We start from the raw sequence: 134,721 nt of genomic DNA on the forward strand, positions 1-134,721 counted from the left end.
GTGTGTGTGTGTGTGTGTGTGTGCGCGCACGCGTAGGCTTTGTGGGATTGTTTAACCTGCTGTTGCTGTGGCCTGGCTTCGTGTTGCTGCACTACTCTGGGCTGGAGGCGTTTGAGATGCCCAGCTGGCTGGTGATCAGCTACATTGTCATCAATGGCCTCATCGGAACTGTGCTGTCTGAGTTTCTCTGGCTGTGGTACGTGTGTGTGTGTGTGTGTGTGTGTGTGTGTGTAGTAGAAGTAAGCAGATTAGCATTTGCTTTAGCAGTGCATGTTGAGGTGAATACATTAAATATGTGTGTTTATTAGTTGTGTGTAAGGTGTGATAGTTTTAACTTTGTGTGTAGGGAAATACAGCACCATTGCCCTAGTGAACATATGGTTAGGCTTTTGCTTCCAGTTAGGTTTAGACTTATAATGAGCAAGTGTGCGTGTTTTAACAGGGGCTGTTTTCTCACTTCATCTCTGATGGGCACATTGGCTCTAAGTCTGACGATCCCACTCTCCATCATAACTGATATATGCATGAAGAAGGTGGGGTTGTTGTGTATGCACAAGTGATATCTAAAGTGTAGGCAGGCATATATATGTGTGTGTGTGTGCTGTGCATGCTGAGTAAAACGCTTTAAATTATTCCATTTATGTAGTTATTTTATAGTTCACTTACTATAAATATAAATACTCTTGATTTATGAGATTTTGCTCTGTAACATCATAGTCATTGTTTAATTTAAAATATAATGTACTGGAGTCCCAAAAAAAGCCACTGTCCAACTGGGGTGTGTATGTGTATATATCTGTGTATGTGTGTGCGTACGTGTGTATATGTGTGCGTACGTGTGCGTGCACCCAGGCCAGTTTCTCCTGGTTGTTTTTTGCGGGAGCGGTTCCTGTCTTCCTCTCCTTCTTCCTGGCGGCCCTCCTGTGCCACTACAATAACTGGGACCCCGCCATGGTGGCCCTGCGCAGAGTCTTCTCCTTCTTCTGCCGCAAGCACAGGACTCACAGGTGACTGCCTCCCACAGCAACCACAACTCCAGCTGACGCTCAGATTCTCAGTAAGTGATTTAAAGTATACTTGAGCTGTATTTGATTTCAGTGTATCCCATATGTCCTCTAAGAACACTCCCGTCCTCAGAGGATAGCATGCATACTTTCCTTAAATGTAAGCTACATTGGTTGATCTTGTGGTGTTCATTACATCGAGCCAGGTTTAGTTTAGATTTTGTTGACAAGTGCTGAAGGTTTTGTACAGTTGCCATTTAAAGTTTTTCAACAGGCCCAAACTTCAGATTGTTTAAATCGTGCCTGTTGTGAAATACGGCGACTCTGTAAATGCTGTATCCAGCAGCATCTGTCTGATGCCTCGTTTCAGACACAAGTTGTGCGTGTGTGTGATGCCTATCATGTTGTTTGGCATGAAGGATGATCTTCTCATGTTAAAAGGCTGCATGGTCATATATTATAACGTGTACTGCGACACTGATTGTGACACCTACCTATTAAGAGTTAAAATATCGCCTGAGGCTGGGACATAGGAGTGCAACGCGAGCGCCTTCAAAGCTCAGAGAAGCTGGGAGGAGTGTAATCTCACACATTGTATTAAACAATAAATGTTGTCATGGAGCAGCACACTCCTCCCATCCACTAATACTGTGGAGATGGCGAGTAGTGATTCATTGCCTGTGTTGCTGGGCTCTTGGTTCTGCGATCACATCTGACACATTTCCTTTGTGGATGTCATAAGATCTTAGCATTTATATGATGGTGTGGCATGAAGAAAATGTGGTTAACTTCAATAAAATGCTTTTGACAATGTTAAAACTTTTAAGTCAGACAGACGGGTATGTCATTTTTCTATATTTTAAATGAAATGAAATTAGATTTGGCTAGGTAAGGAAGGCCCAAAAGATTAAGCGTGCTGATCGGAGCTCTCTGATTATTCTAAAATGCCTACCTACTCTATTTTACTCGATTATTCTAAAATGCCTACCTACTCTATTTCTCTTTACTTATCTGTGCTGAGAAGAATTTAAGGTCAGAAAAACTTGCGTGTGCAAGTCCTGCTAGATGAACATTTTGTTGTATAAAGCAGTGAGAGAAGCACAGAGTGGGCTAAGACTGGACGGTGCGCACACCTGTGCGGTGTTAAACTATATCAGTGAAAAACATTAGTGAAGCAGGAAAGGTCTGATCAATCTTACTCTCAGGATTGTTTTAATAGTAAACATTTTATATAATCTTTGATTTGTTAATATTTGTTAAAGAAATAAATACATTTTATTGAATTATTAATTATTTCATAAAATGCAGTGTTTTTAGTTGGAACACCCTTTGTAATCTTTTGAATGAAACTCTGTAATATGAGCCTGCAATATCACGAAGATTTATTAAACTCTTAGTGTATCCTAATGCTATCTAGAGCACTATGCCGGACCTTGGAGTATTTGGTGCATTCAGAGGTATATGTCGAGTGTTTAATAAAGTTCAGACATATGTAATGCTTTGTGTGTGGGTGGGGTTTTTTTGTAGACTCACCGAGGACAGCGAGCAGTGTGAAAGTCTTATCTCCATGCAGAGCTCCGCCCCTGACAAAAAAGGCTTTTGTTCCTGACCAACATGTCAAGAGGTAACCTCTAAACATTTTCACTTTGTACTGATTAGCCCAACCAGTGAATTGTGTGTTTTGCCTTTTTTGGGTGTATTTTCCCTAGATTCCAAAAGACCAAGTCAAAATTAGAGGTAATGCGAACTAAACATATTTTAAAAAATGTTTTATATCATTTTAGCTAAGACAGCTAAAATGTAAGTTTGTGGAAAGTGTGCAGCTGAGCGTCTGAGCCTGTGAAGCACTACTAGCAGAGTCAGCCTTTGGTTTGGAGAGATTTTTGTTTTCCTTTGACATCTGCTCTGTGTCCTAAGTCAGACATAAGAAACAGCAATGGGAAGTCTGTCTTTGGACACAGATGTTGGTGGTTTGGATGATGTTTCGTTTGGCCGTGTTTAATTACAGAGCAGGTCATCTGATCTTGGCAATACAGCAGGTCTGTTTCCATACGTTTACCTTAGTGAATTGACCGAGTGTTGACTTTGAACATGAATCAAGTTGAACAGGCCTATAAATACACAGTTCCTCTTTTCCTTAGCAGGCTCATAGACCTTTTATCGTGTGTGTGTGCGTGCGTGTGTGCTGAACTGTCAGAAAAGTTATAAAGAACATGCCTCAGCTTGAATGACCACCCAAGCTCCCAGCCACACACACACACACACACACACACACACACACACACAAAGTCTAGTATTCTGAGTAAGTGCAAAACTAGCAACCTGAATTTCCAAACTACACCGTTGTTGTTTCTCCATGACTGTGGCGCATGCTCTGTAAAATCTGCACAAACTCATCTTCACACGCGTAGGAAAAAGCAGCGACACACAAAGCGAAAGCAACCCATCACTGCCAACAGCCACTGGGTCCAGAGCAATCGCCTCACTTCCTCGTCCTCTCCTTCACGTACGCCGACCATCCTGTGCCGCCCTTCCCGACCGCCGAGCGAACCTGCACATCTCTCAGGGCAAGAAAACGGGGCCTAGCAACCAGCATCCTCCAGCGGCGCCCTCCCAGAGTGACAGAGTGACAGTCCAGTCCACCTCTAGCACACCGAGTGTGCCTTTAAAAGGGGGCGTTAAGGTGTGCCAGTGTGAGGGGGCTAGCATCGGGAGCGTTTGAACAGACATGCCATCTGTGCACTTCAGTCTGTCACTACAAGACTGAAAGACAGTACCGACTGTCAGTTCATTATTAAGATCCTTGGGGCTGTACGGAGATTAGAGGTCAGGGTGTGCTTTTGTTAAGCAGATTGTTGACAGATACACGTATGTATTTTTTATTTTTTTTTCTTCATCTTCAAATCACCATTTCTGCAATCCATTGCAAATAGCCTGTAATCCTTATAATCATTCTATTGTAACTGGGTGTAGATCTCAGAACGTTGATAAAGCCTGTGTGATGCACCCTGGGATGACGACACATGTTTATGATTCAAGTGATTGTTAAAGGAAATCAAAGTGTTATTTAACCAAAACACGAGAAAAATGTGAAACTAATAGTTGTCCAGTGAAACAAGCATGTCACAGTAAGCTGCGCTGTGTATTAAGTGTGCTGAGCTGTGTTAGCAAAAACTGTGCAAATCCCTGTAAACACTACTCGTTCTTTGCAGTGTCCTCGTGTGTCCCCTCATCACCTCTTTTTTTTTTTCTTCTCCAGCACGTAAATCCTGTTCTGTTCATCATTTTCTGTCTTTGGATAGTTTCTGGGAAAATGGTGAACCCTTCACAGATACTTTGATTTGTGTATGGATTGCACATAAATCAGGTTGGTGGGGCCATCATGATTCCTAAGCATAATGAGTCACAAAACTGAGAGAAAGTCAGTTTTTAAGAAACAATGTGCCTAATAAAAGCACTTTAATTTGCAGTTTCAAGTGTGTCTAAGCACATTTTTTTTGGTTGTTGTTGTTGTTTTTTAATGATTGTTATTTTCTTAGTAGTAGATCAGCTAAAAGTAACAACAATTACACTTTGGCCATGATACTTTAAAATTACAGTATATATTGAACCAAACAATATTGATTAGAGAGGTTTCTGTGCATTTTCACACCTACTAAAATGTGATGTAACAGAGTCCATCTTGTTTAACCCATAGGACCTTTTACAGTACCATTATTGAACAAATGGCTTAATACAAACAAGAAGGATGTGAACCTCTATATTAACAATAACTGAGGTTAACCTCATGGAAATTAAAAAGTTCAGCAACTTTCAGGAACTGTTCTGGGCAGATGAGCACAGAACAAAGTCATTCCTGTTTACCCTGGCTGGAGAACCTCTGTTCTCTCTAATGCACAGCCTGAGTACTTTTATATGAGGGGCATACAAGAACCTTCCAGTAGAATCCTTCACTAAACCTTCCTGCCACTTTAGTGAACATCTTTTGCACTAGACCTCTATATATACCCAGAATATGTGCCTTGTCAATAGAATGAATTAGTCCTGATTCTTTTGACCAGGTGCTTTTGTGGGTAAAAAAAACAGAAACAGTGAACACTTCCACTGACACAGAGGGAGAATGTCATGCAGCCCTTGACTTGTCCTACCATGAAGACAAACTGCCCCTAACAGATAGCTCTGCCCCTTTGTCCACAAAGATCCTGTCAGACATGGGCTGGGTCTCATCCATTTGGATCCTGAATGCCACCAGTACATATTGCACAGAAGCTTATCTCTGTTTTTACAGCCCTTGACATTGATTGTGTGTGTCAGTGTTCAACACGGGGTTCTTAAAATAACAGACATAATGTAGAAGGCTTTACAAGCCGTTTACTCATTGAGTTGTTGTTTATTACAGGACTGCGGATGGCACGCTGCTCTGCTCAGTTGATGTGGCTTTTGAAATTTGATTAATTTACATATGCTTAAAGTTCATGGTGATGAACCTAAAAGCAAGTGCTGTGACTGTGAATGCTAGCTAGTCCAATCAGCTCACACCGAGTACCACATACATCTGTACACAATCTTTCCCTCCAAGTCCAGCTAGTCTTTTATTGCAAAGCATCCAATATTACCCCTCAAATAAGTATGCAATCAACAGGAATTCCATGTTAACCTTCAGGCTTCCAGTTTGGTCGCTAAAGATTTTCTTAATTTTGATAATCATGTCAAGTGCAATTGTTTGGGAAGAAAACCATTTCACATAGATTTCACTGGCTCTCGCATGCAAATTTATCCACCAACCAAAGGAAACACTGCATTCATCCTTTAGGTTATACATGAGTTACAGTTAAGTCAAGTGTAGTGCATATATTTTAATGTTGTGACAAGCTCACATTAATGTAAACATATGTAAATATTGTTTAAGGCCCACACCGCAACTAGACATTCTTTCTCTGTGGTAGAATATCCCAGATCAGGTCCATGCAATGCCCGGGAGGCAGGAGCTACCACTTTCTCTGCACCTTCGATTTGCTGAGTAAGGGCGGAACCCACCCCTACATTGCTAGCATCAGTCTGGACATGGAATGTTTCGTTTTGCCTTGGTTACGTCAGCACCGAGGACATTTGAAGAGCCTCCTTCAGTTTCATGAAGGTGTTTTGACACTCCTCAGACCATTCCCAGTGTACTCCTTTCTTTTTTAGATGGTTCAGTGGAGAGGACAGGACAGCCAGCTTGTGGATGAACTCATGATATCACCTCACTAAACCCAAGAAGCTCTGTAGGTTCTTCGGATGTAGTGGAGTCTGGTATTTGCAGATGGCCGCAACCTTGTCGGGGTCTACTTCCACACCTTGGAAGGTATGCTGCATTTGAAACAGATGGCATTTCCTTATGTTGAGAGTCAACTGGGCTTGATGTAACCTGCTAAAGACTGCTTCCAAATATTGGAGATGCTGTTCCGGGGTCTGTAAAATAAACAAGAACACTATCCCCTTCGGCTCTCCCAACACCTGTTCCATCAACTGCTAGAAGGGTGGTGCTGGCATTTCTGAGAGCAAAGGGCATAACCTTGAAATAGTATAACCCCAACAGAGTGATGACAGCCGTTTTCAGCTTGCTGTCTTCGTCCATGGCTGTCTTCGTCCGCCTGCCAGTAGCCCTTCCGTAGATCCATTGTGCTTAAATAGACAGAACCCTTCACGGATTCCAGGGCCTCATGTGCTAAGGGCATAGGGTAAGCTTCATGTAACATTCATGTATCACAGAAAAATGGACGGAACCATAAGGCTGGTTGTGAGGTGATTCTGCTATGATTATTATCCTATGAGGTGATTATTCTCCTGAAGTTTCTTCTTTACCATGACCACATAAAAATAAATCCTTCCCTTCATGTTAACCCAGTTCAGTGCAGTTCTTGGCTTTGTAAGGAACTGGTGTGTCTTCCCATTAGGCATCATGTAGTAACCCAAGTATGGCTGAAGGGACATTTTGCTGAGGAGTAAAAAGTCCACACTTAGTAGAACTGACATGCAGAAGTTGTCATCCTTCAGCACATCGGTTTTGTAGGACACCTCGTGAAGCTCGAGAACAAGCAGAAGTTCCCCTTCAGCCTTGCTGTCTTGTCCATCTGCCATGATGAAGGCCCAGTTTCCACATTGCTGTGGGCTTTCATACTCCCTGGAGGTCTGTCTCCGCAAGCTCTCCTGGATGAGCGCATATGTGCAACCAGTGAACAACACGACATGGTCTCTAGCTCCCCAGATCTGAATGGGCACGATGGGAAGAGAGTTCGGTCCTTGCATTGTGGCCAGATCGCACTCATTGACGTGCTTTTCCCCACTTTTTCTCTACGGTTTCTTGGTATAGTGTTCGTCTGAGCTGACATTCTGCTCCAGTGACCTTTAGATGAAGCCCAGTCTCTCTTTATCGTGAATCCATTCACATTAACTCTGACTTTTATTTTGTGTGAAGGCTTTGTGCACTTCACACAACGCTGCCAAGGGTTAAAAATAACAACATGGTTTTGAATCAGAAATACCAAATGTCATTTTTTATTTCTAGATATACAGTATGTTTCTACTTGGGCTACAGATTGCGGTGGCCAGGATGCTGCGTGCTACGATTTCCGTGGTGTGTTCGTAAAAGATGTCATCGTGCACTTGATTTATACGGGTTTTAAAGCTTTAATATCAGAAACTCTTGAGTCAGGAGTCTTTCAGGACATAAATCTAACACTGGAAGTGAATCACACTATGCTTTGCTAACCTATTTTCACCCTCCTCATACTTCAGAAATGATCAGTATAAAAAGGAACCACAGAGGAATATAGACAACAGAGTGAGTCGTCGTTTCCATCTGGTTGAACATTTCCTTCAAACTGGTTATGTTCAGATCATTTCTCTTATCCTGTTTACTGTTGGTCTGAGTCAGTGCATAGCTGAACACAGGTAGTTTCCCCAGAAGGTGGGTGGTTCTGCTGAGACTGAATCATTTATACCCTTTAGACATATTTGGACAACTTAATGACTAATGAGAGCTTCATCATTTGAGATTTCAGTTTATCTAAAAAGGCTACATGAAAATTCAGTATCCCATTCTACTGAATTCTGTAGAAAATGTTACGGTATTATAACAGAATTTCATAAATTCACACATTTGTCTACGTGGACACAAGGGTGACACATCTCTGCGTTAGAAAGAAGGCATGTGACTCACGGCTCCGCCTCCAACAGAGGTGCTGTGATTGTAAATGCAAGCTAGTCCTATCAGCTCACACTGATTGCCACATACATATACATGTACAGCCAACCTCGCCCCACAAGTCCAGCTGTAATCATTAACTTGTGCACTCTCAGAGAGAGAAAGAGAGGCGCCGAACCAAATCCAAAATCTGCAGTAAAACTACGTACGAATGTCCAGGCAGAAGATTTAGCATCCAGCTAGAGGCTGAAACACTGCCACTTTCGGCAGCATAAGTTGGAGTAGCCAAGTGGGAAGATCTGGACTCTTCAGGTCAGTTTCCAGTACTCTGTGTTTACCAGGGGAAAATTTGACACATGCACCCCACATTCAAACACAGATAAACCTGAAATGGCCTGAAATGGGTCTTTTTTTTTTTTTTTTTAAATCAGCTGTGGCTCCCTAGAGCTGTTTGATGATTAATAGTGCTGATATCGGAGCATTCCTGGAAAGATAAGGCTACGTGGACCGAAGTCGACAGGGTGGATCGCAGTGGAGAGGCTGAGTGTGAGAGTATGGGTGAGCTGGAGGGAGAGAAGGACTGGCGAAAGCTGGAGACACACTTTGAGGTGAAGGTCTTCCTCACAGTGCTCTATAGCCTCATCCTCGTACTGGGCATCGTGGGAAACAGCATCACCATTCATGTGGCTCAAGTGCTCCAGAGAAATGGCTACCTACAGAAGAACGTTACAGATCATATGGTGAGCCTCGCCTGCTCTGATTTGCTGGTCCTGTTGATTGGCATGCCCGTAGAGCTCTACAGTGCTATCTGGTTCCCTTTCACCTCCGCCTCTGGGAACGTGTCCTGCAAGATCTACAATTTCCTGTTTGAGGCGTGCAGCTACGCGACCATCCTGAACGTGGCCACACTGAGCTTCGAGCGCTACATGGCCATCTGCCACCCGTTTCGCTACAAGTCGCTGGCACACACCCGGACTGCCCACCTCATCCTGGCTGCGTGGCTCACGTCGGTGCTCGTTGCTGTGCCGCTGCTGGTCACCACAGGGACGGAGGGTCACGTTGTGGAGCCTGGAGGGGCTCCAGCACAGAATCTGACGTTTTGCACTAACCTGATGGACCACTGGAGGATGTACCGCTCCAGCGTCTTCGGGGCCTTTCTCCTCTACCTGCTCATCCTGGGAGGCGTGGCCTTCATGTGCAGGAGCATGGTCGCTGTGCTGAGGGCTCCCATGGTGACAGCAGACACTTCGGCAGGTGGAGGGGAAGTACGAGTACCCAAGCACGAAAGTGCAAGGCTCAAAGCATCCCGCAAACAGACCATCCTTTTCCTAGGTAATGACAGTGTTGTAATGTGTGAAGGCTAGTATCTGTACTGATAGAAGATGGAGTTTAAGACATTTTAAGACATTTAATTTTTCCAATATGTCCATTATAGTATGTGAAATGCCATGGAGCATTAGCTCATATCGTCACCATTTTTAAGAACAGAAGAAGACAGGCTGTGTTAGGTATTTCCAACTTGCATCATTTAAAATGTTCTATGTCTTTAAATATGCTTCCTCTCACTATCTCAAGGGCCCAAGCAGAGATAGAGTGAGGAATGCATTGTGTACACAGAGGTGCACCCACAGAACCATTAACATAAGGGCATCTTTGTTCATTTTTGTTCATTTGTTCATCTTTTGTTCATTACATGTTAATCACAATAGTGAAGAAGGGATTGTTTTCAGTCATTTAAAAAAAAAAGTGGTTTATGCGAATTTTAACGTTTTAAGAAATTAGAATTAGAATCCTAGTACTAATTCAAGCAATAAATCAGATGAGTAGAATTTGGGGATAACCATTTGGCACTATGTAGTAATTAAATTAAGCAAAGCACCTAAACAGATGTACTTGAGATATGTCACCTCTGATCAGAGAAATTTGCACACAAGTTCCCAGATCACTGTAGTGCAATGATCTGGAGACTTTTTCAGATGAACCTAAGTGACCCCCAAAACATCATATTATTAGCATGCAACCCCAAACACCACATTAATCAATTTAAAACGTGCTGCAAATCAAGACTAAGTATGGCAGGATAATATCAGTTTTAATTCTGGGTTATGGAGCTGTAACTCTCTCAGCAATGCCAAAATTCAAATCCAGTGGTTCCCTCCTTTCTCACAGAGATAAAAGCAACCTTGGCCATACCCCAGTGTTTAAGGGAGTTGTAAATAGTTTTTTTAAGATTGAAAAGCAACAATTCAAGAAACTGTGCACCCAACCCAACCACATCAGCCTCTGCTTGCCTACATATGCATGTTTATATGTTCTCAGGAATATCTGTGTGTGTGTTTGCGTTGTGTGTGTGTCTGCCTGCCCAGTGTTGATCGTCTGCATGCTGTTTGTGTGCTGGATGCCCAACCAGGCACGCCGTCTGATGACAGCAGCTGTTCCCAAGTCGATGTGGACGAGGGACTACCTGACAGTGTATGCCGTGCTGCAGTCTGTGGCTGACACCTTCTTCTACCTGAGCTCGGTGCTCAACCCGCTGCTGTACAACCTCTCCTCGCGGCAGTTCCGTGCCGCCTTCCTACAGACCCTGCGCTGCCGCCTCGCCGTCCAGCACGTCAACAAACGCAGGCTGGATGAGCACAATGCCTCGCTCGCCTCCAGCCACCTCCGGCGCCCCCTGTTGCGCATGTCCTTGCGCCGAAGCGCACTGCCCTCCGTCCGGACAGCCCATTCTGTGAGCCAGAGTGCAGGGGGTGGCCCCGTGGTCCAGGTCTTAACTCCGCCTCCATCTGTCACCTCGGAGACGGAAACATCAGAGTGCCAGTAGATCAGGCTGGGGCTCCTCCTACCCAAACTGCCTCTCCAATTTTTAAAGCACTATAAGACATGCAGCCCTCATTCCTTTCTTGTACAACTCCAATCCTGTAAATACTACTATTTCATAACCTGTTGTTTGCTTGCATGAGAGACTGTCAGCTTTGACAGATATAAGACATGTAGTCTGAGTACCTTGCTAATGTCATCATTCCTCTTCCTGGCATCATGGTTTTTTAACACTTTCCTCACTCTTGGCTTTCTCCCAATTATAGCTGTAATTTGGCATTTTTGAAAGGCTGCCATAGCTGTTTTGTTACTTGCCTTGGTTGCCTGATCTCATGCCTGTCTCAGCAGCAGACAGTCTCATCAATAGAGCTTTGATAACATCCCTACTGCATGGTTCGGTGCGTGCACCGTCACTGCTGAAAAAACATTAAAGACCTAATCTGGATTGGTTTCTTCCCGGTACTTCATGACTGCATCAATACTCTTGGGCACTCTTTGTGGTAGCTCAGTGGTTAAAGTACTTGACTTATAATTGGAAGGTTGCTGGTTCAAGCCCCACCACTGCCAGGGTGCCACTGTTGGGCCCCTGAGCAATGCCCTTAACCCTCAATTGCTCAACTTGTACTCACTCATAATTGCTTTGGATTGCTTTGGATAAAAGCGTCAGCGAAATGCCGTAAATGTAAATGATGGAGACCGTAACTCTGAATGGGAGGTTGATGGAGACTGTCATTTAGGAAGGTTAAATGGATGCTCTGGCTGCTATGTAAACGGTCCTGTGGTCAGAGTTTATGCTTACCTCCTGTCAGGCCTGGGTTTGAACTGCCTTCAGCCTTCGTAACACAGGCACTAAGTCATTTATCCATTCCTTATCACAATTTCTCCTTTTATCTAGCCAACCAGTAGACCACTGACCTGAATTACTGTTGAGATTCATTATAGAAAGATTATGGATGTAGCCGCAGTTTAGTGAGTATGGGACAACAGAGGGCGCTATGTCCACTAAAATAAATTTGTACAAGCTTTTGTCCACTGCATACTCCTAGTTACATTCACTAATGCTGGCAAATTAGTTGCAGAATAATGTAGCTATATTTTCAAGCCCATTGTAATTCTCATTGTAATTTCTTCTTTGAAGGAATCTACATAACTATTTAATTATGGTTAAAAATGGAAATTATCGTAAAGAACAATCTTTCATCAAGCAACTTTAAAGTTTGTCAAATTGGAATGACTAGTGAATTACCGAGATTGTGTGGATGTCAAACTTGTAAATAGTAGCAGCCTGGGTCGGACGTCAGTTTTGTTTATCTGCCTTTGCTTCATTCATGCACCTTTCTAAAGGAGAATGTGTTCAGAGAAGAATTCACTGTAACTAGATTGCTGGGGATTCAGGAGGCTGAGCAGAGACGGAGGTAAGGACTGCCCTTCAGGAGGCTGAGCAGAGACGGGTGTAAGGACTGCCCTTCAGGAGGCTGAGCAGAGACGGGTGTAAGGACTGCCCTTCAGGAGGCTGGGTGAAGACTGCCCTTCAGGAAGCTGAGCAGAGACGCGGGGTTGAAGACTGCCCTTCAGGAGGCTGAGCAGAGACGGGGGTAAAGACTGCCCTTCAGGAGGCTGAGCAGGGACGCGGGGTTGAAGACTGCCCTTCAGGAGGCTGAGCAGAGACGGGGGTAAAGACTGCCCTTCAGGAGGCTGAGCAGAGACGGGGGTGAAGACTGCCTGTCCTTCAGCGTTCGTGTGAAGAGGTGAAGTTACGGAACGGCCGTACGAGTACGGCTGGATACGAGGGTGAAAAAACTCATACCTGGAAACGCGCGATATATAGTTGGGTAGATAAGTGATTCGAGCCGTAAATATAAACAGTGTCCAGTTTTTTACTGACAGTGACAGTATTTAAGAATCGTATCTGGCTCTTAAAGGGCCATTTTTGGCTTAGAGTCAAACCCGAGCGATTCAGACCGATCTTTCATGTCGCTCTTGTTTAGAAAGATTTTGCCCGAAGGGTCGACGTTGTTGTTGGATTTTTTGGTCAGGTAAACTCGTCGCGTTTTTATATATCGTTTAGTTTTCCATAAACTACTCGACCGTTAGTAATAAAGAGCTAGGTAAGCTGCCAAATGTTTGAGCGGTTAATAGCTCCCAGAGATAGCTAGCTATCGTAGCTAGCTTAGCTAACCAAGCGAAATGGACTGTCACGACGGTCACCACAGAACTGACCCACATCGAGGGAATCGCTTATAGCTAAAATTAGCCAACAAAGCTTAGTCAGCCTGCTAGATTCAGTAGCTCACTTAGAGACAGACTGTTTCAGTGCCATGTTTTTGTGACCAAGCGATGTCAGGACGGCGAGATTTAACGTTTCGAGAGTTAGCTGTGTAGGTTGACGAAATAAATCCGGATGAAATGCAAGGTAGACTCGGTGGTGAAGTCTCTAATAATACGGCGTCAGTGCGGAATCGTAGTGCTAGCCAGTGAGCTAGCTGCTTGGATCGGTTGCCGAAGCTAAGTTGCGCTGCACTTCGGAGAATCAAAGTCAACATGGAGCAAAGCTGTTTGTAAAAGCTGGAAATCATGTACTCTCTGTTCACGATCGTATGCAAAAATCCTGCCATTGGACTGTTCCGATCGGGCGAATGAACGCGGACACTTGGCTGGAGAGAAGAGGAAAACGCACATCTACGAAACTTGGAGCAAGTGGCCCGGTTCTACTTTGGGCGATAAACGTTAAGGGTATGGCCGTCTCGGGCCGTGTGTCGGTCCTGGCGTTAGGGCTGTTCGCCCAGCTGCTTCTCAGCCCGGTTGCTGGTAAGTGTTTTCATGCGTACGGCATCGTGTAAATTTGATATGTCTCGTACTGACTATACGGGACGAAATGCGTTTCTTGACACGTCCTGCTTATAATAAAAATAAGAGACAAGCTTATTGTAACGTCAGTTCGCTCCCCATTGCCTTTCTCATGTTAACTACTGCGTTAATAATTCTAGTTCTATAATTTTCTAGTTTTGTAAACTGAATTTCAGTACATATTTTAAAGGGTTTATAGAATATATTTGTAGTATTTTGTATTTTATGTAGGGTTTATAGTTAAGTTATTTATCTCAAAATAAACTGTTCTGTAACTACTATGGATTATTCAGTAACTACGCTGAAACTAGTATGGAAGGTGTGTAGATACAAGTTTGAGGAATGAGAGTTGGGACCCACCACCAGTGGGGTCCATGGACTGTAACGCTTTATTCAGGCATAGAATGATTTGTGTTTTTAACTATTGTCTCAGTTCTGTGGGGGTTATCTTGGCCAAACACAAGAAAAGCCCACTGTCATCAACTGAGTGATTGTAGCTTAATAACCGAAACATCATTGTAATTAATCAAGTTACTGTCAGAGGCCTATATTTATGCTTAGAGTCAGTCACTGCATGAAGTTACACCTTTAGCTGCTAATTTAAAAAAGCCATTACCTTGTTTACCAGTCTTTACCAGTCGCCCTGGGTAAAATATGACTGAGAGAGATGAAAAGGTGAACCGGTAAAAAGAGGGATTGAAAAGGTGAACTGGTACTGAACTGGTCTGCTATGTGATACAGCTATGTCTTCTCACGTGTAATAACAAATATGTAGTCAGATAAGCTAGCTGAGAGTCCTATCACATCCCAGTGTTTAATTTGCCAGGCATCAAGAACAGAAGGGCACGAATGAACAGCATCCTCATACACTCTTGCTTGAGCCTTCAGTCACAGTCTCTGCAAAGCAGTTAGAGTTCAGCCTTGGCTTTGATAAGATAACTGCCCCTCTCTCCGCTGGTACAGTGGCACTTGGAAGACTATAGAGAAGGACATGTTGATAGAGTTAGATTGACTCGGTTCCTTCAGATGAAGGGCAACTGTAAGTAGGGCTGTTAGAAAGAGAACAGTCCTCAAGGAATTCAAACAAGGAATTTGCACATGTTAAAGAAATCAGTCGAGAAATGTTGTAGCAAGAAATGTAGCGAGAAAATGATGTCTCTTTATTGTCAAACAGTAGCCCAAATCACATACTGTAATATCCACTCTTTTATAAAGGTTTTGTTTTAGAATATGCTCGACATGCAATCCAGAGAATGAGGGTTTCTGTTGTCTCTCAGCTCTTTTAGGAAATGAACCGTCATACGGTCAGAAACCTGACCTCCTTGTGCTGACAGACCAGCACTGTTTGCTGATAAACCAGCTCTTGGTTTAGAATGCTTCCAGTTGTGTGGAGCACTGGTGGCTCAGCCAGATGCCTCCCCTGCTGCTGGTTGACGGTCCATTAGGAAGCCCAGTACTGATTTGCCTCTGCTGTGATTATTCATTCCAAAACTGAGACCTGTGTCTGTGTCAGTAGGAGACTGAGATAAATGAACAGAGTGACTGAGAGTTAGACAGAGCCCAGTGTAGAGAGGAGAGCATGAGAGGGTCAGGCTGTCATGCATGGCACAGATAAAGATCAAGTAGAAAGTTGTGTATGTAAAAGAGGGTGAGGGTATGAGCAAACCCTCACCTTTTTGAGAATTAGAGAGAGAGAGAGAGAGAAGCCCACGCGTGATTACCCTGTCCCTCACTGTCAGTTGAAGCATGAAGCCATGTCCCCTGTTGCAGTGTACTGTGCCCAGCAGTGTTAAGTGCTGTCTGCAGTGGGCAGAAAAGACAGCCCTGGGAATGCCATTAAAACATTATTCTTGTGTGTTTTTTCCATTTGGGGAGGCATGTACCATAGGAAAATCCAAAAATCTATGTGGGTGATAAGTGTTTGGGTATTTGTATACGGGGAATGAATGCTCTTGTGAATTACATTGGCTTCCATGTTACGGTGTGCCAGTCGGGTCAGAGTTCACATGTACACAGTTTGCTCTTGGCGAGGGACAACCTCTTGGATTTGAATACATCTGGACATGGGTACATGTACCGTGCAGTACAAATAATCAGGATATGTCATAGCCTGGTTCTGTACCTGCTACCCGCTGACCACCATCATTTAGTACCATACTGGCTTGCACTGAGAGAAGCCTTAGGAGAGCGACCTCATACAACTTCATCCATATTGGTCTAGAGTACCTATTATACCTAATATGCAGTATTACGAATAATACTTTATACTAATGATATTGGTAAGTATTACAAAGTGGACAGAATTGCTACATTTTGACCCATACCTTATTGAACATAATCACGGTCCCTCGGATAGCCTCTGATAAATAAGAAACTATTCTCTCAAGCTCATTTTAATGGGGTAACCCCTGAAAATGTTTTTTTTTTCTCCTACAAAGGTGGGACATACCTTCAGGGAGTCTATGTATTCAGAACATGTTTTTAATAACAGTAAGCATTAATGTCATGTTTGGTTTTTGGAAGTGTTTGGGCTAACTGCAACCTTTTGTAAACTTCTGCACAAAGTCCATAAAAGCATGGTTTAACAGCAAGATGGAAAGTAAGGTTGTTTTTGGTGGTTTTTGTTTTGGTAGACCATCTACAGGCACCTGTGACTATACTGTTAATTTAGTTTTTTTTGAAACAGAGAATTATCAGGTTATATAAAAGCTTAGGCAAATGGCTCACCCTATTATACAGTGTATAAGCCATGTAAGAAACTGCAGAGGAGCAAGGTGTTGTGTATACTTATAAACAATGGGAAAACACAGTTCTTTGTCAAGGTGTTTAATTGTCTTTAAAAACCTAAATTCTTTGCTACTTTGCTGTAGCCTAACACAGGCCCGTCCTGTTTCCATGCCACTATGAGGACATAGAGTTAAATGCAAATCATGTGGGTGGAGCTTTTGCCTTGGATTCCTGTCCTGCTCTGTAATTACCATAATGCGCTACATATTTCATCTGGGAGAAATTCTTATTATTATTTCCCTTTGAGTTGTACTGTCTCTCAAATGTGTTTGATGACAGAAAGAAAATGAACTCAGCAGAATATTAATGTGAATTCATATTAGTCTTAAAGTAAAATCTCCCTTTGATTTATTTATTTTTTCTCTCAAAAAACGCAATATCGACTGAAGATCTAGTCCCAGAGCTACTTTGTGTGTTGTCATCTCTGTTCTCCCATCCGGCGTGTGTGTGTGTGAGAGAGAGGGAGAGAGAGGGAGAGAGAGGGAGGGAGAGAGAGAGGGAGTCCTCAGGCAGCCTGAAGGAATTCGCCCCTCTGTGGGGTATGCCAGGAAGTAGGAGGTGAGTATTGGCTGCACAATGTTACTATGTCAAGTTATGCTGTGTTATATTTTACTCTGATTGTAGAGAAGTATGTGTGGGTTGTTGGTTCACTGAACTGTGTGGTCCTTTTCGTTTGAAAGTGTGTGTGTGTTTGTGTGTGTGGAGTGCGGGGACGAGTGAAGTAAGTATGTGCACCACTGTTCCTGGATGGTATTGTCTGTTGGCCTACAGTGTCAGCTTGGTGTCTGAGCTGCTGTGACACTGCTGTGAGATGTGCATGGTGTCGCTGTCAAGTACGTGCATCCACAAATATATACACATTGGAAGATTTGTGAGACATTCTAAAATTGGGATTGCACAAGATCATGTTATTTCATGTCTGCTGAGCAGCTCATTTCTGAGGAGCAGTGGTGAGTTAGAGCTCAATAGGTACTATAATCAGCAGTGTGTGTGTGTTTGTGGGGGGGTGTCTGCAGTGTACAGTGTGGTGCTCTGTGGCAGCAGGATTTAGACTAAACAATGTGTCTCTCCGTGGCTCCATGGGCTGGCGAGGGGAGGGATTGTGTCTTTGGAGGGGGAGGGGAGAGACATTCCCTTGCGGTGACGCCGACTCCCCCAACATGCATACACGCACATGCACCACTTTGGCATCAGCTCAACAGATTAAATATAAGATTCTTGGTTTTTTTTCTTATTCTTTGAGTGATAGGCACCCGTCATCCCCCGTTGCAAACACATTTCACACACTAATTGAAAAATCATTTCACTGGGGGAATGTAACATGGCCCTCTTGAAGTCCTGCGCACTGCTTTGAAGGGTTATCTACCCTCTCTCTCTTGCTCTCTCTCCCCCTCCCTCTTTTTTTCTCTTTTTGTTTTGCTTTTCTGTTTTTCTCTTTTTTTCTGCATTCCCCATTACTTTATAAACATTTTTTTATAAACCTCCACTTGCATATAAATCAACTAACACAAGCGGTATTGCTTCTACAGAGTAAGTCCTATAAACACACACACACACACACACACACACACACACACACACACACACACACACACACACTTCTGTAAACGCACACACGCTGCCCACCATGAAATGGTGTCTCTCTGGTTTTGGCTGTCAGCCACAGAGACTCCGTTCCTCCTCTCCTCCCCAGCTGCCCCCCACCCCGGCTGCTTTTGTGCTGTGTTTCAGAGGCTTGGATCACTTTACGCTCACTGTCACAGGGAGAAAAAACAGATGCCAGGTTGATCTCTTGAGTTGCATTAAAGACTCTTCGTCGGTGTCGAGAAGTGATGGGATTTCATGTTGCATAGGCTGACATTTGAAATATTTGATAAACTGGCTCTGCTCCGCTCAAGGCTACACGCTACACTATGTTTCCTTTTTTTCCACAGAGCAGAGAAGAAAAAAAAACCCGCCTTAACGCAGCGCCTTTGACATTATTTTGATTAGTTGGTTTCCTAATCTGCGGAAGAAGACACTCAAGCCTGCCCGACGCAGAGATACCATTGGGGAAGTTGACATTTCAAAATAGCCCTCCTGTAGACAAGAGATAGAGATTTGGCTACCTTTCGCCTCACAGAAGAGCTGGGCGCATAGTCTGAACTGGAGCTGCATTAGGAAAGCTTGGCATAGGCTCCCATAGCTGCACAGCTCACGGGTGGGGGGGAGCCATTCTTTTGCCAGCTGCGCCTACATGTCTGGGTGGCGAGAGGCAAGTGCCGAGCGGGGAGCTGGGCTGGGGGCGGGGCTGGGGCAGCTGGGGGGTGGCAGGGGGTTGTTGTAAAGGAGTGTTTCAAAACCTTGGCACCGCTCTCTGTGGTCAGAGGCACAGCACTGAGGCTTTTAAAGCTCCGTTTTCGTGTCACAGCTACAGTCACACACCCACCGAACGGCCCCGTGCCAGTGGAACGACTGACGAACAGGGCAACTTGTAGTCTCTACATCGTGTGGCACGATCATGTTTTAGTGCACGGAAAGTACTATATATAACTTTCTTTTCTTTGGACTGTGTTTCTCTTAGAAACAAGATTTGTCTTGAAGGGTGTTTGTACTATAGTGCATGGGGGGAATATATTACACAGGTAAAAATAACCCCAGATTTAGCACTTCAAAAAATAGGTAATGAGCCAGCTGTTTGTGTAGTCATTCAGTAAGGTTTTTGGTACTCACCTAGTTTCAGGGAAAGCTATTACTTTTGACACGGTTAATGTCATCATTAACTTATCATTAACTCAGTTTACCACTAGGTACACTCTGACCTCTAAACAGAGGCCTGTGTTAAAATGTGTTGTAATTTAAATTGAGAATAAGCCCGTCACTCAATCATCTTTTTTGGCTGAATGTTAAAGATGCCATTAGGACTGCAGTGATTTTCACCATTAGCAAGGTGAAAAATGTATCCACAACAACATTCATAATTGGTGTGTTGTTTATTCAAGAACAATATAGTACTCTTTTACCAAATTGCTGTTTTGTGAGGACAGTGTGCCATAAATGGTTAATTTGCATCATTTACAAATTTAACGTCCCTCAGTTACAGAGCTGCTGATAGATTTTGACATTTTCAGTGTTCGTTCTGTTCATAAATGTATGGCATTTCGTTTATCTGGTGTGAATAGAGCAGTCATTCAGACACTCTTGTAAAAGAGATTGTTGTTTTTAGTCAAGTATTGCATATAATTTTGTAAAAACTCACTAACAAAATTATTTGCTTACCAAGAATGTCACATTAAACCTAACAAGATTGGTTGTTGGGTATGCTGAGCTCCCATTGTTTGGAAAATCTGTTTTGTGTGTAGAAAATCTATTTTGTGTACTTATTGTACATGCAAAACAGGATGTAGCCTATATTGAGTAAGAGGAACTGTTTGCATGTAGCATATGTTATAGTAATGCTCTAAATATTTTTTGAATGCTGTGTTTGTTTTTTCCTTATCTAATAATCTTCCTATTTTAAATTTGACCTGTTTTCCCATATACTTGCAACATTAATGTTGTCGCTTATCTCCTGTGCATTTCCATCTTGTCAGCCATGTATCTCATGACATGTGGGAGTCCTCGTATATCAAGGCTCTTCAGTGTGATAATTAGCTGGAGGTCAGGCACGAGTACCCTCTTGATTAGTCTCTCTCCCAGAATCTGTTGGAAGGAAAACCAGTCGCCTAGTTACAGCCTTTCCAATCCTGCCAGTCGTAGTATTTTATGTAATGGAAGCTTCTCTGAGCAGGTTCCCATAGTGACAACTTGGTAGCTGAAAATGGGTGGGGTTGGTTTCCACAAGATAGAGAGAGGTTGATGGTATTAGTGTTGTCTTTCCCTTCTCCATACAGAACCCTTTTGCACACTGAAATGTTTACACATTGGCTTGGGAAACCTGTTACGACACGTTCCAAGAGTTTTTAACATGCTAATACACATTTACAAATCCCTTGACCCTTTGTGTGGATAATTGTAGACTTTCCCTCTAGCTGCTAGTAGGTAAACAGGTCTGGGGATGGCTAATCTGAGCGCTGTAACTAGCTCTGATGGATGGAGACGGAGGCAGAGACGCCATCTGGCCCAGCCAAGCTCTGATGCGCACAGTTAATTTCAGCCAGTGTTCTTCACTGATCCGGTAGTGGGATAAGCAAAGAGTAGGATGTCTTCAGGACAAATGTTTTTTCCTGCAATGCCTGCCTAGTGGTTTCACACACCCACCAGTCTTGGAGCTTTATGGAGTTTCTTTTGTAACAGGTCACGCTGGGATTTGAGTAAGGCAAAGGGGTCATTACTCAGTTTAAAAAGACACTAACATTTGCGTGCTTAGAGCCATGACGTTATAAATGTTGGGTAATCACATTAATTGGCTCTTGGACAACATTTACTGGTATTAACATGCAACTCAGGTGCTTGGAAACATGATTTTATAGAGGGGTTCTTTTTTGCCTTCCTCACAGAGGAGAACATTGCTTGGCTGGTCTTAACACCTTCATTCTATGAAGCTGTTAGTTCACATTATTCTCTCGTGCAAGAAACCCCAAAAAAAGCCTTTCTTGTTCTTTGTTCCGTGGAAAGGATGGTACAGAGTCTCGGTGTCGGCACTGGCTTTGTTGCTGGGCAGTAGCAGCGAGCCCTGGATCTGGTCGGCTCCCTCCTCCTCTATGCAGGGCCGATCTGACAGGCTCCGGCACACAGCCCCCTCATGCAGAACGGCCCGCCGTCTGAGGCATGCTAAGCCACGCCCCCTCCTACCTTCTGCTCTCCCCACCTCCCCCGCCCAGCTCATACTCCTACAGGCTGCTGCTCCAATTTCCCATATGCCCTCTGGGCAGGGTCTGTACGAATATTCCTACTTAAACCTTTTTTTGCCATCTTTGTGACGCTGTATTAAGGTTTAGCAATGGATTTCTCGATGAGGTGAGAAACAGCAAGTGAAAGGTTGGCATTTGACTGAGGGTTTGATGGAAATATTTACCATGAATGACCAGTTTGCCCTATAGCTTGAGCATGTTTCCATAAATCGTCTCCCATCAGCACTACTTATTATCTTCGTAGATCTCTAACCTACAAGGCATCCAAATTTATGAAGTATAGTTTCATTCCATCTTGAGAGATTTGACATTGCCCTCGTTTAATGACAGACCTGCTTCTTAGAAGTATAAAACAAACTATGTGCTGCATGGATAATGCCTTAGTCTGATTAAACCCCCTTATTGATGTGCTTGGGAATTCCCCGCAATATACAGATTTCTGTATATGTAGGTTCTTTCTTGTTTTTTGCATCATGGCATTTTTTCATTAGCCTTAGAATAGTGTTATCTCAAAGCAATGGTCTAGATTTAGCTTAGTAAAATCGTCATTTTGATTGAACACATTTCTGCAGTTTTCAGCACTCGTGGACCAGAAAGTCAAGTGAGGAGTCGACGATGACGCAATCAAAAAGAGTGAGATAAAGAAAAAGAAAGGGTCCCTCATGCCAGCTCAGCGTGACTGGCTGTTTGTCCTCCTTCTTTGTGTATTTCTGTCTGTTTTGATCACTCTCCCTGGCTCACTTAATAAATGGGCCGTCATCACCGTAAAGTGCTTTGGTGACTCAGGCGAGTGTGTATGCATGTGCGTGGTATGGTCATGAGAGAGCATGTCTCTGTGTGCTGTCTGGAGTCTGTTTGCCCATCTCCATGCCTTTGTTCTGTTCGTGCAGTTTGTTTGCATATCTTTGTGAGCGCCGTGTGCGTTATTTACAGCCTTTAGTGAACTGGGTGACAGTAAGAGAGTTCCTGTCTGCTAAGCAGGCAACCCAGCCAATTGTTTTTGTTTTGTTTTTGTTTTGTTTTGATTTTCTCTGTCCTTTCTGTCCTTTTTCACATCCCAAATGGCTACTACAGTACTGATGGGAGTCTCCAAATACTCATTAGTGTGTTACTGAAATCTGGAGCCCTGCCAGCAAGTTCATGCAGCCTTCCTTGGGAACTTGGAGCTGGAAGGAGAGGGGTGGAGCAGGATGAAGCAAGGAGGTGGAGTTTCACAGGGTGGGAGGAAATAAGCAGAAAAATGTTTTCTCTTCTCTGTTGTTCACATTTGGGATTTAAGGTTGTGTAGATGTAAATCCTCTTCAGGGAGTGTCGCTGTGCAGACCTTTAATTCCATAAAGGAAATCAAATTCTGTGTGGAAACCCTTTGTTTTTTCTGATACATTTTTCTTCTAATCTCCTTATACATTTGATGTGAAAGTTTTATCAAGTACAATCATTTGTATTGTGAGGCTGTGTGTGTGTGTATGTACCTGCTTCTTGTGAGGTGCTGTGTGTGCCTGTGCATGTTGTGAGGCTGTGTTTATGTAGGGATACTGTGATTGTGTATGTACACATGTTGTGTGTCTGTGTGTGTGGCACGTGTTGTGAGGCTGCATGTACGTGCCCGTGCGTGTTGTGAGGCGACATAGTTACCATTGTGCTGAATGTCTGGCACGTAATCAGATTATGCATCGTAAATCACAGAGAGAAGAGCAGCCCCTTGCTGTAAACTCATGTTTTGGTCCATAAGCCAGAGGGTGGCCTCTCTGTGCTGGGCCCAACCCAGCGCAGCTCAGCCCACCGAGTCCTCCCTCCCCTCTGCCCACCCACTCCCCTGCCTTTCACTGAGTCTTTTGGCTGCTATGGGGAAAGAGGCCTTTTCTTTATGTTAACTCAAAGCCAATGGTCATTTATAGCTCTGGGAAATGGACAATAGACCTCAAAGCACCTTGAAGTCTAGAATATAACTGGGCTGTAGCAGCAGACCATGGTCTTCAGCAGAAACTGTAACATCTGTAACTGTGGCACTCTGTAACTACGGTAACATGAAAGTTACAAGTTGTTTGGATGCAAGTTGCTTCCTTCAGGGGATGGTGCCATACAGGCCTGGTTCTGCTTTTCATCAATCTTGTCTTTTTCTGAATCAAATAATAACAGGAACAATAGATAAACTGAATCTATTAAGTAGAGGCGACATTCGCTTTACTTTAAGTAACCCTAAAGCTGCCTAAAAATGAAGCTTTTAGACATTTAATGGGATGGTCACCCTGGGTGCATGTGTAATTTTCTTGCCCTCAGTTCAGCGAGGAATACAGAGGCTCTTCATTCTAGCAGCAATACAGGATGAAAGGCTCCTCGACAGAGTCGTCGTCACACTGGTGTAAATCACATCGGCCTGAGATGTGTGTGCTTCCATTGTAACATAATTACGTGTTTCATCGTGGCTGTGTTTTGCAAGCCCGCATATGCTACCATCAAGCTGAAGCTCCTTTTACAAAGGTAGTGAGCTCCTCTGCTCTTGCCGCTGTCTAAGATCTCCCTGTCTGTTCTCCACCTCTCAAGTGCTCCAGTGGGCAGACCAGGAACGTCTGTGCCAAAGCTCATCATGGGTGGGGGGGGATAATATGATCCCAGGTCACTTCTGCTGTTATTAATACAGGTATTTTATTCCTGCTATCTGTCTCACACACATATGCTTTTGGTAAGGGTACAGTGTGTAGCTGCGGTTGGAAAGTGAAGGACTTTGAGATGGTTTGCATTCATGCTCGTGACTTTCCATAGCTGAGCATTGCTTTATGAGGAGAGAGAGAGAGAGAGAGAGAGAGAGAGAGAGAGAGAGAGAGAGAATGAAGAATGGGGGAAAGGAAAGGAAGCCAGATTGCTGTGTTGAACAGAAACGGGCACCTTGAGCTGTGGTGCGTAAACACTGAACATGTGTCCATTGCATTTTTCTGATGGAGTCTTTTTTTTTTATGCTTTGTGTGTCTGTGAGTTTTGTGAGTGGTCAGTGGGAGCTCTGCTGACTGCTGTTTTAATGTGCTTTTCAGAGTGGCCTTGAGACACAGAGCCATCAATGAAATTCAGGAAGTTCTAGGCCAGCTGGGGGCTGTATTGGTTCTGGCTAATCTCAAAGCTGTCCAGCAGCACAGATAACCTGGGTACATCCATAAACAACTGACTGTTTTTAACACCAGGACAAAAATGGATGTGCATATAGGAATATTAAATTGATCTGCAGCCACGCGTTGCTAGTCAAGCCTTTAGTTTTTCTCCTTGCTTTAGTCCTTAAAGTTCCCTGTAACCTAACCGACTAAACGGATGTCCCTGAGTAGCAGGAAGCTGTGAAATCAGTGAAGATTTGTGGACTCAGAGCCTGTCCCTCAGCCTGCAACATTTACCACTCGCTTTTAAAAGAGTCTTCTGTTTCTACAGTGCACCTGCCCCGGTCAGTGTCATAGAGAATTTCAGTTTCCATTCCTGTGTGTAGCTTCCTATGTGTAGTATCCAATAACTACCAGGCTTCATATAACCTGCTGAAACATTAGTAGGAATGAGCATGAATGGATTGGTAAATTAACTATTTCACAAAATCAACTGAAGCTGTACTCAAAGCCTTAGGGAAGATGAATTGCATATGAAAACTGGCTTCTTTTTTGTACAGGGAATGGTATGTGTTGGGAGTTAACCAAGACTGCTGATCATTTCACCCTTTTTACCTATTTCACATAAAGCTTATTGAAGAAATGAAATGAGCAGATTAATGAAGACCATGCAGAGGAATATGTTCAGCATTTAACAAAATACGTAGTGTGCACTGATGAGGTTGTCATTATCTTTTCTGCTCTGATATTGTTGCTTTATTCCTCTGGTATTACTGTTTTATTGTATTATTATGGTATGTGGAATTGCTGTTTTTAAAAAAAACAATCACATGATCCACTTGTAGAAAATCTGTGTAGTCAACCTTGGAATTATCATGAGGTTTTTATTGAATTCTCTGGCGCAGAGAGCTCTCATGTGGCAAACAAGAGTTTTTGGCAAAGTTTCAAATTTTGTCGTTCATAAACAAGTGCTTTTTAGAAGAATGCTTGGTTTTCACAGTTGAATAAATTCAAAAGATGCAGGCATGAATTGCTAATCTAAAAGCCCTCAGTCGCACCAAGGTAAATTAAGTCAGGTACATGGTCCGGCTTCTTAGCAGAGCAGGACAGACAGATGGATGAACGTATGGAGAGATGGAGGGATAGCAGGCTATCTCCAGATGGAGCAGTACGGCTGACTGAGAGAGCAGGTGCTGCCCTCTGTGTCTTTCTGGGTCGTGGTCATGCAGACCATGTTTTCCTCTGGCACACCTGATAGCCTCCTGCCGAGCTCCAGAGCCCAGCCCAGGCTGCTCAGCATGGCATGGGGAATCGGCAACTGATTGACAGCTGTCCGTCACCATGCAAATAGGCCAGAGATTCTGCTGTGCCTTATTACAGAGCCAGACGCATTTCTGCAGCATAGTAATTTACTTAGGGGCAGGAAATTAGGCTGAAGTGGATATTGTGAAATTAGCATGCTCAAGCATGTTCACTTTGGTAAATCACCGTTTTTAATAAGAAGACTGCCCATAAGAGGCAGCTAGCAACTCAATTAAGTTACTACTTTTTTTTATGGCCCACGATACTTTTTCCCTCACAATTTTGAGAAAGCACATCATCTCTTAGCAAAAGCAATAATCCTCCTCCTACCTGATATGATGCTGGTGCATTCTCCTTATTAACAGCTCCTTGTCCAGTTTAGCCTGTATATGCTGAGGGTTGGCCTGTTACAACACCATAGTTGTTTATTGTCATTACATCCACTGAATGTGGATTACTCGCAGACATACATTGATTTGCATTTGACATCGCAGTCTCGTTGAGGATGTGGTGGTTCCCCACAGTGCTGGCGTTTGTAGGCATCAGCCACATCATGTAAACGTAAGCCTAGCAGAAGCTCCCGCTGGCTGAGAAGTGTGTGGTCAGCGGAGACAGAGGCAGGCAGCAGCAGAGCGGGGCAAGTCCACACCTGCCGCAGCTGCCTGGGGTGAGCCAACAGGTAGATTGACGGAGGAAGCATTTCGTGATACTCTCACTGATGTCACAGACGCGCTGCCGACAGACGGCTCTAATCCCGTCTGCCTCTCTGATTCATCGTCCCTCGGCAACCGTGCGCTGGCTCAGTGCCAGTCCTGGAGAGGGTGGGGTTGGGGTGGGTGGTGTGGGGAGGTGTAAAACTTCAAAAGCCGGCTTGAGTCAATACCTTATGGTTTTGGCGCCAATTAAATGTCTTGTTTTTCAGTGAATAGAGGCCGTGTCTGAGACTAGAATTGGGTGGGAAGCTGAGTATATGTATAAGGCCCGTCAGGAAGAACAGGAAGAGTGTTCTGAGCAGGATGTATAGTGACGATTAATGTACCTAATTCTGCTCTGTCTCGTGCTCTCCTCTGGCTGCTTGCTGTCATGTTCACCCTGGCTTCCTTCCCTGGCCTTCAGGTGTCCAATGTAGAGTTTTTTATTTCTTCCATTTTCATGAGTGGACGAGCGCGTGCACGGAAGCTCACACCGTACTCACTAGTGCAGGGCTGTGACAAACGTCCATTTCCACCTAGAGCTAGAGAATAAGCTGGTGATGTCTGTTGCCTAGGTGACATAATGAATGATGGGATAGTTAAGCACTCTAGACACAGGCTTTCATTCCCTCCTCCCTGCTGTGCGTAGCAGCAAGAATGGCAATAATAGCATTCTCTGCTTAAAAAAGAGAGAGTAGCTGTGATGACGTGTTCGAAAGCATTAGATTCAGTTCACATTCCGTTGTTACACTGTCTAGCATACATAGCATAGGCCCAGTCTGGTCTGTTTGGGATGCACTGTTCTTAAACAGGATCTGTCAATTCAGTTAATGTCAATTGTCAGTTCAGTTAATCTGATTTTGAATTTATGTAGCTATACAAAGTAAGACCATTTTTTTTGTCGATTCATGACATATTAATGCTCCAGTCTTTACTGCCTCCCTTCTGTATGAGAGCAGTTAATACATTTGGAACTGCTTCTCAGCCCCGTGACATTTCCAGGGTCTCGGTTCGTATTTTGTGGCTAGTGGGAGTGCTCTCGTCCCCTTAATGTCCTGTAAATACCTTCTGTTCCGTTTGTTCTTTCTCCCACTGAACTCAAACACTCGTCCAGAGCCCCACAGCTCCTGTAGCTTTCTCTTAGAGAGGGATAGACAGACAGACGGTGACAGAAAGAGCAAGACAGAGCTTCTAGAAGTCTACAGGCCAAAACAGCTTTAGTAGCCCTCAGGGCTGGAGGGGAGATAAGCGTCAGATCAGAGGGAGGAGTCCAGACAGGCGGAGCTGTCTACCCCCCCCCAAAGGCCTCTTCCAACTCCAGTTCCAGCTACACACACGCACAAACACACACACACGTATACGTACACTAGCAGTCTGGCATTTAGGGAGGAGGAGTGGACGAGAGGGTGTCATTATGTTAGTTGTGGAGATCACAGGGTGAATATTGCAGTCAGTGTGTGTGTTCTTTTGTAAGTTTTCCAGCTATAGCATAAAACTTAACACCATGGGTACTAACTGCCATGACAATGGTGATGTGCTTCTTAACGCTAACATTCTTCGATTTTTTTTTTTTTACAGGAAGGCTATGTCTACTGTTAACAAAGAATAGTTTCTGCTGTGGAATAACTTATGTGATTATAACAAAAATGATTCTGTCAAAATAAGTTGTAGGCTATAAAGTAATATCAGCATTATCAGTACTAGACAGTATTGCGTTATAAACAGCTATATCAACACCTTTAGTTGTACCAGTCTACCAGTCTCCTCTACCAGTCTGAATGGTTTGCTATAAAATAACATAGGCTGATATTTCTATTATCAGCTCTGTACTATAAGCAATTGATAACAAAAAGCTTATGGTAACTAAATGTATTCAGCCTACTTCGTCATACTCATTCCAGACCAAGGCTTTACTTTAGCAGCTAATTCTGCACTGCTCTTTTCACGGTGAGCATAGAGCTCTGGACTGATCTCCTGACTTCCTCTCTGGGGTGAAGGCCACTGGACCTGTTAGCAATATGCCCCCTTTACAAAGGGCGGACTCGCTGGAATGAATGTAATCTTGGGGTTTTCTTTTTTTTTTTTTTTTTTTTTTTTTTGGAGTTTGGAGTGCCTCGCTTAATTTTTTTCCTTTTTACTGTTCTTAATTTCATCAATACTGATCCTTTTCTTTTATCACTTTTTTAAAAAATAAATCTACATGGATTTTAACATATTGCAGTTCCATTGCCACATCCTGGTTGTTATTTGTTGTTGTTGTTGTTGTTTTAGTTTGGGGGTTGTTGTTTTTTTGTTTGTTTTTTGCTAAGGACATCTGTGACGAGGCTTATTGTCGTCTGGCTCTACACGATCAGCTCTGGCCACCACCCTTATGTATGTGTCATATCACATTTCATCAGTGAGTAATGGCAGCTGTTCCACATGAGGATCGATGAGAGCAGCTTGGATGCAAATATTGCACTGAGGACATATTTCAGGGAGTAGCTCTGTCTGATCAGTCTTCTCCACTGTTCTTTTCAGGGAGTAGCTCTGTCTGATCAGTCTTCTCCACTGTTCTTTTCAAGGAGTAGCTCTGGTAGTGAAAGAGTCTTCATTTGGTAATGCTGTTTCCAGTTGGCATACATATGGAACATATAATCACAACATACTACCTTCTTTTGCCTGAAGTCCGTTGGCTTTAGAATATCTACTATATCCTCAGCTGTATTCTATTTTGTGGTTGTCAAGGCCAGAGTGCATTGATTTTTCTCGGTAAAGTCTGAAGGCACTACTGTGAGTAGAGCAAAGTGCTGTGGGTTTGATTTCCAGCAAGCGCACGTTCCGGTAAACATGTATATACCTTCCCAGTGCTGTAAGGCTCTCTGGATGAGGGCATAGGAATGTACTGCATCTCATGTTTTAGGGCAAGTCTATATGGAGCTCTGCTGAGAGGGCATGTCTTGAGTCAGCTGTGTGCAGTTTTGCAGCTCGCTCTGCTCCTTACGCACTGTGCCATTCTTTGAAATGAGCGCTGAGTCCAGTGCAGTCCTGTCTGGGCTCTGCACTTAATTCACAGCCATAGCACGCCGGGAAACACCAGACACTTCACTGCTACCCATCCTTCTCCCACCTCGGCAGCTCGGGAGCGATTCTTTGAAACGCCCGGGAAAGCCGCAGAGCGATCTGTCTCGCTGTGCCCCATGCGGTTAGAGCCGGAGACATATGAGTCTCCGTCATGTTCCTGTTCCCCTAGCCCTCCATGACGTGGGCCATTAGTGTTCAGTGTGACTGCTTTGAAACTGGGTGACATAAATTAGTCGCGAGAGTGTCCGCTGGATTCTTGTTAACCTCCAGTTGTGTTATTCTGGTTACATGGGGTTTTGCACAGCAAGCCTGTGCATTACAGACTTTCCCTTAGGTATAGTGTAACAGGAATGATTAAAAATGTGGTCTTGTGGTACAGTTCAGGCCCTCTGTTAATTAGGAGGAAAACAAAGCATGGCTACCTACAGTTGGCCAGGACACACACATTCCACACTCGCGTTTTTAAAAATGCACTGCAACTAAAGTAAAAGGTTATTTAAGCGGTTTATTTTCTGATGTGTCATGCTCATTGTTGACATATTACAGTACGTTTTATTTTTTCTATTCAGTCAGCTTAGCCAGTGTATGAAGATGGAGTGGTGCTTAACCTTGGCCTGTAGAACCAGACATTAATGTAGTTCACTTGTTTTATAAAAAAAAAGAAAAAAAAAAGTAAATTTATAAATAAATGGCGTTAACATCTTAATCAACCAAGAATGCTGACCTGACGAAAGGCCAATTCTGCTTTGCAGTGCGTTTTAAACTGTCTTTTACATAAGATACGTTGCCAAGCTGGGTTTGATTTGGCCTTCTCTCTTCTCTCTCTCTCTCTTGCCACTCATTTGGCAAATGGGCTTGTAGGATTCTGTGACATTTCAGGATGATTAATGAGTGAGTCAGGAAGCCCTTCATAAACATCCCCATGTTCTTCAGTGAGCCTGGCTCTTCAAACGGCAGCCTAACCTGGAGGTTTATCTGTGTTACGCAGGCTGCCCAGTGACGGAAAATCTCTGTGAACTGTTGTTCAGTTTTGGCCTTCACCTGAGCAAAGGGGTTAAGGTTCGTTCTGGGAAGGCAACTTTCTGGGGAAGAATGAACGCTCACACAAACACACACACACACAGTAGCCAGCACAGCAGACCTTGTGGGACCTACAGAACCCAGAGTGCAGTGGCCAGCACCCTCCTGCTGCGTCCTGGGAGGCAGGCATGCGTGGGCCCAGATGCTCAACTCCTGCTGCCACACAGACGGCCTCCCCTCTGCCCGGGATATAAATGCTACACGAATGCCTGTGGAAGCTCATGCTGGCCTTGCAGAGTTGGGTTCAATGGCTTAACAAATATGAGCAGACCAATATTTGGGGTTGATTTCTGTTTTTCTGGTTCACCTAAGCAGCAATACCCAAGCCCATTTTAGTCTGACGTACACATCTTCCCAGGCCCTTAATGAAGTATGATAAATACACTGGTCTCTTCTATATGAAAAGTTTGAAAGGTTGATAGATGTGCTTGGACTAGTGTTAATTAAGCACGATTTAATTAATTAATTAATTTCCCCCCCAGAAATGGCTTTCCCCCAGGAAAACCATAGAGTCTAAGACATAAAAAGGACAAAAGATTAATTCCATATAATTCCTGTCTTCTTCTCTCACAGGTAGAGTATGGTACTAGTAACACTAAGGTCATGGGTTGGATTCCCAGGGGAACACACACTACTGTCATGCTGATAAATATGTAAGTTGTGCTGGATAGGAATATCTGCCAAAGGCTGTACATTTGCATTATTTTACACGCTTTCCCATAGACTTGAATAAGGGGACATGTGTAGGCTATGCTGTATGAACGCAGCAAACATGAAGCGCAGAGGGAAGTGGCGGCTTTGAACGAAGACGTGCAATTTCAGCTCCATTGCCCTTCATCAGCGTTTGCTTGTGGGAGAACTGGCTGTTGCCAGTGACCTGAGCTGCCTGTTGGCTCCCAGTGTAGACGGGATCTGTGCGAAGTGGCAGCTCCAGGTCTCTGTGGGATAAGCCGTGCGCACTGCCGCTAAACAACCCCCATGACCACTGCAGTTAGGCCAGAGTGCACTGAGAGGATGGCTTCCAAAAGCGCCTCCTGCACGAGCCTGGGACCTTTTTCTCTATTATCTATGGACCAGGCGGAGTCAGTTCCATCTGTTCAGGGTCAGTTCAGGAGGCAAATTCAATTCGAGAGTTGATTTAATTGCCTAGAAAATCTGCTTAAAAACGTGTCGGCAACTGTTAACGAGGCTTTGAGCCGCGTGTCAGCGCATTGGCTGAATTGGCGGAATCAAAGCCGAGCTGAGTGAGGTGAAAGGGCACCTGCCCCAGCTTCTCCCGTGTGAGTCCTAAGCTTTAACCATTGCACGCAGAACCGTTTCCAAACCAGCAGTTGGCTTCACCCAGCACTGCGCCTGACTGCTGGGATGGTCTCTGGTGCCGCTGCTGTAGCAGATGGCCGAGGAGCGGGGCGACGTGCCCCCCCACTCCTACCCCCTTGCTCCAGGCCTGGAGGATGGGGGGCGGGGGCCAGAGGTCTCGCAGCCCTGTCCCCACGTAACGGTGCTCCCTCCTGGCTTCGGCCATCTGAGAGCCAGCCTGGCAGCCCTGCGGCCCGGAGAGTTGGGGACCGCGCCAGTACCCAAGACCAGCCCTCCTAAAGTGACGAGCCATGGGCCCTCGGGCCCTTTGGCAGGCCCTGCCTCAGCTTCTGGCCCGGGCAGACGCACAATAAATTAATCACGATTTGTACCCGGCTTAGGTTAAAGCGCTCTTTTATTTCCTTTCATTCTTTGCAAAAAAGCACAGATGTGTGTGTGTGTGTGTGTGTGTGTGTGTGTGTGTGTGTTTTCCCTCCCTTTTTCTTCAAAAGCTATTGAAAATGACTCACCGCTTTCTGTGGCCGAGCGTGTACGCACGGTGTGGGCAGCCTCACACGTGGTGTTTGGGGGAGGTGGAGGAGAGGGTGCAGGAGGCAGAGGAGGGGCTGGCCTGTAGCTCCTCAGTAAGGTAGAGTTGAGCGTTATCTCTGTAAAGGCTGCCGTGCCTCTGAGCGGGGGCTGGGCCACAGCCTTGAGCAGGAACGTAAACAGTAGCGGGGCAGCGCTGGGCTGGTACAGCCGAACTCCACCACCCCCGAACGAAGTGAGCCCCCCTCCCCCCACCACCACACCAGGCCTCAGCTCATTAGCTTCCCTTCTGCCTCAGTCTGTTGGCGTGGGAGCATGGAGAGGTGGGAATGGGCTATTTGCCTCTTTTTGTGTGTGTTTGACGTTATTGAAATATTACTTACTGTTTACTCTTTTGGAACTAGGAATAGCAAATTCTCAGAATTGCATTTTGCAGAGGCCAAATGTGGTTTGTGGGACTGATTTATAGAAACAACTGTTCAAGCAGAGCTTTAGGTAGCTTATGTGTTTTGCATGTGGAGTTCTCTCTCTGTCTTTCTTCCTCCCCCCTCCTCCCTGTCTCTTGCTCTCTCTCTCTCCCACTCTCTCTCTCTCTCTCTCTCTCTCTCTCTCTCTCTCTCTCTCTCTCGGATGCTTGGAGCCTGCTTTCCTGCAGTTGGGACGGCCTTGCGCTGTTTGCCATGTTCCGGGCCGCCTCGTATCGTCGTCCTGGGCAGCGGTGTGTGTGCGCTTCAACTGCCGCGCCTTGCCTCGCCCCACCCTGCAGCTCTGGAACAGGCAGACGCCTTTTCACCCAAATTACAGGAAACTGTCGCGCCTAATGGCCTCCCTCCCTGCTTCCATAACAAAGCCACGGCCCACGGCTCCCGGCAACACTCACACGCGCGCACGCACGCACACGCAAGGATTAGCCGAAGCACATTTTTTAGATTTTTTGGGGGCCTGGGGGGTGGTTAGGGATAGTTGCTGAAGTCTTGACAACAGAACGTGCTTAATGGAAAAGTAAGACAAGCTTTACAAGCTATAACACTAAAAGTAACACAAATTAGTAAATACATACTGTGTGATGTCCACAAGAATAATGTCATGAATATATTCAAAAAGTTACAGGAAAAAATTTAATGTTTGTTTTTTTTTTATATATATATATATACACACAATTTATTTATTTATTTATTTTAAGGCTACTTGTTGATTTAACAGGTGTTCCGAAAACCCACCAGTCGCAAGTAAAGCAGCAGCAAAGCCAACTCCGTCTTCTCCTTAGTGTGTGTAATGAGGAGCCCTGTGGAATCGGTCTGCCATCACCGTGCAAAAAGGCACATTCATTTGCTCATAACTGTGTGTGTTTCTGTGCAAGTGTGAAAGAACATGTGAGACTTTGGGGGGGTCAGGGTGTGTGTGAAGGGGTTGTTGCAGATGTAGTCTGACTGCTAAGGAGGAGCTGGTGCAGCCGTTTCAGGCATCTCTCCTGTCGAGGGGAATGACAAAGCCTTCCCTCGAGGCCATGCAGCAGCTCTCGCGCGCTCGCTCTCTCTCTCTCTCTCTCTCTCTCTCTCTCACGCACACGCTCTCACTCTCTCTCTCGTACCCTCTCACTCCTCAGCATCGAGTCTCCTCTTGTCTCTCCTTCAGATGGTGTCCCCACACCCCACCAACATACACACACACCCACACACATACACACCTCTACTGCTGAATGTTGGTGATACAATAGCACAGCTCCATGACTGCTCCTGGGTTGACAAACGACTGCCAGGCTGATTTTCCCTCTGTAACGCAAAGACCTGATCTGGGTATTTGCATGACAGGGAGGGAGCGAGGGAGCAAGAGAGGGAGAGATAGGATTAATTTGCTGGGTACAGTCGGGGTTTGTGTAGTCCACCTGCAGCAGAGATGGCTATCAGCAGAGACAGGCGTCCTGCTGCTGCCTGCCTCTGCTTATGGAAATGAGGACAGGACCTTTTCACTGCATCTACATCGCTCAGCACGTCTCGCTGGCTTTTAAATTATGTGGATGTGTCCAGAAGCCCCGCTTTATTCCTCCGCTAACAGAATGAGGCTGTAGAAGGTTCCATGCGGTGATGAGCTGTAACCATGAGGGATAGGAGTTGTGCAGGCCTGCACGTCCGTGCAGTGATGTTGTGCGCGACACACATGACTTAAGGAAGGAGTGCAATTGCCTTTCAACTGCCCCCTCCCTACTCCGTGGTGCAGGAAGCATTGTACAAGGGTTTTGTGGCAATAGTGCATTTGGTGCGGGTGAGAGAGAGAATGTGTGTGTGTGTGTGTGTGTGTGTGTGTGTGTGTGTGTGTGTGTGTGTGTGTGTGTGTGTGTGTGTGTGTGTGTGTGTGTGTGTGTATTGGGGACTAGCAGGTGCAGAGCAGGACCCAGGTGTTCTCTTGTTTGGCTCCCAGTGAGAGCGTTCAGACCACCTACAAGCTGAGCCCCAATTTTTGCATCTGATTAATTAAGATTTAATACTGTTGATCTGGACTGGCTTCCACCGCTCTGCTGTTTTACTGGGATTATCCTTGACATAATGAACTGCTGTTGCTTAGCTGCGCCTAACCAGCCTCTCATTACAGGAAAAATGGGCTGTATTCAATTATTTTGAGCAGTTTGGTATTTATGAAGCTTGTTATCAGATTTTTTTCTGCCTCAGGATGTTTTTTGCCTTAGCATATTTTTCCTCTGTGTTCCTCTCCTGCTCTTTAGCTGCTCAGGGTGAGGAGATAGAGTGTGCGTTCACTGACCAGGACCAGCAGACGGACGATCATAGCGTGGCAGGTGATCGGCGGGTGACACGGGAGAACAACACCATCCTATGCAGTAAGAGCAGCCGCTGCTATGGCCTCTGGGAGAAAACCCACGACGGGGACATTCGCCTCGTCAAACAAGGTTACACACACACACACTACATGCGCACATGCACACACAGTCAAGTCTGCTTTCATTCAAGAACCGACAAAAATTACCCTTGTATTTTGAGTTTCTGTGCATACATACATACATACATTCATAGACTCACATGCATGTCCAGACAGTCTGATTTTATTCATGACGTGACAATGATCACCCTTGTGTTGTAGGCCTCTGTGCATACATACATACATACATACATACATACATAGACATGCACATGCACAGACTGATTTTATTCAAGATGTGACAATGATCATCTTTGTATGTTATTCATGTGTGCTTACATACATATATACATATATATATATACACACACACATATGCAGACAGTCCAGTCTGATTTTTTATTAAAGAACTGACAGTGATCACCCTTGAAAGACATAACGACGTACATAACTTCATGCACATGTGTACATGCACACAGGCATGCACAAAAGCATTCACTTACTGCCAGACAGTCTTATTTGCTGATAACCCTTGTATTATAGTCATGTGTGCAAACACACAAACACACAGGGTCACTAACCATCCTTCAACATTTTGACCACAGGCTGCTGGACTTACACTAGTGACCAGCAGGAGTGCCCTGATGACCGTTGCGAGACCACCGCTCAGTCACACATCCAGAATGGCACCTACCGCTTCTGTTGCTGCAGCACCAACATGTGCAACGTCAACTTCACAGAGAACTGGGTGCCCAGTCCCACCAGTGCCACCATCCGTGAGTCCCTGCTCGCAGCTCCTATGGCCACCCTAGCTTCCACGCAAGCCACTGGTCGGGTTGGGCCTGGCCGCAAATTCTGTCTCGCCAGTTCTCTCCCGATCGGTCTCTAATCGCTAACCTGCCCCAGTTTGTGATTCTTCATATTTCTGACTGTGAAATCACGCTATGCATCGACCTCTGACTGGCTCCCATATACATTGGATGGGCTCTTGTAAGCGTGCTGTCCTCTGACTCTCTGTGTCACTATTCACCAGTGATTCCTTTTCCTCTCTGAAAGCACACTGCTGTTTTTTTAAGATTCAAATGCCTTTCTAATTACCGGAGGTGTTTATAAGTATACTGATCATTTAGACCCCTCGCCAGATGAAGGACTGACTAATTTTAAATTAAAACTCTCTTATAAAACATGCTGCCCAGACAGGTATCTAGGAGACAGTGTATCTAGGAGGTCAAATCAGGTTATATCAGAAAAAAATAGATATTTAAATTATAGCATTCATTTTTCCTACAGATCTGGGTTTTTTCTTTGTATTTCCTAACTTTATTGCTGCTATAGCAACAACTGGCACTGCAAACAAATGCATGTCATTAATTCGTTGGCCATTAGCATTAAAATGCCTTGGCACTGGAAATTACATCTTTCATTCTGATGGTCCGGACGTGTTCAACAAGCTTTCTCTTGTCTCCAGAGTAATACAAATAATAACAGTATACATCTCCCACAGAAATACAGAGGCACTCTGCTTACACGGCTGAAGAAGAACCTATGTCTGAAATGCCCTGTTTCTCTGGAATATGCATGTCGGTTCCAGTCCTGTTTTTGTGGATGCTCCCATTGTTAGTATTATTACAGATGAAAGTAGGTGTAGCAGGACTAACTGCATGAGAGGTCTGGGTTTGCCCCACTAATGGAACTGATGTTTTTTTCCCGTCGTTGGGGGAGAGAGCTGGGGATTTGAAGAGAGCCTGATGAAAATGATTGTCTGGACCCCCTTGACTTGTTCCTTCTCGTGATCATGCACTGAAGGAGACTGCTCCAGTTAGCTGTTCCATGTATGTCCTGATAACATTAATAGCAGTGTCGACTTTAGTGCAGCTTGAAGTGACGCTTCATAGGTAATTTCAGCTTCTGTTTGCCCATTGTGCAGAAGGCAACTTTGCTTTTGTCATTTGCGCACTAGAGGCTCACCCTTGTTTTTTTTTATCGAAAGAAAGGAGAGGTGTGTTTCACCGTGGCTTGTTCAAATTCCAGCACTGAACATGTCTCAAGCTATGTTTAGACTGCTGCTAAATCGAATTTGCTTCTCAAATCAGATCTTTTCAGAAGGCTGTCCGCACTGTTATTTGCTAGTGATAAGATGGGATTTGTGTGTCCAGACAACACCGACCTAGCTGTATGGGTTGCTGTGGTAACAACGTAGGCGTCAGTAACTACGTAGCTGTGCTGGCGTTTCAAACACAGATGCCTCCCCACAAAGTGCAAGCAGACAAGTTATTTCTGCATCTGTTGTTGTCTTCCGTAGTGCTTACAAATTCTTTGGCATTAATCTTGGCACTTTTCTTGAATCCCAGCACTTCTGTCACACTGGATTTGACATTTGTCGTCATTTTTGCATTGCGAGTGACTCAGAAGACACTTTGAAGTCCAATTTACATGTCTGAAGTCCATACTGAGACACATCTGTAAAAATCCAATTAGAATCAGATTTGCAGCCACCTCCAAATGTGGTTTGGAGCCAATTTGCAAAAATTGGATTTCATGTGGGATGTTTTTTTTTTTTTTCTCTCTCTCCAGACTATCAAAAATCAATCTGGATACAATCTAGATGTGTCAAAAATCTGTCTGAATTAAGTGACTGTATTGGTCTACTGTGGGATTTTTCAGGGTTTACAAGTTTCCCTTTAAGGTCACCCAGGCACTGCATTGCCAGCACGTTTTTATCATCTCTGGCCTCCATGCACCCTTAATAGAGCGCAAACACTGCTGGCCAGAGTCCAGCGCTGCTCCCCACCATCTCAGCAAATGCTGTTCCATTTGCAAAGTTCTGTTGAACATGGCCTGGAAATGTAGCCTACTTTCTTCTAGGATTTTTGAGGGCACAAACGGCGTGTCCTTCCTAGCCGTCAGTCGTCACCCACAGTCCCCATGTACAATGTTGCGCGTGTACAATGTTGGCAGAGATTCTGCTTAAAAATAACTTACTGTGAATTTACACTAACAAATCATATATACCTTTCTTAATGTAATGTAAATGTATATTGCCAAATTGTAACACTGCATAAAAATAGCAGGTTATTAATTGTATTATATGTAGAGTTTATAACCAGCTATTCATATTTTAATGAAACAAGTCAGCAACTCTATAGCAAGTCCCCATTTTCTTCACACATACCTGCCTAGTGTGTGTGCATATGCGTGTGTGCATGTGTGTTTAGGTAGGTGGCTGGATGGAGGGCTTTTCAATGCTAATTTGCCTTATTTAACATCTTGGTTTGTATAATACTTATTACTGAGGAAGATCTTACTAAACTGGCCAATCGTCGCTACAGCCTCGACTTTTGGAGGCACCCAATTCTACAGTCATTAAACCTTTAGCAGAGCTGGGTGCTCCCGGAAGCTCCTCACTCAGAATCGGTATGTCAGACAGTGCAGAACTGAGCTGTTTTACCCGTCCTCAGCGGTATCCCCCAGACAGTGCTCACCAATCCAGCATGCATGTTCTTTGCATCAAGAACCCTGCATCATAGAGCTAAGAATGTAAGTGTAAGTCTGAACTTAACTCTTAAGGATGTAAGCTCTCCAGAAAGAGGTTTTTACATATCTGTGTATGCAGGCACCATAGACAAGCACTGGCATCAGAATGGGTCGTACTCAAGAGCTGAGTGATTTTAAACTTGGCTTTGTCATAGGATGCCACCTTTGCCACAAGTCATTATTAAGATATGGAAACATCCAAGTGCAGCGCCAGCTCAGACACGAGGCGGGGTTGCATCATGCACTACATAGTACCAAACTGCCTCTGGAAGCAACATCAGCGCAAGAACGGTGCATCAGGAGCTTCGTGAAGTGAAGCAAGCAGGATCACTATTTGCAGTGCCAAGTGTCAGCTGGAATAGTGTGAAGCATGTCGCCACTGGAGACCGGTGCTGTGGAATTGTGTTCCCTGGGGTGATGACTCATGCTTCACTATCTGGCAGTCTGATGGATGAGAGCCTGCCAGGACAGCCCTACCTATTTGAATGCACGGTGCCAACAGTAAAGTTTGGTGGAGGAGAGATGAGTCTGTTTTTCAGGGTATGGGCCCCACAGTTCAAGTGAAAGGTAATATTACAGCATACAAAGATATTCCGGACATTTGTGTTTGTCTGACTTTATAGCCACAGTTTGGGGAAGGCTCTTTCAGGTTCCAACATGGCTGGTTACCTGTGCACCAGGTGAAGTCCATAAAGGCAGAGTTTGTTGAGATTGGTGTGGACGACCTACAGTGCTGCATGCAGAGCTCTGACCTTAACCCCACTGAACACTTTTGTTATGAATCGGAAGGTCCATTTTTGAGCCAAGCCTTCTTGCAGAATCACCCAAAATCTTGTGGAAAGCCTTCCCAGAAGAGTGGAGACTGCTATAGCTGTAAAGGAGGGGAGCAATTCTGTATTAATGCCCATGGTTTTGCAATGGGAAGTCCAGCAGGAAAAGCCCTGCCCCATACCAAGTGGTGCCTGGGGTGTACTTCAGCTCCACAGTCCAGGCTGAGAGGCCTGTGTGTAGAGAGAACTGTTCAATGCGTTGCGGTACCGTGCAGCTCCACCCATCCAGCTCTCACTCATTCTCCTGCCTGGAGCTGTGAGCAAGCCTTGCCCCAGGCCATGACCCTCATCTGCCATTGCTCGCTGCGCTCCTTCCAACCGCCATCATATTTATCATCTCTCTCTCTCTCTTTCTCTCTTTTCTCTTTTTGTCCTTTTGGCTTTCAGAGTGCCTCTATAGAAGTGGCCCTGGAGTAGGAATAGGATTGAGTCACAGCACAAACGCAGCCGAACAATGCAGTGAAAAATGGAAGAAATAAAAAAAAAAAATCAATGGCTGTCAGATTCTGTCGTTGTGAGTTATTCGTTCACAGCCTGCTTTGGTTCACCCAGCAGTTGAAATCTTTTGATCCTTTTGCTTTTCTTCACACCCCCTAACCACAACCCCCCCCCACCCCCATCTGTTTGGCTGGTGAAAGGTGTTGATCCGAGTGTTGATTTATGGATTAATAATGAAAAAAAAAGCCATTTACTGAAGTGAAACAAGCGTGACACATGCCTAATGAAAATATAGTAAAATAAATCTTTCAAGTCTTTCTGGGGAAGCAATCAAGTACACAACACTAAGATTAATTTTGATGAGGTGTGTATGTGTCTCTGTGTGTGTGTGTGTGTGTGTGTGTGTGTGTGTGTGTGTGTGCGCGTGTGTGTGTGTCACAGGGGAATTGTAGTCTCTATTTTGGCCCAGTGCCTACGCTTAGGACCGTGAGGAGGGTGAACTGGGATAGGGGACAACAGATTAATCAGAGTGGTGGTCTGTCTCCCCAGTGTAAGGCCACAATACCTGATGAGCTCTCCAAGCACAAGCTGGCCTTGTAAGCTCCATGGTGCTGCAGAGCTTTTTATGACCCAGAGATCAAAGGTGATATGTGGGGTAGGGGAGCAGAGAGATTAGAGGTGTGCCTTTTTTATTGTTATTGTTTAATTCTTTTATTTGCTGGATTCATAGAGTTTCTACATGTGTGCGTGATGGTAGTGGGTGGAGTGTATTTATGGAAGCTGGGCTTGGCTATGCTCTGCGTACTCTGCCGCTCCACACACTTTGAGGCTGAGAGCAGCTCTGCCGCTCGATTGTTTGTTCTGGGCACGTCGTTGTCGTCGCCGCCGTCCTCCTGCCCCCGAACGGCTCGGCCAAAACGGCAGTGCTCACCACTACACGTGCACGCAGCAGCCTCAGCACAAGCTCCCCCTAGAACAGGGTTGGGGGTTAAGTAAAACTCCCTAAAGCCCGGCTAGGAGGGCAGCCGTGGAGCACGCTGCTCCACGACCTGTTTAGAAAGTTGTTTTGGTTTTTTTTCTCTCACTTATGAGGCACAAAGGAAACATTTTGAAAGGATGTTGTCCTCAGGGATACAAGGGTGATGCACTGGCCAAGTGAAAACACACACAGTGGCAGGAAACCATGACCACATGCAGTGTGATTCATATACATCACGGCAGTAGAAGCACATCGTGCGTGAAATGCACATCACATCAGTTGCAAGCAGCCGTCGCGGCTTCCGTCAACACTCAGTCCATCCCGTGTGCCCCTGCTGGGATGGCCCTGGCTATGGCTGTGTGCTTCATTCCTTACTGCTCCTGGAGTCTCTCATGTCATAGTTCATCTCAGCAGTGGGGACCGTGAGGTTAAAGGTTAAAGGTTAGGTTTAACCCAGAGGGGCTGCTAGTCCGAGCTCAAAGCTAAAGGACAAATTCTATGTGTTGCTATGGTTAGTGCGTTTCCTGTGTGTTTGGTCATCAGTGCACAGAGTCAGACGGGGTTGGGTGGAGGGGTGAGATTATGTCTGCAGTGTTGGTACTGATGATTAATGGGCTGTATTCTCCCAAAGCTACCACCCCGTATAACAGTGTGTGTGTGTGTGTGTGTGCGTGTGTGTGTGTATAATATGAAACTGAAGGAAAGTGTGTTTGTTTAGCCGATCCCTCGTTAGTAATGTTGTGTACCACATAATGTCTTCTGACCTACACAGGAAATAAAATAGTCTGCCCCTCTAGTGAAACAGAATCAGCCAGTTCCATTTTGTTGCATTAGATGGGGAGCATGTGGTGCCGGTAAGGCTGTGGGCGTGAGTGGGAAAGCAGGCGTGAAGGCCACAGTGAACCGATCGATCAGGCATAGATTAACCTTGGCAGCTGATTTAATTGCAGAGAAGGAGCTGAAAAATGAGCTCCCCCGCTGACACCGCGTCTTCACCAATCTGTCCCTTGCTTCACCCCCTTCTCTCCTCACCTCACCTCTGCTCTGCTTCTTTTCTGCTGCCTTTGCTTCTTCTCTCCTTTCTTCTCCCTTTCCTCTTGTCCTCTCTCCCTCTTTCTCTCCTCTTCGTTCCTCACCTCCTCTTTTTTGTCTCTCTCTTCACCATTCTTCTACACTCTCTCTCTCTCTTTCACCTCCTTTCTCCCGAGGCCATAAATAGACGGCCATTTTTCGCCGAGGCCTGCTAATTTATGGTCCTCCTCCCTCCTTCCCTCCATTGATTTCCCAATTAAAGCCTTTAGGGCTGAATAGAGGCCCCCTCTTTCCTCACATGTGAAGAGGAGGTAATTAAAGCACGCTGGGATTCCTGCAAGGTGTGTTATAAGGGACTAGTGTGGGGTAACGGCTCACGGGATTCCGCGTGTGACCAACGGTGCCATTTGAAGTCAGCCGCGCGGTAGATACGTGGGCAGCCTGCAGACATGGCAGAGGCGAGGCGTGACAGGCAGGTGCCGAGCAGAGAACAGCTCGCAACCAAAACCTCAGCCTTTACTTCTGGTGGAGTCTGCGAGACCCCGCCTCCATCCGCACCTCCGACTGGTTCTCGCATGTCGAATGCTCGTTTTCAGCCTTTTGTAAAATGTGGATAATAGGATTCATAAAAGGTGTATTGCGGGTGGCCTCCTGGGTAGGGGTTCGTTATTCTCTCATTCTCTCCGCCACACACTCAGGTTGAGCCTGGAACGTGGTGGCTTGCGTGATTGATGGTGCAGTTGCCGTGGCGCTGGGCAGAATAGGGCCAGGCGTGACTCTGATTCATGGCTGTGTCAGCACTCATCAGGGCTCAGCAGGGTCAAGTGCTTTGGGGTCACAGTCACGGGCACCCGTCATGCTAGGTGAAACCCGAACTCACATATCCAGCCTGGCCGCCTGTAGACGTCTAGACGCTCAGCTACAGTCAGATTTATTCAGGGGAGGCCTTTCTGGTTGGGCCGGGGGGGTGAGGGCTGAGTGTGTTCAGGTGCAGGGTGTTTGGAGCTGCTCACCCTGATAGGCCAGTCTGCTCTGTGTCCTGCGTTTGTCATCAACCCGGTTACCGAGTCACATCACTGTATGGACAACACAGGGCTGCGAAATTGAAATGTTAACGCCCTTTACACACACACACACACACTTCAACCTCACAGGTTCCTCTACTTCAGTCTCTCATCTTCACTCGCTGTCTTCACCATGTTTTTCATGTTTGTAATGGGCTTTTGCTCTCATCCTTTTTCTTTATCTCTGTCTCTTTTCTGTCTTTATAGTTCTCCCTGTATTTCTTTCTCTATCTCTCTCTCTTAAGCTTTCTCTCCCTCTCTCACCCTACACTTTGTTTCTTGGATTCTGTCTGTGTTATTCCATGAGCTGCCAGCCTTTTAATCTGATTCATGATGTGGGTCTCAACTTTCTTATGAGTTTCATGTCAGGGGAGCTTTTTCTGGGACCAGCTCTGCCTGTACAGAAGTGCAGATGGTGTACAAGCCAGCACAGTAGCATTGGCTGAAGGCTAAAGCACTCGCATTCACCACTATAACTGTGATGTCTCGCAGTGATAAAATTCAATTAGGGCCCAGACAGCCAAACCGGAATTCTGAATTCATCAGGATGAATAGGAAAAAGTTTTAAATAAGCGTTCATGATGTGGTTATTCCTGGAACTGTGTGTGTGGGCGGGGGGAGGGTGTTATCCAAGAAGAAATTCCTCGAGCTTCACAATCTGTTACTGGAAGCTTTCTGATAGGCTCTGATAGGGATCTGCCTCTCATGGGCCTGAGCTTCATAACCAGCAGTGACGGTCATAAACGCAGCGGCAGGAAGAGAGGGTGTGTCAGCGACCTGTGGAGGAGGCCTCCAGCCACACCAGCAGTACTAGACCAGATAGCCTTGCCACAGCTGCCATTCATCAAGTCACTTGAGGGGCTTTGGCGAGCGCAGCAGCCCGTGCAGGAAGCCTCATGTGAACTGTAATTGGGCGGTCTGGTGTTCACAGCCACGCCCCCGCACCCCTCCCCCCTGTTCCTCAGGAGGTTTGATAAAGGTTATCCAGCTTGGTTTGAGCTTCTGTATTATAGATGGGGAGGTTAGTCCCTCGGTTCTGGGCTGATAATCGAATAAAAGGGCCTTATTAGTTATTAATACACCGGTAATAACCCAATTTCTCATCTGTGTGTTGAGCTGTGAGGCAAACAAGCATGTTGTTCCTGCAAAGCAATTAGGCCAATCTTGTTTGCCAAACCATGTTAGTGGTAGGAAGTGCTGCTGCTTGTTGTACTGGCTCTGTTGGTGAATATTAGGTTTGTGAGAGTCATTACTGAGTGCGGCTTCGCTTAACTGTCATCTGTGTGTGGGTGAATCGGTCGGAGTGGAGGGTGCAGACAGCACATGGCCAAATGTGACTAGGCTTTAGGACTGCGTGATGTGGACCACAAAGATTATATGGCTATTATGTCTCTACATATTGAGGTTGTGATGAGTTTTACCATATGTTAAAACAAAATGGTAAAGCTTTGAGGTGACACGGTTAAACATCGGCCTGCTGATCGTGTGAAATGTCATGATTCCTCAAAACACCCACAGAACACTTAATTGGAATGGCTGACTATGGTCAGAAGGCTCTTAGCAGAGTGCGTTGTGCGATATTCTTGTTGTGGTTTGCCAGTATTGTGATAATAACGAACTAACAATATATTGCCCAGCCCTCCTTGGCATCAGAGGTATGTAATGTTTGGGTTTGTATGCCATAAATTGTACTTATTTGCCTTCCCCGCCTCCAGCACCCTCTGTGGCTTCCTAGTGCTCTGAGAAGTGTTTGCTCTGCTCCTCTGTTCTGCACATGGTGTGCAGCTGCTGATAGTCCCCCTTTGCTGTTCTTGCTCTATCACACACAGACTCTCACACACACCTTGAGTGGATCCTTTTGTATGTTCTGTTGTGTCTGTCACTGAGTAGACCAACATTGTGTGTGTGCATGTGTGCGTGTGTATGCATGTGTGAGAGCGCGAGAGTGTGTGAGATGGCACTGTTATCTGGGTCAAAGACTATCATGGTGGTTGTGCTGCTTCTGCCTGCCTGCCTGCCATGTTATCACTTTATTACATGAGTGTGCTGCAGTGCTGATTTATTCATTAGCTTAGTCTCTTAGACTTTATGTTCACACACACACACACACACACACACACACACACACACACACACACACACACACACAGAGAGAGAGAGAGAGAAAGAGAGAGAGAGGTAGCTTCTGATTAATAACCACACAATTATCTTGAAGAAACTGAAAACATTTTTTGCTAAATGAGTAGTGGCAGATGGAATTCAAAAGTGTTTCTCTAATTATGTTTTAAACGACGTGTTAGAGAGCTACATGCACGCCACATTAAGAGAGAAGAGAGAACGCTTAAGATCGGCCACAGTTCAGCTCCAATAGCAGATGTGTTTTTGTGCCTTTTGAGAGAGTACAAGCAGTTAACTAGTCCCCTGTCCCTCCCCCGCCTCATCAAAGGAGGGGAATGTAGGCCAAGAAATTCCCATCGACTGGGCTCTTCTGTAGGTGAGCAGCGCTGTGAGTTATGGAGGTAATGCAATACCTCAATACCTGTGGCAGCAAAGGCTCCGCATCCAGCTGACTCGTGCCTGTTGGGGACATTCTGGTGTCTGTGCAAGGACCAGAGCTCTCTGCCTTGCCTCGCCCCCAGCGTGTTGGTGAGACACCGTGCCTCGCCTAAGATCCTTGCCTGCTGCTCGAGTATGGTTGTATTTAATGAAAAACCCGAGTGATAAAAAGCAGCACTTTCGCGCGTGATGGGGCGTCTGGCTCACTGCTCAAGTTCTTTTCTGGGGAAAAATGCTGATGCTTATCTGCCTATCTGTGGCTTCCCCTCAGACCACAGGCCAGGCCATGCTGACGGGCTTACGGAATGGTGGTCCACATAAGTGAGGGGTTTGCGCTGAAAGCCCCCCCGAGCACTTGCTCCTGGCGGGAGGTGGAAGGGGTGGGACCGACGGCCCCAGCGGCTGCCGCCCTCTGTTGCTATGCGGGCTGAGTGGGAGTGTGATGTAGCAGTGTACAGCGCTGGTAACCCAGGGAGACTGTGACTGCTGGCTGTCCCCCTGTAGCCACTGCCAGAGGAGCAGAGGAAAGCAGAATACACAGAAAACCAGAAAACGAGGAGGAGGGTAAGAATGGGGGGATGAAGAAAAGTGTGTCAGTGTAGGGGGAATGCCGATAGCTTGCAATCAGCGGTCATCCCTGAAGTGTTAGCATCGGTTCGATATTAGGATTGGATCGATGTTCAGACCTGATGTGAAGCATTAATTGGTGCTTGTTCAGAACAAGGAAATGCATGGTAAAACTGAGGGAAGAGCTGGGCGTACAATAAATCTACAGTGTCACCACTGTCAGGTGCAGACACTGAAGTATTGATCAGTTGTTGGTCGACCCAGAATTTTTATACCCTACTAGTAAACAGGGCAGAAGAAACAACAAAAAAAAAAAGACATCTGATGAGGATCTCAGTAAATGCATCTAAGGAAGATGAAAACTGATGGTTGATGGGAAGATGGAGTGAATGAAGACCGACAGGAACCGTCAGATGAGACGCTGGAACTCTAGAAAGGGCTGCACAAGAGAACCAACCTGTGGAGCAAATCTATCCCAGCAACCCCTTCTGCACCAGACCACGGCCTACCTCTCTCACGCTGCATCACAGCACTGTGGGAGAGAGAGAGAGAGGGAGAGAGAGAGAGAGAGAGAGAGAGAAAAGAAGAGAGAGCAGGACTCCAGGACAGTGATGGAAACAGGCAGTGCAATGAGGGGGACAGGAAGGCCTGATTGAGTGAGTTTAAGTAAGCAGGGAGGAGAAGCACATAATGGATGGAGTGATGAAGGGAGGGGTGGAGGAAGTGAGAGTGGAGTGAATGCGTAAGCAGGAGGCACGGGACGTAGACATTAAGCCTCCAGGCCAAACACCGCCGGCTCCAGCACATGTAAACAGTACGTGCACGTCTGTGCGCGGGATGTGGGGGTTTGTTTTCATTTTGTTCTGTTTTTTTAAAAGTGTGTGTGTGTGTGTGTGAGGGAGAGAGAGAGTGCACAAAAAACAACTACACTTGGACAAACGTGTGGGGGGCGGGAGCGCCAGGATTTTCCTCCTGAATGTGTCCTGCTGCATGCTAGCATGCAGAAGCTGTGTCTGAAAGCCCATCGTGTCTGCATTGGGAAGCTTAGGCGTGAGCATCGTGTGGTTTGGCTGCTCTGCAAGCTCAGGTCTGGAGTCACACGAGCGTCTCGGATGGCCGCACGTGCCCCGTGAACCTCAACTCGTGTCCGCACGACTCCCAGCAAACGCTCGGCCCCCGTCGCTTCAGCTGCTCCCGCTCTGCTCCACGACTCTGATTTCCAGTAAGCGGCAAGAGAAGGGTCTTATGTTTGTCCATTGTTTTCTTGTCGACACACTTTGAGATTATCGGCGCCCCCTTCATGCCAAGCCTGAAAAACTAAACAGTGAGAGTGGCCGATGCTTTAATGCTTTAAGCTGTGGAGAAATTATCATCATTAATTAGAATGCACAGGCTTATGATGGCACCTTAAAAGCTAAAAAGAAAGAAACAGCCAGTAAACGACCTGCTATAAACAATGTGAGCGACTCCTTTCCTCCAGCGCTTCAGTAGGTGTGCGTGTGAGTGTAGATGGACGCAGACATTGACCTTTCTCCGCCTCTCTCTCTCTGTCCACTCAGTAGACCCGCAGACTCTCTCCTGGCAGGAGGCCATCTTCATCACCTTGGCGTCTGTCTCCATAGTAGCCGTGCTCTTCGTGGCGCTCTTCTTCGGCTACCGCATGCTGACAGGTGAGCTAGATAATCTCTGAGGTGGGGACTGATGGTATCGATACTGGGATCACTGAGATTTGTAAAATGTGTGGAGAATGTGACGGAGTATTGACCAGCTGGACAGATAGATGTGGAATATGTGTGTGTGGGTGTGTGTGTGGCATTGCAGGAGACCGCAAGCAGGGCCTGCACAATATGGACATGATGGAGGCGGCAGTGTCCGAGCCCTCTCTGGATTTGGACAGCCTGAAGCTGCTCGAGGTGCGCTCCCTCCAGTGGCCGACCCCGCAGATGTCCGCCGCTCACGGCCTCCTGATGCATCACACAGGAAATGTAGCGTTTGCAGCACCTGACTCCCTGTTTGCTCGTCCTCATCCCACAGCTGATTGGTCGAGGGCGCTACGGTTCAGTGTACAAGGGCTCCCTGGACGAGCGTCCGGTGGCAGTGAAGGTCTTCAGCTACACAAACCGGCAGAACTTCGTCAACGAACGAGCCATTTACCGAATCCCCCTGCTGGAGCACGACAACATAGCGCGCTTCATCGTGGGCGACGAACGGCTGACTCCGGACGGGCGCATGGAGTACCTGCTGGTGATGGAGTACTACCCACACGTGAGTGTCCCGCAGGACCTGATCCCGAACAGCCCGATCCCGAACACAGCCGCTGTACTAACTGGTCTCAGGTCAGCGTTAAGGTCGACTTCCACCCAGAACCCAAATGTGCCTGCACCACTCTGAGCAGTGTAGAGTTTCCCAGCTTACCTTCAACTGCCCTTATCTCTCCTCTTTCCTTTCTATCGGCCTCTCATACTATTTTTGTGGAAGGAGGCAGAGGAATCAGATGGCCTGACGGTACCGAGCTATCTGGCCAGATATTTTTATCGATGATTCAGATGGTTTTGCAGCAGGCAGTAGGAGAAGGGTGGGTTGGATATCAGTCTGTTGTGCTCATTCTCTCTCTCTCTCTCTCTCTCTCTCTCTCTCTCTCTCTCTCTCTCTCTCTCTCCCTCACCTTTTCTCATTTCTCTTCTTTCCTTTTTCCTTCTCGCTCTGTTGCTAAGATAACAAAGGTCAACTACATTTGAATATCTGCATTTATCTCTTTCTCTCTCTCTCTCTCTCTCTCTCTCACTCATTCTCTTTCTCTCTCTCTCTCTGTCTCTCTCTCTCTCCCTCTTTTTTTTTCTGTATCTCTGTCTCTTTATAGCTTTTTTCCAGTATACCTAACCGTCTGTCTGAAAATTTTTTCCCCCTGAGCTGCCTGTCTGGTCAGTTTGTGTGTTTGTCAGAGTAACCACCCATCTCCATAGTCTCAGTGTCATGGCACATTAGAAAAGTGATCCCGTGCGCAGACAGTAACGCCCGTCTGTCGCCCGCCTCCTCGGCTCCGGAAGCATGCCACATACTTTTAGCGTAGCGTGTTACAGCAGGCACACCTGTCTAGCCTGTACACACGAGTGTGACGTGTGACACGAAGGAAGGAACTGTTGTGTCTGCAAACAGACAGGCTTTACCCTGCTTGCACACAGCTTCGTTTGTTCTTGTTCTGCTACACCGCTAATTACTTACCCTGTGTGGAAATACATTAGCCGCTTTCAGCCCAGGGAGTCGGGGGAGGGGTGAGAGTTGAGGCAAATGTTTGCATTTCCTCTTAGAGACAATAACGGCTGCCCTTAGGCCAACTGAGAAAGTTCCAGACTCCTACTTGCTTTGAGCTCTTTCCATGTGGGGTTCAGGTGCCTCATGGTTTGGTGTGCTCTCTTTTTCTGATACACCATTCTGGTACTTTAGAGTAGGCTGTTGGGAACTGTCGTCATGCCAGTCACTATGGCAACAGGCAGTTTTGAGCATGCCTGGGACTTTGGGACTTGGGAGCACGTTTACAGGTGAATAACCACGTTCTGCGCCAGAGCCCCATGCGGTTCTTTGTCTCTGCCATCACAAATCTGTCAGGGCCTGTAGTGCATCACATTAAAGCTCAGAAGATACATAGTGTTGCATGTGGCTTTTTAACACTACAAGAATAGTATGAAATATAATACTTAATAGTACAACAAATTTTTGTTTCCATATCTGCATCTATATTTAGAGTAAGAACGACAACAGACAAGCCAGTCCCGAAATGTAACTACATACTTTACCAGTTCTTGTGGCATCTGTAGTGCTCTTGTATTGTGATCAGTTGAGAATTAGTCTGACAAATCGTCACGGCTATGTCAGTTCTGCTGTTTAGTCTCCAGACTGTAGCGTAAAAGAGGAAGTTGTGTGTTTGGCAGAATTGGTGATGGGGTGACGAGGGCCCGGGAGTGTGTGTGGAAGAGAGGTTTTTAGCATAGAGCTCATTCAGCTCTGAACTGAACTGCAATTCCTCTGCACCAGCCTCAGTTCAGAAGAGTGTCAAGTACCCAGGATCACTTTACAAGCAGTATGTCCATATATGCATTTGTGTGAATACCCTCACAGGTATGACCATACTGATTATTCTACTAGAAATGGACACGGAATAATAATACATATAGCAAATTATTTTTATATATATTATTTATATATTATTTTTTTTATATGACTTGCTATGATACTTGCTTTCTGTCACATGGTTTCTCCTTTATTTAACTATTTATTTTGTACAAGGATGCTTATATATGCTTAGATAAACAGGTTAAAAATAGAAAAGTCTGTATTTAAATATAGTCCACACAAAGACATTACTAATTAACAACAAAAATATATATTTTAAAATGGAAGAATAGTGCAATATTTTGATTTCCAACCAATTGAATATGGAGAACCTATTTAGATGTTTACAGTGTTGAATAAAACAAAAATAAATGATAAAAACCCTCACTCCATTAGCCACTGAATTTAATTTACAGTAGGATAGTTGTTAGTATAGAATAAATGCTCATTAGCACGTATAGCTGAAGATAATTATTTTCACAAACCAGTCTGTGTTGTTAAAAAACTTTTAAATTGGTAACTTCTGGGGAACTATACATGAATCCAAACAATTTTCCACAGCGTTGTTTTTTTTTTCCAGAATTAAGATCACTATCTTTTAATCGCTCTACGACCGAGATGCTTCAAATCAGTTTAGACTATGTAGCGGCTACAAGGAAAGGGTCATGCTTGGAACACGACAATATCGTTTAGTGCCGTAATTCTGGAGCCAGTCATTGTTTGTCTAAATTTACATTATTATCCATGCTTAATATTTATCATCTCTTCCCCTTTAAGAGTCACCACTTTCATGTTGTAGAACAGTGTAGTGCATTGTTCTCTCTCAGCCTAACATTTGTGTGTGTGTGTGTGTGTTTAGGGCTCCCTGTGCCGGTACCTGAGTCTGCATGCTCTAGACTGGGTCAGCTGTTGCCGTCTTGCTCACTCTGTCACTAGAGGACTGGCCTACCTGCACACGGAGCTCCTGAGAGGAGGTGAGGGTCACCTTCATACCTTCTTGTGTACGGAGACCGACCTACACTTGCACATGCTCAGCCATACACCCCACTGGGGCATAGCACTGCCGAGAAACATGCGACACACACTGACGTTTCATTTTGCAACATTTAGAGATACAAAGGACTATCTACCTGGAGACACGACTTATGGAATTACTGTGTATGCTGTACATCTATATTACTTTTTTGTAGGATTTGTAGGTGTTTTCCACCAGTTAATGGCATTAATATTGATACATTGGTCTATAAAATCAATCTTATCATTTGGTAACAAATTATTTTAATCTGTAGTGCACATTCATACTACGCTTTCATGCTGAGAACGTTCTTCTCTGGACTAGATTTGTTTCCACCAGGACTCTGCAGCACTCTGTACCCCCCCCCCCCGTCTGTAGCTGGCTCTCTCTGGAACAACTGCAGTGTGTAAATACAGAGGACGCCGTGTCTGTGGTCCAGCTGCTATGCGGTCCTGGTCACACCAGGTTTAAAAAAAGCAGCAGGAATCAGCCCATGGGCCACTCGCCGACCAACGTGGCCGCCCAGCGGGGCTCGCACTAGTACACACGTCTGGCTCCGACGGTCCCCTTAACTGAACATGGCGTGCCACATTTAGCCGAGCCTCAGGACAAACGGGAAAGTTCGATCGAGGCAGGAGCCGTGCGGAAAGCGTGAAGGCAAAACATATTGAATTTCGCTGCTGGAGATGAGAGTCGCAAAGTGGCAGGCAGAGGGAGCAGAGCAGAGCGTCTGGAGACGGCAACGTCTGTTGTGTCTTTGAGAAGCATGAGACGAAGGCTCGGGGCTAACCGAGCCCCTCCTCTGTCTCCTCGTGTCTCCAGGGCAGGCGGTGGGAGCAGACGAAACGCAGCTAATTTGGGTGGGTTTTTTTTCCCTCGTTTCTCGGGCACCGGCACAGAGCCAGAGGGCTGCAGCCGGAGGAGCACTTTGCTGCTGCTCTGCCCCACTTCTCTCCCTCACAGCCCTGGCCTCACCACAGCCTGGAGATCGGGAGGGGTGGCAGAGTGAGCAGTCGTCCCACAGCCTCTGTGCTGACGTCACGACTCTGCTGCACTGCCACCTGGTGGCTGCCTGTGTAACGTGCAACTCCTGCGGCTGATGTGGTTTGTTCAGTACATTGCAGTGTTATGCAGAACAAACGTCTGAAAAATTCCAGGCAGTCGTTTTGCAGCACTGGAGGGTGATTGTGTTTCGCACTATTCTCAGCAGCTCTGGTTTGCTCAGTAATGCCTGTCCCCTTTATCTGTCCCCTCAGAGATAAAAGCATCTTTAAAGCATCTCCTGCTGTGATTTTTCTATTGTCTGTGTAGAGCTACTGTCACACATTACTGTCTTACAGCCTACATTTGTTATATGCACTATACTTCACATATAGGTGCTGCCTTTGGGGAAACGTCTCCTGACTGGATATGCACAGGCTTTTGTGTTGAAAGCATGCATCTCTGTATAGAGGCGTAATGCTTTGGTCCAATATCTTACAAAATCAGACTAATAAAAACCTTCCCTTTCTTGTATCAGATTCTTATAAGGCAGCAGTGTCACACCGGGACCTAAACAGCAGAAACGTTCTGGTTAAGAACGACGGCACGTGCGTGATCAGCGATTTCGGCTTGTCCATGAAACTGACGGGGAACCGCCTTGTCCGGCCCGGAGAGGAGGAGAATGCGGCCATCAGTGAGGTATTCCACTCTAAACCCCTGTTGCTCACTGTGCGGTATCATGTACCAAACTCTGTTGTTACCCCTAGTGATTGTAACGTTCTGGGGCCTCAAAGCCAAACTCAACGCGCCACAGTTTTACAAATCAGGCGGGATTCTCAGTCCTGGCTCAGAAGGCGAGGCGTGGGGTCCGAACATCTCAACCTTGGGACCCCACCCCCTCACCCCTGTGCTTTGGTCCTGCGCAGGTGGGCACCATCCGCTACATGGCCCCGGAGGTGCTGGAGGGTGCGGTGAACCTGCGCGACTGCGAGTCTGCCCTGAAGCAGGTGGACATGTATGCCATTGGCCTGATCTACTGGGAGACCTTCATGCGCTGCACAGACCTCTTCCCAGGTGAGAACTAGTACTGTAAATGAATGAAGGAATGTAAGTAGGACTCCAGGTTTTACACATATGCATCCATGGCCCCAGAGTTCTGCTGGCTAAGCAGAACAGCTGTGGCGCATCAGATGACCCAGTTTCGGAGCTCTTCTCTTCCTTCCCTTAAGGGTTTTACTATTTTTACTATTAGTCTTTTACTGCTATTTTGCTATTACTTAGTGACTAAGGCATCACCCCAGTAACTCTCTGTATGTCAGGAGTTTAGAATTTTCATTTTCTGTTGCTCTGCGGTGGGATGCGTTCCTTGAGCTATCCAGCCACTCACTCATCGGCTCCTTAATCCTTTTCTCCCCTGAGCTGCATCGCGAGTGCAGAGCAAATACGAAATGAGGGAAATGCACAGGGGTTGGTCCCTCTCTGCACCACTTCACACATGCAGCTGTATGCTACTGCGGAGCACGCCGTCTGTTGGACCGTTCCACTACCAGAAGACCAGGGGAGGCCGGTGTCCTGCTCAGAGCGCCGTAACGATGCGCATATGTGCTTGCAGGCGAGACGGTTCCTGACTACCAGATGGCGTTCCAGGCGGAGGTTGGGAACCACCCGTCCTTCGAGGATATGCAGGTGCTGGTGTCCCGGGAGAAGCAGAGACCCAAGTTCCCCGAAGCCTGGAAGGAGAACAGCCTGGTGAGGCTTGCCGTGCTAACCACACCCCCGGCACACCGCTGTGTCACAGACGTTTGTCATTAGAACCCCCAAACGCAGTCTTAACTCTTGCTCTATGGAGTTAATGTTATTGCTGCATATGTGGATTTTGTATCTGGTAATATCTAATATCATATCTATAATGATGTAATCTATAATAATAATATCTGATAGTTCGTAGACATAGTTCTATAACACTCCTGTCCCGCGCCCATCTCCTCCACCCCCCCAATAACACCCCCACCCACCCACCTTCTATGTTTTTGCCAGGCGGTGCGCTCTCTGAAGGAGACGATGGAGGACTGTTGGGACCAGGACGCCGAGGCACGTCTGACGGCGCAGTGTGCGGAGGAGCGCATGGCCGAGCTGCTCCTCATCTGGGACAGGAGCAAGCCTGTCAGCCCCACGGTCAACCCCATGAGCACAGCCCTTCAGAATGAGAGGTCCGCGAGCATCAGCGTCTCCCCTCCTCCACGCACAGTGGTTTAGTCCGCACAGTGTTTAAACCAGTCGGTTGCTAAAACATCTAGGTCTGAATATGGCAGGTGTATTAACTCCTGTATGTGCCTGTATGTTACTTCTCATCGGTGTTAACCGGATTTCTTCTTGTCCCATGGTAGGAACCTCACCCACAGTCGCAGGGTTCCAAAGATGGGGCCTTACCCAGACTACTCCTCCTCCTCTTACATTGAGGACCACGAGGGCATGGTTAAGAACCTTCCTGGAGACATGTCCACGTCAGGCACGTCCTCGGTGAGCGGCATGGCCGGGAGTGGGGTGGGCATGGCCACAGGGGGCGCTGGAGAGAAGAACAGGAACTCCATCAACTATGAGAGGCAACAGGCCCAGGCCCGCCTCCCCAGCCCTGAGACCAGTGGAACGAGTCTCTCGACTGCCGCCACCACCGCAGGACTCACCCCCAGCACAGTCATGACCACCATCTCCGAGTCGGGCCACTCTGAGGAGGCCACAGGTGGGGGTGGCGTCCCAGTCTGTCTGCAGCTCACTGAGGAGGACCTGGAGACCACGAAGCTGGACCCCAAGGAGGTGGACAAGAATCTGAAGGAGAGCTCGGACGAGAACCTGATGGAGCACTCGCAGAAGCAATTCAGTGCCCCAGACCCACTGAGCTCAGGCAGCTCCAGTCTGCTCTACCCCTTCATAAAGCTGGCAGCAGAGGTGACCGGAGGGGCGGGGCCAGGACCTCAGGCAGAGTTCGGGCAGGGCAGTGGGGGGATGAGTGACACCCCACCGGCCATGTTCCCCCTCCCCAAGCAGCAGAATCTGCCCAAGAGACCGACCAGCCTTCCCCTAAACACCAAAAACCCCAGCAAAGAGCCCCCCTCCTCCCGGCTGAAGTTCGGCAAGCACAAGTCTAACCTGAAGCAGGTGGAGACGGGCGTCGCCAAGATGAACACAGTGGTGGCCGGGGAGCCCCACCTGGTCACGCTCACAAACGGGCCGGTCGTGCGGAGCGGGGCAGCCGCGGTAATGGTGAACGGCTCCGGCTCCTCGGGGCCGTTCGGGAACACGAACCCGGCTGGGCCGCAGGGCGAGGGCGGGGCGCCGCTGCTCCAGAGCCAGCTGAGCGGCGAGGACAGCCGCATCAACATCAACTCCAGCCCGGACGAACACGAGCCCCTGCTGCGGCGGGAGCAGCCCGCCGCCCGCGACCACGCTGGCCGCACCAACACTAACAACAACAACAGCAACGTCCGCGCCGGCATCCCAGCCCCACCTGCCTCTCCGCCCGCTGTGACCGAGCCACCCCCAGCAGAGCCTCCTGCCCAGCCCACAGCGCCGCCTGTGAATGGGGATGCTCCCCTGAGACAGCCTAGGTCCAAGAGACCGGAGCGGCCCAACTCACTGGACCTGTCGAGCACCTCGCAGGACTCGGCTCTGTCAGGTAAGACTCATCTGCTCAGCACGTCTCTGTGTCTTCCCTTGTTTTGGATCCGTCTCACCTCCTCAGCTTCTCCGTTGCCGTGCACACGCTGACATGGTAATAAACACAGCAAGGCACACGCCTTTTAATCCAGCCAGTACATCATCCATGTACAGATGTTCATCAGACCAGCACTGATCACACAGCAGGTTTGGGTTCATTGTACAGTTCATTAAATAATAGAAATTATTAGCACTTCCCCATATTCTTAGAGTGTGAAATAAATTGACTCTAAAAATGTATGCAAATTCTTTATTGTTAGCATAGTACAAAGTAAAATAGAACATAACACTTTTGTGAACCAGTGAAAGAAATGTACTTAAAACTAGCACATCCTCCAAATCCCAGAATGCTCAGACCAGTGGGCCACATACTGGAGAGTCATTTCTTAGGAAGCATGCAGTAGACGTATTTCCCTCTCGCTCTCTTTTCCTTTGCACTTTCCTCCCCCCTCCCACTTTTCACACTCTACAACGCTTTCTTCTCCCCCCTCAGGCTTCTCGCCTCCCTGTCTCTCACCCCTAGCAAGTATGCGCATTCCCCAGCGTTCCGCCAAATCCGGACCTCGCACGGGCTTTTAGCTCTGCGGTTGCAGTCTCGGTCACCCTGGCGATGCCAATGCCCTGGCGCAGGGTGGAGGGCTCGTCCCTCACGGACAGCAGCAGAGCAGCCTGTCCGGGTGCAGGTGGACCCCCGCCTGAGCACGTATGCCCCGAGACTCCTCCTTCTCCATGCTGCCACTTCATGCTGCCATGTTATGTAAGGAGAGACATGGAGATTAGGGGATGTGGGCAGGAGGCCTTGGCGGTGGGGGTCTAGCCCTCTGTTCTTTCTCTCGTTCATTCCGAGTGTTTGGATATGGACAGGGAAGGAAATTCCTCCAGGCCGATAAGGATCCGGAGACGGTTGTGCCTCGGTTGGAGACAGCGATGAAGAGCGATGTGGGTAGGGAGATGTGAGGGAGTGGCTACTGAACAAAATCCTAACAGGAAATAACTGTCATACTGGATGGCAGGATTTACAGGGCGCACCCAGGCCTGTGCTAAGGACCAGAGCAGTAGGAATATTGGTCCAGGCCAGTGCAAGGTCACACGGAAATCTTGCGCTGCTGAAATATTATATGACAAAAGCTGTGTTATTTTAGACTTCATGTAAGTTTTTCCAATTACGGTAGTTACGTTTTTGCTCAATCACGGTTGAATAATATGCAGTTATGTTCCTCAGCCACCAGGGGTCAGCATATATTAGAATCTTAATAGATAACAGGTGATGAGCAGCAGCTCTGTGCTCCTGGCTTTAACCTTTCATGTCTTTCCCTGGCAGGTGAAGGCTCATGTCAGGAGGGCAAAGCCGCATCAGGTGAGAAGATAAAGAGACGCGTAAAGACACCTTACTCGTTGAAGCAGTGGCGCCCCTCTACATGGGTCATCTCCACAGAAACACTGCACGGAGAGGTCAACAACAACGGGTCAGGTGGAGGAGGGCATGGGCCCTCGGGTGCCACCCGCTCCAAGTCCAGCACTGCCGTGTTCCTCGTCGGAGGGGGGACTGCCACCGCCACTCTTTCCTCTGGCCCACCTGGCATGGCCTGCCTGTAAACTTTGACCTTTGAACTCTGCTGACAAAGGGCCACGATCAGCTCGTCGATACTGGAGGGTTTGCCAGCATGTTATCGTTTCCTAGGATCCCATCCGAAATCAAGCGAGAGAAAGTTGAGAGGGGGGGAAAAAAAAAGGTTTTCGAGACGTAATTTACAAGCACTTAACGTCATGATATTTCTTGAACTTCTGACTTTCTTTGAAGAAATTGCTTTAAACGGAACCCAGCTATGCAGCAACATTGGCTTACAATGCTTCCATCATTTTTGTTGTTCCATTTTAAATCAAAGTATGATTGTATGTATGGTTGTCTGATCATTATTTTCTTTTATCTCTTGCACTTTTTTAGTAATTTTAGTCACACAGTTAGTTTGTTTTCTTTGACCATGTTTATGGCTGGTCTTAAAATCGAAAAAAAGAAAAAGAAAATGACAATGTGTTGATTTAACAATCATGCTAGACTGCTCTTATGGACATGAATGAAATCTAGTCCATATAAAAAAGTCCAGTGAGAAAAGCAGTGGTCTCTAAGACACATTTGACTGCAATCGCATCTGTTATCCATGTTTATGCATAGTACATTCATATGTTATGTTTCTGTTGTATGTAATACAACTGTGTATCCCCCTTTTTTGTATTACATTTTGACATGTGCAATAGGCTTTAGCTTTGAGGTGCTTAAGACATTTTTTATGTTCTATATTTTTGCAGCTTTTTTAAAATATAATATTGTACACTAAATGGTGCACTTACCAGCAACCATGTGTCCACAGCCCCACCCCACTGGTATTGTCATGGAGGACAATCCTGTACCTTTTCAAAGACCTGAGAAGGAAAAATCATTTTGAGCTGTTTTGGTTTGTTTGTTTGTTTTTTATTTTTACTTTCGAGTGCTGGAGAGGCACATGAACAAAGGATGGGTCACAGCCTGCAAGCTTTAAGGACAGAGGAGACTTAGTTCTGTAACGGTCTGAATCGAGTTCCACCTCAGACTGATCTCTGGAATAACAGTCTCTCTTCACAGACACTAGAACACAGCCGACTCGTTCCCTCCACTCTCGGCAGGGGGACTATTGTGTTACGTACGCAGTGTTGATCTGCATGTGTCTGTGGGGAGTGAGCGCGTGTCCACAGTAACTGTCTAATGCAATGCTCTGTGTGTATCTGCAGAAGGGTAAGTGAGAGTGCAACTTTACACTTGTGCAGAAGGCTCTCTGCTTCACTGAGCATAGATATGTGAGAGTGGACGTCTAAGTGGCTTAGGTCAAGTGTTGCTGTCTGCATTCCATCGTCAAAAACAGCACCGTGAACCCCACATATGAACTTCTAATGTAATTTATATATAATACTCCAGCTACTCCTGTTCTCTTTCGGCCTCTGTTTTATGAAAATTATAACAAAAAAGTAATGTAAAATGATAATTTGTGATTTTAGTTGAATGCATCAGACATCAAAGTAACGGTGCTGTTTTAGGGTCAGAGAGTTCTTTAGATTTACTTATGAGCACAATCATAATGACAAAGGGAACCCGGCTCCAGATCAGCACTCTTAATATTATGGGTCTATGCACCTGCATTCTCTCTTACCTGTTACACCTGGACTGCTAAATTTAAATATTTCTTTTTTTATTTTCTTTTTTTAATCTCCCTCTTTTTTACATAGTGCCAAGAGCCAGATTATGTTTCTGGCAGAGTGTGTTTCGCTGAATAATTTCTGAAGCTGTTTTTATTATTATTATAATGAAATCAATCAGTAATATGTTTATAACTATGTAATACGGTCACCCTCCTGTCCCTTTTAAGTTTATTAGCAGTTAAAGGGATGCACTCATTCATCAGCGGGTTTTCTTCACTCACTATGGTGCGTCTGGCCTTCAGTGTCATTCATGTCTAAGAGCAGTTTGAACAAATGCTGCTATATCATGCCTATAAACGAAACAAAACCTCTTAATGCCACTAGAGTCGGGCTTATTCACAGTCACTGTTTCTCATTTTTTAAATAACCTCTACATTCTGAATGGACTGTGTAGTTAGAGGGCCGATGAAGCGCCTGCCAGCTGAATTTCCTTCCATTATACAATGACTGCATTCAGGGATGAATGCATTTAGCTGAAGCTTCCATCACTGTAAACTCCTGACCAGAGCCATTCAAATAACTATATACTGATGCTCCATGATGGAATCCCTGCAAGATGCGGTACTGCAGGGCGAAGCTTTCCCTAATAGAGACTTACTTACTTAAAATACATCCATCAAGCACACTGTATGCTTTGTGAGTTTCAGTTATGTTGTTAGAAAAAAATGAAGTCACTTGTCAAATGCCACTTTTGACTATTAAGAGTAGTAGTCATGCTCTATGCTCTGGAAATTATGGAGAAAAATTCTGAATTTTTAGCTTACTGATTTCAAGAAAAGAATCCTGTTATTTCCTCCTATCCAAATTGTTGATGCTGAAATCTTACTCTTGTATGTATGTAATATAGGCTCAACAATGCAGTATAAATCTATCTGTATAGAGTGCGACTGTGCACATATACAGAAGGCTCAACTGTTGCTGTGGGACCAAGAACAATGCTCGAACACTGTGATATCTATATCTAGACATGCCAGGCAGATCTGAGTTACGTACATTATGTACACTCTGTTCATCTCTGGAGCCACACAGAAGCAAAACCTTTGAAGCAACTTAAATATTACCCCTAAAAAAGACAAGTTACTAACTCCCAGTGATGTAGCTTCCAGTGTTTTGGAGTTGACTGATTTGATGATTTTGGGGAAAAGATTTTTTGGCTGAATAGTAAAGGAATGTGGAATTGTTTTGTTTTTTTGTTTGTTTGTTTTTTTGTTTTTGTTTTTGGTTGGGGTTTTTTTGGGGGGGGGTGTTTTGTTTTGTCTGTTTGTTTGTTTTTTTGTTTTTTGTTTTGTTTTGTTTTTTTGAGTGAACTGACCTTCTGGCCTCCAATATTAAATCATGTCAATGTTTACACCAGAATCCACCTCTCTTACAACATACTGCTGAACACTTAACATTTCCAGTTAACCCTCTACAATGCTGATTAGGCTCAAACCCTCTTGAGCAGTTTTTTCTGGATACAGATCAAATGTATTGCTTTGGGGTACTTTCAGTGGAGAATCACCCTTAACAGAGTTATTGAGTCCACAGCTAGGCTAAGGTCTGTGTCTTTAACAACGTCCTTATATACGTTTAATGCTCAGAGTCCTATTATGACAGCTCTCAAACTCTGCTGTACTCTAGATTAAAAAGGCAGCTCTCAGTTACGAGGCTGTCACAGCTTGACCTCTATAATCAGTTATAAAGATTGATGTGAAAGTAGTCCACGTTGCTAGTTCTGTAACGAACCCATGTAGTCTTTTTTTAATTATACTGAGTCATATAAATATGAATCTTGATATGCAATTTAGTAATATAAATCTAATTATGCATTTCAAAAATATGCATTTTCAGTCCCAGAATTGCCAGATCAACTGAAAGCAAATGAAACAAGTAGATTCCACAGTCTCTGCAGCCCTCTTCAAATCCAAACACAAATGCCAAAGTTGAATTTAACAGGGCAAGCTGTTTGTGTGTGTGTGTGTGTGTGTGTGTGTGTGTGTGTGTGTGTGTGTGTGTGTGTGTGTGTGTGTGTGTGTGTGTGTGTGTGTTGAGAGAGAGAGAGTGAGAGAGAGAGCAACAGAGGGAGAGAATGAAAGCGAATGAAGCGTATTTGTTCATGAAGATGGGCTGCTATTTGTTTTCTTTTCAGGCCACACTGAATTCACACTGATGCTGAAGAGTCCATTCAGACCTTGCATAGATTGTTGCTCAAAAAAGCCACTGAAATGTTTTCTATTACAGCTTGTAAAGTAAGCGCTATGATAAAAGAACAAATGCTAACTACTCAATTTAGTCTACTCAGAAAGATATATGTTTAAATACCACTTAGAAATGAAGCTTGCTGTACAACCCTGCATTACTCAAGTTGATTAAAGATTATATTAATGAAATCATCTATCTTGGTTCCTTCTTGTAATTGCAGTGTTTGAGACGATTGAAAAACCAGAATGCATAATTACTCGGTAATGTTATTCAGTACAGACCGAATTTCCTGTGAAGTGGGTTAATTCTCAATTTATTGATTGACCACATGAGGGTGTTGAAGCCACAGTATCAATGCTAAAAACACGTGTTAATCACAACAAAGACAGTTGCCCCGTAATGGCTAAATTGGTGATCGACGAGTAAAATAAACAAGATTAGGTAAAATCATACTAAAAACGATCTTAAAATGATACAAATTCAGATTATAATTTGATTTCCAATAAAATGACGCGTCAGTGAGTTTTGTTCCTGTTGTATATCATTTGTTCTTGTTTCAAATCTTCAGCGTACACTACACTTGTAGGTATATACGGAGAGTGAAACATGTGCTCTGCCACGCAAAATCATATTTATATTCTGTTTATGTAAAAGACACCACGGGTCTGTGCAACTTTAAGGAATGAAAAGGATGCACTTCCCGGCCAATGAGAAGTTGCCTTGGCTCGCAGACGGTGAGAGATTGGCCAATCAGAGGCAGGGGGTGGGGTGTTAGCCGAGTGGACGGTGAGTGGCTCCGACTTTTTTCTAGTTTAGCTAAAGTCGCGCAGGGGTCGGTGGCGAGGGGATCCGCTCCATGGAGTGACCAGCGAGGATCGGAGAGCGTTTACCTCCTGAAATATACCTTAACGTATGTTTATACGCTTTCTTTTTTAATTCAGTTTGATAGTGTGCTTTGACAGCGAAAACCATGTCCCAAAGAATTCGCAAAAACGGGTCTCCGACGTCGAGCTGTGGAGCTGGTGGTGGAAGTTCGCCTGGAGCCTCGGGTATCGCTGCTGGAGTCAACGCACTAAGTCGCCTCCTGCCAATGAAAGCCACCGTGCCGTTCCAGCTCAAAGCACAGACACAGCCCCCCCTACAGGCGAGGACAGTCCTCTCCGCCGCTGGCGGAGGAAACAGCCCCACGCACGTCCCCGGTAACGGCAAATTCCACAATAGCGGATGCGACGCACCCGGGACGCGCTCGTCAGCTGCGCGCAGCTCCTGCGCCGCGAACATCTCGGCGGTGTTGAGCCCTTCCGTGTCTCCTACGTGCGCAGTGCTCCTCGGCGCCGTGGCAGCGTCCTCCTCTTCCTCCTCTTCCTCCTCCTCATCTTCATCCACGCTGCGAAGCCCTACTCTTGGTCCCTGCGTGTCCGCTTCAAATTCGAGCGCTGCGCAGATCCGAACTGCACAAGCACAGTCTCCCCAACCATCATGCGCACAGGTAACTGTCACATCGGTTTACCCCAGCGTGCACCCCAGCCTTAACTGTGCTCTCGGCGTGCCTGCGTCTCCTTCCCAGCAGTTAACCTGGTGTACGGACAACTCCGGGCTGACACCCAGCCTGCACGCACCGGCATTTTCGGCCTCCCCGTCGTCCTGCTGTTCCTCCTTGTCGTCTTTTGTCCACAAGAGTAAAGCCCTGCCACCTCCGCAGCGGTGGTCCCCGGAAAATGACAGACTGTCCCCCGAGAGAATAAGCCCCAGCCCGCCTCTTTGCAAAGGTAACCTGTCTGCCTATAAGATGTTTCATAAAAACGAGTTTCAATAATTTGTTGTTGTTGTTGTTGTTAATAATAATAATAATAATAATAATAATAATAATAATAATAATAAATCACTACTAGGGGTTGGTTTTAGAGGTATAATGGGGGTGACTGATTTGCTAACTGATGTAAAGAGTCTAGTCCCCCTAGTTTTGATGCTTACTGTGGTCACTTTGAGTTTGGTACATTACCTATGAACATTCAGTAATGGCTTCTCTGTATAGCAAGAGGTTTGCGCTCTTGCCCTTTATTGTCACGCAAAAGAACTAAATGCAAAGGCGCTGATATTACCATCAGGACGTCCGTTTAACGCACAGTGTCATTGTCATCCTCATCTCTGGAGATGCGGCCCAAACCCCCTAAAGCTCCGAGGATTAACCCCCCCCTGCCACTGTGCCCTGTGTCACCTTTATAACTCATATTCTCTTCAACGGGGCTGCTTGGAGCACAAAGCGATTAGGCCTGACCCCCCCCCCCCCCACACACACACACACACACACCCCGTCTGCTCTCAGGCACTGTGGGGGGCTTGGGGGGATGGGGACGTGCAAGCTCCTGAATTCAGGCGGCGAATGCAGGAGTCTGCTAATGTTGCCCTCTACGCCACCGTGTTTTCTCTGCAAATACTTGACGTTTACGTGGAGCTTTCTCAGCCAGACAGCGCATTCATAAAACGCCGCGGTGGGCAGTCGGTGGAGAGCCATGAGCTTTGGCAGCTGGCTGCATGGAGAGAGAGCAGGATGCCCTCTTTGGCCCTCACGTATCATGACTGTTCTGGTCGTGTGGTGTAGAGAAAGAAGTTCTGTCTCAGCAGTAACCATGTGTAGGTTTCCTCGTGTGACCGGGGCTAAAAGTTCATTAGGTGTGTAATGTTTGCTTCCAGGCCAAGCCATGGAGGCTGACTTCCTGTGATCCTTCCCCCAAAATGACCACATCCTTTAGAAATATCTTTATATCTTCTCTGTGAGAGAATCATATATTATGGGATGTTGGTCTGCCAGTGAAGCATTATTCCAACAGTCTAAGAAAATAAGAGCACGGAGGAGCCGATGTCTGCGAGCTGGTCTGTAAACAAGCTGAGGTTATTTTAATGCCAGCGTTTGGAGATTTGGGTAACTGGGCCCTGAACTGTAAGCAGACACAACTGATCATGAGGTTGTTATAGCTGCAGAAGCATGGCTGACTCCCAACTCCCCAGGGCCACAACCAGGCGAGGAATATCTCTCTCCCTCTCTGTTTTTCAGTGTAGTGGCTAGTCTCAGCAGAAGCAGGTGATGACACTCCATTGCAGCATTAGGGTGTAGTGCCTCCACCCATGGCAATGCTCTGCTGGCTCCTGTGTTCTTCTGAGCCCCCCCCCCCCCCCCCACCCCGGTCTCACCTTTTCCATTGTTCTCATCTGAATTACTCTTCTCCCTGGAAATTCTAGATGTTTAAAATTCTAGACATTTTCCAGACCAACAGGCTTGCCCAGGCCCCTCTATAAGCGTTAGAATGTCAGGGCAGAGGACAAGCAACCGAAGGACGAAGGGTTAAAGATGTGAGCCAGACCAGAGCAAGGACAGGCCTGGAGGACAGGCCTGATTAAGAGTTCCCATGCACAAATCCTCCGTGTTCCCCGAACGAATCCGGCAAAGTTACCTAAAACTGCAGCAACTCCACGAGGACGTTTGCTAAGCGTTCAACAAGTCGTATCGGCCCTCCCTCCAAACCGCCTTCCGTACGATGCTTCGGCGGAGCCACTCGGGCCGTGCGAGGCCTCGTTCTACTGCTGCTGTGGGGAGGGCGAGGGGGCGGTCCGCTGGGTGAGGGCAGGTCACGACTAGATCACGCTCGATCCTTCACGAGCGAGCCCGGCTGGGAGTGGAACCACCACTGCACCCTCTTCCGTCTCCTCTCTCGCCTTCTCCTTGGGCCTCCGGGCTGTTTGATCTCTGGGGAACAGAGTGTGCTGACAGAGCTTTGCTGGTTAATTGTCCTCCGCAGCCCAAACAAACACTGCATTCTTCACACAGTAGTGAGGTGGATTAATGCCTGCACTGTGATGAAAGGGTAATATCGAGGTAATATGTTGATCTAGAAGCATCTACAGCATCTATCGAGAAGCAACACGAGACCAGAGAGATTTTCTCCCGTGTTCTAGAGTTACTCATGTGCAGGATTTGTGTGTATTAAAGTTGTTCTGACTAACTTCTCTTTCTAAATTAGCTTCTGCCTATATTTATTAAAATAATCTGTGAGTGTTGGAACTGCTGCACTGAAGAGTACTTCCCTCATTTTTGTAGTATTAGTCAGGCGAGTGTTTGCTCAGTTCAGTATGCATTCAGTATCCGTTCTGCAGAACAAGGCATGGCGTCCGTGGGAATGTTGTATAAATGTTTGGTTTGTCCTTAATTGGGAGAGAGTGACCAGAGTTGACTGGGAGGAGGGGATGATGGACGCTGCGTGAGTGGGTTCGGAGTGGGAGGTGCACTCCGAGGTGCTAAAGCTCCATAATGCATCTCTGCATCTCTCACATGAGCTCGTGTCTCACAGAACGAACACCAGACTTGGCCTTGCCACAACCACTCTGCCACTCAGCCCGCCTGCTTCTGCATGTGTGTGAGCGTAAGCGTGTGGAATCGCTGACTGATGAAGCGCACGGGGGAGGGGGGGCACGTTATTGTGGACAGCGATGTGAAGTGTTCAGAGGTGAGAGTTTATGCTAGCTACTCTCCTCCCATGGAAATTCTAGCAGACACCATGCGCGCACGCACCTACCGAAACATTATCACACCTGTCTGCCGTATAGTGGGCAAATTGACTATTGCAACACAGAGAAGGCCTTGCAGGCATGCTTAACTTCCAGTGTGAGCACTCTGACAAAACCAGACTCTGAGAGCAGAGCCTGCAGCATGAGATGGTAGCTTCTCACACAATGACACACAGCTGTTACAGAGCATGACTTCCTCTGAGCTCCTGACAGGTTCCTCCTCTTAAGAACATTTCTGCTATTCTAACCCCCTCCACCCAGCCAGTCCGTGCTCCATTTTGAAATGTAGCACAGAATTTTAGTTCTGCTTTTGTTGGGTAGGAACCGGGTGTCTGATATCACCTTAAAGCAAAGTATAAGAGTTCTTGTGGAACAGACACAAATATTGTTCAGCTCTGTGTTGTAACTGTAAGGAGAGAGAGAGAGAGAGCTAGCTTCTGTATGTATGTGTATGTAAGTTCCCATTAGAGTCATGGAGGCAAACAAGTTTAATGATTCCCCTGTGATTTTGTTTTTCTGGGAGTGGCAGAGAAAATCGGAGGAGGATAAGACCCAGGAGCATACATTATGTCAGTCCTTCTGTGTGTGTGTGTGTGTGTGTGTGGTTTGTAAAAGTGTGGCCGTGAAGACTTTGTGAGGAGAGAGTGTGGCAGCGTTGTGTTCCAGAGCTCCTCTGAAAGGGCCATATGCTGTGCTTCCTGCGTCAGCTCCGCCACGGGCTCCTTCAGTATGCCACAAAGCCGGCAGGTGCTGCGCCCCGGTCCTACTGTATGCCTAGCCTTTCTCCACCGCTCTCAATGGAGCAGATTTCCATGAAAGAATGGGCCGAGAAAAAGGAACGAGAGACGGAGGGATAGAGGGAGATTGTGTCCGCCTGAGAGAGAGGGAGCCTGCCGATTGTGTGGCGGAAAGAATGAGCGAGGGAGGGAGGGGGGGGGGAGAGAGAGAGAGGAGGAGAAGGGGGGGGGGATCACTTGTGGAGTCGCCGTGAATGTAGGTCAGGACGTGAGGGCCTCGTCCTCGGGAGTCGGCCTGCCTCAGCGAGGCAACAGTTAATCAGCTTTGTCTTCATTTAACAGGGCGGTTGGGCGCTAGGCTGAGGCCGTCTCAGTCCGCCCAGTGTTTACCGCTTATCACCAGCCATGAGTGCCAGATATTCACACTCCACACCACTTCTGCTGAAAAGCCCACACACACACTCACACTTGCACATTCACTTTTCTTGCAGCACACGGTCAGTAAGCAAACAATACTGATCGACTAACAAACTCGCACCATATCTCATGTAAAGCTCCTAAATATCTGATTTTCTCCCCCCCCACCCCCACCTGCCCCCTTCCATCTGCTCTCTGTGTCTCCCATGTTACTCCCCCTGCCACCCCCAAACTGACTCCCACCCCTTCTGTCTCTGCTGGATGGCTCCGTCCTGTCCCTCCTCTCCTGCCGGCCTCTATACAGAGAGGCCCAGACTTCCACTGGCAGGCCCGCCGTCTGGCACTAGCAGCAGCGGGAGCATCCGCCGCACATCCTCTCTGGACGCCCTCACTGGACCCTACTTGTCAGGCCACTGGCCCCGCGACACACCCCACGCCCCCTGTGCACCCTGCATGAGGGATAAAGGCACACAGGTGAGCCCTACAGCCATTTCTCTCTCTCTCTCGCTCTCTCTCTCTCTTCTCGCTCTCGCTCTCTCTCTCTCTCTCTCTCTCTCTCGCTCTCGCTCTCTCTCTCTCGCTCTCTGCCTCATATCAACCTGCCCAGGATTCCTCTGACAAACCTTTAAAACCACTTGAATTCGCCACTTAATTTGCATTAGCTCAAAAGTAAGTCCACTCTGGCCTCTCAGTTGTCCACTATACAAAACAGCAGAATATAACGTGCAAGGTTGTATCATGTACAGGGTATTGTTGCTTAGCATACTGTACATTATACAACAGTCTGACATCACAGCTCCACTGCTCACAGGCCTCACTGTTCAAACACTGTGTCTAAAACCTGCCTGCTTGTGAAACTAGTAGCTTGTTCTCACCTTTGCACACACATTCTCACATACATTTGGCAAGTTTCATTTCATTCCACATTAGGCAGACTTATAATTTCATTGATGTTGCAGAAGAATGCAAATGTAGTGTTGGGAGTCTCCCCCAATGGCTAGTAGAGATGGGGTTTGACCCCAGCCTCCTCACACTAGTCCAGTACTCAAGCTGATTCTCCATAATTCTCAACCCAAAGGTCAAACTGCTTACAGTTGTGGTTGGTGTAATCGTGTGCTGTTCTAACCAACGATTATCATGGTCTTTTAATTTGGTTTTCCTACACAGGTTGTGTGTGTGTGTGTGTGTGTGTGTGTGTGTGTGTGTGTGTGTGTGTGTGTGTGTGTGTGTGTGTGTGTGTGCGCGCTCATGCTCATACTGCTGTATTACTCTGATTATGGCAGTGATGTAACCTCACACGTTTTTACATGAGATAAGCTTGCGTCAAGAAAAGCTACATTATGTAACCTATGTTTTGTAGGTTTATTTCATGAAGCTTTTAGCTTTAATATCTTCAGAAATATAGTTTTACCATTTTTGAATGTAATATTTTATAAATCATGTAGAGTATGTGACAGAGTATTGACCAGTTTGACAGATATATGTAGAATGTGTGTGTGTGTGTGTGTGTGTGTGTGTATGTGTGTGGGTGTGTGTGTGTGCGTATGTCTGTGTGTGTGTGTGTTCAGAGAAGAGAGGAAGCCTCTCCCTGGTTTACTGAAAGATGAGGGGAAACTAAAGCATATTTCTGGTGAAGGCAGAAGCTGGCTGCCATCACGGCTTCATTCTTTCCCGAGGCCTCATCTGTTTCTATCAGCTCACTACCATGCCGCACCCGTGTTTGCAGTGCGGCTTCCATCAGCGTAGGTTAGCTCTGCTTAAAGCTCAGATGCACACCCATTCTCTTCCTTATGAAGCATGTGGCTGTCGTAACATCTGTTGCGCACGGGGATTGAACAGGAAGTGAAAGTCGTGTTTTTAATCTCCCTGATCACTTTAACCACAAATTGTAGCACATTTTTTTGCAAGCAGTGCTGTTTATGGGCTGGTGTCCTCCTGTGTTGTCCAAAGTATTTGCGCGTGTGAGCGCTGCTTCCTCTGGCGATTCCAGACCTCCACCCAGCACTCTGTCTGCAGCCTGTCTCGCAGAAGAACACAGGAACTGGGCAGGCTATGGAGAGGGAAGGGGTGGGGTGGAATTTGGAAGGAATCCTCTCTCGTTCACTGCTCCATCATGGCAAAATGGCCAGATCTTGGAATCGGTATGGCAGTGCCTGTTGCCATGGAGCTGGCCTCACACCTAGTGACCAAACAACAACACCGGAGCCATTTCCACACTCCCTGCCTCCTGCACCGGGGAGAGAAATATGCAGGCAGCCGCTATCAATATGTCCAGTGCCAGTTGATTTATATGAAGGGAATGTAGCCGGCCACACACACGTTGCTCATTTCAGGATGTGTGTCATGGCACTCTGCAAGGCGTTTGATTAGGACCGTGTAGCAGATGACTCGGTTACTGTATCCTGAGTTGATGGGTACGTTTCACGCTTTTTGTCTAGCGCCCTGAGAAAGTGTAGCAACAGGGAAGTTGAGATGAGCTTTGCATGAGTCCCTTTGCCACGGAGAACCATAATTACACTAATACGGAAACCTGATCAGACTTGTGCGCTGACAACTGTTAAGAAAAGGCTTTGGAAAACGAAGTTGAAAACTTACTCATTTAGGAGAAATGAATGCGCTGAAATTACATCAGTTTTTCCCCTTGGGGAAGAGCCCACATCTCTCGAACCAGGTTTTTTAAGGGGCAGGAGGTGTTTTCATTGATAAAATCTTCACATGTCACAAAAGACATTGTCAGAGTAGTACACCGACCATGTGTGTGCATGTGTGTGCACACGCGTATGTGCGTTTCTGTGTGTCTGTCTGAACACTACTAACAGACAAAGAAAGATTATGAGAATAAAGCCCTAATCGCTGTGACCTGGTGACCTACAGGGGAAAGTCGCGCATGTTTGGGGTGAGCTGCTCATTTCAGACCAGATTCTGACCAGTTTGGCTGACGGGGCTGCGACGCTCCCGCAAGTTAAAGCCCCATTCAGAAGCTTGTCAGCTAGTCTGACCTCATGCTAGTACATGACCATGTGAGGTCAGATATGTGCTCAGCGGACTGGGATCTTCTGCTCCTTAGCACACAGAAAACCCGGATCATCTTTCCTCTTATTGTCCGCTACTGATCAACGACAAAGTTACCAGATACCTGAAGGGGATAAACAGAATGCCCTTTGACTAGTCTATCTGCATGGTGTCTGCTCCCTGTACCTGTCTGTCTCGCTTCCAGTTATGTGGCTCTTTAACAAGAAAGAATGTTTTGTCATGTTAATCCCCCCACCCCCGCCCTGTGGTCTGTAAATCGCAGCTGTTTTCTGCTGCCGGTACGTTCCAAAGAGCCTGCGGCGAATTCAGCCCCTTTGCGCGCACATACGCTCTGTTAAGAGGGACGGTGCCGTCACTCGGGTGTGTTATGGGGACCCTGTTCGTTCGGGTGTGCTATGCGGACTGTGATCCGTGCTGGCACTAGAGACGGAACTGCAGGCCAGACGGACCACTCTACGGTGCAACCTTCTTACCTCAGCTTTTAGCTCAGCCCATGATCAGGCTAGGTGGTGTGGAGCCTTTGCTCGGGACTGTTTAATCATGGCTCCCTCACGCTGAACTGGAGCATTTTGCATGTCATGCGAGGTTACAGACATGTACGTTGGGAGTTCGCCAAAGCAGTCTTGCAGATGTCCCTTTGTGTTTTCATAACCGCTTGGCCACCCTTCTGTTCTCATGGGTCAATGTATAGAGCATCAAATGACCAGGAAATGCAAATAGTTATATTTTCATACTGGAATGAAGGACTTTCCTATCTTCATTTGTGTGTGCCCCACACTCAGGTTGCTGAGTTTTGTTGTTTCTTCTTTTGCAATATGGTCACAAGAGTGTTGACTTTCAGTCTCTCTCTCTCTCTCTTTTTTTTTCCCTCTTTATCCCTCTCTTTCTTTCACTTAATTCTCCCATGGCTTGTTCTTTTAATATTATCTGCTAAATGTTCCTGACTTTCCTCTAAATATCCAGACGTAGACAGGTGGGCCGTCACAGGGCCTAGGCCTCTCCCCGTGACCCGGGCTTCAAAGCCTAAACCCAGCACCCCTGCACATAAAGAGCCCTTTGTCTCCCCATTAATCTGCTGAGCACAACCCAACTGTAACTCCACCCGACTCGTACGCAAGCGCGCGCTCGTACGCGCACACACTTCTGCAGGGTGCAGAAATATGATCTGCTATAAAGCCATCGGCCGTTTTAAATCATTTCAGGTCACGGATGAGTGCACATGCTCTCTCAGTGGCTGAAATTTGGTCAGTAGCTTGGCACTGGGTGCACCATTGAGGGCATAAAGCAGTGATGGAGCCCTTTACTGCAAAGCATGGCACAGCTGCAAAAAACAAGTGACAGTGATTTCGGTGTGTGTGTGTGTGTGTGTGTGTGTGTGTGTGTGTGTGTGTGTGTGTGTGTGTGTGTGTGTGTGTGTGTGTGTGTGTGTGTGTGTGTGTGTGTGTGAGTGGGTATGTGGGTATGTGTGTGCACGCAGGACCTATATGTAACTCTGTAACCCGGTCCCTCGTCAGTTGTGGTCCTGGCAGGCCCAGCAGCCAGATGCTCCTAACCGCCCACTACCCCGCTACCCCACACCTCCACCCTGGGCCCCCGCCCTGCGCGGCGAGCACTTCTGCTCATGCCCCCACAGCTGGCGAACAGAGCGGCGCTTGTGCACGGGGCCAGGCGGCCGCGCTGGAAATCTTAAACTGGTGGGAAGGAGGAAGCGATCCCTGGCACGGGGCCCAGGCGGGGAGAGCCCTGCGAACAGGCCGGGAACGCACCCGGGCCTGCGCTGCGCCGCACACAACGGGGCCAGTCATGGGCCCTCGCCGGCGTGGAGTAAGGCCACTGAAAGAGGAGCCGACACAAACTCGCGCACATGCGATCGCCACAGCAGGAGTCACTGCGAAAGAGAAAGGACGTTCATTATTTATCATCGGCAGTCCGCTGTGTGGGCAGACAGGCATGTCACGGGCTGCATTCGAACCCTCACTGGATGAAAAGCGAAGTGAGAGGGTGGAATGGATCTGGACTCCGGCGGTTATGGCTTAGTCACTGTGAGAAGAACTGTGCTAGAAGGGGCCCCATCCCAGCTCAGCACAGCGAGGCCCCTTCACCTGCGCCGTCGGCTAATTCTGGGCCTGTTTATCCATAAGTCTTAAAAAGTGCCTTTTTAAACTGGGTAGCGACCTGACCCTCAAAACGGATGCAGCCTGATACTGAAGTTTGTTTAGCTCCACATCATGGATTTGTCTCATGCCGCCGAGTAGGGGAAGTGAGTGCAGGCTCTGCTTTCTTTGGGCTGGAACGGAGCCAACATGTGCAATAGATTGCTCTGGGTCACAACCCTCCCCCCCACACTTATATTACAAACATTACTGGGCTTTTCTATTGAACAGTGTGTTATTGTAGCTAAACACTGTTAGACAAGACACTAACCTTAACCTCAGTAACCATAAGGAAATATTTTAGGCTTTATGGGGTTTTCAAGGGTATTTTTTCACTCGTATTGTTCCTCATAGAAACTGTAAAATATATCTACCAACTATTTTTTTTCTCTGTTTTCCTGTCACAGTACAAACACTCGGTCCCCACAAAGAGAACTACACACACACAGACACACACACACATGAGCGTGCGCGTGCACAGGAAGAAGGCGAAATAGCTCTTGCAGGAAGTCTGCGGGGAACAAGACGATGATGGTGCGGTGAAGAGAGGGGTGTGGAAAAAACAGAAGCAGGCCGAGGGGAAAAGAGGAGACGGAGAAGCTAGCTGGGGTGGGTGGAGTGGGTGCACAAGGTCACTGGGCCCGAAATGTGTCTGAAGGTAGGCGGGACTGGAAACGCAAGCAGAGAGGCGATGGGGCATCCTAACGCCACAACAGGAAACGTGCAGCGATCGCACTGCGGCTCTCTACGTGTCGTTCTTAATTCTGGCACTGTGGGGGGGTAAAACAATCCCGTCTCACAACCGCAGCTGTGAGAGAAGAATCAACACACATTAGTAATTTAGGAACAGCCACACCAACGCAACATGAGCCGAGATCTGATCTGGGATGAGAAACGCAGCAAAACGCATTACAAAAAGGCACACCCACCGTGAGTGAAAAGCCTGCCGCGCAGGCCAACGCGCAGGCCAACGCGTTTCTAGGGCTTCTTGCACAGCTAACTTTTCCATCTTGCTGTAATATCGTATTTTTCCATTATAGTTCATTACATTTCGATTGGCCTTTTAAAAAATCCCAAGAAAACTTTTCCCACTTCAGGGGACGGATATCTACTAAAGGTAGCTAATTGTCCTGTAGTAACGTTTATTTGAGTACTTGGAGTATACTCTCGAGTACGTTTAAAGTCAAATGAATCAGTTTGCGTTCATCAGGGTCTCGGGAAGGGCCCTATGAGCGAACGTGCTGTTTCCTTAGGACAGCCCTGCCAAAAATCAAGCCCGCAAGGACGATTTGATTGTTCAAGAGACGTTATTATGCCTTATTATACATAAAGGGCTGACTCGTGTCACTTTGGAAGATGGTAAGTCGTCAGTGGGTCTGATGGCCACGACACACACTTTCGCCGGACCTCATCGTTGAGGGATGGGGCTCGTCCGGACCTGTAACGGCTGAGGCCAAGGGACAGCGTGGCAACACGTGCTGATGGATGAGTTGGGCAATCGGTTAGGCTTGTGTGGCAGACGATGCGTGTAAGATCCGGGCCGAGGGGGAAAATGTGACGCGGATCACGTGGGGTTCGGCGTTAACACACAGTTCTCTCGCGCAGATCATCAAAAACGCTGTTAATTCATCACATACCCGCTGGGCAAAAATGGGTGGGACGGTATATTGGTGGCAGTGCCTCCCTCTGGGCGTGCAGGGCTTGGAGAAGAGTCCAGGGTGTGTTTGGCCCGGGATGGCCCGTGCAGCTTCCTGTGTGGTTGCAGCTATTGCTCTCACACTGTTTTTGCAGGCACTTGTTTGCACCTCCGTGTTGGTGGACGTGCAGGGGTGAGAGAGAGAGAGACAGAGTGAGAAATCGAGTTATGCATGGGTACTAACGTTTACGTCTCGTTATGAGAGGGTGAGACGGAAGCAGAGAGAGGACCTTCTGAGTTCTTGCCTCACTTGCAGTAGCTCGTCCCCTCGCCCGGGGAGCTTGATGTGCTCGGCACCTGCACCGATCGCTTTAGGAGGTTCGAGTGACGCAGGCGGCACCCGAATAGGCAGAGTGGCGCGGAGAGACTGGGTGGGTGTCCGCAGGTTAGCGCGCTTTTGCAGGGAGCAACAGCTGGCCGGCGTTCTCGCCAGCCTCTGCGCATCTCCTGATTCGCTTCATAGTTTCGGAGCAGATATGAGAGGAATGTCGGCTCGAGTGTCCCGTGGTGTCCTCTGCATGGGCATGTCTGGCTTGGCGCTTTTCACAGCACACTGCAGGGTGCACCGGGTTCATGGGGGGCCGTGGGGGGGATCCAGGGGGGCACTACAGCTCAGGTAAGCTACTGTTAACCACTGCTCTCGGGGGCCGTGCCAAGCTCACTACTGTAAGTTTGGGGAGGGGTGAGAGCAGAACAAAGGTATTTTCCAAAGTTTGTGTGTTTGTGGGTGTGTGGGAAGCTGGGTGAGAGGGAGTAACAGTAATTATGCCTTTATAGGACGAAAAGGCTGTTTGGCTGCCATTATTGTGCAGTGATGCACGGGTGTTATTCATGAAGGATGTTGGGTTTTACATAAATATAAATTCCTTACTTCAGCCAGGCATGCGTGGTTTAGTGTTACAGTATGAGTTGTTCCCTGCTACAACTCTGTGCATGCGTGTGTGTGCGTGCAGGTGTGTGTGTGTGTTCATGAATCATTGTTTGTGATTGCATACTTCTCTGTGTTAAGTATACCTGAGTGGTTCCCATAAACCTAGCCGGGACTGGCTGCTGGAACGCTGTAAAAGTGGTTTGTTTTCTTCTCGGGCCTTCTCCCGAGGTGCTTGGAAACAGACGCACACATTTCTCTGTCTCAGACACATTTCTCTCTGGCTGCCCCTCCTTCTCAGTGCTGAATTGCAGCTGTTTGTGTGCCTCTTCTACACATTATTATGTTCTGCAGGAATGTGGTTTCATAGTGTGACGTGGGAGTATGTGGCGTGTTTAGCTGATGTATTGGGTTTCGATTTTGTGTGTGTTTAGCTGATATATTGGGATTGTGTGTGCTTTTAGCTGATATACTGGGATCGTGTGTGTGTGTGTGTTTGTGGCCTTAGTTCTGCAAGCTCAGACTTGTTTTCTATGTTCCTGTGTTTTTTATTGTTTGAGGTGAAAAAGTCACGCCTCCCTCCTACAGTTCAGTACCGTTCAGCTCCCAGACTGTAAACGATATACTAAGTGACAAGCTGGTGTGTGTCTATGTGAGTGTGTGTGTGTATGTGTGCTATTGCTCACAGGTCCCAGAGTCTCTTTGTGCTGTTGCTCTGTACACAGTATCACAGGGAGATGATGATGATGTAGTGTAGAGACAGCAGCCTGTAGACAATGTTAAATTCTCTGTGTGCAGCCAACAATCAAGTGAGCCAAATTGCAGATTGGCTCAGGGGTCACAGGGCATGTGTGTGTGTGTGTGTGTGTGTGTGTGTGTGAGTGTGAGAGAGAGAGATTGAGCACCCCATCCCCCAAAAGGCCTTCAGTTTTTCGGTGGTAGCCGCGTGTGGGTGGTGGGGGTCTCTGGCTTCTAGGAGCCTCCTGGCGAGAGCGTCTCTTTGTGTTGCTCCCCTGTGACTGAGAGCCCAGGACGAGCTGGACAGCCCATTGATATGGTGTTAAAGCTACGGCAAGGCGTGGGGCTACCAGCAGGCCCGAGCGCTTTAAGAAAGACTTCAGACATGAAACTGAAGAGTGTGAATAGGGAAGTGTGTGTGTGTGTGTGTGTGTGTGTGCACGTGCATGTGTGAATGGGAGAGCGCTTCCCGAGAGTCTGTTTGTGTTGATTTAAGTGGTACAAGTTGTGTGCAGTTTTAGTAAAGTAGGTCACGTATCACTGCCAGGACCTATATACATGCTGAGAGATCCTGGATCATACCAAACCCTGCCAAACTTGGAGAAAGTCAGTGTTTGCTATATTGAAACTTGAATTTCAGTTCCATGTGCAATAATCCCCCCCCCCCCCCCCCCTCTCGCTCTCTCTCACAGACCCCCAGTGCCTGGGTGGATGAATGTGAGGAGAACAGGCGGAGCTCTCACCAGCGCTCGGCATCGTGGGGCAGCACTGATCAGCTTAAAGAGGTGACGACTGTGTTCTACTCTTCTGTTCTCCTCGCTGAGCTGGGACTGGTGCTTAGTGCTGGGGTTCGGGTTGATGGTGTTTTTTGGGGGTATTCTCCCCCAGCCTTCTGCAGCTACATACACTGCACACGTGATGAATGGAGCCCAGGCGTTAGAATACTGGGACTCTTCAGTAAACCGCCACCAGCTTATATTATAACCCTCGGCTTCCTGTGTCTGATCATGTGACAGTCTGTGTCTGTGTGTATGTCTGTACTTGCGTATGTGTGCTCTTCCCTTCTTACATGCTCTAACAGATTTATGAACTAGCTCTCTATTCAGCCAATCTCTCTCTCTCTCTCTCTCTCTCCACCCAGATAACCTCCTTCCTCTTTATCTCAGTGCTGATTATCTGCATTCCTGTGTAATTTCACACTAGTTAAATTTCTTTATTATTATGGCCTTGTTCTTCTTTGTCGTCGTTGTCATCATCATCATCATCATCATCATCATCATCATCATCATCTCTGTCTAACTTTGCTTCCTTAGCATATAATCATTAGACTGGTTTTTGTGTATCCTGTGTGTGTCCGTTCTAATAATTAAAGAGTTATTTTTCGTTCCAGTCACTAGGTCAGATGTGCTGACACACACACACACACACACACACACACACACACACACACACACACACACACACACACACACACACATACACACACACTCTAGCAAAATCAGATGGAAGGCAAACTACACTGCATGTCTCTCTGAGCTCCGTTGCTGACCCAGAGTTGGCCCATCTTTCACTGCTCCAAACACACACACACACACACACACACACACACACACAGCCCCATTAAGGCCTGCTGGTCTGGCGGTGTGTCTGTGGGAGTTGGCGGTTCAGGACAGGCTGCACGTCTTTGTGCTGGACTGAGAGAGATTATGCTAACGTGCCATTAGCTCCCCCAGTCGTGGCCATTACTCATTTATTGATTAAATGAGGCTTCGTTTTGCCTCGACATCCGATCCCACCATGCCCTGTCCCTGGCTACTGAGCGTGTGCGTGCGTGCGTGTGTGTGTGTGGGAAGCCCAGTGTGGCTGTGTGTGGCGAGGAGTACTGACAGACTGTGTGGGGTCTCGTTCTCCTCTCTGTGTCCTCTGTCTTTCTGCTCGTGGGCCTGTGCACAGCTGTTCCTGCAGTGAACCCACACTGGGGGCCATTCACTCCACCTCTGCCTCCGCCTTAACCAACATGTACATGTCTGAGTGATGCCAAACACCGCTGGGTACTAAAGCCAGTTTCATAAAGAGGCCAATGGGGAGCATGCAAATAATCTCTGTGTCTGTCTCTGTCTCTCTCTCTCTCTCTCTCTCTCTCTCTCTCTCTCTCTCTCTCAGATCGCTAAGCTGAGGCAGCAGCTCCAGCGCAGTAAACACATCAGTCGGCACCATCGCGACAAGGAACGCAAATCCCCCTTCAACGGGAACCATGCCGCCATCAACCAATCACAGGTGATCTTTCTTGCTCTCTCTCTCTCTCTCTCTGTCTCCTTCACACTGACGCGCGCGCACCTTGTGGACTCCTAGAGTTGGGAGGGGTGAGTAGTACAGCTTTGCTGTGTTGGCAGTTGCTACGGTGACGCAGGAAGCACCGTTGTTTCTGTGTGGGTGTCTTTTGCAGTCTGTTTTTTCTTTTTTGTTCTTCCCTTTCTCTTCTGTCTTTTCCATTTTCTTTTTCCTTCTTTCTTTTTTGGCTTCTTCTTCCTTTTTTTGGTGTTTCTTTCTGTCTGTCTGTCTCTCTCTGTCTCGTGTTGCTTCCTACCCAGCCTGCCCCTCGAGTGCTGCTTATAACACGGAGGCAAAGTGACTGCAAGCCTCCACGTATTTAGCAGATGCATCATAAATCACTCCAGTGTTATGAAAGTTTCTGAAAGTACCTCATAAGCACAACTAGACCCCAGCGTGACTCTGGGAGGCCTTGATGGATGATGCACCATGGGATACAGTGACACTGTTGATAAAACTGGAGCTTAGATAAGGTTGGGGCTCCTTACCTGGCAGGATTGTTGAAAAGCTGTATCTTTAATGAGCTGCCAGAATGCATAATGGCCACGTTAATTACTCCACAGCTTGTTGTAATAGGCTTCACACACACACACACACACACACACACACACACACACACAGAAATACAATGACAAAGAGACAGTATTGGTGAGGGTGAATGTGAGTGTGTGACAGTGTGTGAGGTTTGGTCTGAAAGCGTGTATGTGTGTGTGTGTGTGTGTGAGTGTGTGTTGAGGCTTAATCGGCAAGGCCAGGTGCAGGCATGAAGGCTCTTTGAGTGTGAATGGCTTCTCTTCATGAGGAGCGAATTAGTGAATAAATTACTGTGACCGCATTTGAGTCTCTCTCCCTCTCCCCTCTCTCTCTCTCTCTCTCTCTCTCTTTCCTCCCCCGTGTCTGTTTTGTATTTGCTCATGAATTAATCCTGTATGTGTCGAGCCCCCTGCAGCACGCCTGCTCTATACTGTAAGGGGCTGCCAGGCCATCAGTGAAAGGCCACACTCCGTCCGGCCACCCCTCGCTGTGGCCGCGGGCGAGGGAGGGGCCTCGCTGGGTGACGCCCTGTTTTATCCGCCCGCCTGTGGCACGCTCAAGTGCCGTCTGTTGCCCTGCCACCCTGAGCCAGCCCTGCCGGAGCGTTTTGGCCATAGCCGGAGTGGGTCCCTCTGACCTCCCGCTCGGGGATGTCCCTCGTGGGAAGCGGACACGGTCCCTAGGCCAGTCCTGGCTGTGTAGTGGGTGAGTTCCTCTGGCCTGAGGGCTGGAAAAACAGGGCTGTTGGACAAAAGCTCACTGCTCAGTGCTCACTGCCGTGTGTGGGTCAGAGTTCACCTCAGTGCTGCCTGAGTGTGAGAAAGCATATGGGGAAAGTGGTGTGCAGTTCAAAGAACCATGGCTGACGGAACCATGGAGTACACACACACACGCACACACATATACACACACACACACACACACACACACACGTGTGCACACACACGTGCACACATACGTTCGCATGCATGTGCACACATGCTCGCATGCACATGCGCGCACGCGCACACACACTCATTTTAATTATTACCTTCAACTGCAGATTTGCAGTTCATCGATTGTATAGTGAATCATTTTTGTTTGTCATTGCACTCAGCCTCCAGATTCCTCTAGTTCCTCTCATAGCTGGAGTGGTGGGAGTTTTCCTGCATGGACTTTTTTGTCTGGGGGAGTTTATTTGTTTTGGGGGGGTGGTGTTCCTATTTAAGGCTTTTCTCTGCTTCATATTAGGACTAATAGGAAGCAGGTGTTGGAGACGAAGAGGGAAAGCAAACAGCAGGTATGCCTGTATGCCTGGACCTGTGAGCCAGACCAGCCCTGGACATAGCCTGCGTTTGTTTCCAGTCCAGGAGCGCAGGGGTCGCAGTTCTGGGTTATGGCTGAGCTCTCAGAGGGTGTGTGGGTGGGTGTGTGTTTGCGTGCGTACGTGCATGCATTTGTGCCTGTGCGTGCGTGCTTAGGCAGTCGGTTTAAAAAGCGAGGGGATGTGGAGTGTTTTTACTGGCTCACTTTGGCAACACCTAAGTAGTTGGGCCTGTTTTAATTGTCTGTGTGGGCTCTCTGTGTTCTACTTAGCTGGTGGCACAGACTGACTGCTACACCTGCCATAGTTTAACCAATCCTTTCTCTCTCCCCTCCTTCATTCTCTATCCCTAATACGTTTCTTTCTGGAGATGTTGTCACACACCCTCATGTAGGCGAACAGCCTGTAAGAAAGCACAGTGTGACCCCCAGGGATGTGCGAGGTTGTGCGTGGATGTGCGTGTGTGCGGGACTGGGTTGGGTGTAGGAGGTGGTGCTTGCGCCATATCTGCCATGGGCTGGCAAAAAAAAAGTGGCATTCATACAAGTCGGCATGTTTTCAGTGGCCCGAAAGGAGTGTGTAGGAGGAGAGGCAGACAGGACGTCACACGGTCCGAGTGCTTTAGTACTGATCCAGCAGCCTCAGACTGATGTGGGGGGTGGGAGTGTGAATGCCTGTAATGGAAGTGCTGCTTGCCCTCAACTGTTGGGAGCTAGAGGTTGGGGCTCCCGGAGTGGCTTCCAGCCCTGTGGGAGGGGCCTCCACATCTCACCTCCGGGACAAATGGCAGCCCAGCACAGCAAGCAAAGCAAAATATGTGTGTGTGTTTGTACGCAGTATTCATTTCAGGGTTGTTAAAAGTCCACGAACATTCTTTTTATTGTTTGAGGCCCAGAGACGTATTGTGTTTGTGAACAGGTCCAAGGCGTGTACACACACGCGCAAACACCCACACACACAGCACCCTGGTGCCGTGTTTCTCATGCTTTTACTCTCCTGCAAGCCTTGTGTTGCTTCGTCAGCTGCTGTGTCAAAAAATCAATGATTGACCATTGTAGCCCAATCTTAGACATCACTGACATGTAAAACTGTGTGTGTGTGTGTGTGTGTGTGTAAAGTGTATCTCAGAGTAACTCAAGTTATTTCCTGTATGGATGCAACAGTCTCAACAGCGCCCACTAGTGTATGAAATGAGAAGGCATCGGGCTGTGGTCATGCTGCTCTTGGCTTGCTCAGGGGAAGTGATGAAACGTTCCGCTCTGGTCTGATCAGATTTCATAGCATGGAATGAATTCCACTCCACTAGTACCCCTCTCCGTGGTCAGCGCGTGGTTTCACATGTGTTTTTCGTGTGTTTTGATGGATGGTGATTTGTTTCCACATTTTGCTCAGCTGGCAGACCACGAGAGAAATCGGACTTGTATTTAGTTTAACCTATGCTAAAGAGTTACTGAGAAAGCAGGGATGGGTTAGCAGTCCGTTTTCTAAATGCGTTCCTAGTCTCTAGAGAATGAGGGAGGAAGTGTGTGTGTGTGTCTGTGTGCATGTGTGGTGTCGTGCCGTGCCTTTGTATTTTCGAGGCTGTCTGCAGATGTTTGGTTCAGCACTGGTCAACAGTCCTGCCCTCGTGAATGTTTGCCTCTCTAAATGCCACGGTGGTAGGTGTGAGGGTGGGTGGGAATGTGCCCCCTCTATCAGAGGCCGGAGGACGAGTCAAAGGGATTCTTCTGTCTGACCTCCGCTTTGAAAAAAACGGGTAGTAACCAGGACAAATCCCAGAATGCAAGGCCACTTGCTCGGTGCCAGTAAGAGTCATCTACAGGCTGGCATGAGTGCGGAACCATTCATGCTGCTTCCTGTGTCTGCTAACTCGCATGCAGTTAGGGCAGTTACAGTTACTTTGAAGTTCCCTCTTCCTGCGGTCACCACGCAACAGCAGCCAAGGAGACGTGTCGGGTCAACTCGGAGCAGGAGAGATGAAGCCCCGCCCTCGTTTCAGAAGTCGGCTCCTCCCCCTCCTTCGCCCTCCCAGCCTCAGCACACCGGTGGGCACAGATGCGGAACAGCCATTTGCACGAGCAAGAAAAGGCCTATTATCCCCAGTTCCGCCTTCTGACCCCCCCCTCAGGATACGAACCCGAGGCAGGAAAGAGGGCTCCTCCCCAACATGCTTCGGGAGGGCACCTCGACGGAACGGGCTGGCACTGTCCGGGACGGCACCGCGACCTGTCCCCCCCCCCCCCCCCCCGCACTTTTCCAGGGCCGGTGTGACCCTGCTGGCTCCGGGGCGCACGCAGTCGGCCCCCCCAATGGTGCCGTTGATGGTGTGTGAACGTCGTTTTGTCCTGACCCTTGTCGGGCAGGGCAACGCTAGGGCCTGTGGCCCAGCACACCAATGGAAATCTGATGTGTGAACAGATATTTGTCTCCTGGTGACCAGTTGCTAGGGAGTAGACATCACATAATCAGCTTATTATTTTCAGGTTACCTCAGTTTGTCTGTTTTGTCTTTTTTTCATCAAATTTACAACAGGTCATTATGATGATATTCTAATGATATATGCTGACTGGCAGTCATGCATGCGCGCACGCACAAGTAGCCTTGCTAACTCAGAGGACCCAGAGAGGTGCAGCATGCTGTGCTGTGCTGTGTTGTGCAGGGTCCGGTGTGAGGGGCTTAACGAGGGCCAGCTGTATAGAGATGTTAATGAGGGTGACCAGGCCCTGGCTGAGCTGGTCCTTAAAGAGACCATCACGGCCTGGCCCACACCGCTGCACTACATCCTCCTCCTCCTCACATTGTCCCCTACTCCTGTCAGCCAGAGACATGGTAGTGGGGGAAGGGAGAACAGGGAGAAAGGTGGGTGATTTTAGGGCAGGGGGGCTTAAAAGTGAAAGGGTGTGGAATGTGGGACCAGGGAGAGAGAGAGAGAGGACAGAGAGAGAGAGAGAGAGAGGGAGAGAGAGAGAGAGAGAGAGAGAGAGAAGTAGAAGGAAGGAGGGGAGAGGGAGGGGTGATGAGAGCATGAGGAAGACAGACGGTGCGTCGGGGCAGAGCAGAGGAAGGACAGGCAGAGGAAGAGGAGGCAAACCGGGTCCTGCTCACAGCATGACGGGCAGTGGGCTCTCAGGAAAGGTGAAGCTGCTCTCTCTGTCCCGCACTCTTCACCCCACCTGGGCTCCCGTCGCGGAAGTCGAGGTGCTGGATTGTGCGGTGCTTGTGCGCGCGCGCGTTTTCTGTGCCGTCGTCTTTTATGCGTGCCTCGGTACGATCGCTCGACCTGTGGCTCTGCGGATCCTAATCTACCGGGGAGACTGTGTTGCATAACGCGCAGATCTGCGGAGACAACACCACTAGCCCTGCCGCGCGCATGTGTGTATGAGCGAGGTGGTGGGCTGAGGCATATGTTAGTGCTAGCATACGCCCGTCTGCTTGCTATACTGTAGTGCTGTCTGCCTCTGCTGTGTGCCTCCATGCTCCCAAAGCGTTCGCATTACCTCCTCATGCTGCTAATAGAGGATGTCGTTTCTTAGAGATTATCAACCAGGCTACACACACACAGTTCCCAGTCGGAGAAGCGCGATGCCTTTTAGCGTGCGGCTCCTGTGCCCTCTCCGAAGCTCCATGGCTCTGCTCTGTGTCCGCAGGCCCCAATTCCGAAGAGCATGTTGGTCCCCATCCCTGTATCCAAGTCCTGCGTCTCGCGCTTCCGCAGCAGTGTGGAGGGCCTCAACCAGGAGATCGAGCGCATCATCATCCGCGACTCGGCCGAGAAAGACGAGCAGTTCACCGTGAGTCCCGGCGTTCCTGACGCTGCTGATGCTTCCGGCACGCCTCATGCTGTTCTGCATAGCGCTGCCCCTAGTGGCTAACTGCCGCATCGCGGCTATTTTGCCCTGTCTGTGCAGCCTCAGGATGCCCCCGACGGTCACCGTGCGCCCCTGCCGCTCTGCCCGCGCAGCGCCAGCTCCCGCAGCGTCGACACGCAGACGCCCTCGGGCGCCACGCCCGCCCACAGCCGCTCACACTCCGTCTCGCCCGCTTTCCTGAGCGTCCCCGCCGACCCCTGCAGCGAGAGCCCCTCCTCCAGTGAGGACCCACTCTGCGACGGGCGTGACAGAGGTACGGCGCAGGCACCCGCTGGTGTGCTCACTCACGCACAGTCTGGTTTCTGCACTAGGCACTCTTTTGGCATGGAAGCTGACAATAAGCTACGCTCTGCTGACAGATCCAGCTGCTGCCTCTCCTGTCCCTAAGTATGCCTCCTCCCCCAAGCCCAACAACAGCTACATGTTCAAGCGAGAGCCACCGGAGGGCTGCGAGCGAGTCAAGGTCTTCACCGAGGAAACACAGTCAGTACCGCGGCCTCTCCTGATAACTCCTTTATCTGCGCTCTCACTCTCTCTCTCTCTCTCTCTCTCTCTCTCTCTCTCTCTCTCTCTCTCTCTCTCTGTCCCACAGTTGTTTTGGTTGTTTCAGTCTTGGGCCTTGACGTGATCACGCCGTCGGCTCCAGCGCTGACTCTGTGCTTTTGGCTGCCTCTCACTCTGTCCTCACCCCGTGTGCCTCTCAGGGCCAGGCTGCCGCACGAGGTCCCACAGTTCCTGTGCCCAGACAGGAATAAGGTCAACTTTATCCCCAAGAGCGGCTCCGCCTTCTGTCTGGTCAGCATCCTCCGGCCCCTGCTCCACAGCCCTGAGCTCAGCCTGAAGAGCCCGGGCGGTGGGGTAGCCCAGCACGGACTGCTTCCCGTTGCCGCGGAGCCCGAGCAGAGGGTGTCGCGTGGGACCTGCACACTCTCCTTACAGCCTTCCTCCACGTGCCTGCCCCCGCACCTCGAGAACCCGGAAAGCTAGAACGGCGGACGTGAACGAGTCTCCCGGCAACCGTAGTCACGGCGTGCGAAATAAGCACAGCACAAGTTGTATGTCGAACATGGGAATTAGTCAGGCACACACACACCCACACAGAAGAACATGTAGGGTTTTATTTTGGTAATGGCATCTTGTATTTGATGAGATTAAAAAAACGTTAATTGCTATGCAGCTTTTTAGGTTTGTACCAGTGCCAGGAGGCCATCTCTTCTGAGGGTTTGTGATAAGCATAGATATATTTTTACTGTTTCTCTACCTTTTGATAGAAATTAGCGCGAGTGGAGATTCGTGGATGAATCTCTGGCATGCCACTGCTGAGCATGGACACACATCCACACGCACACAAAACATGTGCTCATGCTTAGCTTTGTACATTCTTGAGAGTCAGGCTTGTAAGGGACTGTGATTGGCTCTACTGTGTTCTAATAGCTTGCAGTGTATCTTGGAGAACTGGATTTTTCTTCAAAGTTCAAACAGTGAATCGTTGAATATAAATGAAGTAATCTGAATATTTCGGGATTTTCTGACAAGGCCATGAAACCTGGTGTGCAGAAGCTGATTGGATGAAAGTTTCTGTCTTAGCGACTGGGCTCATGGCATCCTTCCTTCCGTGTGAGGAACAAGCCCTGGTCCACTGCCGACAGACTGTACCCAACCCCCCACCCCCCCACCCCCGAGAGAGAGAGCGAGAGAGAGCATGTGTTCTTTACTTAATATGTGATGCTCTCCAATTCCACACTGAGGAGTTGACTGCCAGGCGAGTGCTCCATGAACGAGGTGCTTTTGTTTTTGCGTGGCCGTAAAATGCATTTCGAATGCATTACGGTCAAAATTCTGAACTTCAAACACATCAGGGAACAAAGAGTGAGTGAAAGAAAGTGTGTGTATATGTGTGTGTGTGTGTGTGTGTGTGTGTGTGCTTTTACTGGCTGAGGCTGTTTGAATGGAGGACACTGTGACACTGAAAGAGAAAACACAATTCTGAAATGTCAGCCAGCAAATGATTAATGAAGCATGAGTTAATTTTAAACTCTACTGTACTTAATATAATTAAGATTTATCCTGGAGAGAAAAGAATTTTCAGTGCAGAATAATAATTTGGTCAGACACTGATCCTAAATTGTCTTTGGGAAACCAGCATTTACATTTAAAAATTCTATTTACATGGATAAATAAAACTAAAACTACCATTTTAGAGTACGCTATTGTCATCGAGACAAACATCGGTCATGGAGCAAGCCTTGGAAGAAATTCAGTTATAAGGGTTTTTTTTTTTATTTTGAAAATGTTTTATTTATCATATGATGCAACTAAATAGAGATGGTAGGGTGGAGAATTGTGTTCATTCCCAATCTCTTCCTCAGCATCAAAAGCTGACAGGAATAATAAACGTTCCTCGTCAAGTGGTTGAAGTTTTAGATTATTGTTCTCTTATACACTCTAGTTTATTTTTGTATTATATGTGGTGATTATTTTTCTTTCCCTTCTTTTCTTGTAATAATCCTGTTGACCTAAAGACAATAATGAGAGGCCATTGTGAAGACCCTATCCAGGGGTCTGTCCAGAGAAAATGGCTGCCGTAGCGTACACTCAGTCAGTGAGACTCGGACGCCGGGAGGACAGTGAAAAACAAAAACAGATTGAGACATTATGCAAAACAGAAACCAGCTGAATCTTCTTCAGTTCCCTCAAATTCATGATCATTTGAATACTATTCAGGTTCAAACCTGAGTTCAGAAGTCACGTAAAGACCAAAGCAAGGGAGCACCTGTGTCCAGGCCGGGGTTGAGCCACACCCAGCTGCTACCCCTCGCTCATTGTGGGCTTTTACTGGAAAGCGTCTGCTGGCTTCCTGCTAATATTGTTGCTATTAAGGCATTATTTTCTGCTTTAAGTAAATAATAATGTGCACTTTTTCCCAGTGTTGCAGATCCGTTATGCCCTGTGGAGTCTGTTTTACTACCATTCCTAACGGAAAAGAAGCTCTTAAACAACAAATCCACGTTCTCACGCTGTTAAAAATTACCGTTGTGGGTTTGTACTCAGGAATGAACGAACATTAAGCTCTCCACGACTGTTACAAAAGGAACTTACCATTGCTCTCTTCTGAAAACAGATAGTGTCGTTTCTTTTAGTACATGTATCTATATTTAAGTAGAGTGTACTTTTTTTTCAGTGTAGGGGCAAATTTAATACATTTTGATAAGGGCGGTGGCCTTAATTTTATCTTTCTAATTAGTGCGCTACCTAGTTTGTAAGGATGAGACTGAGTGTTAGTGTGAGACGAGCAGCATGGCTATCATGCGTGGCCGGGCCACATTTAAATGCCAGTGGACATTCGGGAGTAGTGGACACAGCAGTCCGGTTCACGACGCCAGGGTCAAAGCGCCGTTGAGACACGATTTGTAGAGTCACCCTTGCATTGAACATTTAGATATGTTAAGACCCATCTTAAACACTGTTAGGCCTTTGATCTTTTACTCTGTCATTGCTTTCCTTTTATTTTTTTCCCACACGAGTTTATGTACTCTTCAGCGTTCCTATGGCTGTATGTAACTGAAAAAATAAAAGTCGCAGGTGCTCCAAATCAGACTGGTTATTTTGGGTCCATTTGGGAGGATCTGACTCCAATGTTTTTCGAACTAATGGAGGCTTTTATGGTATATGAAACAGCTAGTGTCAGAAGTGCTAATATGAAAGTCCAAAGAAAATCTAAGAATGTTGAACACAACCTTTTAACCCAAAGCATCATAAGAGATGTAGTTCTTCCCCTGCTGAGAGCAGAAATCGAAGCAAAGAAAACATTTTTCTCTTGGTACTCTGGGGCTCATATTCATAAACATAAAACTTCCAGCGTGCCTCCAAGAAGGGCTCATATGTGCCACCTAGTGGAAGAACTTGCAGAACAGGTCTCCACATGACAAGGCACAGTCCTGTTTGGAATGTACACAATGAATGCCAGTTTTAAGGTGAAGCCTATTTATATCAGCTTAAAGGTTCTCCTCGTTCTTGGCGGCGCGCCTCCAAGTGAGCATTCCTGCTGTGTAAATAGGAATCTGCATAAAACTCTTGGGAAATACTGATATGTTTATTTAAACATAAAAAACCTGTAACTTCATACATTTAAATGTAGTTTAAAGAATTTGTGCAGAGGAAAGACAGGTCAGAAAACATAAAAAATTAGAACAAGTTAATATTGATCTTATTGAAAAAAAATTAAGATAACGTAACAACTAGAAGCAATAAAATATGTACTAATTGTAAAAATAAATTAACAATGAAAAAATTATGTACGTATATACTAAATATTAGTGTAGCAAAAAATATTTTTTCTACTTTAGTGGTAATAATAGGCGTCTAACTACTGCTAAACACATTTGTGCCCCTGGGACAACTTATAAATCAATAAAGAACATAAGCAAATTTCACACCATTTTTCTATTTCATAGGTTCAAGCCCAGCAGTAAAACGAGTCGCGGACACTATAATGTCTTGCCAGGACAGCTGCTGACTCAGCTAAGATTTAAGCATGATTAATCTGATTTGCTTGCGTTGCTTGAACGCCATCTACAGCGGTACAGCGTTCATATGAGAAGTGAGGTCGCTGGCGCTGTTGCCGAACGGGCTTGAGTGCATGCGTGATGTTGTTAAACCCGTATGGGCAAAAGGTGCTTAAAATCAGTCACGCAAGCTTTCTAGTCAATGTGCACTATAGCCGAAACGACCCCCCCCCCCCCAACCCCACCCCACCCGGCAGCCTTTTGTGAAGGCTTTTGTGAACATAGGAATGAAAATGTTCACACGGGGGACAGTGCAGAAGCCTTGTCCAAACAGGGTTTTTTTGCTCGCGGACTCCCTCGCCTCGTGGCCTCGCCTGCTGCAGCCCTGTACAGGACGGGCCGTTAAATTACACAGCCCTACTACAGGGCCAGGACTACGACGGCAGCAGAGAGGTCAGCAGAGTTGGCAGGCAGACATTCGACTCGCTCTTCTGCCGCTCAGTACATTACAAGCATTTATAATCGGATAACGTAAACTTTAGCTTAAAATGGATCTCTTGGCACGAGGGGACTGAACAGATGGACTGAACTCACAGGGCACGTTGACCAGACCCCATTCGTGCATTCATCCCAGACTTGGCCTGTTTGGTCTGCCTATATGAAATGTAGTGGGAGGGGGAGGATGCGAGCCCGTTTAAAGCCAGGTCACATAATTAGACCCGACATGTACTCAGCACAGCAAGGGGCTGGACCGAACGGATGAAGAAGCCTCTCATTTTTTGTACATCATTCAGGAAAGACATTAATAAAACTCAGTTAATAAAAATTAACAGTGCAGTTACTATGCCTGTCCTAGGTCTTCAAAGGCAGAACATTCACATGCTTATAAAATATACTACATGGATATTCATTGGGATAGATTCTGTCAAGCACTGGGCTTTTTTCAGTTTTTTTTTAGCATATTTGTTCATCCCCCACTGAAATTAATTCCTGTCTACACCACTGATTTGAAGCCCAGGTACATTTTGTGTTTTGTGGGCTACCGTGGGTCATTGTAGACAAAGTTCACAAGTCCAACACACTCATTCCATCTTCATAGATGCCCCAGTGCCCCAATGTTATTTTGCATAGAGGTTTGGACGAGCTTATGTGAGCCTGCTAGACTTCCAGAGCACTCGTTTCTCTAAATGTTCCTCCTGTGGAGGAACTACCAGCCTGGAATCACATGCTGTTTCCTCTCCTTTTGCAAGTCCAGCGATTATAACAATCTTTTCTCGCTGCTACAATGGACTTGTTGACACAGACAGACTTTTACCACATATCTACTGCTCGCTTGGCAAGGTTAATCCTTTGGGCCCAAAACCATGTTGGCAGATAACATTCCTACGCCCGAGCGGTTTGCTTAATTTCTAGTAGAAAAGGGAGCTCGAAATGCTGCTTAAATTAAGGTACACTTAGTTATTTAAACTTCTGCATTCTGTTTTATATACACAGAGACCATACAGAGCGAAGCTCTATGGGGAATGAATCCTTAAAACGTATTAATTTCAACAATTACGAGCTTCAGGAAGTTGCAAACACAAGACAAACCACGGCAGCCTCAAAGGGTCAAAAAGCTCCTCTACCCCACCGCCGATTCCGCGTTTCCTTACTACTTGTTGGAGGGAACTGGACGAAGACGAGGTTGAGGAGACTCGTTCTGAGTTTGAGGTCCACGCGTCCCGCAGCCTCGCTCTGGAGCTGAGCTTCGGTTTAACGGTCGGGGGTTCGTTTGTTACTCGCGCTCGCTCGTGCTCGCGTTTGAAGTATGTTTTAAACTCGTAGCAGCGAGTTAGCATTATGGACAGCGACATGGCGATAAGACTGAGAAAGCTCGAGGGCTTACTGTCAATTTGTTTCTTGCTGGCTTCTTTTATTAATAAAGTTGCTGACTAGCTAACGTTGGAGCTGTTTTGTGTACATTGTAACATCAGGTAGCGGTGCGCCTCCATGCATTTGGTAGCGAAATGGCCACAAAATCGATAGCTTGCTAAGCTAGTTAGCTGGCGAAGTTCATCAATTGACAACCAGCTAACAGCAACAATGACATTTGACTAGTTAACGATAACCGAGATGAGTAGTTAACTGTCCAAGTATGACGGTATTCTATCCATGCAGTAGTTGCCAAACACATAGCTGCCAATATGACGCGTCTGTTAGACATTGCTGTATATTGGCTAGCTGAAATGTTAAAACAACGTAACATATTAGCCATTACATGTATTCGCTATAACCGTTTGCTGGATAGACCGCTTTGCTGCCTGTGGTTGGTACCCCTGGTAGGTAAATAAACTACAGACCTTTCATCAAACCATCCCTCTCTGTCCAAACAGGGAAGAATTATAGTTACGCCCATATCCTACTCTTTATTTTGTCCCACGTATAAAACGTCTTTCATACACTAACGTAATAACAATTACCGGATTTAGATTGTTGTTTATGTTTTCTAGGCACGTAAGACATGGAGGAGCAAGAGAGAGATTTGACAAAAGCATATGAACTTCAACAGCCTGACTTCAGAGCAGCTGAAAATAGCAGTTTGGACAAAGGCACAAAACCCTCTGAGAGTGGGACGGAATTGGTGAGGCTAGTCAGTCAGTGCAGTACCATTATGATATTAGATTTAAAGAACTCTGAAACACTTGCATAGTGCTTTAGGTGAAATAGTGAAGCTTTTCAGACTAAAGGCTATCATTTAACCTGGACCAAATGATGTTTGGGTAATTGTATCTTTACCGAAATAGCCATGTACCAGTTTGTTACATTCCCCCCACACATTGTGCTCTGTTATAGGAGCTGGCTACAAACATAGATACACACCTTACAGAAGAGAATCCTGCATCTGTTCAGAATTCATCCACAGGTTCACTGCGCACACAGAGTGTTGTCATTTTTGATCCTAATGGACAACCTCTTCGGTGCGAAGACATGGTGAGAATCATCCAATAAAAACTCAAGATGAAGTAAAATGTATCTTCCCAAAAATATGTGGAAAAGTATCATGTAAAAAAAATCACTAATTTAATGATAGTTTGCCAATGGTTATAGAGCGCTACTAGTGTGCAGAATTGCAATATATCATTCTTTAGGTTGTAGTGTATCTATCAACATAAGAAATGAAGTTTGTTAGGTCTGTTTAAACACAGTTATGTCAGATTGGATTTTTCCTCTTCATATTTCTGTTCCAATGTTATTTACAAGACTACTTTTATACAGATGATTTGATGCAAAGTTTTGTGTATGAACTGCATGGCATGTTCTTATACACAGATTTTCTCCTCAGGTCATTGGCCAGTGTGAGAATGGAGAGCTGTATGTTATTCGGTCCAACTCACTTGGAGGAACGCAAGTGTTGCTGCATAATGATCAACTGCTAGATGCTGCAGACCCAACTGGTATCTAATTTCAGCATAGTATACAGTTTTCAGCATAGTATACAGTATAGAACTGATTACTGAACTGTTCATTGAACGGTTTACTGTAGCCTTACATTTGCTTGTGTGCCCTCTGGATAGTTTAGCTGTCACATATTGCACTTAGTTCTTCAGAAAAAAAGTGCATGGACAGTTAGGATTCTCTCTTCAGTTTCAGTACCAGAAGTTGGAACTATTTTTACACATTGTTGCACTATCCTTCCACACCTTTACAGCCACTTGCATAGGGAAACCTAATCAAGAGGACCCGCTAACCCCTGCTGAAACAGCCCTTGACAGTGGAACAAACGCTTTATGCACAGAAGCAGCTCCTGGCTTCACAGATGCTAAGGTTCATGCAAAAAGGTGGGCTTGGTGTTCATATCATGTATTGTTCCTGCTTTTAGGTTTACTTTAGGAGTCGTACCACGTTTCTGCCTACTAACATTAAAACGTTTCCCTTCTTTCCTCTAATTTGTAATATTAGTTTTATGATAAGAGACTTAGGTTATGCACGCATCTTTCATCTTTCCTATTAGTTCTCCAGAAGAATATGTGCCGTCACCAAAGCCTCTGACTGCAGCTGCACCGAACTGGGCAAACAGACTTCGCAGCTGTGAGGTCTGTACAGCAGAACAAAAGGTTAAATCTACATGCACAAAAATATTTTCAAAAACCTTTTTTTTTTTTTTACACAAAGTACAAACGTGAGGAGTCAGAAGCAGTGTGATATAAGTCAGGATGTGAAGTTGTTACAGCAGTAACTCCTGAGTGCTTACCATGTCCACATCTTGCTTAATTCTTCATTTCAAAACTAACTTGTGGACCTTGTGAAACTTGAACAGAAACTTGGCGACTCGTACCGAGGTTACTGTAACACAGAGACGGAGCTGGAGGCGGTGCTGCTCCTGCACAAGCAGCAGACTCACTCTGTGTTTGGCACTCGTCAGTCGCCCTCACCTGCCAAGCCTGCCACTCGTCTCATGTGGAAGTCTCAGTATGTGCCCTACGATGGCATCCCCTTCGTTAACGCCGGTGGGTGAGCTGCTTGTCACCAGCCCCTTGTCACATTTGGGTGACTGCTCCATCGCTCAGTCACCGAACATTCTGCCAGTAAATGTATTATGCCATGCTTTGGTCCAGTCGCGGTCTTGGATATCTATTGCCCTGCAGGGTTTAGTCCCCCTCCATGGTTCTAATATTCAGGTGCTACTGAAGGCATTGATCAACTGGATTTGGGTTAGAGCTGAACTTTGCAGGAAAAGTAAATCTCCAGGAACAGAGTTGGGAGCCCCTGCTTTTGTGTGCTCACTGTGTAATCATGGAATTGTGTAATTACTGTGTGTGTTTTCTTAAGCAACTCACTTTTGATTTTTAGGAAGTAGAGCCATTGTGATGGAGTGTCAGTTTGGACCACGGAGAAAAGGGCTCCAGCCCAAGAAAGGCAACTTACAAGAAACCTGTACAAATATTGATTACAAAGCGACCTGTCCTGCCAGGTATTTTAAATTAGCTCGGTCAGACTGAAGATATGTTGCTGTTTTGCTCTTGAAAATAAATGTTGGCTTAAAAATGACAGGACTAAACCTTTAGTACTAAACATTTCCTCCTTCAGAATCTATATTAAGAAAGTACGGAAATTCCCTGAGTACAAGGTTCCAGTTGACCCCAAAGTGGACAAGAAGGTTGTACGGCAAGAGCAGGAGAAAGCCTTCTTCAACCTAAAGAAGAAACTGTGGAACACTGGAGGTGTCATACGGTATACTGATATCTGAGATCTACGCCCCTTACCTAACTTGGGATTCACTGTCCTTAGCACAATCAAATGTTTTATTCTTTTACCACAGGTATTACATTCAGCTCCCTACCCAAAAAGCCCACCTGTACCATGATGTAGACACAATTATCCTACCCCCACTCCCTGAGCAGCCTGATCTTATGAAGGAGGAGACTGAGGAGGAAGAACAGGAGATGATTGGAAGTGAGGGTGCGGAAGAGGAGGAAGATGGAGAGGCACAGGGTGGTGGTCCTGTTCCATCTCGCCTGCACCCTCTAGTGGCAGAGAAGATCCGTGTGCTGGTTGCACAAGGGTGCAGCCAGGTCTATGCTGTCCGCAAGCAGCTGAGGTATGCAGCGTGTCATTCCTTTTGGCTGCTTTCAGTACCTAGTTTTAAGTGGTCAGGACTACAGGCTACTCAGTGTTTAATGGACTGGTGTCACACACTGAATTTGGAGGGAAACTTACAGGTGGGGAGATGTTCTGACACCTCCTGATTTATAGCCACCAACAATAAACTCTTACTTGCATTGCATCAGGAGGTTTGTGGAGCGTGAGATGTTCAAGTCGAATGTGGTACCAGAGAGACACAATTTGTGCTACTTCCCCACTGTCAATGACATCAAGAATCATATCCACGAGGCCCAGAAGTCCCTGCAGCTGACAGATGGTGTGCCTGCCTCTCCGGACGCTGAGGTGCAGACATGAAGCCCCAACATGCCTCTCTAGTCTAGAAATGGCTCTGAAGGTTTTGGACTGATTTTGATGTCTCTGTTCAACACTTACAGTGGAAGACAGAGAGTGAGCACCTCCTTACAGAGACTGTGACCCTGACACTCACGCCAGCTTCTATTAATGGTAGTATGTCTGTTGGATTGTTAACATAACTAATATATTTAAATATTTTATCATTCAACCTTTTCCTAAAGATTTATTTACAAATTATAAGTGTCTTACCAAGCGAAGATAGCTTTTGTGGGGCAGATCATTTTACTTATTTAATTTCATTACTTGGTGGAAACAGAATTGTCTGTCAGTGCAATCAGACAGTTTTGTTCTTTGAAATGTGTAGAAGTAGGCTAAATAATTTGTGGCTAGAGAAATATTTTATATATATTGCCTATATATAGGACATTTTCACACACTAAGATAAATATTGTTTTTCTGTTGCGCAGTATTAGAAAAACCTCCTCTTCTAGTCTCCATCATAATATCAGGCTTCTCTTCTTAGTGAGCTCTCAGAAGGAAGGGCTCTTAGAAGGAAGCCACACTCTCTCTCCTGAAGCTGTTCACTTCTTCAGCTCTCTCACGTCCCTTCAGCCCAAGATATTTGCACATTTGCAGGTAAGATCATCCTGACACCTCTACTCAGAATTACACACACACACGCACGCGCGCGCGCAATAGAGGTCACCCATGTACAGGATAGAGTTACAAAACTGCACTATTCATCTTTGGTGCAGGAGTTTGGGTAATCCTATAGGTATTTGTTGCCAACACTGTGTACTAGTTTATTGGAATAGATTAAGGTTAAAGACAAAATATGGAATTTTTAGAAGCCATTCAATCATTTTATGAAGGTTCTTTTCAGAGAGGAATTCAATATGTCTGGACTTCCTTGACATAGTTACCTGGAACATGCATTCTCTGTTTGGACTTCATTGACGCAATTACCTAAAACGTGTTGAACGTTAGAATTAAAAACACCAAGGTATTTGCACTATCAGTCCTATTCAGAAATGTTCAATAATATTATTTTAGATAAACTTGAGTTTATTCTTGTATGGCAGGGTATCCAGCTGCAGTGTGCCACATGTCCAGCAGAGGGCTCTCTTGCACCACAGCCTATTTCAGCAACAGAGCCCTTGGATCCCTCCAATCCCTTATATTCTCAGGCTGTATTTCTGAGTCCTGCGTCTTTCCTGCAGTCTACCCCCACAGTAGGGGAGGCTGTGTCCCTGCCTGAGCCCCCTGCCCTGGTTGGGATAGGACAACTGGTGAGCATCTCCACCATGGAGCCTGGGACCACCGAGGCTGGTGTGACACAGATCCTACTGGAAGACGGACAGGCAATTCCAGTGCAGATTGTGGACCCATCAGGCATAGGTGAGACACAAAGCAAGCAAAGCACGTCCTTCATCCTTTCCTTCTTTAGAGGCCCAGTCATAGTTAAGACTCAGGGGAGGTTTTGTGGCTATCCATAATGTATCAACAGTAATGAAGTGATAGTTTTGATTTCATGGCAGGTTTGACTCTTGTCAAAACAGAACTGCTCTCTTCTTCCTCAGCGCTGAGAGCCTCGGCAGAGGAAGTTCTGATGAGAGAGAGCAGCGAGACGAAGCCCATGGACATTTCACCAGAGCCACTCAGAGACCAAGGCTAGCGTGGCCCCGAGTCACGGGCCAGGGCCCGCTGTTCTTTACAATGACACTGAGGACTGAATCACTGAGTGTGTTACTGACTGAACATGGCACTCTATGCAATATTTCTGTATGTTTTTATTTTCCTGTTACATTTGAATGCTTTATTAATTTATTGAGTAATGTGGTGGAAGAAGCAGTTGTGCATTAAATGCCGAAATGGATGAATGAGGCACATATGACGCACATCCTTCATCCTTTCCTTCTTGATCTCTATCTGAAATGACTGTGCAGATTTACTTACAATGGTAGCGCTTTTCCGATTCAGCACACGATCCGAAGTGATCGCGTCAAGTGTCTCGAGCCTGTAGTTGATTACTAAGTCAATATGCTAGGTCTAATGTCTACGTCAGTTGAAGTCTGTCTTCAGTTTACTATTAGTCTGCACATTTTCACTTCATTGAAGGGCTGAAATTTTTAAGATGAAGACGAGAACACGGTTCCAAAGGGATAAACCAATTCTTCCAGACAGAAAGGTAAGACATTCTCCTTTTAAATCTACTTCAGCATGTGACTTATCCTTGCTTATTACATGGTCTCTCTCTCTTTTACCAGGGTGAATGCCAAGTCCCTGAGATTTCAGTGGAGATGACATTTATTATCAGCTGCAGAATAGGTAAGACATCTTGTTAGTGTGTATGGAAGCTAACGGTTTGACAGTTACTCAACAGTGGAATAATTTCAATAACCTAATAACATTTTACCATTTGCTCAGATTAGATGGATTTACCACTTACCACACATTGCTGATGTTCGATTTCAGTTGGCATAGGGTCTGGTGGGTTTGTGGAGACCCAAGGCCTTAAATGCATGCAAAGTGTTCTCATAGACATAAGACAAAAAAGTCATAATGTGAATTGTTTTCTTTATTTGGTGAGATTGTTCAGATTTTTTTTTTTTCTAGCCACAACCTACTCTGTCATCATTCTGTCATCAACATGCCCTCTGTCATTACACTGAACCACTGATGAGGCCTACCCTCATTCAGCTCCATCACTCCATCTTATCTGTAGACTCTCCATGTCCTTTGATTTGTTGTTTGTACATAGAAATGTGTGTGGACTTGTAGAGTACAGAAGTTCTCTAAGAAGAATTCTTCATTGCCCTGCACGGTTATGTAATCGAGTGGTTTTCTGAAGAAACCCTAGCCTCATTTCCCCGTGTTACTGGAAGCTTGTGTAATTTGTGTATTTTCTTTTCTTTTTATGTTCAGTACTTTGTACCATTTGTGTTCTTTGTTTTAAGTGCTTTCATATTTTCCCAAACATTAAGTATTATGTAGGAAATGGAGAAATATTGGTACATTTGTAAAAAGGTTTGAAAAATCTAGACAATTTTTTATGGCATTTTCTCATTGTAGTTTTATTCTAATCTGCTATATTGTTAGTATAACAATCAACTTTTTTGCAACTCGAGTCAACCCAAACTGTCCGGCACTAGAGAGACTGGGTCCACAGCCTGAAAACAGAAGAATCTGAACTATGCAGTCTCTTAACACCCGGACTGTGTGTTCTGTGTGCTGTCGTACCCTTCCGCAAAGTCCAACAGCTTCAGTATGGTGAAGTAGGAGAAAACCCATGGGCGAGAGACACCCTGTGTTTGCTCCAGACCCCCGGCCTCTAGGAATAGCCCCCTGTGGAACCTGAGTTGCTGTTCCAGAGCAGACCTCTCCCTGAAAGGGAATAGTGTAGCATATTAATTGGGGTCTCCCTTTTGGCGCTGGTTCCAACGAACCATGTCTGAAGTCCTCTCCTCGGCCGTAGAGTAACTAATGACTCATCTGCCCTGTCACTGTAGGCCATCGCTTGAAACGGAAGCGCGTTAAAGAACTGTAGTGACAGGGTTGTGTCTTCAGACTAAGACTGCAAAGAGAGAACTGGCCCCGGCACTAGACTGGAGTTTAGAGGAGAAGTGAGAATACCTGTTGAGCAGTTCAGCCAGTGCTCTAGCCTCCTCTTCCTCCCGCCTGGCCACCTCGTCCTCTGCTTGCTGCCTCTCCTCCTTGGCCTTCCTCCTCAACTCCTCTTCTTCCCACCGTCTGCGCAAGTACTCTAGTCTCTCGCTCTCCTCCATTTCCTGCAGTCTATTCCACTCCTCCTGCCTGCGTGTCTCCTCCTCTTGCAGCTGACGCTTTATCTGGGCTACACACCCCATAGACCCTCAGTTAGCCATAACACTCTAATCTAGGTGTCATGCTGACAGGATATTCATGCTTGTGTGAAGAGGTGTCTAATATGGAGGCGGTGTCTGCGTTGGATGGCGTATATGCAGGTAGGCAGTAGTGGATGATCGTGGGTGTTTCAGAAACGCTGTGTACCTGCCCTTCGCTGCTCCTCTTCCTGCCTCTCCCTCTGCAGACGCTCCAGAAGCCTCCTCTTTTCCTCCTGCCGCCTCCTCTCTCGCTCCAGCACGGCCTTCTCCCTTCTCAGGCGTTCTCTCGCTCTCTCCTCCTCTCTCTGTCTCTCCTCTACTTCTCTGAGCTTTCTCAACCTTTAAAATCAACCATTGAATTGGGATGTGGTTAATTAGTGTTATCATCAACCAACTCATGGTTTGGTATTGCCTTTTTGATGGGAATCTTTTCGAATGGCTCATGAGTGACATACCTGGCCTGCTCTGCTCTCTGTCTCTGCTCCTCCTCTAGCTCCAGCTGCATTCTCTCCTCTCTCTCCTCCCGCTCTTCCTGCCTTCTCCTCTCCTCTTCTTTCTCCTTCCTTTTTCTCTCCACCTCTAGGCGGCGCTGTTCTGCCTTCTGAGTCACCACTGCAGTCTTGCTCTCCCTCACGTTCATGGCCTCATCGTTGCCTTTAGCCTGAGGAGATGTAATCAGTTTAAATCAGAGATACTAAGCTCTGCCCCCGAATCAAATCCACTCCTGCATTTTGTAATAACCAGTAGTAAATTGAACATTTGATATATCTAGTTGGTCAACTGGTTATTACCAGATATTACAAAATCGGAGTCTGGGTTTTTGTTTTAAGGACCAAAGATTAGCACCACTCAGGCTAAAGGCAGTGAACAGGCTGTGAATGCCTTGCACAGTGCTGTTTCTCTTCACTCTTGCGTGTGTCAGTAATGAACACCCTGACCCTCACAGATGCTTTGAAGAAACGACAATAACCGGTGACTGATCGAGTGGCGACATGCTTTGTCAGATAGGTACCACTCTCTTTCAGGACTGCTGCTTTCAGGACTGCGAAACATTACAGCGCATCACAACACCTAAAACCTTTTTTAAAAAAAAGACTCACATCAGAACTTGATAGAGACTCGGAAGGCTTCGATACAGGATGGTGCACTCGGAGCACCATAGCCGACCGGCGGGGTGTGGGCTGACTGAGTGAGGGCGGAGCCGGGCTACAGGGCCCGGCCTCTGCTGCTGTACTGGTCCTCTGAGAGCTCTCTGTCCCTGCAGAGAACTGCCAGTCAGCAGAGCTGAGTGACCTGGAGGAGCCTGTAGTCAGGCGGTCCCCTCGGCAAGCAGAGAGCCGCTCATCGTCCGGACCTCGCCCGGAATCCCCACAGCAGTGGTCGCGGTCATCGGCCAGGTTTTCCTCTGGCTCTTTTACTTCCGTGTCGGAGGCTGTTTTCACGGCTCTCTCTGGACTGCCTGCTTCCTTTTTGGTCTGCTGTACTTCCTGTGATGCCCTCGGTTTACCTAAAACACAAGAGAATTAAGAACGACCCAACGCTCTGGGCGTTGATGATGTCATGTAAACCAATAGCAGAACTTACCCACAACAAATGCTGCTTGACCTTTGACTTTCTTTTTCACTGTTTTTGCTTTGGTCTGTAACTTTGAGGGCTCTCTCTTTGGTTTCTCATCCTCCACCTTTGTTTTCTTTCTCTCCTGCAGACACCCACAATAACAAAAGGAACGAGGAAACCAGGACTGAGAACGCAGAGGTGATTAATCACTGCCGATTCAGTAATTGAAAGCGCAACTCACTCTCATCAGACTATCAGGAATTGGGTCTGCAGTGACATCAGAATCAAGTGACTCTGTGTCTGCGTTCATCTGCGGAGTCTTCTCCTCCGAATGCTTGTCCTCTGTAAATCTTCCCGGGTGCTGATCATGCTGACCGGTTGCTTGGTCTCTCTTTGTCTTCCTTTTCCTCTTTTGGATGTCTTCCTTTCCTCCACCTGCTTTCATGGCCCGAATGTTTCCTAGACCGGGACTGTGGGAATCAGAAGGGAGAGCCATAAAATACTTAGCTGCAGTCATATGGTGGACAGCGATGAAAGTTTAAAGTGAAATATGGTGCAGCAAGGGCGAGGGAGGGAGGTTGGTGGTGGGAGAGATTTACTGATAAAGCACTCTGACGGGGAGAGGCGGTCTAATCTGGGCTCCTTCGTTCCCCGGCAACGAGAGAGACCGTGTCCGAAACCCGAGACGCAGTCAAAGAGGGATAGAGACTGAGCAGGAGGGGATGGGCGAGAAAGGAATGCAAGCAGTAATTAGACAGGATATTAATGAGTGAAACCTGGCAGAGCCAGGTTGCTTGACCTTAGCCTGACCTTTGACCATATGTCACGACCCAGTGTGTGTGCCCATAACAAAGGCATGGGGTGGGGGCTGATAACACAGTGGTGTAAAGTAGAACGTGAATGAAAAGGAAGAGAAAGAAATGTGGAGAGAATACAGAGGGGACAAGCTAAAGCTGGGATGGATATACTGGTCCAGACTGGGATAAAGTTGGGTTATTTTAAACTGTTTCAAGGTCTTCTTGCTGTAATATTGTTTAACCAGTATGTCTAAAATATGTGCATTCAGGCTGTGCTTGTATTTATGTCTTTGAAATGGTCTGCAAAATAGATTTATTTATTTATTTATTTATTCCCCACAAATAATTTTTTTCTGAAAAAAAAGTATTAATTATTCCAATAGAAAAACCACCATTGTTTCACCAATCTTATAAAAAGTTCTGTTGTTATTGTACTAAATATGATTTACCACATTTTATGTGAGTCAAAACGGACACAACAAGATAAACAATATTGTTAAGCGCATTATGGAACAGTATAAAATGCGCAACAGCTTTACTTACACAGAAGGTTTGAATGACTCCATCTGGGGTTTGGCCTTTACTTTATGAGAAAGTTCCTCTGCAGCTGTGGGCTTGGGAAGAGCTGTTCTTTGAAGGCTGCTAGCAGACGTGGATTTGGACTGTGGTGACCCTGGTATCCCTCCACCCTCCGGGTGTAGACCCTGTGTCCTTCCTCTGCTCTGTGTCTTGGTATTGGCCCCTGAGGAAAGAACCGCAGACCTTTTTGTCATATGTGAGTATTCTAGAAACTATGGCCAAATGTATAAGGCTTCTCTGCTGACCTCGGATCAGGTCCCAGAAAATAAAACCATATGTAATGTTAATGGGTAGGGATTGTATATCGATATCGATAGCCAGTATTACTAGGCGAATACAGAACCGGGCGCCATTTACCTTTGCTGTAGGGCTGGCGTTCTGGAGAACGTTTCACCCTCCCTGAGCCTATCTCTGGTGCACAGGCCTTGGAAATTAAGAGATGGATCAGATAAAACCATATTAGACCAGACCAGGTGCTGAGAACATTTAAGTGAGATGGGACACACAGACTCACTGGCGCCTCTGTGACTCCATTCCCGTCGGTGTCCGAGGTTTTCGCCTTCTCCGATGCTTCGGTGTAGTCGGGAGCAGCTCTAGCCTTGGAAACCACACAGACATACAGCGTGATCATCATAATGCGTTCACCAAACCACAACCCGTTATTCTTAGTTTGGTCAGCACATATTTCTTCCCAATCCGTTTCATAGAGCTGCCTGGTACCAGTGCAGCTGATTCTGTTGGTGAGGAACCCTGCATGTGCTTGGGGACTACACTCCATCTGTCTTTATGTCTCAGTCCTCCTCCTAGGACGTCACCGTTTGAGCGTGTTGCGTGCAATCATGACGAAGATCCTCATTCAGGCCTTTCATAGGAGCAGCTCGTCTCTGGTGACCTGGTCTAGCCTCTGCTTCACTGGCACTCGCTGCTCCTGGAAGAAGAGTAAAGCAGACAGGATTGATTGATTGATTGATTGATTGATTGCTCTCGGTTGTTTAGTTCGGAGAAGTGGGTTTTAGCAGGCAGGTCAGTGATCGTGCATTAGGTGCCACCAGTCGTCTGCACCAAGTAGGAGTTCATAATTTAGCCTATATTATAAAAGGCATGAAATATACAGAAGTTGTCTTTGTATTTTTTCATAAAGCATGTATCACAGAGTGAGCTGGTAACATTTTCCATATCCTTTTGGAAGTTAATTTGAACAAAATACCTTTTTATCCCCCTGTTGCAGTGCCTTTCTGATCCCAGTTTACATGGTTCAAAGAGAAAGCCATATTGCTCCCCTGAAAACACTAGTTTCTAACCTAAAAACATAAATATGGCTTTTCATGTCTCCCACGTGACCTGTGATGTCACATACTACAGAACACAATTCTTACAGTACTGCTGAAGAAGCCAGTCTCATGCAAGAGATGTTCCTCATGGGCTTCGAAATCATCAGTTTACACCTGTTACACATTGAGCAGCGCGTTTGATTGATGATGATTCGGATAGAATATTTTTAGCACTTTACTGCCATATTCAGAGGACAGAGCTGGAATGCCATCCAAGGAATGCTATCAAACAGTAATCTCATCTATGCATATTTCACACTAAACTTGGTTGCATCCTTTTAGCAGTGTAATTTTAGTCCACTAGGGGGAACTGCAAGGTCTACAAAGGAGAATCTTTGTAACAGCAGCTGTACTGTCTTTAAACTGTTTATTCCCATAACACTTTAAGCCTCCACTAAATTCAGCCTCATCAGTGACACAGATAGTAGTAAACCTGACATACAGCACAGTTAACACCAGGACTGACTCCTTTTTTTTAAGTGTATTTATCCACGCACGGCCTCGCCCGTGCGCGCGCATGCACGCACACACACGTTAAAATGTCAGATGTTTGTTTTATTTACTCTGTGCCTCGGGCCCTGAGAGACAAAGTGAGCATGCTCGGTGTTTGCCTATAGGGCCTGTGGTATTTGCTTTACGCCTGTGGGTAGTAGATCAGACCCAGCAGAGACCCAGCAGCCTGCAGCCTGCACATTCAGACACAAACAGACGCACAGGGGCCAGCTCGCCCCGCACCGCCGCACCGTTTATTTTTCAACGAGTCTGTCTGTTTTAATGGGTTCCAGGACCACTTTGAAGTCAGGGAGGAGGGGAAAAGGGTGTGTTAAGCAGATAGACTGAAGGGGGTGGGGGGCGAGCAGGCCTGTTCAGGCTCTGCTGAGAGGAGCAGTGACCCCATCCTCCAGAGAGCCATGCTGCACTTTGTTCCACATTTTCGGGGAAACGCGTTTGCAGTGAGTGAAGCGTCGGCTGTTTCTCTCCATGCTCCACTCATCTCCTCAGCCCCTCTGATCCCACACACTCACACACTCATCGTCTCCCATTATTCATCCAGCATGACTCAAATCCCATGTCATAGCAGGAAAAATGCCTTTCTCTTCCACTTTTTCTCTCTCTACTATTTCATTCGGTTTCACTCACTCTCACTTTTTTTCTCTCTACTGTCTCATTCTGTTTCACTCTCTCTTGTTCTTGCTCTCTCCTATCTTGTTTTGCTCACTCATACTCTTTTTTTCCTGGTCTCTCACTTTGGCTTGATTTGCCTTTTTCTTTCTTGATCTCACACTTTCACTTGATGTTTCTCTTTCTATCTCTTTCTCTCTTTCTCTCTCTCTCTCTCTCTCTCTCTCTCTCTCTCTCTCTCTCTTTCATCCCCCCCACCTTTCTCACTACAAACCCCTCCACCCCTGCTGGACCCCTTTCTATCCAGCCACGGGAAATGGAATCTAGGCCAACACATATCGCGCTAATGCAAAGTGGCACTTTTATTTCACACCTTTTCTCCTCAATCAACCTCAAGAAAGGAGTACCGTTAGCTTGTGTAAATGTTAGTCCGTTTACCATTGTCCTTATGGAGTGATTTAAACCCCCCAAGCCAGTTAAGAACTGTAATATGGGAAACTAAAAAAAAAAAAAAACTTAAAAAAACTCAGTGAATGCACTTCATCACGCCATAGGCATTCTTTTAAGTAGGCTATTGTTCATAGTCATGCAAGCCTCTTGGAAAAAACCATGGAAAAATCGTGTACTAGTATGTTTGATGTCAAATTTTAAACCGGGGCATTTCTGACTATTATACTTCTGTTTAATTGCTCAGTCTTACTCTAAAGATATTTTTTTTCTGAATTGCCTATTACAGTTTGAGGGCTCAATAACTCATGTCCACTAGAGGCCAGTAGATGCTTTTGGCATGCTAGGTGACCCAACTGTTCAATACTTAAAAACACCAGTTACCTAGTAAAATAGTTTCTAAATTAACCTGAATCAATTAATGATTTAACATCAATCAATCTTTAAATCAGTGGAACACTTGTGAACGGACACATCTCAGTAATTCATTTCCATCCATTCATAAAGCTTTTTGCATCCTGGATGATCGTGTCTTAGATCTGCAGTCCATGCTTATCTCAACTTCAAATAAACAAGCCAGACTAGAGAACATGACTGCTTTCTTCTGGTGCTTACTCTTTCCAACTCAACTTTCCGAGCAAGCTATCTATAATGTATGCCACCCTACACGTCATATACCCCACATCGCAATGCCTTGACTCTGCTGCACCACTGGCTATTTTTGGTTATGAACTTGTTAGCACATTGTCGAAATGTGCAGACAGCCAAAGGCATCTCCTGGTAATCCCAAGGAGAGTTGGCTTCAGAGTTCTGGGTAGCATTTATAATTGTCTTTGTGAAATGATAAATTAGTGTTTGAACTGGTTCAATTGTGAAACCAGTTTTATGGCAAAGAAGAGCTTGATATGTAGCAGCTTCACTGTTGCTTGTATTATAGTTTTTATTCATTCGAATCAAATTAGGCCGCATATTTTGGTTTTAGAACTCGGGGTAAAATTCAGAACATTTGAACGTTCACTTGTGTTTGAACTGTTGAATTATGAAACTAGTTTTATGGCAAATATCTACTTGGTATGAACAAACTTCTCTGGAGCTTTTATTCCAATTTTAATTCCTACTCATTAAATCTAGAATGCATTTGACATTGGGGGGTTATTCAGTATCTTCAGGCTAGCCCACGCCACATGGTCTTCTTAAGCAGTGTTTCAGCAAATGTCTTCCACATAAGTTCTTATGTTGTGACGCTTTGCGGTGCAGTGTACAACCAATGTTCGACATTTGCTAAAAGAATCTTTATTTAGAACATGTAGGTTTCTAAGGAGGCCCAGCTCTGGGGGGGTGGTTGGTGGTGGTGGTGCTGTGGGGGGTGTTGAAGGATACAGCATGGGTAGATAGAGCAGACAGGGGAGAGGGGGTTGGGTGGGGGTTTGGGAGAGTAGGTCGAGTGGGGGTTTGGGTTTCTGACCAGTGACAGGATAAAGGAAACAGAGCAGCTCCAGAGGTCGGCTTGAGAAAACACAGCCTCTGTCAGTCACACAGACTCCGAGGCTGGGATTAGGCCCTGGCCTGGGGGGGGATCGGGTTTCTCCGGCCGGGATACCTCACTGCTGCAAAACACTACCAGATGTGGAGTGGTTGAGGGGGAGGGGGACCGTGTGTGTGTGTGTGTGTGTGTGTGTGTGTGTGTGTGTGTGCATAGCATTCTAATAGTTTTACCTGTATGTATTTATGTGGGATGGAGTGTACCAGAATAGTGTGTGGAGCAGTGGCTGCCTAAAAGTGTGAAGCCTGTAAAAATCCATTCTGTGGCAATACTGTGAGATGGCAGTAAAAACAAACAGCTTGCCTGCAATTTGTTCGCACAGAATGCGGCTGAAGGCAGACTTCAGTTCTGACTACAGAGACTACAGCTAGATGTATCATTGTATCCAAGGTGTACTATCCTATTCCAGCACATTCAACATGTCCATTGAAATTAGCACTAATACGTGATTGTGTTGTCCTGTTTGGGCAGATACTAACCTGTGGGTGGGATCTTCTCCTCCAGGAATATAGTCCAAGGCTGCTCCAGAACTCCTTCAGAAGTTCTCATAATCCTGAGAACTTCAGATAGCGACACATGTGTTACGCAAGTTACTTCTCGTTTTTTTTTGTTTTTTTTTTCCTTTCCTGTCTGGCTATACTGTTTCATCCTTTTGTCTAGATGACCTCTTCACCCTCACATTGACTGTACTTGACCTAAACGTTGCACCGAGTGACTGTGACCGAACTTTCTGTAACATACTTTTAAACAAACTACTTTCTGTAATCATTTTCTGTTTCATGTTTCTACCTTCTTTTAATTCTGCACAGTGTAAGCAGCAGTGGTGACGTTTCCTTGGTATCTGAACACGTGGCGAAAAGCCCGGTAGAGACTTGATTACCATCTTCTCTAGCGCCGTCATCCGGAGCCGGGTGGTCCTCTGTGTCAGTTAGGGGATCCCAGAGAGACAAGCGTATGATTTCCCCAGCAGGACCCATTATTAAGGTGCCCAGTGCCCTGCCCTCCTGACACTCTGAAAACACATGCAAAGGAGTGAGCATCAGAATCGAGAATGAGATAACATTGAGGAAATGATTCCGTTCATTTCTGTGGCTCTCCCCGTTGCCTGTGCTGTAATGCATGGAATCAGCTGTTGATGTTAAATTGCTTCATATTAAGTAGACTGGGTGGAGTGTGCACTGATGTTCTAATGAAGTTTGCATCTCTTGGCTGCTTAGTTTTCTTTGTAAATTCATCTTTTGACTGATCAGAGGTGCAAGCACTGCTATATTACAAGCTGTTCATCCAGTCTATGGTGCAAACGGTGAGTCACCAACGAGCACAGGGCAATATGGGGAACGAGCTTGCTCAGACCCCTTCTGCCAGAGGCAGAAGGCAGAGATCTGGCTTGATCAGGTTTAGAAGAATGTCACGTGTATCACCTCTCAGCTCCAGAGGGAGGCTGCCTCGGGTGATGCCAGACTGAGGCTCTGTCTGGTCTTGTCTGTAGAGAGCCATAGAACTCTGCTTTCCCGGACCCCTGAGCCCTGCAATGGGAGGCAGCAGACCTGGAGCGGTCTGATGCTCTGAAACGGAAGTAAAGGAATAACACTCATTCAGCTCCAGAATAATTCACTGTGTTACCATGATTTACCATGGTCTCCTTCTCTTTTTTTAAGTCTGGAGTTCTATAGTGATTAAAATGTTTTCTAATCAAATATACTTTCACAGTGGAATTACGCGAATCCCACCTCTGCAGTAATTTCATGCAGTTTTTGGTAAAATACTCCCTCTCCCCAAAATGTTTCCAGCTTGGTTGTCTTCAGCTCTTCCTCCTCTTTGCTTTTTTGGGGATGCAAAATGACACAGATGTTCCATAAACTCTGAGGAGTCGGGGTGAGTACTAAAGGAACACAGGTTTGAACACCAGCTTAGACCTTGCTACATGTCATTCAGAATGTAACCCCAGTGAATATCCCATGGCTGCCCCGTCTGTTTTTCCTTCCTCCTTTGGTCTCTGTGCCAGTGTAACACTCTCTACACTTGTGTGGAGTGTTTTGGCCTTGGTGGTCTACCATCAGGACTTAACGAGGGATGGCTAACCTTCAACTGGTGTGCTGTGATTTATCATATCAGCCCCAGAGATCTTCCCCCCACCCCCTTCCGTCAGCTCGCCCTGCCGCTCACCCGTCGCCGGGCCTCTATTTAGGCACAGCGTGGCCCGTGCGAGCCATGCTTGCGGAGGCTGTGATGGCTCCTTGGAGGGAGGCCACGCTCTCCTTTCACTGCCGCTGTTGTAACGCTGCATCTCGACGCAGGCGGCCACTTCGGGCCTGCAGCGTTATGCTTGTTTTGATTCGGTGCACTGATGTCCTACGTGGGCTAATAAGGAGAGGAGGGGTTGTCACCACATCTGGATGAAGAATGAGGAGATGCAAGACCCGATGTTAAATAGCTTGTGAAAAAGGGTATGATTTATTTGCCTTTGCCTATCTTTTCATCCCTTTTCAGAGATGGCGCTAATTTGGACACAATCAGCCAGTAAAGGCATTCGCCCTTCCTCAACGGGTTTCCACTGTGATTGTGATTTTTGAGGCTTAGCCAACTGAATACACCTCAAAGCATCCTGTGGTATTATGTAAAATCCTGGAGTGATGTTTGGAGATGTATTAACCTCCCCCTCACGCTGGCAGAGCGAGTCTAAATCTCTTTTCTTGGCAGCATTCTCATTTATGTTTTGGTTGACCAGTTTGCAATCCTGTCATCACATAGAAACACAATACTGTGTCTATGATTTTTTTAAACAGTTCAAACATATCATGTTCCCCCACTGAGCTGTACGGCATAACTAAAAATAAAAGTTATTAAAATGGTGAAGAATAAAAAATAGCAACTGATGTTTTTCTTTATTCTAGCTTTTGTGGCCTACTAGATAATATCATAAGACCTAGAATACAGACAGGTGTATAATTAGAAGGATTGTGTGTGTGAATTATTCTTAGTACCTTTGTCTTCCTCAGGTTCAAAGCAAATGAGGGGGTCTTGATCACTTGCTTTAAACCTACAGTCATGTTCAAGGGATACGCCCTGTCCCCGTCTGATTTGATCTGCTCTCTGCTCCACATCACTACATAGGACATCGTCTCTCGTTGACTTGTCCTCAGGAAGACCACGAGGCTCATCTGTGACAAAGGCAGAAGAGACAACTCTTAAAGCAGTGTCCCGCAGCTTGCTGTGGAGAAATGGCTCCCTGTCTCAGCCCCCTTTTGCACAAATTTTTTATTTTCTTTTCCTGTTATATTCTGGATTCAGTTTCACAAAGTCACTTGGAAATTCACAGATCAGTGGAGTCGTGTGTGCACTAAGAGAGCAAACACAAATGTGTGGCGTCTCAGGACTGGGACTGGACGCCAACACTGTTTTGTTTTTGGGAGCAATGGAGACTAAAGTGTAGTGTACTATATGGCACATGGGTCTCACCTAGTTCTGTTAGAGAAGGAAGCAGTACAAGGACTTTCCTGAGTACAGTCCTCTCTGAGGGCTTGGGACCTGGGGCCTCTGTGCTGACATCAGGGAAATGTATATCTGGCAACTGCGGCACCGGATCCTCATGGCTTTCCTCGGCTGCGCCCCCAGCCTTAAGCATCCAGACCTTACAAACATGAAGATCCAATAGTCATGAAACTCTGTTTAACAGCCAGAAAGTACGAACACTAAGACAGATTGCAGGAAAAGACGAGAAATATCTGCTCAGTCTGTTCACTGTGCCAAACAGGAATAGCAGCCTCACACGACTTACTCCACGGTCCTTGCTGCTGGAGCCTGCTGGAAGCTCTTGGCTAATGGGAGGTAGATGGAAGAGGCCGTAGCTGGAATCTGGACACACGTTCCCTCTCCGGGTGTGCGTGTTTGTATCGCACTGCTTTACTAAAGCAGGAGCAGAACAAAAATTAGTCATTTATTCACTGGCTACATGATGTGACTGATAGTGGAGCTGCATGAAGTGCAGCATGTAATTAACTGTAAATCCGAAAAAGAATTTGCTGCTCTTTATATGTCAGATGGTAGAGTCTTTTATGCAGCATAAAATCACAAATCATAAAACCATCATTTTCAGGGATGTCGGCGAAAAAGTGAATTTTAGATGGAGACTGTTGTTGTTTATGATGATGGGGGAGGTGGTGCTGACCAGGGCCTTGCAGGTATTCCTCCTCCGTGTGTCGCTGGTCATTACTAAGTCCTAAAAGGTGACTGCTTCCAAAACGGAGGGCCGCATAGGCGGGACTTGGAGAGCGGCCCTTCCCCTCGCCACCTGGCTCTGCTGCGCTGTCTTTCCGCTGAGCATTTATGTCCTTTGGATAGGCAGCCAAACGCTCGGCGACCTGGTGAGTGTGTGCCAAAGCGAGGGAGATAAAAGCTATTGAGGAAAAGGTTAGGGCCTTTGAAGTCAAAGTCAAATTGTGTACAAAGAAAGAAAAAAAAATTGACAGCGGCCAGTGACACTGTGTGATACTGTTTGAAAAAGTTACGAATGATCAGCCTCAAACCGGTGCTCTGCCAAACAGAGGCGATGCCATTTCTATTCATTCTGTTTATTTCTACGTTCAGAGGCCAGGCGCCTTCCTGAACAATAGTGTGAGGTGGAACCGAATGTGGCTTAAGGTCGGGTGGTAAGTTATAGATTGACCTTTCCAGGTACTTCAGCTGATGATATCAAATAAAGGGAAGCGGAATAATGGTCAAGGAATGCCATACAGAACCAGATGCAAAAAAGGTTAAAGGTGGTATCCGTTTCAGTTAGGTCATTTCTATTGGATGCATTGACACCAAATTACTTCTATTTGCCATTTTTATCCTTTGTCTTAAATTAATCTAAATTCAGTAAAGGAAATAGATGGTTCTCTAGCCACTGGTTAAGGATGCAGAGCTACGACACGGACCATGTGCCCCTCAGGTTGTCCCGCCCACTCTTCCTCAGCGCCAGACTCCGATTCGGGGATTGCATTCATCTGAACACGGCGAAGCTCCACTGTGGTTTTGAAGGTCCCTGTGTCTCCGGTTATCGAATGCTCCTCTGGTTCACTTGGCATAAAAGTCACAGTCTCACCTGCAAAGGATATTAAAGACAAATTCAGTGGAAAATGCCGTCTCTTTGCTGGAGAAAACACAAGGCAGAGGTGGAACGAAAAACCATGCTCAAATCTTTATCGCGCAGATTTGAAACAAACTCGAGTTGATTGGCAAACATTCTCCCTTGTGAAGCTAGTAACGTGCAGACCTGTGAGTTTTTGCTTTTCCTCAGGCATGCTCCTGTAGCTCAGAGGCCACGGAGAAAGCAGCAATCTGGCCACGCTCCTTTTCCTCTGGCCATGAATGGCCGGCATTCATAGGCAAGCGTTTGGTATACGTATCCTGAAGATGTAATTATCTCCCGACTGAATGGGAGCCACTGTAATAAAATGATGGACTGAACCAAATAATTCCTGATGAACCGGCTTGCTCGTCGTGTTTGCTGGTATTGCGGTCCGGCGAATCTCACCTAAACAAAGTCCGTCTTTATGACCGGTCTGTCTTTATCTGAGCCATGGGGCTGTTTGTGCACCCCGGGTTGGTAAACACAACGTACCTAGTGCCTGGCGAGGCCTGTGTCTGCGCCATCTGGCTGCCAGGCCTGGGGTGATGGGCGGGAGAGGCCCCAGGGGAGGCCGCCATGGCGAACAGAAGAAGCGTGGCTGGTATCTCACCTGTCCTCCTTTGGGGCACGCAGCGTCTACCTGACCTCGGAAGGAAGTGCATTCCTCCCTACCTGCAAAAAAAAAGGGGGATTCCACATAAAGCCTGTAGAATAAAACGACTAGAACTAGTATGAGAGACACTGTAAATTACGATATCAACGTTCGTTCGGTATTCAGCCTGAATGCAGCATCTGCTTAAAACATTAATGGCCGCATCTGGCACTCTACAAATAACTAGGTCGGCATCTGTTTGCCAGGTTGGACTGACCTTCACCTGTAAGCTGAGTCACATGACCACGCTCCTCTCCGGGCCTCCGGTATGACTGCGAAGGATGAGTGGCACATTTACCAGCTGGCAAGAGGGGTTGAGCGAGATTGGAATTGCATCTCCTCTTGGCCTCGGACTGACAAGAGAAAGCCAAATGAAAACTTTTACGCTTTGATGTTCACTTGAATCCTGCAACTGAACATGTTTCCCAAAACATCTCGCTTCTTCTGACGCAAGGAAATATTCTTTTCTATTATTTACAGTCTGTCTGATCTGTCTTTGTAGATATGGTATGTTTTCCCCCCGAATGCTCCACCGTTTTTGTTATCCGTGTATGTGGAGAAAATGCAGCAAGTGGAAGCCGCTGCCCTGGTGCGTAATGGAGCTCTTTGGATTCACTCCCCTGAAATATTTTGAAATGAAGGGTCCTAAAAGGTTTTGATCCCCAGAGTTGAAAATTTACAGCATTAAAGTGGAACCAGGTGCTATCGTGTTAAAGGGTTCGGCAGGCGGAGGCCTCGGTGTTCTGAAAGCTTTTACCTTAAGAAACCCACAGAGACAAAAAGCAGAGGGAGGACTGGCACTGACCCACAGAGGCTGTCCTCTGTTTATATAACATTCCTGTTTAGTTTTGTTTTACTTGCACGCAGAGTTTGGTCTAGATTATCTCTGATGATGTAGTGATTATTCCTTCCTTTGTCTGCGTCTCATCATCTGCCGGTGGAAGAATGACCATGCTTGACGTGAGCTCCAATACACAGCGATAAGCAGTGCGAATCCGGCCGTCCCGATATCCCGTCTGCCCGGGACACACCTGTTCTGTTTACATTCAGCTGTAGTGTGATTGTGACAGATGGGGAAGCCATGCGCACAGGCCACCCACACTGAGGGCCCCGCCTCCTGTCTGGGGCGGATCCCTTTCCCTAAACACTCTGATTACCACATTCAGCCTATCGCCACCTGCACCATTCCCCATTATGGCCTGGAAGTCTGTTTGGATCACCCACCGCAGCTGTTTTAGGTGCTTCTAGCAGTTTCCCTGCACTACTAATCTGAGGCCAGTTTCGCAGTTTGTCTGACAATTATTATCTTTAGATTAAAAAAAACCAAAAAACAGTATGAGACTACATGTTGAAACATGCTCAGAATGAATTTTACTGTTCTGATCATAAATTGATCTTCATCCTGTCTGTGTGGCAAAAGGATGTTGCATAGAAGGACGCTGTTAAATTTGCATGTGTGTGCATTTTGCTTGACTCTGTGATGCACTTGTCTAATTCTGCCTCTACACATTCAAGGAGAGAACCATTAATCTGCATATAATTAGGCAACTGCCAACAGCCTGCACCATATGTTCAAACAGGAAAGTGAGCAGACAGACTTTGGACTCTCTGCATATATATAAAAGCCCTTAGGACAACTTCATTAAGATGTTCAGCTCATGTCCACCTCAGGCGATTTGGGATAATGCACTTAAACTGGCACTTTGATTGGCTGGGAATGTGAGGAAATTGGAGACACCTTGAGCGGAGAGTATGCAGAGAGCCTGTGGCCTGCAAGCTTATCAGTGCAGTACAGGTGCTGCTGCAGCTCCCTGCACTATCCTACTGTGAGATTATGGAATCAGACAGAACGTTAATATACAGTACACCGTCACTCTGCCTTAAGGACGGGGTTAACTCTTGGGACTAGAATAGAGCTCCGCTACCTGACCCGGCAAACCGGTACTGCCATGAAGGTCCTCCTCCTGACCTGAGCCTACGTTTCAGCCCGGCTGGGAGGTTTCCAGCCGCTTGCCCTCTCTCTTTAGTTTACGCCACACTTCTCCTTCAGCCAGCCGCAGGGAGCCCACCTCCGCTGGGCCTGCACAAAGGCTCGCTTGTGGCAGACCTGGACCTCTTAACTGGAGAAATCTGACAGAGAGGGACCTGTTTTTAACATTGGACTAAGCATCGTGCAAGTGTCAGCCTTCCTCTTTCCTTTTTTCTTTTTTTTTTTTTTACTAATCTGGGTTTTGATGTTTTGTATACCCCCCCCCCCCCCCCCCACTGAAAGTTCAGGCAAAGAATTTTTATATGGGCCATTAAAAGTTCTGAGAGAGAAACTCATTTTCACAAGCGTTCTATATCACCATCTTTTCTTTTCACATTAGGTGAAATCCACAAAGCTACTCTGCTACCTTCACTATACTGTACTCACCATTTCAGTGCTTTTTGCTTTATGGTTTATCCTATACATTGGTGGCTTAAACTCTACCTGTTTTTTACCATACGCCAAAACGGCTGCGGTCAGATCTTGAAGAGTGTGTAGCCGAATCTCTGCTTCCTCTCTTGAGGCTCTTAAAGCCCTCCCCTTCCTGTTGATGTTGACCTGTTGGCAGCATGTCAGGGCGAGGTCCTCGGAGTAGAGAATAAGTGGGCCTCTCCTCGTGCTGTAGGTTTTAGGGGGTGTGGGCTCCGCTACACTAAGCAGCCGATCACTGCTGCTTAAGTGTAACAGAGGAGGCTGGGATCTCCAGTTAAAGTAGTCCTGGTGGAGATAAGATTATGTGAGGAGGAAAACATCCACTGGTTCCAGCAAGGAGAGGGTCAAATTTGTGAAATAGTGTCTTAATCTGAAATTGTTAATCCCTTATCTGAAATATGCAGTACTTGCAGTGTACTTGCAGGGTAAGTAATTGAAGCAATTGATTGTTGTTTGGCTCTTAATCATTGATTTGAAATGACACAGTGACTATAAGGTTAAACTGCACGGTGTAAATTTCCAATGATACTGGATAAACCACATAGGAATCACAGCACTTTTATACCAAGTCCCCACATTTCAGAGGTTCATATGTAACTGGATGATTTAACACCCTTAGAATTTTTTTGTTATTAGTGCTTGGTTGTAAATCCCTTGCAGTCAGTAACTGTAAGTGCCTGAAGGTTGTGACAGACAGACAACCCTAAGCTGACAGGTGTCTTGCTGGTTGGAGCTCTGCAAGCACTATAACACAGCGACTTCCAGTTCCTGCTTGTTTTGGGGGTTTTGCGATTTCGGTTCTCTCTGTCCTAAGTGAAGTGTATGTGGGGATGTGGGGTTGAATGAAGGAGTAGGTCAGTCGAAAGCACGCCACCTCTCTCTGGCAGAGACTGCTCTCTGTCTTATCTGTTTAAAGATTCCAGACCTTCTTTAGCCAAGTGTAACCTAGCTGTTTTCTTCTTGAGGCTTGCCAGTGGTTATGATGTTGTGGTAAACCCTCCGAGGCCCTGCCGGTATATTTTTCTCTTTATGGTAATCTTTGACGCATCTATGCCTACATCCTGGTTTGTGTTCTTGTTTTCCTTCATGTCTAGAAACATTCTTTGGTCAATCAGTACTGTGGTATTCGGTGGTCTGCCAGGTTATTTGCTAACCTCGCCTGTCGGCTCTTGCTTACGGAGGGTATACAACTTCACTTTAACGTCCCCTTTTTTGGCTTCATCTCTTCTTATTTTAAATCTTCACATCTGCTTTACCGATGTTTCTTTGTAATTCACTTGGAGAAACAACAGCAACAGACTGAAGATGTATGTGTTACATCCAGACTCAACTTTAGATCTTTAATTACCTCTCTTGTGAATACGCTATCAACGCTGTGGCAAACAGTAGGCCAAGACACAACTGAGTAGCTAAGTGTTACATATTGTCTCGTACATATTGAAATGGGGATGATTATAAATAAAAGGACTGTGATTTCTTTAAATATAAATACACTTAACAAACATTGTGCCCTTTGATCTTATAGTCATTGTTTCAGTACAAATTGAATATACTGGAATACAATACCAATTCTATCACTCTCCAGTTATTTCTAGAATGCACTCAGTGTGTCAACAGGGATTCAATTCAGATTGAGGCACTTTGACAAATGGTATTGTTTTATCACTGCACACAATACATTAACCACCTCAGGTTCGAAACGGACTTCCAGTCTTCTGTGTTGACCACTGCCATCAGTCGGGACCACTTGGCTATATCCTCGACTCAGGAGTGACAGCACCAACTCCTTCATGTTGGTAGTGATGGAGCTCCTTTCGGCTGACTAAATTCAGAGTTCCTCCAAAATGATACATGAACTGGCAATGAAGACTTTTGTAACGGTATTTCCTGTAGATAGTTATTGATTTTTTCAGTAGATTATTGGCACCGACTGGGAGACAGCAGTAATGGCAAAGGCCAGGCCCACGTTTTGTGTTCATGGAAAAGAAACCTCCGAATAAGAAACAGATTAAGAAATTTCTAATGAGAATATTTATTTCCAAACACGTTTTTGAAATGGAGCCAAAACGCTTTTTCTCCTTCTCACTGTTTTGTTCTTACCTGAGTTTATTTTGCTGCCCTCTACTCCTGCCACCGTCTCTTCAGCGTTTTAGAACAGTTAACAAGCACTGAGTGAGAATCGTCGCTTTCATACTTCGGTGCAGACATGTCCGACCCCGCTGCGAATTACTGTGTTTGCGAGCCTCACTGTTGCTAGGCTCTCCACAGTTCCTCAGAGCAGGACTGTTTTCGTGTTGCCTTGGATGCAACCCTCCTGGTCTACTCTGGCTACCTTAGTTACCAATCCTACCATTCCCAGGCTAATCTGGCTACCAATCCTAAAAAGGTACACAAAAGGAGGGAGAAGTCGCACTAACTCGAGAGAGCAGTCCGTAATGGGTTTCAGTGTTATTGGCTGGGTTACCCACAGCTCTCCTTCACTTCCTGTCAGATGGCGGGCAGGATGACACAACCTCTAATTAAGGTTTTTGGTTGTAGTTTTGTCACTTTTTTGGGATCACTTTCTTCCTCCTCAGTCTGCCCTTCCCTCAGTGTAATTTAAGTGGTCTTATGGGCCATTTTAAAAAGACTTTAATTCTTATATGGTGATCTCTTGTTGTCTATTGTTATTTATAGATGTTTCTAATAAAACTTTTATATATATATATATATATATATATATATATATATATATATATATATATATATATATATATATATATATATCCAAAGACATTTCTAGGTGAGTAACTGCACTGTAGTAAGAGATGTAAAGATATTCAAAATTGTAGTATAGTACACAGTTTGCAGAGAAACAGAACATAAATACGAGTTATGACTCGTCTAGTATGGACAATGTGGAGGCAATACATGTTACTCACCTTTCTCACCCATTTATTTACTAAAGGCCCTGAGCTGACCTTTTTCAAATGAAACCACAGGGGACGATTAAATAGCAAGTGATTATTTCACAACACCGTCAAAGCTTATTACTGCATTGTTTGTCACAAGATGCTGGTGAAGTGAACAAGCTTCTCACAGTTGGCCGCAGAAAGAGGATCTCTCCTCCCTGCTATAGATGCCTGTGGGCCACCACACTGCTGTCATCGCCGCACACTTCTCTAGCTTGTATAACCACAGTGAATCATTGCAGAGTTGCATGGCATCACACACGTAGCTATACGAAAATTCCTGCTGAGGTGACAAAGGGACGTGGCCGAGATGTTTGGGGTTAGCAAATGGTCACCTCAGTTTGACCGCACCTTTACTGTGGAGGCACTTCCTGCTGACCACGCAGAAATGACAGAAATGATTGTTCTGGCATAAATAAGGGTGTTGTAAAATTGTAACAAATTGGTACATACAGTGACCACACTAGTTTCTTTTATGTGTAACCGGATGAAGGTTGGGTAGAGGAAATGTATTTGGGAGAATGGTTAGGACTTCACATGAATTCTTTATTGACCTCTAGTTTCTTGCCAAATTCATTACAGAATGAAGCCTATTGCAGGCACAATGGCAGTTGTGAGTAATTCACAAAAAGCATACCATTTCAGTAAGGTGGCAATGATTTAACCGGAGGCTTTGGTTAACAACAAAAGAAGCTTCCTTTAACATCAAGAACTGTCTACCTATAGGTGGCGCCAAATTATCGGTTTATCGATAGTTCCTCTCGTCGAAATAACAGCCTGTGAGTGCCTTTCTCCAAAGTACGGCACTGATGAAGAAAAGTATGCATTTCTAATGAGGAAATTACAGTTCTACTTCATAATACTCTAGTTTTATGACGTTTAAGACCAATCCCCACTTATTGCAAAGATACTTTGTGAGGACTCATTACGATATCTCATGATGTATGATTTTTTATTTTAGTTAAGTTTTAAATGTTGGCAAATTTTAGACCCTTTGTCACAATATTGGTTGTCAATACATTTGACATCCCGCATCAGTAATGAGGTATTGGAAACAGCCTTTGGATGCCTTTTACAATATTAAGATTTAAATCAACATGCACAAGAAAATTTTGCCATAGCCTTTTAGGATAAATAGTAATTAATTATTAAATACATTTATAATTCTAGAAAATATAAATCAGTAGCACTGGAGAAATCAATATTTATGAAGCAGATAGTTAAAAATCTAATCATTTTATTCAGTGAAACTGTACATATACAAATGACCTCTTACCAATTTTGTTTTAAAAATCAAGTAAAAAACAGCAAGATTGCAAGATTATCTTCATAAATACATATACTCTTTAGGAAAAGGTGATTATTTACATGTTACGTAGTTTAAAAAGGAGCTTGCATAATTTCACAGCTGTACACATGCATATAGCCCACAACCCCAATGCGCATTTGTCAGTCCATTTGTGCCACAGAACTATGCATGATTGTCAGCGAGAGGCTGTGAAAGTGATACAAGTCCATATAAAACTAGAGAGGATACATTTGTAAGGCAAAACATGTTCAACTTTCAATTATAGAATCAGGATTCCACAGTAATGAGAATTAGGCATGTTGTGCCAAATAGAGCACTGTTTCAAAATGTAGGCCTATATGTCTTAATCTGAAGAGATCACATGTGTAAATTATACTGTTACATAGAGATATAGTCAAATATCTTTCTCACAGACGGGGGGGGAGACGGCATGGTCAAACAGCTGTCTGTAATTTTGGGAGCATCTTGGCGCACATAAGTGTCCACACAATTCTATTTTCACCCCCCCCCCCCAAAAAAAATGTACAAAGCAAATGACTGTTCACATAGCTTAAGCATATTAGTTTGGCTTGATCTTGAGTTCAGTTCTATGCTTGCGCTCTGTTATGGAGAAAATGTCTCAGGAAAAAAGGGTCATCCAGGCCTCTCAAACCTTAAAATCTCAACGCGTGTGTGTGTGTATGTGTGTGTGACTCACAGGTTCTCTCGTTTCATACTGTTGTCTCACCCTGGTTACTATTACTGAGTCTTTTATAAAACCTGCGCCAAGACTGCAGTGTTTTGCCAGACCATATCCAAAACCCAGATGTTATGCCCACAATCATGGTCATCAGATACTTAATCATAAAAACAGTGAAGTCTGGGGACATGGGAGCAAAATTATTGACAGGACAGGGTACAGCAAAGCGCTTACAGGTCTGCATGTGCCAGGTTTTCTCCCAGTGCTCGCGGAATGCCTGCTCGTAGAAATAGCAGGCGATTACTATAGTTGCAGGGACGGTGTAAAGTACGCTGAACACCCCGATGCGCACCATCAGCTTCTCCAGCTTCTCCGTCTTCGTGCCGTCGTGCTTCATGATGGTCCTGATCCGGAACAGGGACACAAACCCCGCCAGGAGAAAGGAGGTGCCGATGAAGAGGTAGACGAAAAGGGGCGCCAAGACAAACCCGCGCAGCGAGTCCACATTGTAAATGCCGACGTAGCACACCCCGGTGAGGAGGTCGCCGTCCACCTGCCCCATGGCCAGGATCGTGATGGTCTTGACCGCGGGGACGGCCCAGGCGGCGAGGTGGAAGTACTGAGAGTTGGCCTCAATGGCCTCGTGCCCCCACTTCATTCCCGCAGAGAGGAACCACGTAAGGGAGAGAATGACCCACCAAATGGAGCTCGCCATACCGAAGAAATAAAGGATCATGAAAAGAATGGTGCACCCTTCTTTCTTCGTTCCCTGTGCTACAGTCTTGTAGCCGTCATCGTTGAATTTGTCGATGCAAACGACTTTGTCTTCCAGGAAGAAACCTGCTGCATAGGCAACAGCCACCATGAAGTAGCAGCCAGAGAGAAAGATGATGGGTCTCTCTGGGTACCGGAACCGTCTCATGTCCACCAAGTATGTAAGTACAGTGAACAAAGTGCTCACGCAACACAAAATCGACCAAATGCCCACCCAAAGCCGACCAAACTTTACCTCCTCTTCTCGGAAATACATCAAGCCGTTGGGCTTGGTGGGTTCGCATGGAGCGCCGCAGTCTTTTTCCCCCATGAAGTAGTAGTTCAGATAACTGGGGACTTTCAGTTGCAACGGGCACGTGAATTGCTGACTGGGTTTGCCTATGTTGGGCGGCAGTGTGATCAGTTCGGGCACGTAAGGCGTCGGGTCAGACGTGGGGCCTCCGGTCTCCGACGTGTTCTGACCAACGCATATCTCACCGGCGCCATGGACGGGGAAGTTCTCGCAGCGCAGTCTCTCGGGCCACTGGAAACCGAACTTGTTCATGAGCGCTTCGCAGCCTTGCCTCGCGCGCTCGCACAAGGAGCGGCACGGGGGGATGGCTTGCTCCAGAACCGTGCACACCGGCGCGTACATCGAGCACAGGAAAAACTTCAAGTCCATCGAGCACTGCACCTTCACCAGGGGATAAAACTGGTGCACTTCCAACCCGGCATCCTCCTGGTTGGTGTGACCCAAAAGGTTCGGCATGATAGTCTGGTTGTATGCGATGTCCGTGCAAAGCGGTATAGAAATAGGCTGGCAGAAGCCGTGCTCGGGAATGGAGATCCCCTTCTCTCCGTGATATTGAGCGCTACTTGGCTGGAAACACAGACACAAAGTCAGAAAGAAATATCCAACAGTCCCCGCAAAGACCGGTATTTTGGCACAAGCCATCATTCTAAAATAAATCAAAGGAAAAATAACGGATCGATCAAATTGTTTTCACTTCGCCCTCACTGTGGTACTGCGATTCGACAGCGCAAAAATATTAGCGAGAAAACGACTTCTCACGATTGCAGGTAAAGAAAATGCCTTCCAAGTCCTAAGTCTTCGCCTGCGTCGTCTTCTCAACACCAAGTTACTCGTGGCGTCCAAGCAAGCATGTTCAGCAGAAGTTAGGACGAATCCCTTCTCAGTCGGAACAAACACGGAGCCCAATCTCTCGGGCAGGACGTTACAGTCCCTGTGTGCAAACTGCTTATCGTGGTCAGAAAGTTGCGTTTTCGTGGAATCCAGAAAACTGCATTTAAGAGTGTAAGTCCACTAAGCTCTTCTCGAGGTTAACTTTTCCATTGGTCACAGCGTTCACAAAGACCCCTGCATGTTTCTGGGCGCCAGACACATACTTCTCCTCCAGGGCTTCTCCGTCGATTTCGGAGCAGGAGACACACGCTTTTGCAGGACGCGGGTCTTTCTCCGTGCAGCAGCGTCTCTCTACCGCGCGTCTGTTCGGGGTCGCGCACGCGTACCTCTCCCTGGAAGCTTTTGCGCACGAGCTCAGCGTACAGACTGTAATGTGCGCCGGCGGTTTCCAGGTACCCCTCATTCAGACTCACTGCCCCTCTTATGGGGCGCCTTGAAACCGAGACTTTTAGTCCAATCACATACTTTGTTTTCCTTTGCTTCTTGCTCCTGATTGGCCGAAGAAAGTAATTGCAGAGGGTCTCAACTATCAGAAAGTTTCCCCTCTGCATTTTCTGGAGTGAAACGTTGTAGCTTGTGTCCTGGGTGTACCCATAACCTTGTAGTCGGTTCAAAACGGATTTACATGCGAAGCAAATGCTTTGGCTTTTATGGACATGAACTCGAACGTGGATTGCTATTTTACCTTGTGGAGCATTCGGTGGATGGTCACAAAAAACCCTACAAATTAGACTATTAATTATTAAGCTAATCGACATTAATTATGTCTGGATAAGACAGTAATAATACAATTCACGTTGCGGTAGAGCATTTTCACAAGCCGAAAAGATGCAGGTGTACAATAAATTAGGCACTTCATAATACTATGCAGACTTTCCTTTTTGAAAAAAAAAAAAATCAATTTCCAATTCACACGTGTTCCTGCCTTAGGACATTTACATCTGACATTACCTTTCTTGTCCTAGTATTATCTTTTTATTATTTATTTAGTTTCAAGCATGAATCCAATGTTATCCAGCAGTGGCGTGACAAATTGTCCCCAGGAGCTCTTACCTGAATGTCAGAGGAAGTTTCAGTGTTGGAGTGTAAAGCCACACCCATTCACACAGCTCACACTCACTATGCACCTCTCCATTCTCAATTTGTATGACCAGTCAAGAAGTAAATTCTTGCTTTCTTATTATTTGAATAAGAAATAAGTTGTTGTCAAATAGGTTGTAAGCAAGACAGTGGACTCCAACTGATTCTTAAAAACTAATAAAAACTGATTCTTAAAAACAAATCTTTGGAGTTATTATTAAACTTTCCCTCATATGCAGATGTGTGGTTAAGCAACTCACCTTTTCGTCTGAGCGCAAATGATTTAAATAAAATACAGTTACTGTTATCTGATGAAATATATTTCTAATATATATAAATTACAACTTTTTACAATTATCAAAGGATCAATTAATAAGTGTGTGGATACCGGATATGCCCAAATGATTGGCTTTTTTACTGAATACGTTTCTCCTGATCATGAATAAAAAATCCCCCACTCTTCTCTGAAGCGAGTTTTAAAAATAGATCTGAGGTGGAGAGGCGAGCTTAGTGCCCCTCAGTATGTAAATGTGAGGGCTGAGAGAGATAAGCTGCTCTGGACTTCAACATCAATCACAGACAAGAGGGCGCTGCTGCCTCACCCAGGGACAGCGCCGTATGATCTCCTCATCACTCTCCTCATCACCCTCCTCATCATCACCCTCTTCATCACCCACCTCATCACTCTCCTCATCACCCTCTTCATCACCCTCTTCATCACCCACCTCATCACTCTCCTCATCACCCTCCTCATCACTCTCTTCATCACCCTCCTCATCACTCTCCTCATCACCCTCCTCATCACTCTCTTCATCGCCCTCCTCATCATCCTCTTCTTCACCCTCTTGCCATGGATCTGCTGCCCCACATTTGATGGCTGCCTCACCCACACTCACGGTCTCCTCATCAGAGACTTTTGTTTACTGTGAATATTTTCTCCAGCAGATTACATATCAGACATGCTCTATTCTAGCTCAGTAAGTAAGGTACCTGACTTGTAATTGGGAGGTTGCTGGTTCAAGCCCTGCTACTGTTGGGCCCCTGAGCAAGGCCCTTAACCCTTAATAGGTCAGTGTACTCAGTTATAATTGTAAGTTGCTTTGGAGAAAAGTGCCATGTAAATGGCAGGCTCTTTTATGAATTATTTTTTCCTGATTTTTTGTAGATAAACAGATCGAATTGCATGTGTTTTTAAATCACTTGTTCAGTCTGGATTGGAAGCCTTTATATAAGAGCAGATTGCACAGAAGTGTTGTTTCTGTCCATGATAATGATGCCAACAAACCTGCAGAGTTTTTTTTTTAATGCCGTACATGAGCAATGCTTAGGTTATTTAAAGTGATGTCATGTGTTTAATGTTGAGATGCACCACGGTAGGAGTTCCATTTAAAGACTTTTAGATACATTAAATGAAGAGATGAAGTGAATACCCTCATGCACTGTGGCTGAGAGTCGGGCGATTCACAGCAGTGGAGCAGATGAGTTGTGCTCGAGTTCATTAATATGTGCAGTCTCCCACTGGACCCTATTCGCGTTCACTCTTGCCTTCAACTTATGTCTTCACCAGTCCACTGCTAAAGGAAGAGATGAAAAGAAAAGGAATGGAGGAAAAAATAAAGGAGAGAAAGTTTGGCGTGTGGTCAAATAAATATAAAGATAAACTGGTTAAAGAAACTGTTTGGTCATGGATGTTCAGAGACACTGGTTGCTGTATGTCACACATAAGTCACTCGCTCAGTAGTTCAATCAGACACTTTTTTTTTCTTTTTGGCATAATTGATTGTGACTATTAATTACCTACTGGAAAAACCCAGAAGTGGTGTAAACTGGAATGAGTAATGTCAATATTTACTGTCCCTGTCCCAAAAATCCTAATTAGAACTGTGCATGTCACTGTTTTCACTAATGCAGCGATAGATGAATGAAGAACATATGAGTTCAGTGGATATGGCAAGCAGTCCTGACATGGCACAGCTGTGCTACATCCTGGCAAAGATAGCATATTTAGTTGAGGTTATAGGACAAAATGTTTTAATGGTTAAGATTGGATTAGCTTTGAATATCTCACTCATTTTCACATTCGTAATGCCTGAAAGAAAGCAGGATGTGAATGAACTTATAGCACACTAGGGACTCATAATGTCTAGTAATGTAATGAGACCATATCCCTCAAACCGGTTTAGGGTCAGTACAATAATTGAAGTTATGTATTGTTTTCACTGCTAGTCCTCTTTATAGAAGGGGGCATTGGATGTTGCTGTGGTAAGCCTTTTCTGATTTCCCCAGTGAGCAGCTCTGATGTGCCTACCATTAATCCTGTGACTCCCAGGGATATCACCCACGTCTGACGAGTGGAATAAGATAGGGTTTAAGATTACAGACTATAAGAATGCAGTCTCTTTATGTATTAGACATTGATGGTTATCTTTCGGGAGACTCAACTAAGAATGTTCAAGGCTTAAATGTCCTATAGAAAAACTTGCAGATAACTTTGGGACATTTTAGGTTTTCTTCCTTCCCTTTTGGTGCATGTTTTAAGATATGACAGAAGGATTAATATTCACAAAATTGACAGATCATGCTTTTATTTCATTTATTTCATTTCAAGAATCCACCCCACAGAATAATTGATGTCTGACCCATCAACATCTCCCACAGAGCCCCCTTATAGCCAACAGTCCCCTTGGGTTGTTTGGTGTATTCTGGACATGAGGAAATGGCATTATACTACTGAGCATTCACTTTTCCAGATACGGTTTTACTGCACACATTCCTCTCCTTTTGTTTTTTTTTAAAGCAGATCCATATCTCTGTGCGCTTTTTTGACATTGAAGCTGTCCCAACAGCTTTTACCAGGGAATGTAGATATGCACCAGTAATGGCTCAGTAACATTTGTCATTGCACGATAATGTTTCTCTCATATGCCCTCTGTCGGGTCATCCTTTTCTTCACTCTCCTGTTGAATTTTTATTCAATTAAATTATTATACAGTTCACCCATGAATGAAAACAGAAGGCACTTTGTGTCTTTTTGTGTCTCTTTGTGTTTCTTTCACCCTCCCCCCCCCCCCCCCCCACCTTTGTAGTAAGACCCTAAAGAAGTCGTTTAACTCCAATAACCCATAGTCCAATAGTACCTCCGTAAATTTGCGGGTCGAGAGCCTGTTTAGCCTTGGCTGGCTGCTCGGTTACTCCCAGTCTGCCGCGGGGGTGTAGGTCTGCGGGAAACATTGACCCATAACGCAGTGCACACGGATGGATTGCGCAAAAAATGTTTCAAGCACAGGCCGCAGGCGCTTCGAGTGACGGCGCCGCGGGCCGAGTGTGCGTCGCTGCAGTCAGTGAGCTGCGGTGCTGGCATGCGAAGTTTTAGCGCGGGCTCTCTAAGAGGCCTGCACCTTCCCCGGGGGGTGGGGGGGGGGGGCAGAGACCAGCCTGCTGTGCTTCCCAGCAGGCTTGCAGCCGCCTGGGTGGTGCTGGCACATGGACCCGTCCCCCCCACACGTTTGTGTTGGCAAGACATAGTTGGCTCTTATCTGCTTCCCGTTGAGGGCGAGCGTTTTGCGTGAGGGAGCGCGGGGGCATGAGCGTGCTTTTGAGTGATTGATGAAGTCGGGTGTTCGTGGGTGAGGGTGAGTGTGTGTTTGCTTCTTGGCTAGCATATATGTATCTGTCTGTCTAGACCGGCAGAAAACAGCTGTGCTCCTGTAAACCTCTTACAGGTGTGTGAATTTCACAGCCCATGGTGATCCCTAAACATAACCACACCAATGTTGCTGTCCACAGAAGCCTCTCCATGGAGCCTTGTCCATGTACCCCTAGCTGTATATCTCTGCCTGCGTCCCAGCAGGCAGCGGGGCGGGATCTCATGAGTTAGGTGGGGGTGTCAGCCCGAGCGACAGTGCAATGGGGGTAGGCACTGCAGGGAATGAATGATGCTAACCGAGAGGGGTGAGCGATGGGAAACGCGGGATTCTCAAGGCTCCATGGAAGTGCTCGAGGACAGACCGCAGGGGACGCATTAGCGAGAATCATAACGGACTGGAAACTCATTCACTTCTGGTAATGGGATATGGCGTAATAGAGACGGGGTTGACAGAGATCAAGAAGAATGACCCTACATGACACCCTGGACCATTATTGTGTCAAACTATACTCTTATGTGGAGTGCTACTTGCAGTGCTTTGACATTCCTGGACTCCACTACTAATATGTTCCATTACAGACTCTCAATTATCAAATTGAAATCTGAATCCAGTCTAAATGGTTATGCAGTCTCTGCTTTTTAATCTGATCACTTGTCATTACTTCTGCTGAGTATTGCACAAAATCTTTACAGTACTATTACCTAATGGAAACCTGCTAAGTAGAGCTCCTGTCATTAATGGGCACATTTTCATTTATCTACTTGTTGTTTTCTTCTGGACATGCCCACTTTTTCAAGTGAAAACATTTGATTGTTACAAGTGCAGAGTTGTTGTTTTTGTTTGTTTGTTTGTATTTAAAGTAATGGATTGCTATTGTTCGAGATTATTTTATCCACGTCCATTACAAGTATACGTTTGCACAGGACAAATCAGAGGTATTCATTAGGTGATCGCCTGTATCAAACCTTAGTTAACAAGCAGTGTGAAAGACTGGTGGAGAGCATGCAAAGACGCATGAAAGCAGGGTTATACCAGCAAATGTTGATTTCCCAACGTTTGCAGGGCGTTGTGTGTGTATGTAGAGCTGACAGCAGGGCCTGGAGCTTCCCTCCAGCTCCCTGATCATCCAGCACACACAACCCACCTGAAATCAACCTACTGCAGCTGCTAGAAATAACAAGCAGTGTGTCAGACTGTACGGCGCAGCACACCCTCGCACAGACTAGCTGGGGGAGCAACTGTGCATGGAGCCAAGGTTTTTTTTTTTCCTTGTTATAATTCAGCAGGGTGTAAGAATTTTATTCACAATTTCCTCCTCTTCCTCCAGTGCTCGCTTGCATGTCTGACACCACACAGAGCTCCGGTTCTGCCTCTAAAACCTTCCCCTGATGGAAGACGTTCATGTGCCATTTGTCAAACTCAAGTGGCCAGCTGTTGGAGAGCATGCATCATTCTGATAATCCCCTAATTCAGCCGACACCTTTTTCCACAGTGGAAGGAGCCCTAGCAGTATAAACACGCCATACAGCTAACCTAAACATAGCCGCCTGCCAACGTATGCTTTAGGTGAAACAGTTTAGAGAAACGTGGGATCATCAAAGGCTGGATTTAAAGGAGCCGTGTGCATGCCTTCCTCTTCACACACACACTCTCTCTCTCTCAAACACACACACAGACAGACACATTGATGTGCAGTTACACAAGATGTTCCAGTTTAATTGAAAAAAAAGCTTTTACCAATCCAGGAAAATACCAATTATGTAATGAAAAAGCTTTATGACTCCTATTTTCCCGGCAAAAATATTTAATTTCCTTTTATTTAATTTTTTTTTTTTTACGTTTTGCTTTATGACTTACGCACTGTGATTGGGCCTGCACTAATGTCCTCAGCATTTCTGCTGACTAAACCAGTGAAAAAGAGGGCACGGATGAATAAGGCGGCTGTTTGTGCTTCTCCCGCTCGCTGCTGCGTGCGGCCGTGGAGGTGGCGGGGGGCGGTCCCGAGGCCTCCGGCCTGCGTCCTGCACCCCCGAGCCGGGCTGCGATGCTGGGGAGAGGGCTGTTCTCGGGGCCAGCTGGCTCGGATCCGTCAACGGTTTACAGAGCCGCTACAGTGCAGGCCAGCGGTACGTTACCTTCCCGAACCTGGAAAAACCCATCGCAGCTGGGGGGCGGGGGGTGGGCGTATGCGGGCGATGAAAGAATGATTTATGCAGCACAAATACCTTGCGTTTACAGTCGGCCTGCGAAAGAGCGAGGAGGCTGTTCTGGCTGTTCTGTCCAGGTCCTGGAGACGGACGGGGTGCTGATGCAGAGGGCAAGAGGCAGGGAATGTTTAACAGACCTGTATAAACTAACCAGGGTGGGGCGGCCATCTCGTGTTTATTACTCGGCAGAAAAAAGCAGATCCGTGGCACCTTCAGGAGCTGTGCACTGAGAGTGGCATTTTGGTGTAGAATTAATAAACATTGTGACCTTGGGATGGTAGGAAATACACTCACACACACACACACACACACACACACACACACACATGCATATGCTACCTTCTAGGAAGAGAGAAACTTCTTCTGTTTATGGCACTTTTTTTCAAAAGTGTCTGTGTGCAAGATGGTGTGCGTGTGCATCCGTGCACATTTGTTTGTGCCTGTGTTTGTTGATTCTTTAGTGTGAAGACCTCTCAGAAATCATTTCAGAGCAAAGCTTGTTTTGTTTTTGTTGTTGTATTTATTAATTTCTTCCATCTGATCCAGTACCTTAGCCAAATGTCCTTCACAAGTGCTGTGGGACGTAGAACAACACAGCGAACCCCCTGCACTATAGAAAAATGAGGGAGAATTTCATTTCATCCAGTCTGACAGCTGGACAGTCGGGGTTGAATCAAGGGTCTTGGGAAAACAGCTGCACAGAACCAGCGGTGACAATATTTATTCCTACATGGCTGTGAAGGGGCAGCCTGGAGCTTCTGCAGTATCTCACTCCTAGTTTCTAAGGAGGTGAGGTTCACTGCAAGGTGATAATGGACCCTTACACAAAAAAAGACATCCACTTTCTCTGACTTGGGTTGCGCTCCAGAGATGTTTGAGCTATTGATCTGGCTGTTCTAATGGCGCATCTCACTGGGCCTGACTGGATGGAGAACTCTCACTCGGTTCCCGATTGGCAGGTCTGGCTTTTAGCCTGACAGAAAATCAATGGGTGTGAACAGCAGGACGACTGCAGGGGCTGCTCAGGCTCTCTCGCTGCTGCTATGCTGTCTCAGACCGTTGTCTTTTAAGAGGAAAGACTAGCGTTTAGAGGAGCCATGCTTTAGGACCAGCATGTATGCTTTACTGGAAAAAGCAGCGGGGCCGTTTCCATCAGCCGGAAGAGGAGGGTAGGGCTGGATCAATCCCGCTCACGTTGTGGGCTTGGGAGGTTTGGGGCACCGGGTTCAAGATATCAGTGCATCTAGACAAAAAAGCGAACGTGGTGAGGGGGGAGGATGAAAGGGAAGCAAGCCTCCGTGTCGAGGGAGGGAGTACAGGGCGTACGCCAGCACCGACGTGTTCGGCTCTCGCCACATGGGAACTGTTTAACACTGCTTAAGCCTGCAAGGAGGACTTTTTATGTGTCCTGCATGTGATGTGTGTGTGTGTGACTGTGGGTGAGTGTGACTGTGAGTGAGTGTGTGCATGTGCATGTGTGCATGTGGTTGCTGTCTTTGAGGAGGAGGGAGACATACCTGTTAATCAGTCCCTGAGGAGTCAGACCACTGCTCAGCCTATGAGAGCCATGTGCCTGCTCTCTCTCTCTCTCTGTGTGTGTGTGTGTGTGTGTGTGTGTTTGTGTTTGTGTGAGAAAGAGAGAGAGAGAGAGAGAGTCTCCCCTTGCCGCCCGTCATAATCCAGGTTTACTCTACTCATCTCCTCACTCACACCCAAACACACACTAGCAAGCGTCCTCCTGCCACTTGAAATCAGCGAGTGAATGGTGATCTCCGAAAAACGGTGGGCTTGTGGACATAAGGATGACGGGATGAGGTGACGATCTATTTCAGCCAAGGTCAAAGCCCGGAGAGATGAGCGAACTCTCTGCCCTCCCTGGGAGATAAAAAGCTGGAAACATGATATCTACATTCAGAGAAAGATGTCCAAATTCTTCTTCGTTATCTTATTTTACGTGTTCCCCTCTCTCTTTCCGCCTCCCTTCCTGTGTCTCAGCTCACACACCAGCGCCTCTCCCTGCTATTAAGGTTAATTCTGGGGTGACATGCTGTCAGGCCCCAAATGTGGAGCATGTAAACATTTATAAATATTTGTTATTTAGGAATTTGGACGAATGTAGCTATGTGTAGATAAGCGTATGTAGGATGAATGGCTCATTCTTAATGATTTTTCAGACACTTTAGAAACATATATTCCTGGTTGCATTTATTGATTCCTGTGGTTATGTTAGTTTGTGTATAGATTTCTCATTTGTAAGCCTCTTCTTTTGGATTTAAATCCAAGTTGCATTTTTTGTCACGAAAGTTCATATGTAAATGTTATTTACTTTAAGACCTGCATGAATAGCACCATATGAATGAATTTGTTACTGTTTTCTTCTTATTGCCCATGGGACCAGACCAAAAGCTCAGTTCTGTCCTTTCTTTACCATCTTTCCACAACTGATGCTCTGGCCTGCGCTGTGTATGTGTGTGTGTGTGTCTGAGTTAGAGGCAGAGAGAGATAGTTGATGTGCATCCATATGCACTTGTGTGTGTTTTGGCCTGCACGTAGAATCTCTTTTTCTCATCATACTCACCACTGTGATCCCTGAGGCCTATCTGTGTGTGTTTGTGTGTGAGTCTGAGAATGTGTGTGTGTGTCTGTGCGTGTGTGTGTGTGTGTGTGTGTGTGTGTGTGTGTGTGTGTGTGTGTGTGTGTGTGTGTTTGTGCGTGTGTGTGTGCGTGCAAGTTGACTCTGGCTCCTCTGGTCTGCTGACACAGTCTGATCTCAGACATGCATCCTGGCACCACGGGTCTCCAGTTTCCATGACGACCGTCAAAGTTTTAGAAGAAATGGAATGATTTTTCCTCTGCCACTATCCCTACTTAATGCTAATTTTGCACTAATCTCTTATTTCTCTTCCAGACTGTCTCCAGCTTTGAACACTCCTGTTTCTACTTCCAAAGAGATTGGTCCAAAAAAAATACACACACATTATTCCTAAATAAACTACCCAGACGGGCACAGACACCAATTTAATCATATTCAGATTATTCATTATCACTGGATTGTTTAAATGGCATTCAACCATTATGTGTTCTGAAGACTCCATCTCTTGCTCTTTGGTGTCGTGTCACATGCTTTGATGTTAGCACTACGTTAGCAGAGTGTTAAAGGATTGCTATCATAACACCTTCTTTACAGTCCCGCCCCGCACTTCCTCCCAATGCTTTGCCTTCTGTTGCTGTGGCAATTCCAGAAGTCTTGGGCCTGGCAGGACACTTCTGACAGCTTGCGTGCTGAAAGAGCACACCTGAGATGAAAGCACAGAGAGCGTATGAGCGAGCGAGAGAGAGAGAGAGAGAGAGAGAGAGAGAGAGAGAGAGAGAGAGGGAGAGGAAGAAAGCGAGGGGGAGAGCCAGAGAGTGAGAAGGAGAGATAGCTTCGGGAGTGGTGTAGATGTGGACTGGTCTGGTTTATCAATAAACTGACAGAATCCTGAACTCCTGTCCTGATAGCAGTCAGCCTAGAGAGTCAGCCAAGCACATTCCAAGCATTCCAGGATCGATAGGAGGATGGATGTTGTAAAGCTGCTAGCAGACGCTGGCCAGTTCTCTCTTCCTCCAGCCTTCTCCTGCCCCACTGGAGCTCCGCAACACGGCAGATGATCAGCCTGTCTGGCATGTGTGATCCTCATCAAGGACTCAGGTCTCCCTTTTATCAGAACCCAGCCTATCAGGCTCGGTGTCCTCTCTGCTGATTGGACAAAGATAAGAGCAGAAAGGGTCAGTCATACATGCAGCGTGTTTATAGTATTTGCTGTTTTTACATGGTCAGTTGTTGACTTGTTTCTCTAATCATTTTGGTGGTATTTGGCCTACATTACGCTACCTGTACAAGACAAAAATGTAATGCATTATTGACCATAAAACACAATATTTTAACTGGATCACATCATATACTGTGTGACACACTACACTTAACAATATTTAATATATATGAAGACACAAGATGTCTACCTAATGCTATTGTATCAATACTGTTATTGAGTGTATTATTATCTTGGTCTGCAGATGTATATATTAATCTAAAAATTATATTTGTATTTGTTGCTAAACACTTAAATTTCACCATGCACGCACAAGCGTGCACGTGTGTGCGCGTGCACGTGTGAATATGTGCGAGCTTGTATATGCACGTGGAAACCAGCTAAATGATGAATGCTCTGTGCTGCCTCCCTTCCCAACCCCCCGGTCACCTGAGCCGCAGTCAGACTGATGAGGTGTTGGACGAGCAGGATTCAGCCTTTATCTCTCCCCGTGTGGGCTGCTTTAACCTTAAGAGAATGGCAAACTAAAATCGGAGCGAGGAGATTTGGGATCAAAGCCAGGCAGTCCATGAGGATGAGCTGGGAATGGGGAGAGGGATGAGGAGAAAGATGAGGAGAGGGTTAATAACAGGGGACTGGGCACTCGGCAGTGGATGGAAGCCTCGACTGGGTCAGAAGGCCCCTGTCACTGAAACCTCAGCGGCACATGCGGCCAGGAGTCTGATGAGTCCTGCTCAGCTCCGGCCGCTCTGATGTGGCCACAGCACGCTGAAGCCACGGTTTCACTCGACGGGCCACAAGCTAGCAACAGGCTCAAAGGCAAGCTTTCATTTTGTGGCGGTTCTTAATTAAAGGAACCCCTTCAAACCATGATTCAGCAACTTCCGCCAAGTTGCCTGTGGGAACCTAACAGGACTGCTTCGAACGATTAGAGAGCCAGTGATGTACATATCATGTTGCTAGACTACAACCGTTTTTCAAAAAAACACGTTTATTTTGATAGAAGAATCACCTCAGGTAATGGCTGGATTTATCTGTGATTTTTGTTTTTTTGTTTTTTCCTGAAAAACAGAGACGTTTCATTATAAAGCTGTGAATCAAGTGACTCTTTCATGAAAGAAAGTGGTTGAAGAAAGGAGGGCCAGCCAGCACCCTCAGCCCCCCTGGCTCAGCCCACTGGCCTGCATTGTCCTGGGGCAGGAGGGTGGCTCTCCCCCTCTGACCCTCTGGAGCTCCTCACACTAATAACTGCATTATGCTCTCCCACCGTGCAAATGGGCCCTTTTGTTGCCCTGCCTTGGGGCTCCGGGGTTAGGGGTAGGGCTCTCAGAGGGAGCTGCCCGGAGGATTTACTTTGTCATTTAAAGAAGGGGGGAACTGGAAACACAGGGTTCGAAACCGGGTCCTCCTCGGGAAGGCAGAGAGAGCCCTTCTATGCCGAGCATTGTTAGGCTGGCTTTGTGGCTGGAATACATTATCATCCAAGACACAAGAGTTGAGGGCTCGGCTGTATGAGAGATGATATTGAACCAAACGGAGGGAAAAGGGAGAGAGAGAGAGAGAGGAAGAGAGCAGAAGAGAGAGAGGAAGAGAGAGAGGGAGAGAGAGAGGAAGGAAACAAGGGCATGAGATCCCGCATAGTTAGAGTCAGGGTCACATGACCAGCTGCGGCATGCCACTAATGTCAAATTCCTTCCCTTTTGTGTGCAGATCTGTATCTAAATTGAGTTTTAAAGTCATCTAATGAAGCTGTTTAATGTAACGGTCATTTGAGTTGAAACTTTAATCTCCAGTCTTGTCTTTCTCTCGCGTAGTATGTGACCATCTGCTGAATGCTGTTCAGGTGGATCAGGAGAGCCTAATCATGGACTTTTTCAGCTGGTAAAGTGATCAGTGCTAACATCATAAGCATCTCTGTTATTAAGTGAAATCCAGAGGTCATGGTTAAACTTTTTTTTTTTTTTTTACTTATTTCATGTGTTTTACAAATCAGAGTAAAAGCATCAGACATTTATGAGGAATTGAGCAGAATTTTTATAATAGTTCGTAAATGATAAAAGTACTAATCAGCATGTTTTTGCTAACATCAGCTTTGTTGGATGTTTCAGTGAAAGTCCACAGTGTGTGTGTTTTTTTTTTCTTTGTCTTTTTAAATATATACGTATACATAAGTAAAATTGTAAAGCAATAAAATTACTTCCGGTAGGCTCCCATTGGCCATTAAATGAAATGGAAATGATGTCATCTCCCTCCCAATCATAGGAGCCTGGTAACAGTAGCTATTATGATACAATGGTAATGATCAAGATAATATAGGTAGATAACAATTTCATGCTAAAATTGCTCCTTTATAATTCAAATGACGAGGACACAATGGCATTGAGCTGTTTTAGGCTTGCGGTTGTAAAAGATATTTTAAATCAAAGAGCACGTATCGTACTCACCAAGGGTGCTCACCAATATGATTTTACCTGACAATATCTCCCCCCCCCCCCCCCCCCCAAAAAAAAGGTACCAATATCCTTTATAACAATGTGAAGTGTGCAGGGAAAACGGGGGTTGTTTTGTTTTTTTTTTATTTTAGAAAAACCTTGGAATTTTCCTTTAACCTTGAAGCCTGATGCAACTGCCTGAAAGCTGTAAGGATGGAGGGACAGAGCTTGTTTGTTTCTGAGATGGAATCACTGCATGTCAATCAGCCAGGAGGAGCCATTTTCCCCTCTTCCATATACATCTCCGTTCACCATTTGAGACACTACAAAGGGGATGCGATGAAGTCTCCCTAAGTTGAGCTTCCTCTCTGGGAGAAGGGGGTGGTGGTGGTGAGGGGGTGTGTGTCTTGGAGGAGCGGGGGGGGGGGTGATCAGAGAGGAAGAGATAAAGGGAATTAAGGAAGAGGGGACAGATAAAGGCCCTCCTCGTCCAGGACGTCTCTGGCGGGAGCGCGGCCCTCTGCCCCTTCCTTTCATCTGCCATGCGTCCATATCTCTGTTCCTGCTACCTATCACTCCATCTTACGTCTCCCTCCTCCATCACGTCCTGCTTCAGCTGGCCGCAGGAATGGCTGGTTCGGTGGCACCCGTCGGGAGGGACACACCACAGTCGGTGGGGGCGGGGGGGGTCACACCACGCCGTCCCCTGCGTGTGAGCCGTCACGGGAGCTTTGCCGGCCGTGAGGTGTAGAGGAGTGCGTGCAGGAAGAAGGCTGGCTGGCTCGTGCGCGAACTCTGGGCATTTGAAAAGAGGTGCCACACATTTGTATGAGTTGTGATTTTTTTTGGGA

The 134,721-nt window shown here is 46.3% G+C and overlaps 7 protein-coding genes and 1 long non-coding RNA gene across 26 annotated transcripts in view; 5 read left to right on the forward strand and 3 right to left on the reverse strand.

Moving 5' to 3' along the window:
• The window catches only part of LOC113578560 (solute carrier family 35 member F5), an 11,065-nt gene extending 6,589 nt beyond the window's left edge, over positions 1-4,476 (forward strand). For 3 of the 6 annotated variants that reach the window (XM_027011886.3, XM_027011889.3, XM_027011888.3), the window contains exons 12-15: positions 37-196; positions 853-1,007; positions 2,532-2,628; positions 3,416-4,476. In XM_027011886.3, coding sequence (XP_026867687.2) covers positions 37-196; positions 853-1,007; positions 2,532-2,628; positions 3,416-3,590 — 587 coding nt within the window. In that variant the 3' untranslated portion in view covers positions 3,591-4,476. Of the gene's footprint in view, positions 1-36; positions 197-442; positions 534-852; positions 1,058-2,531; positions 2,629-3,415 lie in introns of those variants that run through there. The other 3 variants (XM_027011890.3, XR_004775754.2, XM_027011893.3) reach the window with 3 other exon arrangements.
• A 3,453-nt stretch (positions 4,477-7,929) lies between these two features.
• gpr39 (G protein-coupled receptor 39) lies at positions 7,930-11,455 on the forward strand. Its single transcript, XM_081713885.1, has 2 exons — positions 7,930-9,522; positions 10,557-11,455. Exons 1-2 carry the CDS (start codon positions 8,745-8,747, stop codon positions 11,012-11,014), a joined length of 1,236 nt encoding a protein of 411 aa, XP_081570011.1. The 5' UTR covers positions 7,930-8,744; the 3' UTR covers positions 11,015-11,455.
• A 1,031-nt stretch (positions 11,456-12,486) lies between these two features.
• On the forward strand, positions 12,487-61,838 carry bmpr2b (bone morphogenetic protein receptor, type II b (serine/threonine kinase)). Of its 3 annotated transcripts, none has more exons than XM_035519824.2 (13): positions 12,487-13,818; positions 35,264-35,446; positions 36,021-36,191; positions 47,975-48,085; positions 48,237-48,328; positions 48,450-48,680; positions 51,385-51,499; positions 53,060-53,220; positions 53,448-53,595; positions 54,134-54,270; positions 54,559-54,731; positions 54,909-56,194; positions 57,557-61,838. In XM_035519824.2, exons 1-13 carry the CDS (start codon positions 13,608-13,610, stop codon positions 57,829-57,831), a joined length of 3,294 nt encoding a protein of 1,097 aa, XP_035375717.2. In that variant the 5' UTR covers positions 12,487-13,607; the 3' UTR covers positions 57,832-61,838. The 3 variants fall into 3 exon arrangements, with proteins under 3 accessions (XP_035375717.2, XP_035375722.2, XP_081569624.1); XM_035519829.2 differs by having other exon boundaries at positions 47,978-48,085; XM_081713498.1 differs by lacking the exons at positions 12,487-13,818; positions 35,264-35,446 and adding an exon at positions 40,167-40,293 and having other exon boundaries at positions 36,058-36,191.
• Positions 61,839-61,975: 137 nt separating this feature from the next.
• Positions 61,976-87,481, forward strand: fam117bb (family with sequence similarity 117 member Bb). Of its 3 annotated transcripts, none has more exons than XM_035523490.2 (8): positions 61,976-63,416; positions 67,669-67,838; positions 76,545-76,637; positions 78,016-78,129; positions 83,668-83,811; positions 83,935-84,142; positions 84,249-84,372; positions 84,594-87,481. In XM_035523490.2, the coding sequence occupies exons 1-8, from the start codon at positions 62,618-62,620 to the stop codon at positions 84,874-84,876; spliced, it is 1,935 nt and encodes a 644-aa protein (XP_035379383.1). In that variant the 5' UTR covers positions 61,976-62,617; the 3' UTR covers positions 84,877-87,481. The 3 variants fall into 3 exon arrangements, with proteins under 3 accessions (XP_035379383.1, XP_081569626.1, XP_035379382.1); XM_035523489.2 differs by having other exon boundaries at positions 61,981-63,416; positions 83,929-84,142; XM_081713500.1 differs by lacking the exon at positions 76,545-76,637 and having other exon boundaries at positions 61,979-63,416; positions 83,929-84,142.
• Positions 87,482-90,012: 2,531 nt separating this feature from the next.
• Positions 90,013-100,070, forward strand: carf (calcium responsive transcription factor). Of its 5 annotated transcripts, none has more exons than XM_027011873.3 (17): positions 90,013-90,152; positions 90,884-91,014; positions 91,227-91,364; positions 91,717-91,828; positions 92,083-92,212; positions 92,386-92,488; positions 92,692-92,881; positions 93,225-93,345; positions 93,462-93,605; positions 93,694-93,972; positions 94,163-94,319; positions 94,412-94,481; positions 94,855-94,967; positions 95,552-95,729; positions 95,912-96,519; positions 96,599-96,659; positions 99,900-100,070. In XM_027011873.3, the coding sequence occupies exons 2-15, from the start codon at positions 90,895-90,897 to the stop codon at positions 96,004-96,006; spliced, it is 1,950 nt and encodes a 649-aa protein (XP_026867674.2). In that variant the 5' UTR covers positions 90,013-90,152; positions 90,884-90,894; the 3' UTR covers positions 96,007-96,519; positions 96,599-96,659; positions 99,900-100,070. The 5 variants fall into 5 exon arrangements, with proteins under 5 accessions (XP_026867674.2, XP_026867676.2, XP_026867675.2 ...); XM_027011875.3 differs by having other exon boundaries at positions 92,386-92,467; XM_027011874.3 differs by having other exon boundaries at positions 90,035-90,712.
• Positions 96,535-116,152, reverse strand: kiaa2012 (KIAA2012 ortholog). Of its 6 annotated transcripts, none has more exons than XM_081713505.1 (24): positions 115,897-116,152; positions 115,484-115,726; positions 113,809-114,081; positions 111,559-111,688; positions 111,176-111,355; positions 110,490-110,656; positions 109,739-109,931; positions 109,349-109,476; positions 109,030-109,201; positions 108,555-108,731; positions 106,992-107,135; positions 106,451-106,582; positions 106,050-106,130; positions 101,943-102,055; positions 101,642-101,725; positions 101,485-101,551; positions 101,092-101,290; positions 99,993-100,221; positions 99,779-99,893; positions 99,295-99,701; positions 98,650-98,855; positions 98,361-98,533; positions 97,965-98,184; positions 96,535-97,715 (listed from the first exon to the last, which is right to left on the reverse strand). In XM_081713505.1, exons 2-24 carry the CDS (start codon positions 115,586-115,588, stop codon positions 97,535-97,537), a joined length of 3,876 nt encoding a protein of 1,291 aa, XP_081569631.1. In that variant the 5' UTR covers positions 115,589-115,726; positions 115,897-116,152; the 3' UTR covers positions 96,535-97,534. The 6 variants fall into 6 exon arrangements, with proteins under 6 accessions (XP_081569631.1, XP_081569630.1, XP_081569629.1 ...); XM_081713504.1 differs by having other exon boundaries at positions 111,553-111,688; positions 115,484-115,618; positions 115,897-116,151; XM_081713503.1 differs by having other exon boundaries at positions 111,553-111,688; positions 115,484-115,633; positions 115,897-116,151.
• Positions 116,153-117,967: 1,815 nt separating this feature from the next.
• Positions 117,968-121,095, reverse strand: fzd7a (frizzled class receptor 7a). The gene has a single exon (XM_027011861.3). It carries the CDS (start codon positions 120,444-120,446, stop codon positions 118,767-118,769), a length of 1,680 nt encoding a protein of 559 aa, XP_026867662.2. The 5' UTR covers positions 120,447-121,095; the 3' UTR covers positions 117,968-118,766.
• A 9,939-nt stretch (positions 121,096-131,034) lies between these two features.
• LOC145657666 (uncharacterized) overlaps positions 131,035-134,721 on the reverse strand; it is a 6,115-nt gene continuing 2,428 nt past the window's right edge. Inside the window, exons 2-3 of the long non-coding RNA XR_014123542.1 lie at positions 131,868-132,017; positions 131,035-131,362 (exon numbers count right to left, since the gene is read on the reverse strand). This is a non-coding gene — a long non-coding RNA (uncharacterized LOC145657666). The remainder of the gene's footprint in view (positions 131,363-131,867; positions 132,018-134,721) is intronic.

Source organism: Electrophorus electricus, chromosome 4, assembly GCF_041902795.1.
Source record: "Electrophorus electricus isolate QZ-2024a chromosome 4, ASM4190279v1, whole genome shotgun sequence".
Classification (NCBI taxonomy): domain Eukaryota; kingdom Metazoa; phylum Chordata; class Actinopteri; order Gymnotiformes; family Gymnotidae; genus Electrophorus; species Electrophorus electricus.

Coding starts and splice junctions, on each gene's coding strand:
- fzd7a (XM_027011861.3), bottom strand. CDS start 120,446: ATGATGGCTTGTGCCAAAATACCGGTCTTTGCGGGGACTGTTGGATAT.
- carf (XM_027011873.3), top strand. CDS start 90,895: ATGGAGGAGCAAGAGAGAGATTTGACAAAAGCATATGAACTTCAACAG. Junction 91,829..92,082: donor AGATGCTGCAGACCCAACTG/GTATCTAATTTC, acceptor ACACCTTTACAG/CCACTTGCATAGGGAAACCT. Junction 94,320..94,411: donor CTGCCTCTCCGGACGCTGAG/GTGCAGACATGA, acceptor CAACACTTACAG/TGGAAGACAGAGAGTGAGCA.
- bmpr2b (XM_035519824.2), top strand. CDS start 13,608: ATGCAAAAATCCTGCCATTGGACTGTTCCGATCGGGCGAATGAACGCG. Junction 48,329..48,449: donor ACAGCCTGAAGCTGCTCGAG/GTGCGCTCCCTC, acceptor CTCATCCCACAG/CTGATTGGTCGAGGGCGCTA. Junction 51,500..53,059: donor CACGGAGCTCCTGAGAGGAG/GTGAGGGTCACC, acceptor TTCTTGTATCAG/ATTCTTATAAGGCAGCAGTG.
- gpr39 (XM_081713885.1), top strand. CDS start 8,745: ATGGGTGAGCTGGAGGGAGAGAAGGACTGGCGAAAGCTGGAGACACAC. Junction 9,523..10,556: donor ACAGACCATCCTTTTCCTAG/GTAATGACAGTG, acceptor CTGCCTGCCCAG/TGTTGATCGTCTGCATGCTG.
- fam117bb (XM_035523489.2), top strand. CDS start 62,618: ATGTCCCAAAGAATTCGCAAAAACGGGTCTCCGACGTCGAGCTGTGGA. Junction 63,417..67,668: donor CAGCCCGCCTCTTTGCAAAG/GTAACCTGTCTG, acceptor GCCTCTATACAG/AGAGGCCCAGACTTCCACTG. Junction 84,373..84,593: donor GTCTTCACCGAGGAAACACA/GTCAGTACCGCG, acceptor TGTGCCTCTCAG/GGCCAGGCTGCCGCACGAGG.
- kiaa2012 (XM_081713504.1), bottom strand. CDS start 115,588: ATGAAGGAGTTGGTGCTGTCACTCCTGAGTCGAGGATATAGCCAAGTG. Junction 109,932..110,489: donor GACAACCTGAGGGGCACATG/GTCCGTGTCGTA, acceptor CACACTCACCAG/GTCGCCGAGCGTTTGGCTGC. Junction 106,131..106,450: donor TGACGGCGCTAGAGAAGATG/GTAATCAAGTCT, acceptor CGCTATCTGAAG/TTCTCAGGATTATGAGAACT.